This window comes from Hemitrygon akajei, chromosome 16, assembly GCF_048418815.1.
Source record: "Hemitrygon akajei chromosome 16, sHemAka1.3, whole genome shotgun sequence".
NCBI classification, from domain to species: Eukaryota; Metazoa; Chordata; class Chondrichthyes; order Myliobatiformes; family Dasyatidae; genus Hemitrygon; species Hemitrygon akajei.
Genome location: NC_133139.1, coordinates 21,461,242 through 21,605,420, shown reverse-complemented (window position 1 = coordinate 21,605,420; position 144,179 = coordinate 21,461,242). Strand labels below are relative to the sequence as shown.

Genomic DNA, 144,179 nt, shown 5'->3' with positions numbered 1-144,179 from the left:
AAAATTTTTGCCATTGTGGGCACTAGCAACAAAAATATAGTCTCAAGCCACTGTTGTATTTTTAACACAAGAGACTCAGCAGATGCTGGAAGTCCAGCGTAACACACACAAAATGCTGGAGAAACTCAGCAGGTCATGAGACAGCTATGGCAAGGAAAAACCATCTTGAATGGTCTGGCCTGAAATGTCATGTTTATTCCTCTCCATTGATACTGTATTTTTTTTTGACAGTTTGTTGGAGGGTACTTGTCCGGAGTAGGCAATGAGTTGCCCTGGTATTAAGAAATCAGATATGGGCTTGGTTATATTTTGTATTCAGTGCCATGAATTAGAGAAAGGGAGGTAGATTGTGACTCCAATGCACTGTGGAGGGAGTTTTACACAGGCAGAGTGCTGCCTTTTTTTCAAATGGGACCTTGAACTTGAAACCCTTCTTGTTATCTTGGATAATCATGTGAGATTTCAAATGATGAGGAAATCCTAGTTAATATTTACTCCTCAGTCAACAATCACAAAACCAATTATCTGGCCATTTCACAATGATTGTGGGTGATTCGTAGAAATTCATGGTGTCATGCAGCAAGGAAACAAGCCCTTCAACCCATCTCCTCCATACCGACTGAGATGTCCTTTAAAGCTAGGTCCATGCCCCTCTGTACCTTTCCTATCCATGTATCTGTCCAGCTGTTTCTTAAACATTTTAATTGTATCTTTACTATCTCTTCTGGTATTTTGGTCCAAATATTCACCACCCTCTGTGTGAAAAAACCTGCCCCCGTAACATCCCCATTAAATCTTTACCCATTAGGTTAACCTGTACCTTCTAGTTTTAGATTGCAGCTATTTATGCCCCTCATAATTCAATAAACCTCTATGAGGCTGAGTGTCCTTCTGTCCAGGATAGAAAGTTCCAGCCTATCCAGTCTCTCCTCATAACTCAAGTCCTCAAGTCCAGGCAAAATCCTCGTGAATATTTATTGTATGCTCTCTAGCTTAGTCACGTCTTTTATGATGTACGGTCACAATGTACACAACAGTCCAAATGTGGTCTGAGCAACAACATGATGTCCTGACTTTCATACTCTGCCATCGCTGATGAAGGCAAGCATGTCATCTGCCTTCCCCACCACTCTCTCTGCCTGTAATACCTCTTTCATGGAACTATGCACCTGCAGTACTAGGTTGATCTGTTTTACATTGTTCCCCAGGGCCTGCCATTCACTATACCCCCTCAGTGGCCACTGTATTAGGTACCTAATGAAGAGGTCACTGAGTGTATGTTCATGGCCTTCTACTGCCCACCCATTTCAAAGTTCAATGTGTTGTACATTCAGAGTCACTTTTCCACAAACCACTGTTGTAATGTATGGTTATTTCAGTTACTGTTGTCTTCCCGTCAGCTTGAAACCAATCTGGCCAATTTCCTCCAACCTCTCTCATTGACAAGACATTTTAGCCGACAGAACTGCCACTCACTGCCAGGCACTCTTTTTTTGTTTTTCACACCATTCTATGTAAACTCTAGAGCAGGGGTTCCCAACCTTTTATATGTCATGGACCCCAACCATTAACTGAGGGGTTAACAGTGGACACCAGGTTGGGAACCCCTGCACTGGAGACTGTTGTGTGTGAAAATCTCAGGAGATCAGTAGTTTATGAGATACTCTGAAACCAACAGTCATTCCACTGTCAAAGTCATTTAAATCACATTTCTTTCCCTGAGTGTATGTCCTGACCTGGTTTAACTTCATCACCTCACACATTTACATGCTAGGTTTTTTGAGGTGCACATCTTGGCTGTTCCATTTCCAACACCGTAATTGTGATTATATTCCAAAGAAAACCCAGTTAGGTCGTAAGTTTCTTTGGGGTTTTCTCAGGTCATGAAAGGTGCTTTTAAGTTTTGTAATTACTTCAATCCTTTTTCTTTCCTTTCTGTAGGCCTGTAGTTCAGATCCTGCTCCTGAAGATGGAATGATAATTCAAGCCCTTCACCTGGTGTTAACTGAGCGCATGCATTACTTGGGTCAGAAATTCATTGACCTGACCATAACCAACCCATCCAGATTGTCCTGAAATCTTCAGGAATTGGAGAATAGTATCTTGGACACTGATGAGAGTGAAAACCAGAGTGAAAATCAAGAAATTATAAATAATCATGAGACCTGTGACCTCTGTGGTTTGCAATAGAACATCTCAGGTCGTTGAGCACCTGTATTTACTAATTATTATCTTAACTGGAGCTATTAAGCCCTTGTACTTCAGTTTAATCTGGTCAAGTTACTTGTGACTGGCACGGGTTTCCCGCAGTCTATGATTATTTAAAGAGGACTCTCGTTTAGTGCCTTAGCGGAGTCATTGTGTCGGAGAGAATGAATGGTCTCGCGGTGTCACTCCGTTGCCCCTCTGTTCGTATTCCTATGCTTAACTGTTTGTTCCCACCTCTCCTGGGGATCCTGCCACTGCAGCTCCTGGGCTGAGTCCGTTCCAGCAACATCTGTGGCAGAGAAGGCTTACTGTTCCCCCTCACCAGTGTCTTGTTCTCCAAGAGCACGCCATGACACTAATGTGTTTTGTTTTTTAAACCGCTGAATGCAATTCCTTATTATTATTTAAAATCATTGGCTGTCAAAGCAGAGGATGCCTTTTTAACCATCAGAAACTATCCACCTGAGATTAAAGAAATAGAAAGATTAGCTTTATTTGTCACACGCACATCGAAACATACAGTGAAATATGTCAATTGCATCATCGTTTGCAAGTTACCACAAATGCCACTATGGTTCTGGTACCAACATCACATAACCACAACTTACAAACCCTACCCACACAGCTTTGGAAAATGGGAGGAAACCCACCCAGTCACAGGGAGAATGTACAAACTCCTTACGGACAGTGGCAGGTATTGAATCCCAGTCACTTGCACTGGAAATCGATTGCCCTAACTGCTACGCTACTGTGAATTACTTTCTGGTTTGTGGAGGAAAACAGAGCATTGGGTAAGTCAGCCCTGGGGATCAGTGACACATAAACATAATTCAGAATACACCCAACACACACAAAATGCTGGTGGAACACAGCAGGCCAGGCAGCATCTATAAGGAGAAGCGCTGCCGACGTTTCGGGCCGAGACCCTTCATCAGGACTAACTGAAAGGAGGGATACTAAGAGATTTGAAAGCAGTGGGGGGAGATTTGAGTGCTCCCCCCACTAATTTCAAATCTCTTAGTATCCCTCCTTTCAGTTAGTCCTGACAAAGGGTCTTGGCCCGAAATGTCGTAAGTGCTTCTCCTTATAGATGCTGCCTGGCCTGCTGTGTTCCACCAGCATTTTGTGTGTCTTGTATGAATTTCCAGCATCTGCAGATTTCCTCGTGTTTGCAGAATACACCCAGCCTGGCATACAGGAAAACAAGTGGTGTGAGCCTGGTGGACATGTAAAAGGGAAGAGGCCTTAAAGGCAGAATAGTTACTTGAGCATGAGGTAACTTGGAGATGAACAGATTGGAAAGGCTCCAGGTTTCATCACCAGCTTCTTCTGATGGAAGAAGCAGATATCAGGCTAACAGCAGCTTATTGCTCGACACAGATTAAGTGCTGGATGAACTCAACAGGTCAGGCAGCATCGGTGGAGGAAAATGAGCAGTCGACGTTTCAAGCCAAGACCCCTCATCAGGATCTCCACTGTATTGATGGCACAGGGCTCCAGCAGCTTATTGCTTGTGGGCTTTGTAGGGAGGAGAAGGAAAGCTGTTCTTAAGAAGGGTTTCTGTTCTTAATCCACGCCTGGTGTGATAAATGCATGCCGGGAAAGGAATGGACCTGGGTCTCAAGATACCAGTTTACTTATCGCGGCTAAAATGAAACATACAGTGAAATGCGCCGTTTACGTTAACGGCCAACGCGCCCTGAGGGTGTGCTGGAGGCAGCCTGTAAGTGCCGCCACACAACCTGCTGCCAACATTGCGTACCATAGTGCTTGACAGAACAACGCAGGAATTGACAAAACATAACACTACAAGCATCAAAACAACCACAGCAAAACAAGCCTCGCTCCCCTGCCCCTACCCACGCACATACACAGTAGGCTGTCTTCTTCAGCCTCCAGTGGACTTGGATTCGGATTCAGACATGCAAACATTGGGGCTTCGACGACCACCGTGGACTCACAGAGCTTCACAGACCAGGGGCTCCAGCCAACTAATCTAGTATTTAAACTTTCAAAATGACTGAAAAAGGCTGATGTGCTCAGCAAGTCATCTATGGAGTGAGATAGCAGCAGTCAAGCCAACAAGTGTAGTAGTCAGTGAGGAAGACTATTGTGGTTTGCAGTGGGATCTGGACCAGCTGGAAAAGTGAAGATGGAACTTAATGCAGACAAGTATGGGGCGTTACACTTCAGTAGAACCAACCAAGGTAAGTCGTAGATAGTGAACGGTAGAGCACTGAGGAGAGCAGTAGAACAAAGGGATCTGGGAATACATGTCTATAACTCACTAAAAGTGGCTTCACAGGTTGATAGGGATGTAAAGAAAGCCTCTGGCACATTGGCCTTCATAGATCAAAGTATTGATTACAGGAGATGGGATGTTATGTTAAAAGTTGTTTAAGGCATTGGTGAGACCTAATTTGGAGTTTTGTGTGCAGTTTTTGTCACCTAACTACAGGAAAATGTAAATAAGGTTGAAAGAGTACAGAGAAAACTTACAAGAATGTTGCTGGGTCTGGAGGACATGGGTTACATAGAAAACATAGAAAATAGGTGCAGGAGTAGGCCATTCGGCCCTTCGAGCCTGCACTGCCATTCAGTATGATCATGGCTGATCATCCAACTCAGAACCCTGTACCTGCTTTCTCTCCATACCCCCTGATCCCTTTAGCCACAAGGGCCATATCTAACTTCCTCTTAAATATAGCCAATGAACCAGCTTCAACTGTTCCCTGTGACAGAGAATTCCACAGATTCACCACTCTCTGTGAGAAGAACTTTTTCCTCATTTCGGTCCTAAAAGACTTCCCCTTTATCCTTAAACTGTGACCCCTCGTTCTGGACTTACCCAACATCGGAAACAATCTTCCTGCATCTAGCCTGTCCAATCCCTTTAGAATTTTATACATTTCAATAAGATCCCCCCTCAATCTTCTAAATTCCAGTGAGTATAAGCCTAGTCGATCCAGTCTTTCTTCATATGAAAGTCCTGCCATCCCAGGAATCAATCTGGTGAACCTTCTCTGTACTCCCTCTATGGCAAGAATGACTTTCCTCAGATTAGGGGACCAAAACTGCACACAATATTCTAGGTGCGGTCTCACCAAGGCCTTGTACAACTGCAGTAGAACCTCCCTGCTCCTGTACTCAAATCCTTTTGCTATGAATGCCAACATACCATTTGCCTTTTTCACCGCCTGCTGTACCTGCATGCCCACCTTCAATGACTGGTGTATGATGACACCTAGGTCTCGTTGCATCTCCCCTTTTCCTAATCGGCCACCGTTCAGATAATAATCTGTTTTCCTGTTCTTGCAACCAAAGTGGATAACCTCACATTTATCCACATTAAATTGCATCTGTCATGTATTTGCCCACTCAACTAACCTATCCAAGTCACCCTGCATCCTCTTAGCATCCTCCTCACAGCTAACACCGCCCAGCTTCGTGTCATCCGCAAACTTGGAGATGCTGCATTTAATTCCCTCGTCTAAATCATTAATATATGTAGTAAACAACTGGGGTCCCAGCACTGAGTCTTGTGGTACCCCACTAGTCACTGCCTGCCATTCTGAAAAGGTCCCGTTTACTCCCACTCTTTGCTTCCTGTCTGCCAACCAATACATAGGTCAGGTCTTTATTCCTTGGAATGTAGAAGATTGAGAGGAGATTTGATAGAGGTATACTAAATTTTGAGGATTTTAGATAGGGTAAGTGCAAGCTTTCCCACTGAGGTTGCGTGGGACTACAACTAGAGGTCATGGGTTAAAGATGAAAGGTGAAAAGCTCAAGAGGAATGTAAGGGGAAACTTCTTCATTCAGTGGGACATGAGAGTGTGGAAAGAGCTGCCAGCACAAGTGGTGCATGTGAGCTCGATTTCAAAGTCTAAGAGAAGTTTGGATTAGTACATAGATGGTAGGGGTATAGAGGGCTATGGTCCCAGTGCAGGGTGATGGAGTAGGCAGTTTAAATGGTTTGGCACAGACTAGATGGACTGAAGGTCCTGTCTCTGTGCTGTATCTTTCTGTTACTCTATGACAACAGGGTAGAAGGATGGTGAGAGATTAGATGTGAAAGAGATGAAAGTTTCAAAACCAAAAGGCTTGATGCCACAAGTATAAAGTTGCTGGGCTGGAATATAATGATCTAGACCACTGATCTGAAGATAAATTCTTTAACAGATGAGAAAGTTTACCTCAAATGATTAAATAAGTATTATCAATTATTACTGGTAATGATTGTGAAACTTGATGTTGCTCCAAGAAACCCAACTGGTTCTCCAAAGTCCTTCAGGGAGAGAAATGTGTTGTTCTTTACCTGATCAGGGCTCCATACGTGTCCACATCCATCATGGTGATACTCTCTTAACTTGTTTCTGTACTTTATTGACTGACAGTAATTTCAGATTTAACTGTATCCTTCTCTTTCGCTCCTTTAGATTCATCAGCTGCGTGGAGAGAGGGAGCCTGCTACACGGGCAACAGCTTGCTCTCCATAGCAACACACACAAAGTGCAGGAGGAATTGAGGTCATGCAGCATCTATGGAAATCAATAAGCAGTCGATCTTTTGGGCCAAGACTCTTCCTCAGTGATGCACCATCAATAACTCACTCTGAGATGTAAGAAGTGAGATATCGGCTTTTATTGACTGGAAGAATGAACAACACTACATCCTGGGGAATGAGGCCGGGCTCAGGCCTCAATTGCCTTTATACAGGGGTCTGTGGGAGGAGCCACAGGAGCAGTCCAGACAGGTATATGTAGTTCACCACACTCAGCTTGCTCTCCATATTGTACCGCTCTGGCTTGCGTATCATGTAGACAGCTAGGACTCAACTTCCATGATCAACCCTGGCCCTCTGAATTTCAAGTTTATTCAGAGAAGTATTCAGTATGTGAGTGAATGGGGGGGGGGGGGGGGGGCAAGAAACTGGCAATTTGTGGAATTGCCATGACCGCTGACAACAAAGGAATGGGGTTAGTTGTATGAGCAAAGGTCACAGTTCACAGGATCACAATCTACAAGTGTGCTTTCCCTCGCTTGTAGTTTTCCTCTTGCAAATTAAAAATGACAAAGCAAAGGCTCGATGTGTTATCTGTAATGTTTTCATTAATGTTCACACTGCATGTGCTTGAGTGATTATTGGAGTATAATTAACCAGTGTATCCCTGTTTGTCCAGACACTCTGGCACTGTGTTAAGTGAGGCTGGTGCCAATATTTCCGACACAAAGTTTTTCTTCACCAGCCCTTCTGATAAATATGTTTCTTTATCCCCAGCCCTGCTCATGTTTTCTACGACATTTCCTCCGCTCGCAAGATCACTTTCTGGGACCGTGCCACAGACTCTTACTGAACTGAAAAGATGAATGTGGTCAGCACAGCTTTTATTAGAACAGGCTTGAAATGTAAATGTATAACAAACGAAGGAGTGAAGTTGAATTCAGAGCAGGAGCTGCAGTCATCACCCTGAATTTCTGGGCACCTGCTCCAACCCAATATCCTCAGCACAATCTCACTAACTCTTAACTTTCAAGATTGTTTAATGTCATTTCCACTATAAAGAGCACAATAGTAAAAAAAACACAATGCAAATATATAAGTTAGCTTCTGTGTTATAGATTCATTGCACAGTCCTGTGCAAAAGGCATAGGCACATATATACAGCTAAGCTGCCTCAGCCTTTTGCACAGCACTGTAGTAATTTTATGCATTGCACTGTACTGCTGCCGCAAAAAAAAACAAATTTCATGACATAAATGAGTGATGAGAAACCCCCTGTGATATGGGTCTCTCTGTGGACTGAGGATGGGAAGGGGAAAGGGAGAAGGGATGCATGGTTGGGGAAAAGGGGAAGGGAGAGGGGAATGAGTGAGAAGCATCAGAGAGACATTCCATAAAGATCAATAAACTAATTGTTTGGGAATTAAATGACTGTGACTGGTGTCTTAGGGTTGGGTGTGTCTGCACCCGTGCCACCTCCAGCCCTGGCACTCCCTCTCTGCCACCTGTCCCACACCCCTCCCGCGACTCTCCACCCAACATCCTCTGCTCCCACCAGATTTACAAACTCCTTCTCCACTCCACGTTGTCATATAGAATACTGTGCAATAGTCTTTGGCTGCCTAGCTATATGTATGTGCTTAAGACTTTTGCACAGTACTGCATATGGATAAAATGATGCCAGGTGTAATATTGTCTGTACATAAGGTGACTCTGACAGCAAACGATAAAGTAGTGGGGGTGTGGGTGAGTGGGAGGAAGTGTTGATCAGCCTCACTGCTTGGGGAAAGTAACTGTTTTTGAGTCTGGTGGACCCAGTGTGGATGCTGTGTAGCCTCCTCCCTGATGGCAGTAGGACAGACAGTCCATGAGCATGCTGGGTGTGGGATTTTTCATGGCATAACTGGCCCTTGCCGGCACCTTTCTGTAGATGTGTCCTTGGAGGCGATTAAGCAGGTGCCGCAGATGCATTGGGCAGTTTTGACAGAAGAATTCAAATATTAATGCAGAAAAATCAAATTATATATTTGTGGACACTGTTATGACCCCAGCCCCCTCCTTTGTGAGAATCGCGAGAGAGAGAGAGAGAGCAGCCTTACAGTTTGGAATGTGGGCTGGCCTCTCAGCCAGACAAAAGCCATGGACATAGCCATTGTCTTGGGAGACACCTTTGTGGAATAAGGGACTGGACTACGTGCAAACCCTCAGGGCAACGTGGGCTGGGTGATGGGGGAAAGATTGCCTCACCCCCACCCTGATTGACATCTACAACCCTGCCAGTCCAGATAAAAGGTGGGCTGCCGAGGCGGGGCCTCAGACGCACCAAGGAGACACACGAAGAAGACACGATAGCGCTTCCCGTCGGAGCGGGAAGCCATTTTGAAGGAAGCCACGTGCGTTAGATTCCGGATCGGGAGTCTGTGGCTGAAACCAAAGGAAAACCGTTTTAACTAACAACAGGGATTTGCTTCACAAGGACGACGGGCAAGTGTTCCTTCTCTCTCTCTCCAACACGTGAAATGCCAGCGGTTCCCAAAACGGGAAAGCCTGAAAATTTATGAGTGACTTTTATATTCCATTGGACTCAGTATTCCCCTAGACAACGATAGAGCTTATTTCTGATTGATTATTACTATACCTGTGCTTTAGATTGAGTTTTGACGATGTATAAGATCTGAATGTTTTGTATTAACCATACGTTTGTGCTCCTTTATAAATAAAACGTTTGAAAATAGTATCATCAGGCTTCAGCGGTCCTCTCTATCTTTGCTGGTAAGTCACCCGGTTACTGGGAACGTAACAATACCACCAACTGAAGAAGTAATCACTAACTGAGGAAGATAGAAACAGATTACAGAAAAACATGAAAATAAGTCGAATAGATAACCTGACAAGCAAATATGAGGGGTGATTGATACGCTCGTGGCCTAAGGTAGAAGGAGATGAGTTATTAACTTCAAACTTTCTGCATTTTTACTCAAAGAGTTGAACTGCATGTGCATGTAACGAGAGCAGTATAACTCATCTCCTTCTATCTTAGGTCACAAACTTATCAATCACCCCTACTGTAGACACTTTCAGGAGGTCCAAGATCCGTATGCTCCACGACCGCTGGACTAAGTGTGTAAATGTAGGAGGGGACTATGTTGAAAAATAAATGTGCTAGGTTTTCTAAAATTGACTCCTTCTACCTTAGGCCATGAACATATCGATCACCCCTCGTAAAGTTTAAGAAAAGTAAGTGTGAGATAGTAGGCTGTATAAGGATAGAGGAGTAATTTTTTAATCTGGAATCTGTAAATATAGGTGAGATACCTGATGGCTAATATGGGGGCATAATGTTAAGGTGATTGGAGGAAATAGCAGGAATGTCAAAGGTAATTTTTTTTACACACAGAGTGGTGGCTGAATGGAAAGTACTGCTGGGATGGAGGTAGAGGCAGATAGTTTTAGGGACACTTAACCAACTCTTAGATAGACACATGGATGATAGAAACATGGAGGTAATGTGGGCTAGAAGGGTTCAATTGATCTTAGATTAAGTTAAAGATTAAGTTAAGTTAAAGTAGAAGAACAAAGAGATTTGGAGTACAAATGCACCATTTACTAAAAATTATGCTGCAAGTCAGCTGGGCAATATTAAAAAATACTATTTATGCGCCAGGGTTTATTTCTGGAGAAGTGAAAATGAGCTAAGCATTGCTAAATCTTAGTTAAACCACACTTGAGATTATTCTGTATATTCTGAGTTACTATATTCGAAACAAAAAACAATGGAAAAGATGCTGAGGGCGATAACAGAAACACGAGTATGCCAGTTGAGAAAGGGTGGCAGTGGCTCTCATTTCTCATAGGAAAAGAAGGTCGAGAACTTATCTAATAGTGGTTTTGATAGAAGGAATGGAGAGAGATGTTTTTACTTGCAGGCTGTAATGTTGAATCGGGTTGGCGGGCCTAGCAAATGAGACAGAAAACAGTGACTGCATGTAAGTATATTAAACATTTATTTACAAACAGTAACAATTCAAATGTTCCCCAAATTACAGACACTACAAAGCTGAATATTTAACAAACATACTAAGTTAAAAGCAGGTGCAAAGCATACCGTCCCAATGGCTATGTGCACCGCTTGCCTTAAACAAAGGAAGAGAGAGCAAGCCTCTTCCACATGTTATTTTATACATTGAATCTTTGAAATTGGACACTAGGCAGCTGACCGATAGGAAAAGCAGCTGCAGTTTCTGAACTAACCAATCACAACAGAAGCGGCTTTCGACAATCAGAGTAAACCACACCCCCTACAGGACACAGGAAGGACATAACTAGAGTACAGTACATCGGTGCAAGATAGACCCCAAAAATTGCCATTGGCTATTTAGAAGAAGCCTTTCTACACAAAAGATGGTGAGAAAGTGGAATTGATAATCACAAGGCATGGTTGAAGAGTAGGTTATGGGTTCATTCTGAAACAAAAAGTTTCAGTCTATTTCCTAAGCAACACACACAAAATGCTGAAGAATTCAGCAGGTCAGGCAGCATCTATGGAAGGGTATAAAGAGTCGATGTTTTGGGCCAAGACTGTTGATCAGGACCCTATTCATGAGTCTATTATCAGGATCCTATTATGAGTCTTACTTCCTTTGGGCTTCAAAGAAACCTATTGGATAAATCAATTGCAGCAGCTAAATGCAGAGTGAGTGTTTTTGACTTGTGAGATAATCTACAAATAAAATAAATGCTATATCATGCAACATGGAAATGTAAATATTATTATGCAGCCATGGAGGCATATCATAGGAAGGGGTTGAGGCAAACAGTTGTAAGGAAGAAGTTAGACAAGGAGATGAGAGAAAAGTGGTTGTCAGTAAATGCTAACAGCCTGAGTACTCACGAGAGAATATGCAAAGTGATTTGTTAAGGGCATGAATACCTGAAAGGCAGAATGAGCAATGTGTATGATGACACAGTGGTTTATCTACTGAAGTAGCATGCAGATGTCTGGAATATTGATCCTGAGAGACAAGTTGAACTCTCACAGAAATGGCTGTGGACTTTAAATTCAACTAATTAAAAAACCTACAGTGCTATGCAAAAGTCCTAGGTACATATATGCATATGGCTAGGGTGCATAAGACCTTTGCACAGTACTGCCGCAAAAAGAAACGAGTTTCATGATATGTGAGTGATGATAAACCTGCTTCTGATATGGGTCTCTTTCTGATATGGACTGAGAGTGGGAAGGGAGCAGGGAGAGGGGAATCACGTGTGCCAAAAGGGGAATGGAGAGGGGTTGAAGCGAACGCACCAGTGAGACATTCTGTAATGATGAGGAAACCAATTGAATCAAATGACCTTGCTTGGTGTCTCAGGACTGGGTGCGTCTGCGCCCGCACCACCCCCAGCCCCTGGCACTCCTTCTCTATCCCACACCTCTCCCGCACCATTCCCAACATCCTTTGCTCCCATGCAGACCTGCAAACTCACTCTCCGCTCCGTACAAGGGGAGCATAAATTCAACAGCTTGCGGAGTGAAGCGGAGATGGAAATTCACCATAACCTAAAACCCCAGTAGTTTTTTTTTAGTAGTGTGGTCCGGGGGACATCTATTATATAAGCATCCGTTAGTCTCGTGAGACCATGGATTTGCGCCTTTGGAAGGTTTCCAGGGCGCAGGCCTGTGCAGGGTTGTATGGGAGACTGGCAGTTGCCCAAGCTGCAAGCCTTCCCCACTCCATGCCACCGATGTTGTCCAAGCACTAGCAGCTTGGCATTGGTGTCGTCACAGGGCAATGTGTTGTTAAGTGCCTTACTCAAGGACACGACATGCTGCCTCATCTGAGGCTCGAACCAGTGACCTTCAGATCACTAGACGGATGCCTTATCCACTAGGCCACACACCAACACCAAGGGAAGTCTTTAATAAAGGTGAATTTGATGGGAGGGGTTCTGCACTTTCTGCTGGTGTGCAATGGCTGAGCAACTCAATGGTTGACAACCCGAACTGGAAGTTAGCAAGATTAATAATCAACCCATATTGGCTTAAGCTCTTGAAAAGTGAGCGGAGATGAGATACGTGTTTGAATTTGGATGCACTGGCAACAGGTATGTCATCTAGGTAAACATAAAGAAAATCTGTGCCTTTTAATACAGAGTCCATCAGTTGTTGGAAAGTCTGTGCTGCATTTTTTCAGCCCAAACAGCATGTGCAGAAACTCAAAGAGGCAAAATGGGGTTATCACAGCTGCTTTGGGAATATCCTTTAAGCACATGGTTGCCTGAGGGTAGCCCCTAACAAAGTGAACTTTAGAAAATATTAACTTTCTGGCTAAACATGATGAAAAGTCTTGGACGTGTGAAACCGGGGTGGTGTCCTTGTTGAGTATCGGTAAATATCACATGGAAGGCAGCCACCGTTGGGCTTAGAAACTGAGTGGAGGGGCAAAGCCCATGGCCTATTCGGCCGGTGCACAATACCAAGCCTTTCCACGTTGGCAGTCTCAGCCTTCACAGTGGCCAGCTTTTCTGGCTCCAGTCTACGTGTGTGGGCATGCACCGGCAGGCCAGTTCTGGAAACGTCGTGCTCGACCCCCATATTTTGTGCCTGTGGTGGAGAATGTGGGCTCGGTGAGGTCTGGGAATTCGCCCGGCAGTCGAGTAAGCTCACATACGGTGGTGCATGTGCTTGGCAGAATTGTTGTGGGGAACTTACTGGGGGAGCAGGGTAGATAGATAGATACCGGCAGTTCTTAAGATCAACTAACAGTCCTTAGGCACACAGGAAATCTGCACTGACCAGAAGTCTAGTCCCTTTAGCCAGGACGAAGTCCCACGTGTAACGTCGCCCACTGAACCAGAGCGTCACCCGTCGTGTCCCGTAAGTCTGGATCCTGCTGCTTCTGGTGGCCTCCAGTGAGGCTTCATCACCCTATGCCTTCCCATCAACAGGTGATGCCGCAGCACCTGTGTCACACAAGAAGTGTCAGGCAGAAAAGATGTCTGTAATGGACAGTAGTCAACCCTGGCAGCTGTAACTCATGGTGTTCACAGACCCCTAACATTCCGAAGCACTGGCACTGTCGAATCTGCAAGGTGGCCGTCACTTCCTGGCGTTCATACCAAATCGAGGGTGGTAAAAACTCAGACCCAGCATTGTCCGCTTTGCAGCCGCGGCCATGCGTGTATTGGAAGCTCTGCTGACCGGGCTTATTGAGGCAGGGAAAGGAGGAGGAATTACGCACCTCTGCCTGGTGAAGTTTAGGCTATCAGCCATTTTAGCAAGCTCCCTACAGTCATTCTCGGATGCATTGGTGAGGGCTCTGTGAACTTGCTCAGGAATTTGCTACACAAACAGTTCTTTAAAAATAAAAGAAGGAAGGAGATTTCCCAGGAGAGACATTTTTCATGTTCAGGAGAGTGTTTAATCAGACTCAACTCTCTCGCTGCCATGGAACTACTGACTAACACTATCATGTAATAATATCTGGTGTCATCCGTGGTGATCTCTCACGGTGTGATTTAGGCCTTGGCTTATCCAAACCAAGCGGTGGCATTTTGCTCCCAGAACTCTGGCAGCTTCAAAGCGACTGTGTTGGATAACTCTAGCGCCATCGGGGTCACCAATGTAGGTTGTCGTAAATAAAATGGCAGAAGCGTTTTAAGTTTAAGGGAAGCCATGACAGCTCACTTTATTGTTAACCGACACACAGAACATAAAGTGAGGTAAAAAAAAATCATGTCATTACATCATCATGTTAGACCTGCCTCTTAAAGTGACCCGAACTCAATGTCAGTAGTTGAGAGTTATCCATCCCTTTCATTACCCTAGAATTTTATAATTAGAAAGTTACCATTAGGAATGGTGACCGTGACAATACTCTATTTTTGTAAACTTACATCTGGTTTACTTATGTTTTAAAGGGAAGAGTATCTGCCGTGGTTACCAGCATTACTCTATATGTGATGCTAGCACAGGGAAATGCAGCTCCTTCTTAACTGCAAGGAATTCTGGAGCCAATGAGTACGGATAGTAAATTTTTGGAGTGGTACAGTAGCATGGTGCTACACTTTACAGCTGCCAGTTGTAAGATAGTGGTTTCATTCCCATTGCTGTCTGTAAGGAGTTTGTTATTGTCTCCGTGACCACGTTGGGTTTCCTCTGGGTGCTCTGGTTTCCTTTCACATTCCAAAGATATATTGGTTCAGGCTCAGAAGTTGTGGGCACGCTATGTTGGCACCAGAAGTGAGGCGACACTTGTGGGCTGCCCAGCACAATCCTTGCTGACACGAGGAAATCTGCAGATGCTGGAAATTCAAGCAACACACACAAAATGCTGGTGGAACGCAGCAGGCCAGGCAGCGTCTATAGGGAGAAGCACGAAGGGTTTCGGCCCGAAACGTCAACAGTGCATCCTGACAAAGGGTCTTGGCCCGAAACGTCGACTGTACTTCTCCCTATAGATGTTGCCTGACCTGCTGCGTTCCACCAGCGTTTTGTGTGTGTTGGCTTGAATTTCCAGCATCTGCAGATTTCCTCGTGTTTGTTTTTTAAATTCACTACTGCGAAGCCTCTGCCACTGAGGAAGTTTAAATCTTCTCTTCGACAGGAGTTTAGTGAAACCCCCTCTCGCAGCTCCCCATCTATAATTTCTTCGGCCCTTCAACTTTTCGATCATATTTTGATCCAGACCCTCTACTACAGACAATCCTTGCTGATTTGATTTGACACAATTGACGCACTTCACTGTATGTTTTGATGTACTTGTGACTAATAAATCTATTCTTCTCTTTAAATGGGGAAAGCTTGCAACATCCTGTGGGTGTCTAAGTTAAAAAGAAATTTCGATGCATTTAATCCAAGCTGCTTCATCAGAACGTAACTGTAGATGAAAGACTGAGCTGTGGCCTTGCCCTGGTACAGACATGCCAGAAATTCCGCTTGCTGAGTAAAATGTTCCCTACGTGTACTGAACAACTTCCGTCAAGCAGCACAAACAGGCCGGACCTTGCTGCTGTTCGTGATGTCTTGATATGCACCAGTAACTACAGAACAGTGACTGCATACCAGGATAATGACTTTAATGACACAGAAGAATTGCAAGTTTTTATCAACATGGCTATCTTTACAGACTCCCTTGTATCAGAATCAGATTTAATATCGCTGTTCTAAGTCATGAAATTTCTTCTGTGGCAGCAGCACACTGCCGGCATAAGAAAAGTTGCAATTAAAATAAATAAACAAGCAAATAAGAACAGTACTGTACAAATGTCCTGGGCACATATCAATAGCTAGGACGCCTAAGACTTTTGCACAGTACTTTGTAATTTCAAGTATTGCTCTGTACTGCTGCCACAAAAAAGATCACGATACTGTATACGTGAGTGATGATAAACCCGATTCTGATGTGTGTCTCCATTGTGGACCGAGATTGGGAAGGGGTTAGGGAGAGGGGAGTCATGGTTGGGAAAAGGGGAAGAGGGGGGCAGGAATGAGGAGCACCAAAGAGACATTCTCTAATGATCAATCAACCAATTATTTGGAATCAAATGACCTTGCCTGGTATCTTAGGGCTGGTTGCATCTGCACTCATGCCACCTCACCCCCTGCCCCTGGCACTCCTTCTCTGCCACCAGTCCCACACTCCATCATCACCATTCCCAACATCCTTTGCTCTCACCATATTTACAATCTCGCTCTCCACTCAACGTTGACAAATACATTACAGTGCAAAAGTCTTAGGCGCCCTAGCTATATATATGTGCTAAAGACTTTTGCACAGTACTGTAAATACATAATAATAAATGAATACACAAATAAATAGTGCAAAATAAGTTGCCACAAAGGTAAATAGTAGTACTTAATTTTACAAGTCACTTTGTATTCTAGAACTTGATTCAATTTGCCAGATGGTGAAAACTAAAATGGAAAATGTGAGTACTATTAAGCTAGTCAGGCAGCATCTGTGGGGAGAGAAACAGAATTAATGCTTCAGGTTAATGACCTATCATCAAACATGAAGTATATATGTAAAAATAAGTTTGCACATAGTTCGCACATCTCTTTGCAACAGCAGCGATTACTGGACAAGGTTGAATTCTCGACACTGCCTGCAAGGAGCATGCACATTCTCCCCACGACCATCTGGGTTTCCTCCCACACATACAGCTTTTGAGTTGTGGACAAGCTATGTTGCCGTCGGTGACACTTGTGGGCTACTCAGCTCAGTACTCGTCGATTAATTTGATTTGAAGCAAATGACACATTTCACCGTAAGTTTCGATGTTTCAATGTACATGTGACAAATAAAGTTAATCTTTAACTCTTTTCACTGAAACTGAATTCTATTAAACAGATTAGCCAACCCTTACATATCAGGTTAGCTCTGCCATGCCAATTTTCTTGAATCAAATTGCTATGACAGAGCTGTAAAAGGACCTGGTTTCCTCTGAATAGCCCTTATTGAAATTCTAAAGTTTATATTAATCACTGAGGAACAGAAGCTGATCCCTGTTTTATGTGTAAGGAATAAAGATGAGAGGGAGATTCCCATGAACACTTGTACTGAGCAGAGACTGACTGCTGAGCCGTCAGAAGTAGCAGATAAATTGTCAAGAGAGGTTAAAGCAAAGAGCTGCTAATCTGCTGTGCATTACATGTGTGGGTCTGAATCTCATTCTTGTCACATTTGTATTATTTTTTCTGTTCTTTTGTTGCATTTGGAAAGGGCAGATAAGGCAAAGGAATTCATGATATTTAGTAAGGTACTGAAGCGTCAAAGAACAGTGTGATCTTGGAGTACACAGATCAGCGAATTTGTAGCGTTGTAAAGATTTTCTTCAAGGTTAGTTTTAGTTGTCATATATACATCAAAACATACAGTGAAACACGCTGCTTGTTTTAAATCAAATCCACGAGGATGTACTGGGGCGCGGGGGGCAGTCTGCAGCGTCCGCCATGCTTCCCACGCCAGCGTAGCATGCCCACAATGTTCTAAGCCTAACTCATATGTCTTTAGAATATGGGAGGAAGCCAGATCACCCGGAGGAAACCCGCGCAGTCATGGGGTGAACACACAAACTCCTTACTGACAGTGGTAGGAGTCAAACCCCAATTGGGGGCCGCGATCACTTGCGCTGTAAAATGAATGTGCTAACGGCTGTGCTGATTGTGATGCAGTGATGCGGAAAGAGCTGATTGTGGACCAGGAAGGGTAAGACGAGGGAACATGAGGGAACATCATAGAGGGATCAGAAGTGGAGAGAGTGAGCAATTTCAAGTTCCTGGGTGTCAAAGATCTCTGAGGATCTAACCTGGTCCCAACACATCAACGCAGCTATAAGGAAGGCAAGGCAGCAGCTATATTTCATTAGGAGTTTGGAGGGATTTGGTTTGTCAATTAAAACACATGAATACTTCCGGAGGTGTACCATGGAGAGCACTGACATCACAGTCTGATGTGGGTGCGGGGGTGGGTGGGGAGGTCTATTGCACAGGACCAAGAGGAGCTTCTGAAGGTCGGAAAATTAGTCAGCTTCATATTGAGTACTAGCCTCCGTAGTACCCAGGACATCTACAAGGAGTGGTGCCTCAGGAAGGACCCTATTGTTATTAAGGACCCCCATCACCCAGGACGTGCCCTCTTCTCATTGTTACCATCAGGAAGCAAGGCACACACTCTGCGACTCAGGAACAGAAACTTACCCTCTTCCATCCGATTTCAGAATGGCCATTGAACCCATGAACACTACCTCACTTCTTTTAAAATATACATTATTTTGCACAATCTTTAATCTATTCAATAGACACATATATATATACTTACTGCAACTTATTTATTTATTCTTTCTATATTATTTTATATTGCATTGAATTGCTGCTGCTAAATTAACAAATTTCACGACACATGCTGGTGATAATAAACCTGATTCTGATTCAGCTATGTTCAAAGTTCAAAGTAAATAAAGAATTAGGAACATATAATAACAAAGTAGATTAAGAAGGTATATGAAAGACTTGCCTTTAATGATTGGAGCTTAGAATACAAGAGCAAGCTATAACTGTATAAGAGTAACATTTCTGGTTGTACTGTAGCCAGGATATAATTCTGGGGAGGGTGGAAGAGAGCTCAGTGGTGGATGTTGCTAGGGCTGGAGCATTCTAGTTGTAAGGAGGGCTGGGTTGTTTCCTGTGGAACAAAAGAGACTGACAGGAGGTATAATGATGTGTGTACAATGATAATAGACCTCAGTCTGGTAAATTGAAAGAATCTATTTCCATTGGCAAAGAGATCAGTAATTAAGGCAGAGAGGCATGGAGTTAGGTTGAGTAGATGGAAGATTTGAGGAGAATTGAGCCAAGAGTTATTCCATTCACTGAACGGTGGGTTTAGAACTCACATTCTGAAAGCCTGACAGAGACGAAAACTGTAAGCACGTTTAAAAAGTAGCCGGATCAGCACTTGAAAAGCTGTTAATAAAGGCTATATGCCGGGAAGTGGGAGAACCTAAAATTAATTTTTAGCTGGCATGAACAGATCAGGTTGAATGGGGTACACACAAGACACTGAAATAACTCATCCAAAGGAAGCACATCTACGGAAGGGAGCAGTCAACAAATCATAAGAACAAGGAGGAGGAGTAGGCCACATAGCCTGTTGAGCCTGCCCTGCCATTCAATAAGACCGTGGCTGATCTGACCATGAACTCATCTCTACCACCTGCCTTTTCCCCATAACCCTTAATTCCCCTGCTACGCAAAAATCTATCCAACCTTGTCCTAAGTATATCTACTAAGATAGCCTCCACTGCTTCATTGGGCAGAGAATTCTACAGATTCACTGCTCTTTGGGAAAAGAAGGGTCTTGGCCTTCACATCGATTTATTCCCCTGACTTACTGAATCCTTCCAGCATTTTGTGTGTGTTGCTCAAGATTTCCAGCATCTGCAGAATCTTGCGTGCTTAGGCTGAATGGCTTGTGATTCTTTGACCTGTAATCAGTCACGTACATGACCTTCTCCCATGAGGCCAAACGACATACATCTTGTTTGGGACCAGAGTGATAGGAAGCAACCCCGCATCAGTAACTCTAGTGAGAATGCATCATTAGGTCTAGGAAGATTTTCATAAAGTTAAATATTTAAAAATTAGCTTCATTTGTCACATGTATACTGAAGCATACAGTGAAATGCATCATTTGCTTCAAACTAAAGCAGCAAGAATTATGCCAGACAACCAGCAAGTGTTGCCACAGTTCCAGCACCATTGTAGCATGCCCACAACTTACTAACCACAACCTGTTCATCGTTGTGGAATGTGGGATGATACTAGGTCACCCAGAGGAAACCCACACAGTCCCAGTGCAAATATAGATGAACTCCTTATAGACAACAGCAGGATTGAACCACAATCTTACCTCTGGCTCTGTAAAGCGTGAGCCCTTACTCCCATTTACTGTACAAGAGACTCTTCACTCCAGTTTAATGCAACAAGGGAGCAGCAGTTTAATATTAATAAAACAATAAGAGTCTTTTATTCCATTTAAACCTCCGCTTTCTTTAATTGTCCCTATCTTCGGGCCATTATGAAGAAAGCACAGCAGTGCCCCTACTTCCTTAGAAGTTTGCAAAGATTTGGCATGACAAACGTCTATAGGTATGCGGTGGAGAGTATATTGACACTTAGCCTGGTTACATCTTGGCCTGATATGCAAATACCAATATCCTTGAATGGAAAATCCTGGAAAGAGTTGTAGATATGGTCCAGTTCATCACGGGAAAAGTGCTCCCCACCGTCGAGCACATCTACATGGAGCACTGTCACAGGAAAGCAGCATCCATCATCAAGGATCACCACCATCCAGGTCATGCTCTCTTCTCGCTGCTCCATCAGGAAGAAGGTGCCGCGGCCCTCAGGACTTAAACCACCAAGTTCAGGAACAATTATTACCCTTCAACCATCAGGCTCTTGAACCGGTGGGGATAACTTCACTCAACCTCACTAACCCCATTACTGAACTGTTCCCACAATGTATGGACTCACTCTCAAGGACCCTTCACCTCATGTTCTTGATATTTATTAATTATTATAGTTTCCTTTGTCTTTTGCACATTAGTTGTTTGTGCTGAGGGTGTGGTCTTAATTTGATTTATTGTATTTCTTGGACTTTCTGTGTATGCCCATAAGAAAATAAACTCAGGGTTGTATATGGAGACACATATGTACGTTGATAATAAATTTACTTTGAACTTTGGAGTTTGAGAAGCCACTTAATTATCACTATGGAGACCCTTTACTCAAATTTAGCTTAGTGATAGAGATTTGTTTAAAATGGGGTCCCTTTGCTCCTGTTTATGATGACAAATCTTTATCTCAGGTGAGATAGAAGGTATTGCGGTTTTATAGATTCTTGAGTTTTATGTAACTCAGTTTATTTATTTATTGACGTGGACAACTACGGGAGGTCATTCAACAGGATGGCACATTTTGCTCATCTCCTGTGAGCCGTCTGCGTGTGCAGATGCTATCATCTCTAAAGTGACGACTGTAACATTTCGGAATCAGTGTTATGGCCGTGCTGACTTAGCATAATTGGTCATCCTATATTTAAAGTAATGTTGTCCTGACGAGAATACAAAACTCTACAAGCACTGGTGGAATCAAGCCCAAGATATTCTTTGTCTGACTGGGAACAAACAATTCTCTATTGCTTTTCTAAATTGGACGTTCCCAGTTCCCATTCTCGTTTGGAGTTATGTTATTGTTCACAGAAACCACCCTAAATACCACTGGTAAAAATTTGATTTAAAAAGCTCCGAAAATATTTTGTGCTCACTGAGCAGAAGGAGCACGGTGGATGCAAACCTGCAGGGGCTAACTGTGTTTAGCCAAGTGGATTCCGGTTTGCAGTCAGCTGTGGCTAGAAACTTCACTATCTTGAGAGTAATACTTTTATTATAAACACATTAGTTTGGGGGAGGGAGGTGGTGGGAAGATGGGACGGAGAGGATTGCAGACAGCGAGCAGTGCAATGGAAAATGAGAGGGGAATTGCGAACAGATTCTAATTGATCTCTGCTTGTTTATTGCAGTCACACCCTCAGCCTGAGGAACATTTTAATATCAGGTTTCCTTCCTGCCTTAGCCCTGCCTTGTCACAAAGGACCCCAGCCATCCTGATTTTCTGTGATACACAAACATTGCTGCTAAAATGTTTCCTTCCCTAATGAATGTACATTTCTTAAGGGAAAACTTGGAATGGGTGATGTCAATTTATGAACTCAATTACCTAAGTTAATTTTTAGAGCCCTACTGTACTGAATGATGTGTTTACATTGATCCAAAATACTTCGGATTAAAAGCCCTTCACTTCAAACTTTCAGACTTTACCAGTTCACATCTTCCTTTCCTTTAAGTTTAAGTATTTCTCCCTCCTACCTTTCCTCTCACTTGGCTACACCTATTGCTTGCACTCATTCCCCTCCCCCACCTTCTTACTCTAGCCTCTGCCCCCTTTCCAGGCCCGACGAAGATTCTTGAGCCAAAATGTTAACTCTATAGATGTTCCCTGACCTGCTGAGTTCCTCCAGGTTTTTTGTGTGTATGACTCTGAACTTACGGCATCGGCAGAATTTCTGTGTCCCATTATCCCTTGCTGCGACGGAAACTAAAGCAAGACGCTAAAAATCTCTACTAACGTCATTCTGCCACTTTATTACCCCCCCCCCTCACCATCACATTTTTTCTGTCTTACTCTTACTGTCTCTTCTTGTCTGTCTCTCTCTTTCTGTCTGCCTCTCACTCTCACTCTTTCTCAGCATTTTCATTTTGAGTTCACCTGCTGCATTTAAATCTTTGCATTCTCCGAGTTAGCTTCTTCATTTAGCTTTGTCATTTTAAGTAAAATTAGACAGGTATATGTACAGGAAAGGAATGGAGGGTTATGGGCTGAGTGCAGGTCAATGGGACTAGGTGAGAGTAAGCGTTCGGCACGGACTAGAAGGGCCAAGATGGCCTGTTTCCGTGCTGTAATTGTTATATGGCTCATCTTTGCCCTGGGAAACAGCTTCAACTGCACTGGACAACAATTTTTTTTCTAAAGTGTTACTTACTCAGAATATTTTTTGTTTATGATAGACTACTTGATTGTTTATGATCAAGTTTATGATAGACTACTTGAAGCTGGACACAAATATAATTTCAGAATACTTGTATCACATTGGAATTTGGAAAAGCAAGAAATTAACTTTTAATGAACACAACACAGTTAATTGCATAACAGTGCTGACACTTTGCAATAGTTCAACTTAGCTAAGAATGCTTTGTTGATGATTTCATTTGTACTCAGTTTCTGGGGCTTCCTGCTTAAGTGCCCATCAATAATCAGCCAGCTTTGATAGATTCCAGTTGCCTGAATACAATTTCTCCATGACCATAATGTCCTGGTGAAACCTTTCACCACGCTCGTCAGCGACAGTGCCAAGATTTGCAGGGAAGAGGTCCAAATGGGAATGCAGAAAATGAATCTTTAGTGACATGTTGCACTTCATGGTTTTGTATGCTTGAAGCATGTTGTCAACCAGCTGCTCATAGTTTGGTGCTCTGTATTTGCCAAAAATATCCTGGAATGCCTTCCATGTGATTTTCTCCGGTCCCAATAGAAGTTCTTAAAGTTGCCTGTCACTGATGACCAGTTTGATTTGTGGGCCAACAAAAATGCCTCCCTCAATTTTGGCATCAGTTATTCTGACTTGAATTATGAATTGAAATAATAAATATAGTTCATTTCGAAACAATTGTGCGTGATAGGGACATATCATGGTGATTTTCATGTTCAGCAGCCCAAAATCCTTAAAGTACACCCAAACTATTCAGGAAACAAAATCTTTGTTGTCCAATGTTATCAAAAGAGTCTTCCTTTTGTTGAATTGGTTTATTATTGATACATTAACCAAAGTTCAGTAATCTTCATTTACAACGTGATCATACATACAAATCATTTCATTACAACAGAGCATTGAACTAGTGCAAGGGGAAACATTAACAGAATGCAGAATGAATTGTTACATTAACAGAGAGTTGCAGCAACTTAAGCGAACCAATGCCGTAGCTGGCGACTTAGCACAGGGAGTTATCTTGCATGACACGCCCTCTGATCAATCCAATAATAATGTTCCAAAAAGTCAAAGAAATGTATTCAATTATCAATTAGCAACTTGCAAAACATACAGTCTTGAAGCGATCCAATTAAGCGATCAACAAAAGAAATGACACCTGACGGTGCCCAGTTCTAAACTGCCCAGAACTAAACACAGATGTGTAACTATTCCTTTCGCTTTTACCAGGTCCCCACTAGTTACCATAATAAACATAATAAAAGCACAACACGGAATGCAATGTGCCAGCCAGTGGTGTAGTGGCATCAACACCGGACTTTGAAGTGAGTGGTCCTGAGTTCGAATCTGGCTTTCTCCTTGCACGCTTTCCATCCGAGCCGGGTTAAGCATTGAGTGAACAATTCGGCCTCGTAAAAAAACATGCAAATGCTATGGAAACGGCAAAAATGCCACCCAATGTGCCACAAGACACTAAAAGGAACAACGACAGAAACAGATTCATGCCTCTTACAACAAAGGCCAGTGTAGCCAGACAATAAGGAGCAAGGCCATGAAGGGGTAGATTGTGAAGTCAAGGGTCAATATTTTTGTACAGGGGGATTATTTAATAGTCTTTATACCAGTGGGATAGAAGCTGTTCTTAAGCCTGGTTGGTATATGCTTTCAGGATTTTGCATCTTCTGCTCGATGGGAGGGGTGGGAAGCGAGAATGTCCAGAGTGGGTGATAATTTGATTATGTTAGCTGCTTGACCGAGACAGAGGGAAGTATTGGCAGAATCCATGGGGAGGAGGCTGGTTTCTGCTGAGCTGTATCCTCAACTCTCTGCAGTTTTTTTAGGTCATGACCTTCTTGACATTAGCACCGTGGATGTAAACAGGAGTGTGTGCACCATCTACCAACACCCCCTCCCCTCCGCCCCCACCTTCCTGAAATCAAAGACCAGCTCTATTATTCTGCTGACTTTGAAGGAAAGGTTGTTGTCATGACGCCATGCCACGAGGTTCTCCATCTCTTTCCTGTGTTCCAACTCATCGCTACTTGAGATGCGGCCCACTGCAAACCTGCAACAGACAAGAGTGTACAGGGAATAAAGGAAGGTGCAGAGGACACAGACTTGTGAGGTGCCAGTGCTCAGATCAACTGTAGTGGAGGTGCCGTTGTCTATCCTTACTGACTGCAGTGTGTTGGTCAAGGAGTCAAGGATGCAGTTGCATAGTGAGGTGTTGAGTCCCAGATCTACGAGTTTGAGGATAAATTTGCTTGTAATTATGGTATTGAAGTCAGAGGTGCAGTCAATAAATAGCAGCCTGAAATAGGTATCTTTACTATCTAGATGCTTCAGAGATGGGCGTAGGACCAGGTGGTAGGCAAATTGCAGTGGGTTGAGTCTCCCAAGGAGTCTGAAATATATAAATGCCAGTCAAAATTCTCTGTAAATGCCCTCTCTCATGAAGCGAGTATCACTATTTTTACAGTTAGGCATCTACAAGGAGTGCTGCCACAAGAAAGCAGCATCCATTATTAAGGACTCTCACTATCTAGGCCATGCTCTCTTCTCCCTTCTGCCACTGAGAAGGAGGTACAGGAACCTTGGATCCCATACCACCAGTTTCAGGAACAGTTATTACCCTTCAACCACCGGACTCCTAAACCGGTGTGGATACCTTCACCCATCTCAACTCCGAACTAATTTCACAACCTATGGACTCAATTTCAAGGACTCTACAACTCTTATCCTCGGTATTACTTATTTACTTATATCTGCACATATAATTCAGTAAATCTGGGATGAAAAACTTATCATTAACAATGGCAACATACACTCAGTGGCCACTCTATTAGGTACCCCCTGTAACTAATAAAGTTGCCACTGGATGTACGTTTATGGTCTTCTGCTGGTGTTCGGCGTGTTGTGCGTTCAGAGATGCTCTTCTGCACACCACCGGTGTAACATGTGGTGATTTGAGTTACTGTTGCCTTCCTGTCTATAATCATGTTCTCATTATTATTTATTTACTTGTTTGTTTGTTTTTTTTCTATTTGCACATTTTGTCTTCTTTTGTACATTGGCTTTTGGTCAGTCTTTGGTTGTGTGCAGTTTTTCCATTGATCCTATTGTATTTCTTTGTTCAACTGCAAATGTCTTCAAGAAAATGAACCTCAAGGTTGTATATGGTGACAGATATGTACTTTAATAATAAATTTAATTTGAACTTTGAGATGCAATGAAATACACTGGGCATCCAATTTTATTCATGCCTGTTTCAATTCCTGGACAGCACTTGCAAAATCAACATTTTGTTATCCAGCTCTGACTGTATTGAATAGAGTGGTTTGCTAAATCATTTCTGAAAGTACGTAAGAGTCCACCCACATTGTGGCCTGGGGTCACATATGGGCCAGACTGATTAGCAATGGTAGATTGCCTCCTCTGACGCACATTAGAGAACCAAATGTGTTATTATTATCCAACATTGTAAAAAGAAATCCCTTGTTACTTGCAGAATTTAAACTCCACAGTTTCCTTGAATTTAGATTGTTATCCTGCACCTCTGAATTTCTTTCCCCAGAGCTTCATTTATGTTAGACATGAGTTAAGCGTTCATCCATGATTCCATCTGATGTATCACCTGATTAGGCAAACAGAACATTGGAATCAGGAGCTGCTGCTCCATGATTGTTCAGTCCTTTGGCCTCAGCTCCACTGAACTGCCTGATCTCCATAACTTCTGCCACCTCCTTACCCAAAAATCTCATATATTTTAAATATATAATTGATCACCCAGACTCTCGAGCTCCGAAGACCTCAGAGGAAAAAAAACTATTTCTTGTCTCAGTTTAAAACAGGCATAAGAACATAAGATATAAGGGCAGAATCTGGCCATTCAGCCCTTTCAGGTTGCTTCGCCATTCCGTCATGGGTGATTTTTTTCATCACCATTGTTCCGCCTTCATCACTTTAGCCTTAAACTCTTACCAGTTCAGAACCTATCAAGCTCTGATATTAATGCACTCAATGACTTGGCCTTCAGAATCCCCTGTGACACTGAATTCCACAGATTCACCACCTCCTGTTTGAACAAGTTCCTCCTCATCTCAGTTTAAAGGGAAATCCCTTTATTCTAGGGCTGTGCCCTCAGATCCTAGACTTTCCCACTAATACGTTTTAATACATCTTAATGCATTTAACTGAACTATTGCTGCTTAAAACTGATGGAAACAACACCGACTGTGGTTGGAAGTGCCCAAGTAGGTTACCATGGAGGAAGTGCGGGTGCAGAGTGGGGTTACAAGTGTGTTTAAGGAAACGGGGTTTTAAACTCCCTGTACTGACTATCTTGCTGGCAAACATGCAGTCTCTGGTGAATAAAATCGATGATCTCAGAGCTAGGGTGCTGAATCAGAGGAACATTAGCACTGTGTGTGTGTTCTTTGTTTCATGGAATCCTGGTTAACCCTTTCCATACCAGATGCAGTGATTCAGATCTACGGGTTTACTATACACTGTCAGGATAGATCTATAGAGTCTCTCAAAGGCAGAGGTGGAGGAGTATGCCTCATGATCAACTCTTCTTGGTGCACAAATATATCAGTGCTGTCCCAATTCTGCTCACCAGACCTGGAATATCTAGCAGTTAAGTGCCGTCCTTTGTACCTACCACAGGAGTTCTCCGGGATCATTTTGGTAGCAGTATACATTCAACCTCAGGCCAATGTCAATCAGGCTTTAGATGATCTGAGCAATGGGATCAACATGCATGAAACAACGCACCCTAACGCCTTCACCATCGTCTTGGGAGATTTTAACCATCCCAGTCCTAAAAAATCACGAAACAATTACCATCACAAATCACTTGCAATACCAGAGAAAGCAACACACTGGACCATTGCTATACCACCATCAGGAATGCCTACTGTGCTATTCCACCTCCTCACTTTGGGAAGTCTGATCACCTGGCTGTACTTCTACTCCCTGAGTACAGGCAGAGACTGAAGACTGCAGCACCAGTATTGACGACCAAGAAGGTTTGGACAAAGGAAGCACAGGAGCGCCTGCAGGAGTGCTTTGAATCGGTGGACTGGACTGTATTCAGGGATTCCTCTTCAAACCTGGATGAGTGTGCTGCAGTTGTTAACGACTTCATTAAAACCCGTGTGTAGGAGTGTGTGCCTACAAAGACTTACTGTACATTCCCAAACCAAAAGCCGTGGATGAACCAGGAGGTACGTTGTCTGCTGAAGGCTACATCTGTGGTGACCCAGGCCTGTACCAGAAAACCAGGTATGGTTTGCGGAGGGTTATTTGAAGGGCGAAGAGACAGTTTTGAATGAGGTTGGAGGCGACATCGGATGCACGGCAACTCCGGCAGGGTCCGCAAGACATTACTTCCTATAAAGACAAATCCAATAACGTGAATGGCAGTGTCGCTTCACTACCAGATGAACTCAATGGCTTCTATGCCCGCTTTGAAATGGAGAGTATAACTACAGCTGTGAAGATCCCTGCTGCACCTGATGACCCTGTGATCTCTGTCTCAGATGCCAGTGTTAGACTGTCTTTAAAGAGAGTGAACCTTGCAAAGTGGAAGGTCCAGATGGAGTACCTGGTAGGGCTCTGAAAACCTGTGCCGACCAACTAGCAGGAGTATTCAAGGGCATTTTCAACCTCACTGCAGTGGGCAGAAGTTGCCACTTGCTTCAAAAATGCAACAATTATACCAGTGCCCAAGAAGAGTAATGACTACCGCCTGGTAGCACTCACATCGACAGTGATGAAATGCTTTGAGAGGTTGGTCATGACTAGACTGAACTCCTGCCTCAGCAAGGACCCGGACCCATTGCAATTTGCCCATCGCTACAATAGGTCAACGGCAGACAAAATCTCAATAGCTCTCCACACAGCTCCAGGCCACCTGGAGAACACAAACACCTATGTTCATCGACTATAGCTCAGCATTTAATACAATTATTCCCACAATCCTGATCGAGAAGTTGCAGAACCTGGGCCTCTGTACCTTCCTCTGCAATTGGATCCCCGACTTCCTAACTGGAAGACCACAATCTGTGTGGATTGATGCTAACATATGCTCTTCGCTGACAATCAACACTGGCACACCTCAAGGGTGTGTGCTTAGCCCACTGCTCTACTCTCTATAGACACGTGACTGTGTGACTGTGTGAATCTCCTCTGGACCCTCTCCAAGGTCAGCACACTCTTCTTGAGATGCGAAGCCTAGAATTGCCCACAGTCTTCCAAATGTGGTCTGACCAATGCTTTATAATGTCTCAAAAGTCCATCCTTGTTATCATTGCATTTACTTTCTTTACTACTTAACCTGCACATTAACCCTGAAGAGATTCTTAATTAGGAAATAGTCCACACTTTTCGTCTTTCTACCGAAGTGCGAAGCCGCCTGCTTCCCTGCACTGCATTCCAGCTCCCACCTCTTTACTCACTCTCCCAACTGCCCAAGTCCTTCTGTAGATAACCAATCTCCACAACACTGCCTGCTTGCCTACTGGTCTTGGTATTGTGTGCAGTGTTGGCCACAATGCCATTTGTTCTTTCATCCAAGTTATTAATATAAAAACAAAACTCATGTGATCCCAATACTGACACCTGAGGAACCCCACTAGTCACTGGTAACCATACTGAAAAGCCCCCCTTTATACCTGACTCACTGCCTCCTGTCAGTCAGTCAGTCTTCTATTCAGGCTAATAACTTGCCTCTAACACCATGGGCTCTTACCTTGTTTAGTATTCTCCTGTGTGGTACCTTGTCAAAGACGTTCTGAAAATCCAACACAGCTCTGTCTCCCCTTTCTCTAGCATACTTGTTACCTTCTCAAGGATTCCTAACAGATTTGTCAGGCAAGTTCTCCCCTTAACAAAATCATGCCAACTTCATCCTGTTTTTATCATATACTTCCAAGCACAATGAAGTTTCATCTTTAATAGTGGATTCTAAGATCTTACCAACCACCAAGATTAGACAAACGGAGCTACAATTTCTTTCCTTTTGCCCCCTCCCTTCTTAAACAGTAGTGTCACAGTTGTGATTTTACATTCATCTGGGACCCACCCTGACTCCAGTAATTCTGGGAGGGCGCTTGATTACCCAGAGACAAACATTTAATGTAAGCAATCAACTATGAAAGAGCCTGAATTAAATACCAATTCCTTACATCCTCCAGACATCCCAAACTATTTAATACCCAAAGGGCTACTTTAGAACTGCAATCAATACCACAGAGGCACGAGTAACCAACTTAAGTGATAGTTGTAGCTCATTTTGATTCTGATTCCCAACAATGTGGGTTTAAACCCCGTTCCAATGGGCTGTCTGCATCCAGGCCAGCAATCCCAGTGCAGTGCTCCAGGTGTGCTGCATTAACACAGGTACCATATTTCAGCTGAAATAATGCGTCAGTCAGAGTTGTTGAAAGGTAACTGGATCTCAAGGGAGGAGTAATTTTCTTTAGAGATACTGCTCAATAACACGCCCTCGCAAACCACCTAATTCCACCTATGTGACCAACTAATCTACTTACCTGTACACCTTTGGAATGTGGGGGGAAACCAGAGCACCCGGAGGAAGCCACAGCACATGGATGAAACTCACACGGTCACAGAGAGAATCGGTAAACACCTTACAGGCAGCGGTGGAATTGAACTCAGTTTGCTGGTGCTGTAATTGTGTTAGGCTATGCGCTATGTCACCATGCCGCCTCCTAATTAATTTGTAGGGTTTAAGGAAATAAGTGCAAGAAAGGCTGAATATTTTTAAGGAGGGAGATAAATCTCTAGATGCAGAAAGCATCTATCTGCCCTCTCCAGTCCACGTAGTAGCCCATCACAGCTCTTTTTCAAGATCAGATATACTCTGCCAGACACCAAGCTCATATTTATCCATTATACAAAATCATCAAACACAGTTACCTAGTTATGCACTTCACCGATCTTTTGCTGTATATAACTCGGTTATCATGTTACTATTCATTACAAGAGCTAGCTCCATTTCAAAGTGGTTGGATAATGCTTTGGGATGGGTTGATGTTCTTTTAAAATTTTGACCTAGAAATAAATAACCATTCTTTTGTATGGTAACTAAAAGGGCTTGGTGAACTTCCTCTGTCCTCCATTTTAGTAATATTTTGCAATTATACAGAAAATGTAACATCATGAAAGAGGTACAGGAGCCTCAGGTCCCACACCACCAGGTTCAGGAAAGGTTATCACTCTTCAACCATCAGCTCTTGAACCAGAGTGGATAACTTCACTCACCTTTTTCGCATTTCCCCCCCTCCCACTACTTTCAAATCTCTTAGTATCTTTTCCTTCAGTTAGTCCTGTCAAAGGGTCTCGGCCCGAAACGTTGACAGTGCTTCTCCTTATAGATGCTGCCTGGCCTGCTGTGTTCCACCAGCATTTTGTGTGTGTTGTTTCACTCACCTCAACACTGAACTGGTTCTACAACCTATGGACTCACTTTTAAAGACTCTACAACTCGTGTTCTCAGTACTATTTATCGGTTATTAATTAATTTACTTCTTCCTCCTTTTTGTATTTGCACAATTTGTTGTTTTTTTTTGCACATTGGTTGTTTGTCCATATTTGCCGAGTGCTTTGTTTTTGATTCTGTGGTGTTTCATTCTATCTACAGCAAGAAAATGTATCTCAGGATAGAGTATTGTGACATATATGTATCTTGACAATACATTTACTTTGAACTTTAAAACATCCAGTGCTGCATAAAGAAATAGAATTTCCCACACAAGCTGCTTTCAAGACAGCTGACAGAATTCCATCAAAGTGGTTTGTTTTAAAGCAATTTAATGCAAGAGAGTTTGAGAAGAGACACAGGGACAGAGCTTCTGAGCTAAGGTATTGACAGTTGAAAGCATAGATACAGCTGAAAATCAGGAATATTGAAGTCATGTAGGTACAAAGATTTAAAATAACCAAGAGTGATATATTGCAGAAGATTCACAACTGGGACACTGAAATTGTGTTGTCACTATCAGTCCTTTCTCAGCCTAATATTTTATGAATATTGTGTCATGACATGTGGCGTACAGGAAAGATGTCAGGAAGGGTTGAATTATGAAAGATAAATCTCTTACCCACAGGCTACATAACTCATTACAGCTGGAATGTAAATTGTTTAGTAAACTGCCACTCCCTTGTGTTCTTTATTTTTTGTTTGACGTAGTTGCTGCATGCATATTAATGTTGTATTTCTTCTTTTACCCCTCATGTGCTAAGATCACATTCCAGTGAATTGAATTAAGATACAATGTGAAGACTTACTGTGAACTGGTCTGTTGTATTACCATGATATTAATGTCCCAAATTAGCATTTTGGCATGTGTAGTTCCTTGGCTTCTTGATTTATATATTTTTAAATCATTTATAAGATGTGGCCATTACGGGCAGTGACTTATTGCCCATGCCTATTTATCCTTGAGAAGCCAGTGGTGGGACGCTTTCTAGAGCTGCTGCTCTCCTGCTGCTGAACTAGCTCCCTCAGTGCTGTTGGATGTTCCAAGATTTTGGCTCAGTGACAAAACAGGGTATACTCTGAAACTGGATGGTGTGTGATGTAGGGGGTAGCAGTTCTACAGATTCTGAAATAACAGAGGTAGATCTATCAAAAACAAAAGTTCTTTATTTAATGCTCTTCATTGCCCTGATGAAGGGCCTTGGCCAGAAATGTCGACTCAGAGGGAGATGTTTATTTCTCTCCATAGATGCTGCTTGACCAACCGGGTTTTGTGTGTGTGTGTGTGTGTGTGTGTGTGTGTGTGTGTGTGTGTGTGTGTGTGTGTGTGTGTGTGTGTGTGTGTGTGTGTGTGTGTGTGTGTGTGTGTGTGTGTGTGTGTGTGTGTGTGTGTGTGTTTACTGTTCTTTGCCAAAGGTTCTGAGATTCCAACTAATGGCAGGGGCTGACACAACAATGATCAAAAGTTAGAGAATATGGTCCATTCATTTCTTAAAGTTACTCTTAAATTACATGCACAAAACAGAGGGGAATTGGATAAGAAAGCATTTCAAATATGTCCTAGCCCATTTATATCATGAAAATGCAGATCAGAAAGGTGCATAAAATCCCAGTGAATTTTCTAGATCGGGAAAATGGTTTAAGTCTTTTTGCAGTCCTGTCATACTGGCCCATTGACAGCTTTCAAAGTAATTGTGTGTCTTACTGTAACTCATAAAGTCCCAACTTCTCTGAAAGTACGGGCATAAGCCTTTCCTGCATTGATTCTTTGAAGTCCTTTTGTTTTTTCCTTTGAGTGCAATATGAGCGAGTGCAAACAATGAACGTTTTCTGATCATAGTATGAAAATAGTGCAAATGCCAGCTTTTCTGGAGGAAGAAGTTATGCTTGAGATAGTGACTGAATCATGTTTTCTTGATAAATACTCTCAGAGCTGCCAAATGCCTAAGATTTCCTGAAGGTTTTCTGACATTGTGTTAATTCATACGGAAAGTATTCTTGACTAAGTCTGTTACTTCAAAGGTGGCTAAAGTAGTTTGGAAATTTAAACACTGTAGATAATATCTGTTCATCCTCTTTCACGCTTTCATTAATGGGCACATTTTTAAATCTTCTTGTTTACTACAAAGGCATATGTTGTGCAAATGGAATCCTTCCATCTTCATCAGAACTTACTTATTTGTTCTACTGGGAATGCCCGCAAGAAAATAAATCTCAGGGTAGTACTGTGTATGGTGACATCTAGTACATTTATAATCGTATATATAATAAATTTACTTTGAATTTTGAACCTTGAAATAACTAGGACAGAGCTATTTCCCTTATTAGAAGGGTTAGAAATTAGCCATCACAGATTTGAACTAATTGAGGGAAAGTTTCAAATGGAAATCATAGAAATCTACAGCACATTACAGGCCCTTTGGCCCACAATGTTGTGCTGACCATGTAACCTACTCTAGAAACTGTCTAGAATTTCCTTGGCGCATAGCCTTCTATTTTTCTAGGCTCCATGCACCTATCTAAGTGGCTCTTAAAAGACCCTGTTGTATCCACTTCCACCACCTCCGCCAACACTCTCTGTGTGAAAAACTTACCCCTGACTTTCCCTCGGTACCTATTTCCAAGCACCTTAACACTTTGCCTTCTCATGTTAGCCATTTCAGCCCTGGGAAAAAGCCTCTGGCTATCCTCATAATCAATGCCCCTCATCATCTTATACATCTCTGTCAGGTCACCTCCATCACTCCAAGGAGAAAAAGCCAAGTTCACTCAACCTATTCTCATAAGGTACACCCTCCATTGCAGGCAACATCGTTGTCAATCTCCTCTGCACTCTCTATAGTAACCACATCCTTCCTGTAGTGAGGTGACCAGAAATGAACACAGTACTGAGTGTATCCACAGCACACAGAGGTTGAGTGAACGCGGCCTTTTCTCCTTGGAGTGAAGGAGGATGAGAGGTGACCTGATAGAGGTGCATAAGATGATGAGGGGCATTGATCGTGTGGGTAGTCAGAGGCTTTTTCCCAGAGCTGAAATGGCTAACACAAGAGGACACAGTATTAAGGTGCTTGGAAGCAGGTACAGAGGAGATGTCAGTTTTTTACGTAGAGTGGTGAGTGTGTGGTATGGACCCGGCGGTGGTGGTGGAGGCGGATACGAAAGGGTTTTTTAAGAGACTCCTGGATAGGTACATGGAGCTTAGAAAAATAGAGGGCTATGGGTGACCCAAAGTTATTTCTAAAGTAAGTAGATGTTCAGCACAGCATTATGGGTTGAGGGGCCTGTATTGTGCTGTAGGTTTTCTGTGTTTCTTGTTTACTCCAAGTGGGGTCTGACCAAGGTCTTATATAGCTGTAACAGTCCCTCCCAGCTCTTGAACTCAACCCCACAGTTGATGAATGCCAACACGCCACATGCCTTCTTGATGTTGTCAACCTGTGCAGTAGCTTTGAGTGTCCTATATGGACACGGACCCCAAGATCTCTCAGATCCTCCACATGGCCAAGAGTCTTACCATTAATATTATATTCTGTCCTCAAATTTGACCTCTCAAAATGAACCAGTTCACACTTATCTGGGTTGAACTCCATCTGCCACTTCTCAACCCAGTTCTGCATCCTACTGATGTTCCGCTGTAACCTCTGACAGCCCTCCAGACCAAGCACAACACCCCCAACCTTTGTGTCATCAGCAAACTTACTTTGATTATGCCATGGTCCCGATCATTAATTTCCCAAATTGCTCCAATTCTCTATGATGATGGCACAACTGGTTTCCATCAAAGACTCAATATAAGAACCTCTACATCACAACCACTTGTCACCAGTTTGTTAGTCATTTTTCCTGTGAGTAAACTACGTTTCCCGACCGCTTTGAATCGTTTATTCTAAGTTTAGTTCCAGTTTCAAGGTTTACCTATGAGACTCTGTTTCTCTGAGTCAAGGTTCCGTGTCAAGTCTCTGAGTCAAAGCTCCATGTCAAGGTTCCATATCAAGGCTCCGTGTCAAGATCCCTCCTGCTTGCTGTTCGGGGTTTACGCCCGTGTAAACATCCCAACCCAGTCTCTGCGCCTGTGTCCTGCACTTGGGTTCACTCCAGTCGCTCTTTGCAACACATCCAGGTCATTTATGAAAATCTGCTGGAGAAGTGAAAAAGAAAAAAAAATCACGGTATTACGCACTTGAAGGATGGCGGAGGCTGAAGCCATCTTTACTTTTAAAATGTACTTGGATGTGTATGTGAAGACGCTATAGGGCTATAGATCTAGTGCTGAATGGAGAGATTAGTGTGAGTAATTTCTTTTCAACTGGCATGGATATAAAAGATAAAATGGTCTCCTTTAATGTTGAAAATATTCTATTTTGCAATGAAAGAGTCATGATAACATAATGATTAATAATCCAGAGACCTTGACAGATAATTCATATCAATGAGGTGAGGACCCTTCATGACAGCCGGTCAATTTTAATTCACTTAATTCCATAAATCTGGGATGAAAAAATTAGCATTAACAACAACAACATACATTTGGTAGCCATTTTGTCACATATATCCTATAACTAATAATGTTGCCACTGAATATATGTTTATGGTCTTCCGCAGCTGATCGACATGTTATGTGTTCAGAGATGCTCTTCTGCACACCACCAGTGTAACACGTGGTGATTTGAGTTATTGTTGCCTTCCTGTCTGCTTGAACTAGTCTAGGTATTCTCCTTTGACCTCTTTCATTAACAAGATGTTTTTGCCCACAGAACTGCTGCTCATTGGATGCTTTTTGTTTTTTTTTTGTACCATCCTCTGTAAACTCCGTAGACTGTTGTGCATGAAAACCACAGATCGGCAGTTTCTGAGATACTCAAACCATTTGCCACCAATGATAATTCCATGGTCGAAGTCACTTAGATCACATGTCTTACCCATTCTGATGTCTGGTCTGAACAGCTACTGAACCTCTTGACCACATCTGCATGCTTTTATGCATTGGGTTGCTGCCAAATGATTGGCTGATTAGATATTTGCATTACTGAGCAGGTACACCTAATAAAATGGAAGCTACCAATTGTAGTAAAAACTGATCTAGTTCACCAACATGACAGGGAGGGAAATCTGCCATTTTTAATCCACCCTAGACGACATGAGACTCAGTGACCGGCTTGACTCCTATGTACTCTTTTAAATAGCTGAATAAAATGTTCAATTCATTGAATGCTAGACTACTTAATATGACTCTACTTGTGGCACAGATTTTCCAGTTTGCTTGGGTGCGTCTTGAAACTTTAATTGATAGATAGAGCAACTTCAATTGTTTAAATACTGTTGGTTATTGTGAAGTTGTGTTTTATAGATGATCATGGGATCCAACATTTTAGATGTTGTTTAGTGTTTTCCTTGCCAGGGTAATCTGGACACCTGAGGCAGGGTCTCAGGGTAAGGGGTTGTCTGAATTGAGGAGAAATTTATTTTCTCAGAGTTATGAAATGGGGGAGGAGCAAACTGAGAATTTAGGCAAGGATTCTTAGATGCTTGGCTATTTTTAGCAACGCCTTCAAAACATAGTAAAGAAATCTGACTTGGAGACAGTTTACCATCTGTGGTTCACCGGCGACCTGGAGATGTTGTTGATTCTCCAAATCTGGGCACCATCCTGCAAGCTGCAGCTAATCGACATCAGCACGGGTGCCTGGTCCGTCAGGCAGTGGATCATGAGCCATGGCCCACCCACACCACTTGACAGGCCGAGGTTTCTTTGACAGCTTGCCGTTGTCAAAGGCTTTTGAATGGCACTAAAATGTCATAGACAATGAAAGCGTTTGGATGGACTTCGTTTGCTAACCAAACAATAATACATTTAATTAAAAATAGCTTTACAATTAAAGTGAAACCACTTGCCTTTTTACTCAAAAGATCATATAAATGACATCAAGCTATGGGAAGTGCAACCGCTCCCTTAGTTAAGATAAACAAAAACAAAATGTTGGAGGAACTCAACAGGTCAGGCAGCATTTATGGACAGAAATGAACAGTTGACGTTTTGGGTTGAGACTCCTCATCAGGACGTCCTCGAGGCAAAATATTAATATTAATTCAACCCTTTAGTGAACTCAGGCAGATAGAAGGTTAGTTGTTCCAGGAACCGATTGTCAGCTTCTCTCCAGTTTCTCAACAGAACCACCAGCAGAAGATTACGTCAGATTAATCAGCCTAATCAGCCTAATGAATTTAGCCGTTATTGTCCTGGAGAGAGCTTATCACTGCATTTTTTTTGGACGACGTGGATGGGTTTCTGAAGCCTTTCTTGAACTGTGAGGCACCATTATTCATCAAGCATTTGTCCATGGGAAGTGTGTTTGTGTGCTGACAGTGTCATCAGGAAGCAGATGTTTGGTGATCTCTCTCTCGCTGTGGTAGGGAGACATAGTCATGGGAAAAGGTGACAGCTTCTGATGAGAGAGGTCCAAATGTGTCAAGGAAATAAAACAGCACAAAATTCAGCCTGAACCGTTCTCAAAGACAAAATGCTTTAATAAAGTCTTGTTTTTTTAAAAAAAGTAGCTGATCATCATTTAGCATGTACAGGATATAAATCATTTCTCTATTGAACAAGGGAATTTTTTTTTTGGCAGACCAATTTCCTTCATAGTTGGGATAATTTTCCCATTACGGTAAGCCAAAAATCTGCAATGCCTATCCAGGAGGTTTCAGCCTGTATACATCAGACCAAATGTGGCAATGGTCCGCCCAAATAATGAATTTCAGTTTGCACTCAGAATCACTCAGCTCCCTCTGGGATTGACAGTGGTATGTTGTTGCAGGACAGCTTGCTGCTGTGGAACTTTAATTCATTGAGAAGCATCTCCAGATGCTTCATTTCCATAAGACGATAAGGCATAGGAGCAGAATTAGGCTATTCAGCTCACATCTGCTCCACCATTCCATCGTGGCTGATTTATTATTCTCCCCCGCCTTTTACCCATAACCTTTGACATCATTACTAATAAAGAACCTATGAACCATCGCTTTAAATATACCCGATGATTTGGCCTCCACAGCCATCTGCAGCAATGAATTCCACAAATTTCCAGTGAGTTAATCTGATATGTCAACCAACGTGCAACAAGAACCTACTGCAAACAATGTGATTTTGCAACCAGCAGCCAGCAGCCAGCACTTAAGTTAACTTGTATAAAAATTTTGAGGGGAATTGAGAGAAAAAAAGAAAAAGATACGTAATGAGTAGTTGAGATTGATATAGGATAATGGAGGCAGAATGGTATTTAGGGGTGGCTTGGTAGGATAGCGGTTAGTGTAATGTTGTCACAGCGACAGTGACCTGGTTTCAATTCCGGCCACTGTCAGTAAGGAATTTGTATGTTCTCCTCTTGCTTGCGTAGGTTTCCCCCGGGTGCTCTGGTTTCCTCCCCTATTCCAAGGATGTACAGGTCGGTAGATTAATTGATTACATGGATGTAATTAGACGGTGCAGGCTTGTTGGACTGGAAGGGCCTGTTACCGTGCTGCATCTCTAAATAAAATAATATAAAATAGTGCAACTGTTTCATAGCCACAGAGATCAAGTACAATTCTAAACTCTGGTACTGTCTGTGTGGAGTTTGCACATTCTACCTAGGTGTTTCCCCGCAACTCAGCTGTGTCAGCCACTCAATTAATTGGCTGCTGTAGTGAATATATACGGCTGGTGAATCAGCAGGGCATAAATGTTTCATGAATGAGGAAGGCATATATGGCCAGTGAATCAAGAGGGTATAGAAAGGACCAGGAAGTTAATATGCGGCCGGTGAAAAATTCAGGAGGTTATATGTGGCTGGTGAAAGAACCAAGAGGGTATACAAAGGCATCTGTAAGAGATTAAATTACAGGGGAGTAAGTAAGAGAATGGGGTTTGCAGAGTGCTGGCACAGAGTGGGATGGCCTCCTGTGTCATCAGGAATATAAGACAAACTGCTCACCAGATTTAAATACCCAGATGATCACTTGAGGAGACAACTTGCATGGTAGTGGATCTAAAGTCAGAAATGTGATTAATCTAAAGTCCATCCTTGACTGTGATGGAAACAAAGGACTAAATGGCTTCCTTTCGGGCCATAAACGTTTATGTTTCTTGGACTAGTTTATTTACTTTTGATAAGTTTAATGGAGAGAGGTTTGTTGGAATGTGAGACAACAGTATGATAGAATATTTATATACCCTGTACATGTTATGTCCAGGCTATTGTCCATTCTGAAGTTCACTTCTCCTATCAGCAGAAACTCCCAGAGCACTGGAGTGTGTGGCCTTTGATTTGCCTTAGATGCCAGCTTGTAGCTACTTTAGTGTAATGGATGCCTGTACACATCGTTAATGTAAATATCTACTCAGCCAATAAAGTGACAGTAGCTCAATGCATAAAAGCATACAGACATGGTCAAGAGGTTCATTTGTTGTTCATACCAAAAATCAGAACTGGGAAGAAATGACCATGGAATTCTAGCTGGTTCCAGATAGAATGGTTTGAGTATCTCAGAAACTGATGATCTCCTGGGATTTTCACACACAACAGCCTCCAGAGTTTAGAGAGAATGGTGTGATAGACAAAGAAGAAAAACATCCAGTGTGTGGCAGTTCTGTGAGTAAAAATGCTTTGTTAATGAGAGAAGGCAGTTGAGGTTAGCCATATCGGTTCAAGCTGACAGGAAGGCGACAGTAACTCAACTAACTATGTGTAAAACAGTGGTGTGCAGAAGAGCATCTCTGAACCCACAACACATTGAACCTTGAAGCGGATGGCTACACCAGCAGAAGACCATAAGACACTGGGGCAGAATCTGTCCTCTTGGCCCATTGAGTCTACTCTGGCACTCTATACCCTCATCTCCTGCCTTGTCCTCATAACCTTTGATGCTCTGCCTAACCACAAACCTACCAACTCGCCTTAAACTATACTCAATGACTTGGCCTTCACAGCCAAATGTAGCAATGTATTCCACCCTTGGGCTAAAGAAATTCCTTCTCAAGTCTGATCTAAATGGGCATCAATCTATTCTGAAGCTATGCCCTCTGCTCCTAAACTATAGGAAACACCTTCTACACATCCACATTTTTAAGGCCTTTCAATATTCAGTAGGTTTCAATGAGAGCCCCCTCATTCTTCTAAACTTCAGCGAGTATAGGACACTAAAAGTATTATCTGCAAACCACAGTGAATAGCTGCTTGTCTGCCTGAGACAGAGCTGTGACTCAATCCCCAATGAGCATTGCCAGGAAGATTTAGAGAGTAAGATGAGGAAATCATGGTTGCTTTGGAGAAACTTAGTGGTTTGGAACAAGGTTTCACTGCGGGGATATGCTTGTGGTTATAAAACCCCTGACAGCCAATGCCTCTGAGAACCATTGTATGAGATCTCGTTTTTGGAAAAGGGCCCAAAACGGATGTTGGTTAACTCTAAAATGATGCACTCGTGTTTCTTACAGAAAAGATTTGCGTACATATTCTTTTCACACAGAAATTCCAGCATAGAGACAGACCAATTAGCTGCCTCTGCTTATGAGCACTTGGACAAACCTAATGACCTCAGGATGTTCTCAGATCTCTTTATCCTTCTGTTCTTTTGCCTCTGAAGGTAATAGCTTAGAATGGTGACAACTCCGAAGGAGTTGGCCACACTCTGAAGCTGCTTTGGAACCTGCTGATTTCTAACTCATTCCGACAGAAGAAGCATTGTAAACCGGGTGTCAAACTGCAGTCTGGTTCCAGCTGAGCACCATTTTCTAGTGCACAACTATCCAGAGCTTAATGTTAAACTGCAGTCATAAGGGGTGAGAATCACTAATGGCTCTATGGGATCAGATATAACCTCTCAGAACCTAACAGCCCAAGAATTTAGAAAACACTAGAAACAGCCCTCTGCTGACTCAGACACCAAGGTTACAGCACAGCAGTAGTCCATTCTCCAGATCTGCTCTGTGCTAGAGTTTAAACAGCCCACACAAGCTTTCTCCCACTTTATCCAAACCCCATCATTTCCTTTCATTTCACTGTTCCACACAGATCCAGGTTTCCTTAAGTAAAATTTCAATTAACTACTGTGTGTCAACAAGCTCCATTCACTCATAACCTCAGCAACATAATCTCAGTAATTTTTATGCAAATATAAATGATTGTAAAAGTATATTTGCATCTATTAAATTGTAAAACAAAGACAGTAGCCATAGCCAATATTGTTCTCATAAATGCATTTCCAGTCATAAGCAATGCAAACTCTTAAATAACAAAAATACACATTCTAATAAATTATGGAAAAGTTACATAGTTATCTCAGGATTGTTTATGGTGACATATATGTACTTTGACAATAAACTCAAACTTTGAACCTCAATATGAACTTTATTGGTTACCTGCACTGCACTTTCTCAGTAGCTGTTCCAGTATATTTTGCTGTGGACGTGAGATTCCACATGGATAAGGACATGCTCCCCATCAGTTCTTCTATTGATCTACCGTCTTTGCTTGCAAGTGAGAAGGGAGTAGTTGAACTCAGTGGACAGTGCTAAATAAGAATCAACACAGTCTCAGCTCAAGACACACATTCTCTATACACATGCGCATGGGGAAAGAACTCCAAGTCTTCTCCACTGACTTAATGTAGTCATAACCTTTGATACATTTCAACACTGATTTCCATGTCTACCATACAGCGTTGGTTCATACAGTTACCTAACCAGAACTATTTCACTGTGTCCAACACTTCTGTTAGCTATTTTCCAAATGTACGTTTTTGATCTTAATTCTATCTAGACTACAACTTAGACTGCAAATGCATTTTCATGATCATTCTACTTCTCTGTGCTCCTTTAGCTTCTTCTGTTTAAACGGACTGATTACAAAGTTCAGGGCAATGTTTTCCAGAATTCACGATTCACTACTGGATGTAATTGGCTGGATAATTCTCATTTGGACATTATGGGAATCAAGAGAGATGGGATTCATATAAGAAGGTGGCCCTGAGGTAAAGATGAAATTATTGAAAATTAGAACAGGTGGGAGAGACCAAATGGATGACTCCGGGTACTTCCTAATTGATCCTGGCCCAGCCTGCAGGCTGAGTTCACCCTTTTAGGTCCCTCCCTACCGAGTTAAACTTCGAGTCAGAGCCTCACTGGCACAGCTAATCAGTGCAGCGGAGAGATCCAAGAGCACCAGCGTAGCCTCACGTGGCAGAACCAGAGGTGCAGTCATCAGAAAAGGGAATTGTAAAACAATTGGAACTGGAATTGGTTTATCCTTGTCACATGTACCGAGGTACAGTGAAAAGCTCGTCTTTTGTACTGTTCATGCAGATCAGGTGCATTGAGGTAGATTGAACAAGTTAAAACAATCGCTACAGAATAACATGTTAGAGCCACAGAGAAAGTGCAAAACAGGTAAACAATAACGTGCAAGCTCGTAACAAGGTAGAGTCCATTTTATCATACTAGGGAATCAGGCTGCCTTTGAGCCTGTTGGCGCATGCTTCCAGGCTTTTCAATTCAATTCAAATCAAATAGATATAAACATGCAAAAAATATTCAAAAGTTTTAAAACAAATGACTTACTGAAAGCAGAGACTATTGCACATCTTCCAGATGAAACCATGAACATGATCCAATTATTCTTACTTTTGTGCTATTTATTCACTTTTGTAATCTATGGTCATTTTATGTCTTTGCGCATCACTGCTGCCACAAAATATGAAACTTCATATTATATAAGTCAGTGATAATAAATCTGAAACTGAAGCTACAATACACTCCCATTTATTTCAATTTAATAGATTCTATTCAGTGTTTGTGATTTTGTCACACCTACACTGGGGAGAAGAAATGCTGAGTTTCTTTTCAAACCTCCTTTCAGTCTGTGTTCAGTCTCCAGTTGCCTATAACTTTCAATCCTCATGCATTTCTCACACTGAACTTTGTTTTCGGCCTCTTACACTGTTCCTATTAAACCCAGTGTAGGCTTGAGGAGGATCTTCGTCTCGGCATGCTTCAGCCCTCAGAGGTAATCACTGAATTCAGCAACTTCAGATAACTAGCCTTTCCAGTTTGTGACAGAAGAGGTTGGTTCTGACAATGAATTCACAGGTTGCCTGTGAATGAGAGTGCTCAGTGGACTGAATGGCAACCGAGATGGCGGAGGAGACAGTGGAATTATGCAGTGTAGGCATTTCAGGTTGATTTCTCATGGCAGGAGGGGCTTGCTGGCCTGGGGTGACTCTGCCTTTCTGGAAGATGCCTGGCCTGCTGAATGTTTCCAGCATTTTCTACTTCTATTCGCAGTCAGTTCTGATGTAACTCAGCTCTCCTCTCTCCACAGATGCTGTCTGGCCTGATGAGTTGCCAATATTCTCTTTCATTTTAGATTTCCAGCAACTGCTGTGTCATGAACGTCAATGTTTTCTTCCTAACCTCTGTCCTCCCTCTGTTTCTATCTTCTTCAGAAAGTTTAGCTGCCATTAAGCAGCCTCTTCTAGCCAACACCAACCTGTGTCATGTACCTTCCCTTTGGGTTCCACCCCATCTCATACATCACCTCTCTCTCCCTATCCCCTACCCTCCATTTCACTGCAAAATTAACCATGCTTATTTTCATATTCTCCCAGTCCCATGGCCACGTCATTGAGCTGAAAAGCTAATTTTGTTTCTCTTTTCCTAGATATTGCCTGACCTACTGAATATTTCCAGCATTTTTCTTTTTTTTTAGATTTTCATATTTTCAGCATCTACAGTTTTCTGCTTTTGGGTTACATTTATGTAGCATAGATTAGGTCAGCAGGGAACTGTGTGCAACTTTCATATCACAAAGAAAATGTTTCTAATTGATCATTTCCTGGTTTTGTAGATTATTCCCAGAGCTCAGTTGAAACACAACTAGTTTGAGTTTAATTCTAGAGAAGCCCAAGAGATCAACATCAAACAAGATTTTGGAACTGTGCTATCTCAACCAAGATGTCAGTGAACTAACGATTTGCATTAACCCTTCCTTATCTACATCTCTACTGTTCACAGAAACATCCATAATCTAGTCACGAAAGTAAAATAACTTTCTCTGAGATTTTTGGTATGTATGTTTGTAAAGGTGTTGAGGCATTTAAGGGGAGGGGAGTGGAGGGGAGAAGGATGGATGAGGAGGAAGCCTTTGTGTGCCAATGCATGTTCCACATAAACTTGAAGGTTTCATGACATTATTCCCCTCACCATCTTATTGACTCATTCAGGCATTTCCTTCTTTCTCTCTAAAATGTGAGCACTAAGAAAGGCCCTAATGATAATTCTTCTCATTACTACCATCAGGGTGGATGTACAAGAGTCTGATGACACAAACTCAGCATTTTAGAAACGGTTTTTTATCTTCCCCATCAGATTTCTGAACAGTCCACGACCTACGAACACCACCTCACTATTTTGCTCCCTTTTTTCACTATTTCTTTATTTTTAAAACAAATTTCTTCTTGTAACACAGCAATTTTTATGTACTGCATTCTACTACTGCTACAAACAACAAATTTCACAATATAGTGTACGTCAGAGATAGAAAAACCTGATTCTGATTCTTCCAGGATTACACAGAACAGCGTCGATTAAATTAAACTCCAAATTCTCATATACTTTTTAGTAATTCTCCAAAGTTAGCTCTCTTCAGTTAAAGGAGCGAGGAGTGGATATGAGCGATTCACACTGGACTATGGCAGGAGTGTCTCTTTCCTGTCCAAACAATTCCATTCTATCTCCCTCTCTCCCTACAGTTTTGGAACAACATCTTTAACACTGGACATTGGAGTGGCTTGAACTTGCCAACATAAGCTGGCCAAGGCATCAAGGCAGAAAGTGAAGTAAATCCATCACTATCAAAGTTCAGGGAATTGTGACTTGTTTTGCAGGTTTTCAAACAGGAAGTAGTTATCCAGACTGCTGTGTGGAATGAGCTTCCTGTAGAAGTAGTAGAGGCCAGTTCAGTTGTGTCATTTAAGGTAAAATTGGATAGGTATATGGACAGGAAAGGAGTGGAGGGTTATGGGCTGAGTGCGGGTAGGTGGGACTAGGTGAGATTAAGAGTTCGGCATGGACTAGGAGGGCCGGAATGGCCTGTTTCCATGCTGTGATTGTTATATGGTTATATGGTTACACGCACAGTCCATTAGAGAAATAAGACTCAGCAAATGCTGGACATCAGAAATAAAAGCAGACTGTGTGGAGAGAGGAAAACACAGGGAACATTTCATTTCCTCAGAAAAGTTAGAACTAAACAGACACTAAGATGCAAAGTAAGTGTGGAGGGCAGGAGAGAAAACAAGTGAAGATTTGATTTTAATGGCTTGTTCTCAGAAATCAATTAGCTTGGCACTGGGCCGACAGCATTCTGGGATCAGTGACTTGTGGTTTCTAATGAAAGAGTATTTGAGAAACAGTCTGAAACTTTAAGCATTGAATAGAAAAGGCTGGTACAACAAGCAAAGCTCAAGACCAAATTTCAAAGTTTAATGCAAATTTATTATTGAAGTACATATATGTCATGACATACTACCTTGAGATTTGGTTTCTTGCATGCATTTACAAGGAAATAAAGAAGTACAATAGAATTAACAAACATCTGTAAATAACAGAGACTGACAAACAACCAATGTGCAAAAAAAGGCAAATTGTGCAAATAATAAAAAGTAAGTAAATCATACAGAGTCCTTGAAAGTGAGACTATCGGTTATGGAGTCAGTTTATCATTGAGGTGAGTGAAGTTATCCACGCTGGTTCAGGAGTCTGATGGCTGTAGGGTATTAACTCTGCCTGAACTTGGTGGTATGGAACCTAAGGCTCCTGTACCTCCTGCATGAAGAGAGCATGGCCTATATGAACGTGGTCCTTGATGATGGATGCTGATTTCCTGTGGCTGCTCCTTGGAAATGCGTTCAATGTTGGGAAGGGCTTTGCCTGTGATATTCTGGGCTGTATCCACCACTTTCCATTCCTGGGCATTGCTGTTTCCATACCAGGCCATGATACAACTGTTATGTCTTGAACTCCAAAACATAAAGCTAATTGAAATCAAAAACACGCAGCTGGGAATAACCTGTCTTAATTTTGTTTTTACTTTAAGCAAGGTGTGCACATATGACATGATGGTGTGATGACGTATGCCATTCACGTCCTTTTACATATAACCAGCAATTTATTATGTAAACAATGAGTGCTTAATCAAACAACATATTTGTAATATTAACTCAAATATTAAATATTCAACACTTCTCCTTGCTTAGCCTTAAACTGCAACCCAATAAAGAATGCACCTCAACCATTGTAGAGGATTGTTGGATGATGTCTTTCTTGTAGGATAATGTCTTTCCTGGCAGGGGTGGGGGTAATCATTTTGCTTGGCAAGAGAGACTTGTGGCTGTGAACCAGTCTTAAGTTCTGGGACCTCCTCCATGTTGTTTGTAGGAGTTGACTCTGGGGCTGCAGGAAGTATTTCTGACAGCTATAGACATCATTCTTCTGGACATGTTGGCATCCTGAAAAGCTGCTCAGTGCGTTGATCTATCCCAGGCCATCAGACAAAACTCTGAGCCAACACTTTCACTTTGACCACGCCTAGATGACCAGCATGTAGCTCCTCCAACACTTTAACTCTCAGCTTGGATCGTACAACAAGTCTCAATCCTCACATAAAGCAACATTTGTCAAGGGCAAGTTCATTGACGGTGGTCAGCAGCACAGGAGCGCCGCAGGGAACCGTACTCTCTCCGGTCCTGTTCGCCCTGTACACATCAGACTTCCAATATAACTCGGAGTCCTGCCATGTGCAGAAGTTCGCTGATGACACGGCCATAGTGGGGTGTGTCAGGAATGGACAGGAGGAGGAGTATAGGAAACTGATACAGGACTTTGTGATATGGTGCAACTCAAACTACCTGCGTCTCAATATCACCAAGACCAAGGAGATGGTGGTGGACTTTAGGAGATCTAGGCCTCATATGGAGCCAGTGATCATTAATGGAGAATGTGTGGAGCAGGTTAAGACCTACAAGTATCTGGGAGTACAGTTAGACGAGAAGCTAGACTGGACTGCCAACACAGATGCCTTGTGCAGGAAGGCACAGAGTCGACTGTACTTCCTTAGAAGGTTGGCATCATTCAATGTCTGTAGTGAGATGCTGAAGATGTTCTATAGGTCAGTTGTGGAGAGCGCCCTCTTCTTTGTGGTGGCGTGTTGGGGAGGAAGCATTAAGAAGAGGGACGCCTCACGTCTTAATAAGCTGGTAAGGAAGGCGGGCTCTGTCGTGGGCAAAGTACTGGAGAGTTTAACATCGGTAGCTGAGCGAAGGGCGCTGAGTAGGCTACGGTCAATTATGGAAAACTCTGAACATCCTCTACATAGCACCATCCAGAGACAGAGAAGCAGTTTCAGCGACAGGTTACTATCGATGCAATGCTCCTCAGACAGGATGAAGAGGTCAATACTCCCCAATGCCATTAGGCTTTACAATTCTACCGCCAGGACTTAAGAACTTTTTAAAAGCTATTATTAATGCTTTTTGAGATAGTGATTTAGATGCATATCATATTTTTTACTGAGTTAAGTACTGTATGTAATTAGTTTTGCTACAACAAGTGTATGGGACATTGGAAAAAAGTTGAATTTCCCCATGGGGATGAATAAAGTATCTATCTATCTATCTATCTATCTATCTATCTATCTATCTATCTATCTATCTATCTATCTATCTATCTATCTATCTATCTATCTATTCTGGCACTGGTAAAAATGGGGAAACTGGGATTTCTGCTGTACATTCCAGCTAGTTTGAGTTGCCATGTAGACCTGAGGCAGTGTGGGGACTTTGCTGGTTTCCCTTTGGCTCATCCCTGCCACAACAGGGAGACTTACAATTTGCATTAGAGAGACTGTGTCAAAAGGAGTGCTCTCTTGTATAAATTTTTCAGGTATTCCCTTTTTCCAATAGTAAATGGGACGATCTATCAGTACTTCCATGATTAGTCATCCTCTGATTTCGATTTTGTATTTCTCTCTTCCAAGAAACCAAGCCCATGTCTCCATTTGTGTTGTTGTTATTAGTGGAACACCTTTCTGTGGATTGAAAATGGATACCAGTGGTTGATGATCAGTAATAAGGGTAAACTCTCTCCCATAGAAGTACTGGTTGAAATGTTTTACAACCCAAACCAAACTTAAGGCCGCTCTGTCAATCAGTGTGTAATTTTTGTCTGTGGCGGTAAGGGAATGTGATGTAAAGGCTATGGGGCATTCACTTCTGTCACTCAGAACCTGTGACATGACTGCACCTGTACCATAATGTGAGGTGTCACAGGCAAGCTTCACTGAATAATATGGATCATAATGTGTAAGTACCATGTCTGACATCACCATTTCCTTTATCTTTTGGAAAGCCACCTCACACTGCTTTGCCATTGCCATTTCTTCCCAATCTGTAGTAATGAGTTCAAGGCATAGATTACAGTAGCCAGCTGTAGCAGGAACCTAATATAGTCACTGACATACCCTAAAAGGACCACAACTGTGACACATCCTTTGGCCTTGGGGTATCCACACTGCTTGAATTTTCTGAGTACAAGTGCCGCTCGCTTTTCATTGGCTATTTCATTTGTTCAATGTTCAAAGTCAATTTATTATCAAAGTACATATATGTCACCTTATACAACACCGAGATTCATTCTCTTGTGGGCATACTCAATAAATCCATAAACCATAATAGAAACAATGAAAGATTGCACCAATTGGGCATTCAGCCTGTGTTCAAAGGAAAAGATATGCTTCAAAACACTGCTCAATTTGCTCAGTATACAATATGCAGTTATCTCTTGTGCAATCGAGCACATCTATTTTTCCATATAGTCAACCATTTCTGTGTTAAGTTATGATTATTATCACCTGGTACTCACTGTTTATGAACTTGTGAACTTGTCTGTTTTCTGGACGGGGATGAGGTAAAGATTTGTTTATTGGTAGGATTCCTTTGGAGATGGTGGAAGGTGCAGAGAATGATGTGTTGGATGTGAAGGCTCATGGGGTGGTAGGTAAGAACTAGAGGAACTCTATCACTGTTAAAGTGGTGGGAAGATGGGGTGAACGAGGATGTCTGGGACATGGAGGAGATGTGGGTGAGGGCAGCATCAATGGTGGCAGAAGGTATATGGTCCACTCTGCACCTATAGAGGTTTGACAAAGGTTTAGATGACATGACAAATCTACAGTGCCTTCGTTATGATGGTACTTACATGCTGGTCCCAGGAAAGATCCTCTGATATGATAATGCCAAGGAATTTAAATCTACTGACCCGATCCCCTGATGAGGAGAGGCTCATCAAGACAGTGGGAAGTCCAACACCTGTGGAAGTCAGAATTGGTTACATGTGGAGCTTCAGGAAACTAGGTTGTATGAGTTTACCATCAGAATCAGAACCAGGTTTTATATCACTGGCATATGTTGTGAAATTTAGCCCATAATAGGCTGAACATTTTTCCCCACTTTACTTCAGAGAAATTACGTATCATGTCCTGTAGAGTAAGCACCTTTTCCAGGTGACTAGCGGTACCCTGCAGGGATTGGTGCTGGGACCATTGTTTGTTATACAGTATATATTAATGCTTTGGATGAGAACGTCAGACATGAAACTGGTGGAATAGTTGATAGCAAAGAAGCTCAGTGGCAGATAGAATTTAATCCAAACAAATATCCTAACTCTCACAGGGCAGGCATGTTCCTACACATTCACTGGGAAGTTATCAGGAGTGGTGAGGCACCATGGCATTTCTTCCAGCACAGCTAAATCAACCAAGAGAGTGAGGGATCACAAGGTCTTAGGGGTTTGCATGATTTATTTACCATATTGGGTTGTGCTGTTACCAACTGATGTAACAGAGTAGCAATTAGGATTATTTTAGTCCGAGTAGTTCTTGCAGAGTTGGGTACATGTCCTGTCACAGAGTTGTATTCGGTTAATTGCGAGCTTTCTGTTGGCTGGGCATGCAGATAATTCATCAAGGGTGAGCTCAGTTTCCGACAGTAAGATCCTCTCAGTTTACAAGCTAAACAGTTATCGTGAATCCCTTTATGCCTCAGGCCTGCTTTGAACAGACTACTTGGCAGATGTTCAAGGAGGCTGCCACAAACGTGGAAGACACAGACCTTGAGGAATACGTATGCCTCAGCTGTCACTGGCAACATGTGTAAGCGTGTAGATGATGTTGGTTGTCATTGTTAGAGGGATTGAATTCAAGAGCAGGGAGGTCATGCTGCAACTATACAGGGTACTGGTGAGGACACACCTGGAATACTGTGTGCAGTTCCGGTCTCCATACTTGAGGAAGGATATACTGGCTTTGGAGGCAGTACAGAGAAGGTTCATCAGGTTGATTCCAGAGATGAAGGGGTTAACTTATTAGGAGAGATAGATTTGCCTGGGACTATACTCTCTGGAATCCAGAAGAATGAGAGGGAATCTTATAGAAACATACAAAATTTTGAAAGGGTTAGACAAGATAGAAGTAGGAAAATTGTTTCCATTGGTAGGTGAGACTAGAACTAGGGGACATTGTCTCAAGATTCAAGGGAGAATATTTAGGACGGAGATGAGGACAAATTGTTCTTCCCAGAGAGTGGTGAACCTGTGGAATTCTCTGCCCAAGGAATCAGTTGAGGCTTCTTCACTAAATATATTTAAGATACGGGTAGATAGAATTTTACATAGTAGGGGAATTAAGGGTTATAGGGAAAAGGCAGGTAGATGGAGCTGAGCTTACCGACAGATCAGCCATGATCTTATTGAATGGCGGGGCAGGCTCGATGGACCGGATGGCCTACTCCTGCTCCTATTTCTTATGTTCTTATGTACCTCAAGAATGGTCATCTGACAGCCCAAACAGAAGCCCTGGCTGAATGCAGAGGTGCACTCCCTACTAAAAGCCTGGCATGTTGCCTTCATGTCTGGAGACAGAACAGCTCTTACAGCAGTCAGGAGAAATGTGATTTTAGGCATCAAAGACAAAGGCTGCCTACACACAAAAAAAAATTAGGAACACCTGCCCGATAATCTCCGGCATTTGTGGCTGGCCATCAATGGTATTACTGACTACGCAAGGAAAAACAGCATTGACTTTACCAGTGACACCTCCCTCCCCAATACTCTAAACATGCTTCAAGACATGCAACACAATGCCAGCCATGAAAGCTATCCCTTCCAGGTGATTGGCCACTGTCTGTAACAACAGCAGACGTGAGAAGGACTCTGCCAAGAGTCAGCCCCCGTAAGGCTGCAGGGCCAGATAAAATCCCGGGCCAAGTACTCAAAGAGTGTGAACACCAGCTTATTGATGTCTTCACAGATCAACGCTTCACTCATCCCAACTGTTGTCCCCACATGCTTCAAATCAGTCACTGTCATCCCTGTATCAAAGAACTCTACACCTTCAGAACTAAACGATTACTGCCCAGTGGCACTGATGCCAATCATGGTGAAGTGTTTTGAATGGCTGGTAATGGCACACCTCAAAACTCTATGACATCATACTGGACACTTAGCAATATCCTTATGGTCAGAACTGTTCTGCAGCATCTGTCTTGCACTGGGCCCTGATACACATAGAAAACAAGATCACTTATGTCAGAATGCTCTTTCTGTATTTCAGTTTGGCATTCAGCACTATTGTCCAACATACATTGGTGAATGAACTCCTACTCCTAGGTCTAAATGCAGCACTGAGTGTTGGGCTTCCTAACTAACAGATGTCAGCTGGCATAGATGCACGACTGCACCTACCTACCCATCATCCTCAAGGCAGGTGCCTCCACGGGCTGTGTGCTGAGCCCACTGCTGTAAGTTAGGGCTCAAATGCAACTGCACAGCCAAATGCCCAGGTAATCACATTGTCAAGTTCGTCACCGGCACAGCAGTGGTGGGGCTCATCACCAACAATGATGAGACAGCTCACAGAGAGGAGGTGGAAGAGCTTAAGGCTTGGTGCCAGGCAAATAACCTCTTCCTTGATGCCAACAAGGCAAGGGAGGTGGTTATCAACTTCAGGAGACCTCACAGCACTCACACACCTTTTAATGTTGTGAACAATTTCAAACTTTTGGGAGCGTACATCACGCACAACCTCTCGTGGTTCCAGAACACGTCCTACACAATCAAGAAAGCTCACCAACACTCCTATTCTAGAGGAGCCTGAAGAGAACTGGACCATTCACATCAGTTCTCATGACCTTCTGCAGACGTGCAGTAGATTCTGCAGATGCACATCCTAACATGCCGCATAACAGCATGCTACTGAAGCTGCACTGCAGCAGACAGGAAAGCTCCATATTGGTCTACATTGTTGGTGTAGCGCCATCTGTGGCTGACAAGCCCAATGTGAGAGAGGCAATCTCAGCTGCAAAGCTCACATATACAAGTGGTCTCAGCTCTGCTGGAGCTGCAGTGATCCTTTCTATTGGCCCATTTGTCTTCTGCTGCTTTCAGGAATTTATTTTTATTTATTGTAACAATTATTTCATTCTCCTCTATACTTATGTATTGGAAATAACATTAAACAATCTTGAATCTTAAATGTTCAACACAAACAATGGGAAATCAAGTGTAATGTGCTACTTGGGCCTGTGGGGGATGCCAGACTGCATTGGGTTCCAAGGTTTTCAGAGCCCCTGAATTGGTTAATAGTTGTTTAATGAGAGTTGTTGATCATTTAGAGTTCCTTGTATTTTCTTGAGTGACTCACTATTTGTATTGCAGGTTCCTAGTGATCTCTGTTAAGTTTATTTTGATGGGGTCAAGGATTCTGTGTTGCTTGTATTATTTAAGCGGATGCCCGATTAGCGCTAATCACGGGCTCCTAGTTTTGAGAATATAACTTTTTCATGGTGTCAATTGACCGGCCCACTGATGTTCTTCTGGAATTATTATGAACAAACTCTCATCGTCATCGCTACATTACAGTCTGTCATTCCTCTGAACATGGGTTCTGATTTTGCCAGTGCTCTTCGTGTCGTCAAATAAGGAAACTGATTTTGAACTATGCAAGTGATTCTGGACTTTGGCACAATACTGATCTTTTTATAGCAACACAGACAAAATGTTGAGGAACCCAGCAAGTATCTCTGGAGGAGAATACGGAGTCAAAGTTTCCGGTTGAGACCGCTGCTGAGTTCCTCCAACATTGTGTGAGCATTGCTCAAGACTTCCAGCATCAGCAGAATCACTTGTGTTGCTAGTTATTATACAGGGTGAAGCAAATTTAAGGTTTATTGTCTAACTTAATGTGGAATGACTATTCAGATTCACTCATTGTGTGTACAAATAAGTGTTAAGAAGACTGGTGATGTATTTGCTGGCTGGAAGGGGTGGAGCAAATGTTGGCCTTTGGTCCTATCTTAGTTCCTAAAATTACTCTTAAACACATTTGACTTCTTGTGAAACATTATCTCTGCTTTCTTCCCACTGATCTTGTGTGGAATTTTCCCGCAATTTCCTTTTTATCACATATTTCCAGTATTCCAGAAACAGTTTTGCTTTAGACCCTCACTTATTGCTCGTTAGGGAGGGGTGAGTTTCATCAAGCTGATTTCAATATTATTTGGTCATTGGATGTTGCCATTGCTGGCAATGCCCCTCCTTAATGCCTCCAGGGTTTAAGGGAGAGATTAGCTTTGTTTGCCACATGTTCATTAGTTCAGTAGTTCCATTTAATATCTGAGAAATGTATACAATATACAATCCGAAATTCTTGTTCTTTGCAGACATCCACGAAAGCAGAAGAGTGCTTTGAAGAATGAGTGACAGTAAAACATTACATTAGAGTATAGAAGAATGAGAAGGGATCTCACAGAAACATTTCAAATGTTGAAAGGGTTGGACAGAGTAGATGTGGAAGGACTGTTTCCTTTGGTGGGTGAGTCCAGGACAAGAGGCCACAGTCTTAGAATTAGAGGGTACCCATTTAAAACGAAGATGAGGAGAAATTTTTTTAGCCAGAGGGTCGTGGATTTATGGAATTAGTTGCCACATACAGCTGTGGAGGCCCGATCATTGAGGGCGTATAAGGAGGAGATTGATAGGTATCTAATTAGCCAGGGTATCAAGGGATATGGGGAAAAAGCCAGGAATTGGAACTAGATGGGAGAATAGTTTAGCTGATGGTGGAGTGGGGGAGCAGATTCGATGGGCCAAATGGCCTACTCCTGCTCCTTTGTCTTGTGATCTTGTGAACCCCTTCTCTCCCCTTCTCTCATGCACAAGCAGCAGCAAAGCAATGACCCTCCCCCTCAGCACCAACATAGCATGCCCACAATGCACTAAACCCCAACCGTACGCTTTTGGAATATGGGAAGAAACCTGAGTGCCCGGAGGAACCCCAGGGGGTCATGGGGAGAGCGTAAATCTATTTCCAGACAGCAGCCGGAATCAAACCCCAATTTCACCACTGCTACTAAAAAACACTGCACTAAACCCCACACTTGGCATCAGAATAGTTAACTATAAATGTATAGCTTGGGTTCGACCACTTCGATGAATCTGGACTAGTTGAGAAACAAGGAAAGGTAAGGGCGGCAGATTTCCGACCATGAATGATAATGGTGAACAAAATTGTTTTGTTTTATGATATTCTGGAGATTTCATGGTTTTTGTAATGATTTGTCCAGAGTACACTCTCAAGCTGTTCCTTAACAGAGAAAAAATACTTTTCCCTCTCCATTGTTTTAGTCGTATGGAATTATCACAGAATCACACGGGAATTCATTGACAGGAACATACAAATTCTTGTGGCTTAATAAACTCCTGCAAATTTTTCTGTTGGAGAGGACAAAATTGACAGATAGATGACGCACTGACCTTTGTGGCCATAAGTGAATGGCGTCATTTCCAACAATGGAACTCCACTTTACTCCTGATACAGGGGTCTGTGAGTTGTTTACACTGCAGAATTTTGGCTCTTTTATTCTAAGCAAGGCTTAGAGGCTGGCTGAAATATCTAATGTTGGCCAGGTACACTTTTAAACAACAAAGGGATAGGGGATCAATGAGAATCAGACAGGAAAGTGGGTTTGAAGCCAACAATCAGATCGGCCACAGCTTATTGAAAGGTTGAAATTTCTTATTTTTTTGTGACAAAGAAAGTCAGGCTGCATTTGAGTAATTAGGGAGGGGTGGGTGTGACCAATATTGTTCTAAACGTTCCTCAAGGCTTCCTCATTTTAGCCTGCTGGAAACCTAACTGAAAGTTCGCACTTTAAATATGCCTCTGTTCATTCCAATATGCATTTACTGTTTCAGAACTTTTACAAGGTCATATTCTTGTCTCACCCTTTACAGATGTACTTTTCAGTGGAAATACAGATTCACTTGGGAAAAGTGTATTTCCTTGAAAAGTACGGGCAATAAGATTGTTTCTTGCGTTCAACTGTAGCATTGCTAATGGACAAAATATCCTGTCTTCATATTACAGCTGAGTCTAAAGAAACATATTAATAAACAGGATATATGACTTGTTTGTTTTAAAAAAGATTTATTGGACTTTCAGATTAATTTGCTAGAGGTTCAGTGCCAACTTAGATTGTAACTGAGATCACAATGTTCTGTGACTCTCCACAAATTCTTACTGTGACAAAGTCTTTCTCAAAAGGCTATTGCAAAATGTTGAACTATTAAAATTGGAACTTAAAGATGTCATTATGTACCTGGAAATATTAAACTAGCTACAGTGCTCACTCATGTTTTTGTACTGGTTTGCAAAGTCCACTTTGTATGCAGACATCAAAGTTTACCTTGCTTTTGGTGTTCTTTTATTGTAATTTGGGGTTCACTAGTCACCCATCTTACCTTAATCACAACAGCTGACACTCTGGGCAAGTCCATTCTTAATATTTAGTGAGGTTTACCAAGTTCAAAGTGAATTTATTTTCTAAGTACATGTATATCATCATATACAACCCTGAGATTCGTTTTCTTGCAGTCATGCACAGTAAATCCAAGAAACAAAAAAGAATCGATGGAAGACGGCACCCAGGAGGATGGACAAAGAACCAATGTGCAAATACAAATAAAAAATTATAATAAAAAAAGCTATAAATAAAGAACTTGAAATGCTAACATGCTAACTGCCCATCTTAATTTTTCTAATTAGCATTTGAATAGACTTCATAAACCGCATTTAGCAAGCACCATGCTGGAATTGTGTATGTTATAGAGACACAAGGCTGGAAGTCATGTGGCACAAAATCCTCTCCTATCGGATTCAATCTTCCTCAGCTCTTTGTTACTTCCACCTATCACCTCGCAGATTCTTACATCATTCTTACTCCACCCCTCCCTCAGCTGCCTATCACCCTCCCCCTCACCTGAATCTTTCCGATTCAGTTTATTATCACTGTCTTATATGACGTAAAATTTGTTTCTTTGGTTGCAGAAGTACAGTACAAAGTCATTAGATCACTATAAATTGCAAAATAAATAGTGCAATAAAAGAAATGACAAGATAATGTCCATGGGTTCAAGGACCATTCAGTAATCTGATGACAGAGAGGAAGAAGCTTTCAAGTCCTGATTACGGGTCTTGACCAACTATGTCAACTGCATCTTTTCCGCCATTGATGCTACCTAAACCATCGAGTTCCTCCAGCTCCTTTTTGTGTTGCATCTAATCGAGGCAAGAGCTTTCTGATGGTTCTGATGGAACCCCAAATTCATCCCAATCTGAATCTCCCATCCATTCTATACCGAAGGTTTAATTCATTGAAAAGTTACTTAACCTGAGCTGTTTAAATTTTTAGGAGCAAATTATCAACACACAGACCTAAAAGAAATTTCAACTCAAAAAGATTTATGCTTATATAGCACTTTTCATACTGTCAACCAGGATCTTATTGATGTATGTACAGTACTTGTTTTCTGCAATCCATGAGGTCTTTCATGTAGTGCTTGGTGAACAGACAGACTCTCATTTCATCTGAAGGTCATCACCTCTGCCCATGCCCTCTCACAGTCCTGCAGGGAACTGACAGCTTGGCTGAATGTTAAATTCCCTGAAAAGCTCTTTACTCCCAAGTTTTTTTTAAATTTTAGGCAGGTGATCCCACTGAGCCATGGTAAAGGTTCTTTGAAACTGGAGAATGTGCTGTTTGTTATTAAATCAAGCTACAGAGATCCAGAACATGGTGCTTTGATCCCTTGTCTTCTGTCAGCATGGCACCAAATTTATTTTGCACTCAAAGATTAGATAAAGAAGTCTATCCAGCCTCTCTTCTCTCAATCGGTCTCCAGAGACCCGAGTTGGTAAATATTTATGGATGTTGGTTGAGGAATGAAAGGCTGAATTCTCTTCCAGTCATTAGTTGTTATTATCTTGGGTCGCTTATGTAGATTGTCACTTGCACGAGATTGAGCAAGAGTTGCAAAACAATCCCATAATCAACATCGCCATGTTGAAGAAGGAATCCATAAGTAACTGATGAAAAATGATTTTTTAATGGTGAAAATATCACCGCCTTCCACTTACTGGATAAAGAGTAGCCTTTGAGAGTCTGATCATAACATCTATTTGTAATCTGAACCAGTGAATTATTCCACCTTGAGGAATTCCCATTATAGCCAAGAGCTGCAACCATTTCAATGCACTCATGTGTATCTAATATAGTTTGAAAGAATGATGGTATGGTTTCGGTATAGAAGCAGACCTCTGGCAGTTTCTTGCTCAGTCCACTTCAGACCTTTCCCGAGAATTCTGTAACTATTCTCTTTTTCAAATATCCATCTAATTCTCTTCAGCAAGTGATAGATAAATTTGCTTTCAACATTCTTCTGGGCAGAAGGAATTTCAGCTTGAGGACACTTATTGCATGATGGTAGTGTAGTGATTAGTGTAAGGCTTTACAATGCCAGCAATCTCGGTTCAATTCCCACTGCTGTCAGGAGGTTTATATTCTGTCCGTGATGACGTGGGTTTCCTCCCAGTGCTCGGGTGGCCTCTCACATTCCAGACACGTACGGGTGAATTGTTCACATGGTTGTAATTGGGTGGTGCGAGCTCATTGGGCCTGATGGGATTGTTACCATGTTATATCTCTGAATAATAAAGAAATGCTTTCCCTCATGTCATTCACTGTTGATTAGAAAACTTTTTAAAATCTTTGTTCCAAACATGCAAAATCTGCAGATGCAACATACACAAAATACTGGAGGAACTCAGCAGGCCAGGAAGCATTTAGAGAAAATAGCAAACGGTCAACGATTCATGCCAATACTCTTCTTCAGTCCCAAGGAGGGATCTCAGCCCAAAACATTGACTGTTTACTATTTTCCATGGGTGCCACCTGGCCTGCTGAGATCTTCTAGCATTTTGCGCATGTTGCTTTAAATCTGTGTCCACTGGTTCTTGACACTTCCACCATATCTTCCCTATCTGCACACCTGATGATTTTGAGCACGTCCACCAAACTGGCTCACCCTTTACTCTGTCTGCCCATGTGTAACTGAAGCTTCTTATCCCATTAAAGGGTTGTGAAATGAAGCACAGATCCTCCCTATTTATGTGTCGCAGAAGAAGGAAAAGATCCTTAAATACTTAGCTTAAAAACCAGCTCTCCAATTCATGTTGTCAATATTATTTATTATTCCTTTTTTGTATGTATTTGCACAATTTCTCTTCTTTTGCACATTCGTTGTTTGTCCATCTTTGTTTGCATGTAGTTTATCATTAATTCCATTGTGTTTCTTTGCATTTACTATGAATACTCACAAGAAAGCGAATCTCAGGGTAGTATATGGTTTTGAGTACCCTTTTCTGACTTTCTACTAATGCTTCACAATTTTGCCTATAACTTGCTAATATGAGGCAAGAAGAGCATTCAACATTCCTTAACATGTGGCAGCACTATATTTGTAGAGTGCTCCACATGAATGTTATTAAATCCTGCACTCTGACATTCTCATCGCGATTTATTTACCAGAGATCAGTGGGATCATTGCAAATTCAGCAAAGGAGGAAATACTCCAATGAAATTAGAAGCTAAATGTGGAAATTGTGCAATTTATTTTGAGCTAGAGAAAACAACCTAATTTTAAATACGACATTATCAGACCAAAACATTCACCTTCTTGTGGAGTGTTGTGGTCTGCCATTCATTGTCCAGTTGCCTTCTTGAACCATCGCATTCAATATGGTGAAGATAATCAACACACACAAAATGCTGGTGGAACACAGCAGGCCAGGCAGCATCTATAGGAGTAGAACTGTCGACGTTTCGGGCCGAGACCCTTCGTCAGGACTAACTGAAAGGAAAGATAGTAAGAGATTTGAAAGTAGTGGGAGGAGGGGAAAATGCAAAATGATAGGAGAAGGCCAGAGGGAGTGGGATGAAGCTAAGAGCTGGAAAGGTGATTGGCTAAAGGGATACAGAGCTGGAGAAGGGAAAGGATCATGGGACGGGAAGCCTCGGGAGAAAGAAAGGAGGAGGGGAGAACCAGAGGGAGATGGAGAACAGGGAGAGTGATGGGCAGAGAGAGAGAGAAAAAAACAACTAAGTATGTCAGGGATGGGGTAAGAAGGGGAGGAGGGACATTAACGGAAGTCAGAGAAGTCAATGTTCACGCCATCAGGTTGGAGGCTACCCAGCTGGTATATAAGGTGTTGTTCCTCTAACCTGAGTGTGGATTCATCTTGACAGTAGAGGAGGCCATGGATAGACATATCAGAATGGGAATGGGACGTGGAATTAAAATGTGTGGCCACTGGGAGATCCTGCTTTCTCTGGCAGACAGAGCGTAACACTGGGAAGATAATCCCAGTGTTGCTCAGCAGGGAGTCCTGTTATTTAACCAAATGAGTGGCAATATAGTTGCAAATCAGGATTCAATGTGATACATTAGATAGATGAAAATGGCAGTGTTGGAAAATCGGTTTATTATTGTGTTACGAATGTGCCACAACTCTGAGGGGCCGAAGGGTACAAAGTAGCCCCCTCCTTCTTGAGAATCGCAAGATCGCTATTAATTCGGGTCTGGGACCCAGGAAATGAGAGAGAGACACGCAGAATCCACAAGGTTTTGGAATGTGTCCTGGCCTCAGTGGAAACAAAGCCCCTGATAACGGCCATTGTCTCTTGGAGATGGAATTGTGTATTGAGTACTGTACTATTCATTGAAGCCCTCAGGGGATGACCAGAGTGGGCTGGTTGAGGGATTGTGTCATCTCAACCTGATGGACATCTGAGATCCCGAGAGTAAGGATAAAAGAGGGTCTGGGGAACAACCCCTTTAGACGCACCAGGAGAAACGCTAGAAATCCCATGACAGCGTTTAATAGCGACAGCCGGTGGGGGGCTCACGTGCGTCCTTTTCCCTTGCCTGGGAATTGGCAGCCTCACCACGGAAGAACGGCTTTAGCTAAAGGAGAGGCCACAAGTGAACGGCCACACCAACGAGACTCCCGAAGGATCGAAAGCATAAAAAGGAAAGCCGGCAAGTTTCTAAAAATCTCTCTCTCTCCAACAAAAGGCTGCAGCCTGAATGAATTGAGTGACTTTTATATTTCCATCGGACAATAAATTATCCCCTAGACAACGATAGAGCTTATTTCTTATTGATTATTATTATACCCGCACTTTTAGATTTAGTATTGACGACATATATTATCTGTATGTTTGCATATTATTTTTGTGTATTTTTACTAATAAATACTGTTAAAAATAGTACCATCAGACTTCAACGGACCTCTCTATCTTTGCTGGTAAGTGACCCAGTTACGGGGTTCGTAACAAAGTGGGATCTCCTCTCGGGATTTGATACCAAATTGGAGGGCCAGTGAATCGGGCTTTTAAGTCCAAACTTGGACCTGGTTGCGCGGGTAGCCAGATGGGAAACCAGCAAAGATGGACGTGGGTGAATTTATAGAAAATCCGACTCTGGAGGCGCTAGAGGCGGCCACAAAGTTGGACTTGATAAATATTGCGAAAGGACTAAACCTCGCAGAGGTGAGGTTGTCAATGAAAAAGCAGGAGGTGCGGAGGGCCATAACTCAGTATTATATTGTGAAGAATGTGTTTTCTGCTGAGGTATTGGAAAATATCCCTGAAAAGGTACCAGCTAGTGGGACAGCTCAGTAAGAGTTGGAGAAATTGAGGCTGGACGCAGAACAGAGGAAGGGGGAACATGAGCTCCAGGTAAAGGAGCTAGAGGTGAAAAGGGAGAAGGAAAGAGCTGAAAAGGAGCACGAAAGAGCTGAGAAACAAAGGGAGCATGAAACTCAGCTAAAACAGCTGGAAGCAGCCAAGAAAGAGAAGGAGAGAGCCGAGAAGGAGAGAGAGTATGAGGAGAAGGAGAAACAGAGGCAACATGACTTGGACATGGAGAAGTTAAGGCAAGAGCGAAGAGCTCAAGGGTCAGACCGAGAGGAACGGTTTAATGTTAGTCGGGAGTTTAGGTAAGTACCTCCGTTCGAGGAGACGGATGTTGATAGTTATTTCTTGCATTTTGAAAAGGTGGCAGTGAGTCAGAAGTGGCCCAAAGAACAATGGGTGGCATTGTTACAAAGTGTGTTAAAAGGGAAGGCACAACGGGCATATGCGGCGTTGTCCATGGAGGAGGAAGAGTCGGAGAATTATGAGAAAGTAAAGGAGGCCATTCTTCGGACCTATGAATTGGTACCTGAGGCCTATAGACAAAAGTTCAGAAATTTAAAGAAAGGGTGGAATCAGATGTATACCGAGTTTGCCTATGAGAAGGGTGTGCTCTTGGATCGTTGGTGTGCAGCTGAAATAGTGGAAGAAGATTTTTGGCATCTCAGGGAGTTAATTCTGATTGAGGAATTTAAAGGTTGTGTTTCGGATGATATCTGGATGTATTTGAATGAGAAGCTGAATAAGTCCATCTCCAAATTTGCTAGATTCGCAGATGAATATGCCCTAACCCACAAGACCAAGTTTTCCTCGAATAAAAGTTACCAGAGAGACCGTGGGAACAGTAGAGAAAGCCCGCCGGCTGAGGCAGAGATCCCGCCGGGAGCTAGTGGTAAAATTGAGGAGGAGAGGCAAGACGGCAGGAGAGGTCCTGGCTTGACCTGCTTTAATTGTGGAAAGGTGGGTCATATTGCATCTAGGTGCCTTGCTCCGAGGAAGGAGACAGGAAAATGGAAAGCAGCAGTCCCTATAGGATGTGCTGTGGTGATCAGTAAATCGACGAGAGAGCCCCAGGTAGACAGAGTACGAGAAGGGTCTGAGAAATGTATTTCAGAAGGAACAGTGTCTGTGAGAGAGGAAGACACACCAGTTCCAGTGCAGATCTGGAGAGACACGGGAGCTGAACTGTCATTGATTAGCAGTACGGTACTAGGTTTTGGTCGCAAGACTGGAATGGTAGCTTTGAGAGGCATAGGAAAAGGGACAGAAGCGGTGCCCTTGCATAGGATCATTATAAATTGTGAGCTGGTATCTGGACCAGTTGAAATAGGGGTGCGATCAGAATTTCCGAGAACTGACGTGGACGTCCTTCTTGGTAACGATTTAGCCGGTGGTAAGGTTTGGTCAGCAATGAAGCTGACGAGCCAGCCTGTAAGTGTTGAGGTCCCGCCCCTAGGTTCCAAGATCTATCCCGCATGCGTGACTACTCACAGCATGTCGAGAAGGGCAGCTGAGAACGAGACCAGTTTAAATCCGGCCAGTATCGATTTGGCCGAGACGTTTTTACCGACCCTGTACCAAGAGGGTTTAGAGGGTGGTAAAATGGAGAAAAGGAAAGTGAAAAAGAGTAAGGGAGAGGAGGTAGACCTGCCCTTAGCCAGGAGGAAATTTATAGAGGTACGAAGTAAAGATGAGAAACAGATAAGGCTGTTAAAAGGTCCAGGGTTGGACATGGATGATCTGTCTGGGTTGGCAGAACTGTTTGAAGAAGTTGAAAATTCTAAAGGTGTTCCCGATAATGAAATGAGGGCAGTCCTAGATGAAAAGGATGCCATTACCTTGAAGAAGTCTGCTGGGTTGGCAGATGAGGTTGTTTCAGCCCGTGGGGTTGAGTTTACTCCGGAAGGGAATTGCCCAGAGAGTAACTGGGAGGATCAGGGGAATTTAGAATTTGAAAAGGGTACGGGTATTGAAAGCCTGGAAGAGGCAGATGTCCCGTTTGAGTGTGTTCAAGATGTGGATGCACGTGGTACTGAACCTAGTAATGGAGCTCAGAAAAAGTCTGAGGTATTTGATTCAGTTGAAAAGGAATGCAGTCCTTGTGGGTCAGATGGACTTGGTTCAGTGAAGAAAGGGTTAACCTTGGTAATAGTGGGAAGTGAGAATTCCCAGTTGTTTGTGCTCGAAGGTGTGTTAAAAGTTAGTGAGGAGATAAAATGTGGTGATGTGAATCTTATTATTGAAGGAAAAGGGAAAAGTGTAATTCCCAAATTGAATTAAGAAAATTTAAAGTCTGGATTGATGTCAGAAGCAGCAACCAGGCTACAGAGACAATGGCTTGGTAACACATTGCCTGCGAATCAATTACAGGTTGATTTGGAATGTAAAGGTGCCCCACACGCTATTGTTATTCAAGGGTGTGGTGTGAAAAAGCAGAATTTGAAATGCTGTTTGAACAAAGAGGGATTGCTTGCAGATCTTAAATTGAAAACTAATAGCATGAAGGGTCCCGAAGAGAAAACTAGCAACTTGCTTAAAATTAAAGAATTGTGTGGAAATTCGGAAAATGGTTTAAGTTTGGAACACATTGTTGATAAAATAACTCCTATGAAAGGAGCATGCGAAAACCTATTCCACACTAGTATACAAGTAAACCACGTGGGAGTTAACTGGAAAAGGGGCGAGGGTTGACGGGATGCCATTTTAACTAACAGGATCCGGTTTTAAGGGATTTCGACAAAGCATGTGAATAATAAAGACAACCCCCATGGAAGATTGACTGTTAAGTTTGAAAGTAACATAAAGATTAGTATTTGCATGAACTTTTGTAGTATACACGTAAGCTAAGATCACAACTCTTTAGTTTTTGTTTGCTGAAGGAAAGAAATAAAAATAGGTGGTTATTAAATTGGAGTCTGATGCTACAAGAATTTATTAAGGTACAAGATATTAAGATATTAAAGGAAGTGACAATGTAATCGTTAACTGTTTAGATGCTGAATGGAATGTATAACTGTATTACTCTGTAGTGAAAAAAAACTCTTTTGTATTGTGTTAGATTCTGAACTCCTGTAAGACTCTGTATTAATTCATTTTTACCGATGGTAAAAAAGCTTTGAAGGAAGGGGGTGTTACGAATGTGCCACAACTCTGAGGGGCCGAAGGGTACAAAGTAGCCCCCTCCTTCTTGAGAATCGCAAGATCGCTATTAATTCGGGCCTGGGACCCAGGAAATGAGAGAGAGACACGCAGAATCCACAAGGTTTTGGAATGTGTCCTGGCCTCAGCGGAAACAAAGCCCCTGATAACGGCCATTGTCTCTTGGAGACGGAATTGTGTATTGAGTACTGTACTATTCATTGAAGCCCTCAGGGGATGACCAGAGTGGGCTGGTTGAGGGATTGCGTCATCTCAACCTGATGGACATCTGAGACCCCGTGAGTAAGGATAAAAGAGGGTCTGGGGAACAACCCCTTTAGACGCACCAGGAGAAACGCTAGAAATCCCGTGACAGCGTTTAGTAGTGACAGCCGGTGGGGGGCTCACGTGCGTCCTTTTCCCTTGCCTGGGAATTGGCAGCCTCACCACGGAAGAACGACTTTAGCTAAAGGAGAGACCACAAGTGAACGGCCACCCCAACGGGACTCCCGAAGGATCGAAATCATAAAAAGGAAAGTCGGCAAATTTCTAAAAATCTCTCTCTCTCCAACAAAAGGCTGCAGCCTGAATGAACCGAGTGACTTTTATATTTCCATCGGACAATACATTATCCCCTAGACAACGATAGAGCTTATTTCTTATTGATTATTATTATACCCGCACTTTTAGATTTAGTGTTGACAACGTATATTATCTGTATGTTTGCATTGATATTATTTTTGTGTATTTTTACTAATAAATACTGTTAAAAATAGTACCATCAGACTTCAACGGACCTCTCTATCTTTGCTGGTAAGTGACCCAGTTACAGGGTTCGTAACAATTGTTCGATGACTGGGGTACTGTGATTTGCATGCCATCCACACTGATCATTTCATTACAAGAGTGCATTGAGGAGGTACAAGATAAAACACTAACAGAGTACAGAACAAAGTGCTACAATGAAAGAGAAACTTCTCCCAGAGAGTTGTGGGGGTCTGGAATGCACTGCCTCAGAAGGCAGTGGAGGCCAATTCTCTGGATGCTTTCAAGAAGGAGCTAGATAGGTATCCTATGGATAGGGGAATCAAGGGATATGGGGACAAGGCAGGAACCGGGTATTGATAGTAGTTGATCAGCCATGATCTCAGAATGGTGGTGCAGGCTCGAAGGGCCGAATGGTCTACTTCTGCACCTATTGTCTATTGTCTATAGAAAGTGCAGTGCAATGCAGGTAGACAATGAGGCCCAAGGTCAAAACAATGTAGATTGTAATGTCAAAAGCGTATCCTACCAGAGGACCAGTCAAATAGTCTGATAACAGCTGTCTTTGGGCCTGGTATTATGTGCTTTCAGGTTTTTGTATCTTCTGCCTGGGGGAAGAGGAAAGAATGTCTGGGCGGTTGGGTCTTTGATGATGCTGGTAGCCTTACTGAGGCATGTGCATAGAGTCTATGGAGTGGAGGCTGGTTTCAGTCATGTGCTGAGCTGTGACTACAACTCTGCAGTTTCTTGCAATCTTGGGCAGAGGAGTTGCCCAACCAAGTTGTGATGTGTCTGATACGATGCTTTCTATGGTGTGTTGAAGTTCCCACATTCTTGTCCTTCTCAATAGGGGAGATTGTGTGGTGGCAATGGCATTGAATTTAGAGGATCCATGATCATGTTTTCTCTTGTTAGAGAAGGTTATTGCTATTACGCTGAAGTTGTTTCGATGTGCTGAAGAAGGCTTTGCTGCAACAATATCTCTCTGTAGAAGAGAGAAAATGTGGAATGAATTGCTTTGGGTTCTAGTAATTCACTAATGCTCCCAGGGTCTGGACAAGTGTTGCCCAGTCTTTAGTGTGCATACAACTGGATAGCTGTGTGAAATGCAGAGGGGCTGCGGAGCCTCTTGAACCGTGTGTAACAGGAAGGTGATATGGTTACATTTTGGAAGTTCAGACTCAAAAAAATCACCCCATCCAACAGACCATGAGAGTTATTTGCTACCGAGGTCTGTGAACTGTACAGAAACACCAGTTGTGACCTTTAGAAGTAAAAAAATAATCATGGTATTTTGTACACCAAGGGCCTTTTGAATCCCTTTGATCTTATCTTCCCAGAGAACTAACCTTACCTAGGTTAGTTTAGTGGTTTTTTTCTCTCTATTATAAATATTCCCAGTCTTTTTTTGTGTGTGATTTGCCAAGAGGAGTTGTGGTTCTTTGTTTATACACAATAGCTTAATATTTTATTTATATGAGTTTGACAGTATACATCACTTTTGTTGTTTGTACGTTTTTTGCATTACATATTTGCTATAGCTTCTCCTCTGATTTGTATCTATTCTTTTTTTTGTTTAAAAATCAATAAAAAAAGATGGAAAATGAAAAAAAAGATCTCTTCTTCCCAGAGAACTAAACTTATCAACTGATCCTGGTGACGTGGGAACCAAGCTTGTCTTCTTCTCCCGCACATTTATATTTCCCGTGCAGGCCAGTTGGTCTCTGACTTCGATGCCCACTCACTGCAGCAGACAGGTCTGACCTGGAGATCAGTGGCAAATACCTGACCATCCATTCCACTGTAGAGCCCAGCACTCTATCCAACAATGGAACACTAATTTACTAAAGGGAACTACCAACCATGATTAAAGGTTTAAGCACAGATGATTTTTTAAAATCTTTCTTAGTATGTCTCTACTATTTTATTTCAAAGAGGATTCCACTTGTAGGAATATTCAAGGTTCAAAGTTCAACTCTGAAATTCATTTCCTTGCAAGCATACTCAATAAATCTACAATAGAATAATAACCATGACATCGGCATTCAACCAGTGTACAAAAACCAACAAACTGTGCAAATACAAAAAGAAAGAGATCATAATAATAAATAAATAAGCAATATATATTGAGAACATGAGGGAAAGGGTCCTTGAGAGTGAGTCCATAGGTTGTGGGAACGGTTTAGTGATGTGGCAAGTGAAGTAGAGTAAAGTTATCCACTTTGGTTCAAGAGCCTGATGGCTGAAGGGTAATAACTGTTCCTGAACTTTCTGCTTGATGGCAGCAGCAAAAAGAGAGCATGGCCTATGAGTGATTATATAGAGAAACATCAAGATAACTGTAAAGCTCTGATCAATCAGATTTAGGGCTCATTAAAATTAAGAGTTTTATTTTGCATCCACTTGGTAACCCTTTAGTGTTATATCTTTTAATTTGTTCTGGTGAGTTTTATACTTCCATTATCTCTGTTACTGATTCTCAAACACATTTTGAAAAATTAGTTTAAAATGCCTTTCGATAGTCGTAGATTGTCCTAAGGACATTGGAGGCAAGCCAGAGGATCCAAGGCCTGAGGTCTAGTCATTGCTAGTGACACACTTACTTGGTGAGATGACCTTTGGGCATGAAGAATATCGAAACGGTGAACGGTTTTTGAGAAGTTGGACATTTGGGAGTGGAGGGGAAGAAACTGGAAATGTTAAATAAAAAGCAGCTCTGAAAAGCAGGCTTGCATCACTGCAAAAGAGGTTCTGCATTGTCATTCAACCATACATGAGCACAGCCAAATGAAACGGCATTCCTCCGAGGCCGAGGTACTAAACATAGTAGCAAAAGCCATGCACAGCACAAGGCATGTATAACACACATAACATAGCAGTAAACATCCAGTTACGCAAGCAATTATATAATATAGCTCAAGTCCTTGAATCCATAGATGTAGCTGGCAAGAACAAGCCTGCAGCACTCCGCAGACAAACGCAATCCAGCCTGTCTTCCATCAAGTGAACACTAGAGGGCAGCACCAATAGGCGGAGCCAGCCCCAATCCAGCACAGACTTTGGGGTCACCTCTTCTGGGCAGCTGCGATAGGAGACACTGTGGCATGAAGCCTAGTCTGTTCTACAACTAAGGCCACGCCACTGCCCCTCCATCGGTCTCACCAATAAACCAGAAACCCTACTTGTATTCCACATTATCAAGGTCCAGCAGGGTCTTGTGATCGCTGTTAGACTGTTCACCACCTTTGTGCACCAACTCCGACGCCTTTCTGTAGCAGGCTGCAACATGGTCTGCACCAAGTCCAGCTCCTCCGCCAACAAGCGCCTCGCTGATGGGCTAAACCTGCAGTACTTGAAGTTCTTAATGTCCAGTAGTGTCTTGCAATCATAAAAAAGACAATAACACCTTTGGATGGCCCCATAGAGGCCGTTGCATCTGAGCGCAGAAAATAAACAGTAGTGGAAAATCATCAGACATTCAGTTTCTCCTATATTGATTGATGGATACATAATAGCCAAGATATGAGGGTGAACTCTCCTTCTCCTCTTCAAAGAGTGTCCAGGGATTGTTAAATCTCTTGTGAATTCCAGTCTACATATTCATGGAAATTGTGTTTTTTTCAAACTGGTGGCTATTTAACAAGGTTTCTGCAGTACCTCTGATACTTTAGGAATATTATCAAAAAATATTGATACAGTGTCACATTGGAATATTGAGCAGCAGATCAACTTCACAGAGCCAGGATATAAAGAATGAATGCTGTGCACAGAATTCCCAAACCCATTCACAAGCTTTCTACATTTAAGGAAGAATGAATCTGCATACTGGTAAATTCAGCTATACCCATGTGGTAAGCATTCATTGTTGAGAAACCAATTTAGTGACCAGATGCTTGCATTGGCATTAATCTTTCTGAAGGCTGCTATTAACACTGTGACCTCATTTCCATAATTGCAGTCTTGGAACTCTACCTTGACCACCGAAATAGGAATTGGAAACTCGTACATCCTCAGTGTTGACATTTGGACTGCGTACAAAGTCTTTGCAATCCAAAGTGTTTAGTCAGCAGCTTGAGACTCTCTTGAAGCAAAGTTCAATGTTCTGTGGATCACATTCTCTTGGGAATCCTACACTTACACAGATGCTCTGCTTTGGGAAAATCTTGTAACTCCAATAATTCACATTCTGAGGTACAATCATTCCAACATAAATGTTCTTTGCTCTGTAAATCTTAGGTTTGACTTGGAGATGACAGAGAGGTTAGAAAGTCATAGAAGGAAATAGTTTTTGGACCATGATCTGCCTCCTAAAATATCAATGTAAAATATGCTAATCTTATTTCCTTGGATATCTTAGTTCTGCTTGGGCAGTTCCACAGTTTGCACAGTGACTTACTCCCATAAGGTTCTGAGGAGACCAATGAGTACAGTGCTGGACACTCTGCAGAATGTAGTGAAGGAAACGTTTGATGAGGGAGTGAATGTGTAGTTGGAAGGCGTTGCCATCCATACTGGGTTTACATAGCCTCCGATATACAGCAGTCAAAGATTCTGAATCCTTCTCCATTTTCAGCTGTCGCGTGCCTCGGATTTCCACAGATCTGTGAGATGTTATACCTCTCAAGGGAGCTTAGAACATTAGTCTTCTATCCACCTCCCAACCGCTTCCCATGAAAAGGCTCAGAATATCGTATTCATTAGCGTGCAGGAGAATGAGGGGTGATCTTATAGAGGTGTGTAAAATCATGAGGGGCTTAGATAAGGTGGATGTACACTGTACTTTTGCCAGGTTGGGGAATCAAGATTAGTGGAGCCTGAGGGACAACAATTTCAGCCAGAATGTGGCTTATATATGGAATGAACTGCCAGAGAAAGTGGTTGAGGCAGGTTCATTAACATTTAAAAAATACCTGGACAGGTACCTCGACAGAGCATAAGATATAAGAACAGAATTAGGCCATTTGGCCCATTGAGTCTGCTCCACATTTCATTATCCACTTCCCTCCCCATAACTTTCAGGCCATGACTAATCAACCTGTCAACCTCTGCTTTAAATATACCCAATGACTCAACCTCCACAGCTGCCTGTGCAAGGAAGTCCACAGGTTCACCACTCTCTGGCTAAAGAATTCCTCCTTAGCTCCAATAGAAATGGATGTCTCTCTATTCTGAGGCTGCGTCCTCTAGTCTTGGACTCCCCCACCTAGGAAATATTCTTTCCACATCCACTTTCAAAGGTTTTCAAACACAAGGTTTGGAGGTATCCTCCACCTCTAGAGAGGTAGCGAGGAAGCTCCTCAATGGAACTGGACCTGGAATTAGTATGTTATTGTCTCGTGTACCAGAATAGAGTGACAAGTTTATCTTGCTTCTGTTCATACTAATCAGATCTTTAAACAATGCAGCAGAAACAAAACGCCGGAGGAACTCAGCAGGCCAGGCAGCATCTATGGAAAAGAGTGAATGCATTGAGCTAGAAGAAGGTAAGAAGATGACAATGCAGAATAAAGTGCGACAGTTGCAGAGAAAGTACATGCAAGTAAACAATAAGGTGCAAGGTCACAGCAAGGTAGACTGTGAGGTCAAGAGTCCAGCTTAATGTGCTGGGGAACTATTTAATAGTCTTAAAACAGTGCGGTAGAAGCTGTCCTTTGGCCTAGTGGTATGTGCCTTCAGTCTTTTTTTTATCTTCTGCCTGAAGGATAAGAGGAGAAGAGTGAATGTCTCATTTAGGATACCTCTGTCCATCTCTTTTTTCCAGTCTTTTGTCACTTAAGATCCTCATGGTTATCACCTTGCCATTGTGACAAGCTCTAATTGCTCTCCATTTGTACTCTGTCCTACGGTGTAGTTACTGGTAGGGGGCTGTACATACTTCAAGTGCCTTCTTGCCCTTATTATTTCTTATTATTTCTTATTATTCTTGAGTTGTTTCTCCACCCAAACAGCTTCTCTATCTGGGTTTCCTGAACTTGGGTCATTCTTTTCTATTTTGCTATGACTATCATCAACTGACAGAAACACTCCTCTATCTTCTCCTTGCTTTCTGTTCTTCTTAAATATCACGTACCCTTCAATATTTCGGACCCAATCATTGTTGTCTGTATTGGCTATCAGATAACATTTATTTCCTGTGGGTGCCGTGGTAATGCAGTGGTTAGTGTTACAGCACAAAGTGTAAAACTGGGGTTCAATTCCTGCCGCTGTCTGTAAGGAGTTTGTACGCGCCGCCCATGACCATATGGGTTTCCTCCCACATTCCAAAGTCATATGGTTAGGGTTAGTGGACTGTGGGCATGACTTGTTGTGGTTGAAAGTGTGGTGACACTTGCGGCTTGTCCAGCACATTCCTCAGTTCCCTTCTCCAGCTCTGTATCACTTTCGCCAATCACCTTTCCAGCTCTTAGCTTCATCCCACCCCCTCCGGTCTTCTCCTATCATTTTGCATTTCCCCCTCCCCCCACTACTTTCAAATCTCTTACTATCTTTCCTTTCGGTTAGTCCTGACGAAGGGTCTTGGCCCGAAACGTCAACAGCGCTTCTCCCTATAGATGCTGCCTGGCCTGCTGTGTTCCACCAGCATTTTGTGTGTGTTGTTCTTTGACATTCCTCAGTAATTTCATTTAATGCAAAACAAAGCATTTTGCTATATGTTTCAATATACATGTGACAAATAAAGCTAATCCTTCTTTTTGTGCTCTTGACACAAGTGCTCGCTCAATTTATTTATTTTTTTAATTTTTGCAAATGGTGGTGGGGGGAGTTGATGTTCTTGTTGCCATTCCCACCATCAGTTCCTTGCCCCCGGTTGATGTTTGATGCTCTTGTTGCCATTTGCATGGTCTTTTTGGTTCATTGTTATTTTGAGCATTAATGCTTTTCTTTGAAGGGCTTCCTTGGCTTTCTTTGTTTCATGGCTGTCTGGAGGAGACAAATTTCAGGGTTGTATACTGCATAACACTGTAATAATAAATGTATCTTGAACCTTGAACCTTGATTCATATATTCTCCTTTGCATGGTACATCCTTTCAGGCATAGAACTTTTAGATTTGTCCTTCACATTTATTCTAATCTTATCTTATGGTCCAAAAATTAAAACAGGTGATGCTAAAATTGCACTGGAAGTAAGAGTGAGAAATGGAGTTAAGGTTTCAGCTAAATGACTTTTCATCAGACCTGGGTAAGGTTATAAGTTCAGCATGTTTTTTACTGAACTGAAGGAATAAGAAGGAAGGAACAAAGCAACTGTCTACACCTTGGTGAAAATGAGAGACTGAATGACACAATTTGTGTCCGAGCCCGCTGAAAGGAAATGGTGTAGGCGAGCGTTCCTGAGAGGAGATAAATGGAAGATGAGTTAGGACTGAAGAGAAAGAGAGAAGAGTGCTGGGACAATGAAGCACAGATCTCAGCAGTGGCTGGCAAACTGAAATTAAAGGGAATATTGGAAGTACCCAGCAAGTCAGGCAGGTCTGAAGAGAGGCAAACTGAGTAAACACTAACTGGAACTGATCAGTTCTGAAGAAAACTGGAAAGTCTGGTGGTCTGAAGAGAGCGTGCCCTAGTTTATCCTTTATTAAAATTGCGAGCAATTAATATTTATCACAATGCTGTTAATAGGCCACATGCTAATTATATGATGCCTGTACCTTAAATTTGTTTTATCTGGCTCTGATGAACTTTGAAGCATCCTGGGGGTGGGAAAGGTGCAGAATAAGTGCAACTTCTTCCATCTGTGCTACCATACTTCAAATCCACCACAGATCCCTGTGATAAAAAAGGGAAGGAAAGCGTGACTCACAATGATTCCCTTCTCTGAAGAATGCCCATAAAATTTTAATGGCAATTGCATAAGTTCATGGTCAACATTGCTAGTGCTAGCATTTTAATTTGAATTTAGATGTCCAGTCATCGTGCTTGTGTACGAGATCTCAGGTTCTCCGCTAATGCAGAAACTATGTTGTTTGTGTTGTCAGTGTGAAGGGGGAGGTGATGGCTTTGGGAACAATCTCAACTCTAACAGTGTGTTCAACAGAGGACGCAAAAGGGAAGAAGGGGGAGTGAAGGAAATACCTGAAAATGTGTTTCATTTCCATTCTAGATGAAGATGTTGGCTTGCTGGCATCAAATGGAAAACAGCTGCAGAACCAATGTCAGACATTTATTCACTTCAGATTCAGGGGGAAGCTTTGACAAGGTCTCAGAAGGCTGGATGGTCAAAAACATAGGAGCCTAAGGGATCTAAAAGAGAGTGGCGAGTCAGATCCAAAGCTGGCTCAGTGCCGGCATACTCTGGGTAAGATTTGAGTGACTGATAGGCTGTGATGAATGGGTTTCCACAGGTCCTTTGCTATCTGTATTATACAGAATATGTTCGTGTTTTTAGATCTAAATGCAGGGTGTATCACTGGGAGAAAAATTGCAGATGACAGAAAAGCTGGCTCTGTGGAAAATAGTGAGGAGGAAAACTTCAGGCTGCAGGAAGACGTTAATAAGCTGTTGACCAGGAGAGTGGCAAATTAAATTTAAACAAAAGTAGTGTGAAGCATTGTCTTTCGCAATGTACTGGCATCTTGCTTAGCACTCAGTGTCTACAAGAAAGAGAGCAGGAATAGACAGTGTTAATTTTAGTATTATATATAGAGCGATGACTTCACTGTTGTGCGGAGAACCTGACATGAACCCTTTTCCTGCCCAGACTCTTCTGGTGTTCCCACAGCCATGAATCACCCATGGCTCAGTGTGGAGAGGGTGTTTTGTCAGAGCCTGTGTTGGGTGGATCATGGTGAACTGGGTGCCCACTCGGCACTGTGGCGTTGGGCTCAGGGATGCATGTCAGCAGCAGTTGCTTCACGCGTTGACAGACCGCCTGGATCATACCATCTCTCTTACCACCTCTTGGACGTGGAGGGGAAGCTGCAGACTGGCTCAGTCCACTAGGCTGCAGGAGTATCTGCTGAAGGGCACTGAAGCTCAGTGCAGCCAATGCTAAGTCTGTGCAGGGAAGGACCAGTCTAGACTCCTGCTACCGCATAGAGTTGTGTGGGGAAAGCTCCTCAGACAATCAAAGAGCCACAGGAGTGGTAATGGCTCTATGTTTGTTCTTCTTTTTCCCTTCAGAATATAGAGGCCTTTTTTTGCCCTGCTTCTTTTGGATATATTTGTTTTAATCATGAATCATGCCTATGTTTGAAATTAAGAGGCTATCTTGGATGTGACATGGTCAGCATGACATTGTGGGCCGAAGGGCCTGAAATGTGCTGTAGATTTCTAAGTTCTCTGTCCTCTGTGACGGAAGTTGCTGTCTCCGTCCCTCTTTGCTTATGCCAGGTTCCTGGCACGAAGGTACGCAACGGCTGGTGAGGTCCGGTGCCCAGGCCAGCAGGCCAGTTTCCCAATTCAGCAGCAGGCAGTCTAAGCATGTTTCGTTTTTTATGTCCAGAGAGCTGGGGTATGTACAATACTTATGAGCACTTGCCTCCAGAGCCCACAGGACTATGACTAATCAGCACTCTGCAGCAAAATACTAAACTGGAGAGGTGTGATGGAGGTCATTGGACTGAACTTCCACAGATCCTTCAAATGAGAAGGTTAAAAAGTCATAAGGAAGGCTTTATCAGCCAGCACATGGAATATCAGAGCGGGGAACCTATTCTACTACTGCATATAACATTTGCTTGACACAGATTTAGTACTGTCTAGAATTTGGTCCATTGTATTATAGAAAGGGCATGATTGTATAGCCTCAGAGAGCCTCTGACAACCAGGTCCAGCTCTAGCTCCGGGCCTTCACATGTGGCTTAGCTACTAAGCCTGGCGGAACCATTCCTACTGACAGGAGACGGGGCAATGGCGGCTTAAAACCAGTTGCTTCAGACAGATGGGGGTCATCAGCCGTGGTTGACAGCTCACCTGGGAGAAGGGAAACTCTGATCTCAAGCCTCCGCTGCCTTGCGGCTATCCCCGCTCATGGGGAAGGATTCGGGAGTAAACCCTGAGGGAAAATTCCGGAGCTGGAGTCCCTGAGGCAGTCCTGCATTGAGTTCAGTGCTGACTGGCAACTCGTGTGACGCTTCTGGTACCAAACCGTATCGGTCTCTGCCATTCCTTTGGGTTCTTCAGATGCATGGGGAGGGGGAGGTTGCTACGTGGGCAACAGCTTGGATGCAATATCCATGGTCAACTCTGACCAGCAGAGGCCTCAGAGATTGTATTGGAGAGGGTCCAGATGATACTTACAGGACTTTCCCATCACATAAAAACTGTAAAACAGAGGAAAGGCTGGAAAACCTGTGAGATTTCCTCGTGTTTGCTTTTTAAAAACCTGTGATTGTTTTCTTTGGAGCAGAGTAAGCTGAGGGGAGCCTTGAAACTGTCTTTATCTGTTTATCCATAGCATTGTGTAAAATTCTATTGTATTTTTTCTCTGTAAATGCCTCCAAGAATATGAATCTCAAGCTAATGTATGGTAATATACACATGCTATCATAATAGATTAAACTTTGAACTTTGAATGTGATATATAATAGTGAGGGATCTACGGCAAAGGAAAGAGAGTTGATCTAATTCTCTCAAAGCTTAAAGTGGTAGAAGAATCAAACAGACAATGAGGAAAATATTTTCACTCAGAGGGGTGTTGGGCATCCGGAATCTAATGCCTGAAAATACTTGAATGCATGCTTTGAACAGCAATCAACTGTAGGTGGTCGGACCCCATTTTGGAAGGTGGGATTAGGCTGCATAGCCTCCAGCGGTCATGGAGTATATGGATCCCATCTTTGTAGAAGCGCCTGATTGAGAAGTTACAGAACCCGGGCCTCTGTCCAAGGGGTGATTGATAAGTTCATGGCCTAAGGTAGAAGGAGATGAGTTATTAACTTCAAACTTTCTGCATTATCACTCAAAGAGTTGAACTGCACATGCATGTAACGAGAGCGTCTTGGACCTCCAGGTGGTCCACAGCAGGGGTGGTTGATAAGTTCGTGGCCTACAGTAGAAGGAGATAAGTTATACAGCTCTCGTTACATACTGTAAAATATGGCGCTAACCACTATTCTACCATGTCCCCTGAGGTAGAACATGATCTTTCGTCAGAACATTAAAACATTCTACCTGGTAATCCAACTAATTTCCTGTTTTTCTGGGATCCTGCTGTACAGGACAGATTTCTCTGTTCGTTTCGGCAACCCTGTTATCACATTTCTAAAGTGTTCAGACTGCAATTTGGGACGCCACGCAGATGTGGTGACGTGCCTGCCAAATTCTTCTTGAGGAATTTGGGTTTGTGGGGGCGAATCCACTGGTGTGATATAAAGAAAATATTTGGGTGCTGTGGTTGTGGGATTGAAGGCTTTATTGTCAGGATGAGTCATGATTACAACGGTCTAAAATCCTTAACTCTACGATCTGAGGCTTAAATTTATTTTCTATCCATTTCCACAAAGGAAAAGAAAAATATTTGACTACACTTCTCTGAAATCCACAGAAGGGACCTTAAATATCTAGTTTTAGGTTCTGTATATATTTTCTTGACAGAAGAGTGTAAATTAAGTATTTTTCAGCTATGGGTAGCATGTGCTAGGACTTAATGAAAGTTGTTATCAAGAAATCAATTCCAGCCATCACTGATTTTTTTCACTGACCTGTGGAATTCATAGCAAGGCCAATGTTTATTATTCATCCCTAATTGGCCCTGAATTTAAGGAGGCTGTTAACAGCCAGCTACACTGGTAACTTTGGAGGCTCTTTTAGGGTCGTGCAGATGTCCTTTCCTTAGGGCAGTGGTAAGCTAGATCGTTTTTTTTGTGTGGAAATTCAATAGTTTCATGGTCACCATGACTAATGCAAGCTCTTACCTCATTTAATTCCTTACATTTTAATGATTTTTGAAGACCAGGTCTGTTTATCACATGCACATTGAAACATGTAGTGAAAAGCATCATTTGAGTCAAATCAAATCAGCGAGGATAGTGCTGGGCAGCCCATATGTGCCTCCACGCTTCCAGCTTCAATGTACCATGCCCACAAATCACCAATCCGATCCGTATGCTTTTGCTATTGGGGAGGAAACCGGAGCACCCATAGGACGTCCACGCAGTCATGGGGAAAAGATACAAACTCCTTACAGACGGTGGCAGGATTTGAACCCTGATCTTTCAGCTGGCACTTAAAGTGTTGCACTAACCATTATGTACCATGCCCTCATACATTTAAATTCCTTATTTGTTCTGACAGGATTGAAACTCATGTCTCTGCAACATCTGTCAGGAAATTTAACTATAGTTCATGTACTTGTACCATAGGCCAGAATACCCTTGGCAATTGGTCAGAGTGAGGCATCCGTTAGTCTCGCAAGAACTGGAAAGTCTTGCTTCAGTTTGTGTTGGTAGAGCAGTGTCTACCACGGTGAGGTGACACTGGAGTGTCCCCTCCAGGGCGCAGGCCTGGGCAAGGTTGTATGGATACCAGCAGTTGCCCATGCAGTGAGTCTCCCCTCTCCATGCCACCAATGTTGTCCAAGGGAAGGGCCGATACAGCTTGGCACCGGTGTTGTCGCAGGAGTTGCCAGAGTGAGGTTGAAGGCAACATCGGACTGCCTTAGGGACTCCAGCTCCGGATTTGTCCTCAGGATTTACTCCCAAAGCCTTTCCCATGAGTGGGTATGGCTGCAAGGAGCAGAGGGTTGAAATCAGAGTTTTCCCTCTCTTAGGTGGACTGCCTTCCCAGGCTGACAAGCTCCATCTACCCGAAGCACTGATTTAAGGTACCAGGACCCACCTTCGCCCCTTTTCCTGTCAGTAGAAAAAGTTCCGCCGGGCTTAGAGGCTAAGCCACACGAGAAGGCCAGGAGTTGGACTTGGTAGTCAGAGGCTATTTGAGGCGCATGCCGTGAGGAGCACTTTTAGGTAGTGGGAGCTTGTCCCCACAACCACTCCTTGGCTTGATAACTGTGGAACCAATTGGTTAAACCATCCGTAAACCAGGAATGTCCCTCCCTTCTCCTCCCAAGATTGAGCAGGGACCTCCAGGAATTGAACCAGGTCAGTCAGCAGAGTTCCCTTCTCTGAATACAGTGGGACCATGTCCAATTCCAGAGGCCTGTTCACAAAACAGTGCAGTGTAGTGGTGAAACATTTTGCACTTTCTGACTGTGCTGTTTGCAGGTGAGCTGACAAAATGAGACTTTCACAAGGATGTGAGAGATTGCCCAGTGACATGGTGAAGAAAAGGTTGCAGGATGTTGAAGAAAATGCAGTAGTTATTTAAAGAGATTAAAATGTAACTTTATTTATAGAAACTGACATTGAACAGTGTTGATGGCTTCACACAAGTGTTGCCGTGTGTCAGGAACGCGGCCGGATGGACCCAAACGCAGGACGCAGACACTGAAGTACTAGGGGGAGGACAGGATGGGGATGCCATGGCATTTAAGGGTAGAGCTGGGGTTCAGGTAGATAAAGTTCAGGCAGGCAGAGCGGAGCGGGCTCCCGAAGTTCAGGCAGGCAGGTCCCCGGGGTTCAGGCAGGCAGGCAGGTCTAGGTGGCTAGATAGGCTGGCGGACAGCCCTCCCTGGGCAGGCCGCATATATCCCGGGTAGGGTCACCTCCCAGGCGGAAACACCGGAGGCCTGGGCACGACACGGACCCCTAGGCGAGTGCGGGGCACAATCCCAGGCTTCGAGTGGAAGAGGAGGACGGGGCAGAACCCCTGCTGGACAGTGGCAGGTCGGCCAGACCTGCCCGATGGAGGCAAGGTGTAGGAACTGGCATAGGTCCAGGGTGACCAACACAACAGTCATGATAACGGGAAAAGCGGGAACGGCCGGCAGACAGCGCAACCGCGCAAACAAAACAAACGAGTGGAGAAGCGGGACCAGCGCATGGGAAGAAAGGTGGGGGAGCGGACCAACCTGGCAGTACTGGTACGGGGCAGAGAAGCACGATGAGGAGTAGATCTGACCCCGGGCAGGATAACAGAATGCAGAGAAGAGTTCGGAGCCAGCAGAGAAACAGAACAAAACGACCACCCGCCTGGTCCCAGTCCCAAGGCCCCTTATAAATACCTGCAGCTCAATGAGTTACAGGTGTGCCTCCTTGAGCCAGGAGGGTCCTAACTAGATCACGGGTGATGGGAGGGACAACTGCAGGACCCGGAGTCCGGAGCCCTCGGACCGGATCAAAACCCGGAACGCGGATTCCGGACCGGACCCTGACACCATGCTTTGGCACCATCATGGCATGCCCACAACTCACTGACTCTAACCTGTACGTCTTTGGAACATGGGAGCGAACCAGAGCACTCTGAGGAAATGCGGTCACAGAGGAATATGCAGACTCCTTACAGACTGATCCGAGATCCCCGTGCTGTAACAGCGTTACGATAACCGCTACACTACTAAGCACCAGCTTCCCAATCAACCTCATAAAAGCAGGCCACCTGGCTGGTGGCATATTTCCATGTGTGGGGACTTTCTGTGCCCATCATACACAAAGTGCTGGAGGAACTTAGCAAGCCAGGCAGCATCTATGGAAATGGGTGATCAGTCAACATTTTGGGCCGACACTGGGGAGGAAGCAAGTCATCTTCACCCACAGCGAACTGGGTAAGAAGATGAGGATTATCTCACAATCATTGAAGCTTCAAAGCAAAAGGATTTTTTTCTATCAATGCCAATGTCTACTTTCATTTGTTAGTATTCAGATATTGATATTGATACCAGTAGGGGCAAATGTAAACAATAGGTCAAGTGATAGAACCTGTGTATGTTGCTCTGGATTTCCAGCATCTGTACAATCTCTTGAGTCCACTCCAATTTAACGGGTTTTGTGCTACGTGACATCTACCACATACAGGGCAGGAGGTATCTGATGGAGTGGGCAGATGATGGTAGCTTAAGGCACAAACAATCCTTGAGGTCATTGACATAGCCTCAGTGCAGGTTGACGTCAAGCAAATGTAACACAGTTATAACGTAATTAGGATTAGTGAGTTACATGCAGTTGATGTCAGTAACTACAGGCCAGTGTAGGGAAATCCTTTCGCATTAGTAGAGCCCAGTACAGAGGAGGAGTATTTAATGTATTTTGGTCCACACAAACAAAACTGACTTGAAAGTAGTTTCTTTTTCTTAATATCCAGACAAATTGTTCACTGTGCTGAAGGTTTCAAACCACAGGGGATACATGGGCTAGACTTACTGCTCCCTTTATGGTCAGTAGTTGGGAAACTTTTCCCATAATTTGTGAATTAGGAGTGGATGGGGAATTAAAGTAGAATTTTCCGACACAAAGCCAACTAAGCACATGGTACCCGTTAATCAATATCATGACATGATTCTGAAAATAACAGGTGACTGATGAACCGTGGATGGAAAGCTTTTGAGGTCAGGGGCCCTTATCCTAAATTTTACAATAGCAACTACTTGAAAACAATTTACAGAGGTGGGGAAGGTATTGAGAAATTACAATGCCATAGAAAAACCACAACCTTTATTATGAATGCCCAACTGAATGCAGTCAAGTAGATAATGATGCATTCAGCATGCAGATTTTTAAAAATCTCATTTATGAGATGTGGGTGTAACCAGCATTTTTAGCAATCGCTATATGTGGCCATGAGAGCATAGAGGGAATCCACTTCCTTAAGCCACTGCTGTCTGTGATGAAAGCCTCTCACTGCATTGTTTTGCAGGGAAATGCATAAAAGCCAATGCAGCAAAGGCTTACAAAATTAATTGTTGGGAACAAGGGATTGTCTAATAAACAGTGATTAAGTAAAAATGGCCTTTACTCAGGGAAATTTAGTTCAATGATAGGTGTCCTCATTGTACATTCAGTGGTAATAATAATGATAAAAAATAATAATAATAAGAAGAAGAAGAAATAGGAGAAGAAGAAGAGGAGGAAGAAGAAGAAAAAGAAAAGAAGAAAGAGAAGAAGAAAAAGAGGAAGAAGGAGAAGGAGGAGGAGAAGAAGAAGGGGAAGAAGAAGAGGAGGAAAAAGAAGAAAAAGAAAAGAAAAGAAGAAGAAGGAGAAGAATGAGAAGAAAAAAAGAGGAAGAAGGAGAAGGAGGAAGAGAAGAAGAAGTTAACATATGGAGGAGCATGACTCTCTGTGGAAGACATCCCCATGATCTGAGCAGATGAGAGGAACTTCTAAAGAAATATTTTCATCAATGAAAGTAGGACTCAGTACTCCACATGAGCGTATGCAATTCCGATAAGAAGTACACACCGGTAAACTTAAATGAATGCACAACAGGTTGGAAAAGGTTAGCCTGTGGAAGAGCATGACCCTCCATGGAAGACATCCTCACGAACTGAGCAGATTAGATGTCAACAAGGAAGCATTCAATGCCTAACTCAGAGTTGGAAACCTCTTCTCAGCATCACAGGGGTTCCTTATGGCAAGACAGGACCAGGTGGTTAACACAAAAATTTATCAAAAGCACAAAATAGACCAAAAAATTCAGGATGATAAATGCAGAAAATACCAAGAGAAACCAGAAAAAAAAATCAAACATATTATAAGATCCTGCAGCAGTTTAACTCAATCTGATTACTTACACAAGCACAATCAAGTGCCAAACATCATCATTCAAAGTCTTGCTTTAAAATACAAACTCATAAAAGACATCATATCTTACAACAAATACAAGCCTGATTCAGTTTTAGAGTCAGAGTCCTACAAATTATATTACGACTGATCCATTATTACAGATAGGATAATCCATAATAATCGTCCAGATATAATATGACAGGATGAACAAATAACAACAACTTACTTAATAGATATAGCTACTCCAAACATATATAACATATACAAAACAATAAGTGAAAAAGCACCAGAAATATGCTGAATTAAAAGAGGAAATTGAAAGACAATGGAACATGAACAGGACATACATTGTCCCATAGTAATATCTACAATTGGTGCCATCCCAAAGGCACTACACAAAAGCATTAAACAATTAGGGCCACACAGCAATATCTATGTAAATCTTCAGAAAGCCACAATACTAAATGCCACTAGAATACGGTAGTCTGAAAGTTCCTCGCAGTTAACAAATGACTGAGCTTGGCTATGCCCATGCCTCAGGTGTTACCAGCTTGAGGTGATAAAAAATAAATAATAATAATAATAAATCACTTAATTTATCAAATACTTTTCATACAGACAATGTAGTTCAACATGTTTTACAATGGGATTAAGTGCAAACATGAAATTAAAATAAACATGAAAATAAAAGACAAAAAATTGTCAGTTAAAAGCAATGTTAAGGAAATAAGTTTTGAGCTGGCATTTAAGTGTCAACTGAGTCTACATCCCTTTTAGTTTTAGGTATTGACATCCACAGTTTAAGAGCACAGATCAAATAAGCTGACCTGCCAACTATCTTTTGAGGAAGATTGTTTGAATTTAAGAGACCGGTGGAAGAAAACATGAGAGCTCAAGCAGGATTATAAAATGAAAACGGTTCTGTGATGTACTCCGATCCTAGACCTTCAAAGATAAGTTAGAGAAGTTTAAGATCATTTCTAAAAGATCCTGGAAGCCAATGCAGAGTAGTCAGGATGAGAGTGATATGTTCGCTCATCCTAGTTTTAGTTGAAAGTCTAACAGTGACGTACTGAGTGAGGTGTCATTTCTCAGTAGATTGGTTTGACCATAACACCATAGGACCATAAGACATAGGAACAGAACTAGAACATTTGGCCCAATGAGTCTTCTCCACCAATCCATCATGGCTGATTTTTTTTATCGCTGTTAACCCCATTCTCCTGTCTTCTCCCTGATGAGCTGATTAATCAAGAACCTATCAACATCCACCTTAAATATACCCAATAACTTGGCCTGCACAGCCATTTGTGGCAATGAATTCCACAGACTCACCACACTTTGGCTAAAGAAATTTTCCCTCATCTCTGTTCTAAATGGATATCCCTCAATTCTGCTGTGACCTCTGGACCTAAGCTCCCCTATTATAGAAAACATCCTCTCCACATCAGCTCTTTCCAGGCCTTTCAATATTTGATCAGCTTCAATGAGAACCCCCCCCCCCCCCACCACCACCCACCTTTCTTCCAAACTACTGCAAGTACAGACCCAGTGCTAACACATACTCCTTATATGTTAATCTTTTCATTCCTGGACTCATTGTCATGAACCTCCTTTCGATCCTCTCTAATGCCAGCACACCTTTTCTAGATAATGAGCCAAAAACTGCTCACAAAAACTTTCAAGTCCATTTGCAGCTCTTATTTTTGAATTTTCTCACCATTTAGAAAATAATCTTTGCCTTTATTCCATCTACCAAAGTGCATGACCATATAATTTTCTGTAATATATTCCATCTGCTACTTCTTTGCTCATCCTTCCAATCTGTTCAAGTCTTTCTGCTCACTCACTGCTTCCACAATACTGCCTGACCCTCCAGTTACCTCTGTATCATTTGCAAACTTGGCCACAAAGCCATCAATTCCATCATCCAAATCATTGGCATATAACATGAAAAGGAGTGGTCCCAATACCAACCCATGTGGAACATTACTTGTCACCTGCAGCCAACCAGATTAGGGCTTCCTTCACCCCTACTCTTTTCCTCCTGCCAATCAGCCAATCTTCTGTCCATGTTATAATCTTTCCTGTAATACCACAGGCTCTTACCTTAATAAGCAGCCTCATGTGCAGCCCCTTGTCAAAGGCTTTCTGAAAATCTAAATAAACAACATCCACTGACTCTCCTTTGTCTATCCTGCTTGTTATATCCTCAAAGAGTTCCAACAGACAATATTTCCCCTTAAGGAAACCATGCTGACTTTTGCCCACTTTATCCTACATCTCCAAGCACCCTTAAACCTCATCCTTAATAATTGACTCTAACATCCTCCCAACCTCTGAAGTCAGGCTAAATGGTCTGCGATTTCATTTCTTCTTCCTCTTTCCCTTTTTAAAGAGTGGATTGACATCTGCAATCTTCCCGTTCCCCTGGAACCATTCCAGAATCTAGTGATTCTTGAGAGATCATTACTAAAGCCTCCACAATCTCTTCAGCCACCTCTTTCAGAACTCTGTGGTGTCGTCCATCTGGTCCAGGTCACTAACCTCCCTTCAGACTTCTCAGATTCCCAAACACCTTTTAGTAACAGCAATGACACTCATTTCTACCTGCTGACATGCTCGCACTTTTCACATTCTGCTAGTGTCTTCCACGGAGAAGACTGATGCACAATAGTTATTCAGTTCATCTGACATTTCTTTAACCCCGTTGCTACCTCTCCAGCATACTTTTCCAGCATGCTCATATCCACTCTTGTCTCTCACTTGCTCCTTATATATCTGAATAAAAGCTTTTGGTATCCTATTTTATACTGCTGGCTAACTTACCATCATATTTTATCTTTAATTTCCTGATTGCTTTTTAGTTGCCTTCTGTTGGTTGTTAAAAGCTTCCCAATCCTCTACCTTATCACTAATTTTTGCTATATTATATGCCCTCTCTTTAGAGTTTATGCTGTCTTTGACTTCCCTTGTCAACCTTGTCACTTTCCCTTTAAGATACTTCTTCATCCTTGGGATGTACCTTTGCTGTCCCTTCTGAATGTTCCCTCAGAAACACCAGCCTTTGCTGTTCTGCCATCATCCCTGCTAGTGTCCTCTTCCAATCAACTTTGGTTAGTTTCTCTCTTGTGTCTCTGTAATTCCCTTTATTGCACCGTAATATTGATACACCCAGTTTTAGCTTCACCTTCTCAATTCGCAGGGTGAATTCTATCATATTATGATAACTGTCTCCGAAGGGTTCATTTACCTTAAGCTTCCTAATCAAATCTGTGTTATTAAATAACTTATGATCCAGAATTGCTGTTCCCCTCATGGGCTCAACAACAAGCTACTCTAAAATGCCAAGTCAAGGGATTCTACAAATTCCCTTTCTTAGGGTCCAGCACCAACTGGATTTTCCCAATCTAGCTGCATTTTGAAATCCTCCCATGGTTATTGCAACATTGCCCCTCCCTAGCCCGCATCCTGGCTACTGTTTAGAGGTCTGTATAAATCTCCCATCAGAGTATTTTCATCCTTGCAGTTTCTTAACTCTACCCACAAGGATTCTACATCTTCGGATTCTATATCACCTTTTTCTAAAGATCTTATTTCATTTTTTACCAACAGAGCCACCCAACCCCCTCTGCCTACCTGCCCGTCCTTTCAATGTAATGTGTATCCTTGGATGTTACACTCCCAGCTATGATCTTCTTTCAGCCACAACACAGAGATGTTCACAACATCATACTTGCCATTCTGTAACTGTGCTGCGAGCTCATCTACCTTATTCTGTATATGACGTGCATTCAAATATAACACCTTCAGTCCTTTTTGATTGAGGTCTTGTTACATTAAAGCCCATCCAACTGACTACGGTCTTGCTCTATTATCAGCCTGTTCTTCCTCACAGTCTCACTACATACTGCATCTAGTTGTATACCAGCTGCCCCATCATCTGCCCTCTCACCCTAGTTCCCACATCACCCCCCCCCCCCCCAATCCTGCCTGCAAGGATATAGGTCCCCTTCAGGTCTGGGTGTAACCTGTCCTTTTTGTACAGGTCATACCTTCCCAGAACAGATCCCAATGATCAATAAATCTAAAATCATGCCCCCTGCACCAATTCTTCAGTCGTGCATTCATCTGCCAAATCATCCTATTCTTAACCTCACTGGCTTGTGGCACAGGCAGCAATCCAGAGATTATTCCCCTGGAGGTGCTGTTTTTCAGCTTTCTGCCTAACTCCTTATATTCTCTCTTCAGGACCTCCTCTCTCTTCCTACCTACTATGTTTTTAGTACCAATATGTACCATGACATCCGGCTGCTCACCCTTCCCTTTTAGAACGCTGTGGACGCTGGCACCTGGGAGGCAACATGCCATCCGGGTGTCTCCTTCACATCCACAGAATCTGCTTTCTGCTTCTCTAATTATGGAATCCATTGTCAGGACTGAGCTCCTCTTCTTTCTCCCTTCCCCTCTGAGGCACAGAGCCAGAGATCTGGTTACTGCAGTCTCCCCCGTTTGGTGGTCCACCCAAACAATATCCATAGCGGTATGCTTACTATTAATGACCACAGGTGTGCTCCGTATTGGCTGCCTATTGCCAGTCACCCAGGTACCTGCTTCCTGAAACTTCCTGGTAGCTCCTATCTATCATCTCCTTGTTGTCCCATATGAACCAAAGGTCATTGAGGTGCTGTTCCATTTCCTTGACACAATCTTTAAGGAGCTGCAGTTTGATGCACTTCTTACGGATGTCGTTATCAGGAAGACTGATGTCTCTCAGAGTTCCCACGTCTCACACAAAGAACATACCATTACCCCCAAACCCACTCTCAGCTCACCGGCTTTGGAAAGCCAGTAAAAGGTGCATCGCGGTGAGCTAGCGTATAGTGCCCACTGAGTGCATGTTTGTGATCTTCTGTTCCTGTCGGCCATGCACTTCAAGGTTGAATGTGTTGTGCATTCAGGGATGCTCTTCTGCACACCACTGTTGTGATGCATGGTCATTTGAGTTACTGTCACCTTCCTGTCAGCTTGAACCAGTATGGCCTTTCTCCTCTGACCTCTCATTAACATAGCGTTTTTGCCCTCAGACTGCCCCTCACTGGATCTTTCTTTGTTTTTTGCACCATACTCTGTAATCTCTAGTGACTGTTGTGTGTGAAAATCCCCCAAAAAATCAGCAGCTTCTGAGATATTCAAACCATTTTGTCTAGCAACACCAATCATTCCGTGGCCTAAATAACTTAGATCACATTTCATCCCGAATCTGATATTTGGTTAGAATAACAAACTGAATCTCTTGACCCTGTCTGCATGCTTTTTCTGCATTGAGTTGCTGCCACATGATTGGCTAATTAGATATTTGCATTAACGAGCAGGTGTACTGGCGTACCTAATAAAGTGGACACTGAGTGTATTGTGCACATCTAATGTTTATAAATAAAATGCATTTTTAAAAAATGCATAGCATGCCTGTCTCTAGCCATGTTGGCCTCAGATCTGTAGTTTGTTCTTTTTACTTAGGGATACAGCACAGTAGCAGGACCTTCCAGCCAATTGAACTTGTGACAACCAATGACCTATTGACCTACTAAACAATATGTCTTGAATATAGGGGGAAATCCATAAGGTCACGGGAAGAATGTACAAACCCCTTACAAACAGTGGCGGATTTGAACCTGGGTCACTGTCACGGTAAACACAATGCTACTATGCCACTCGAATTGTCAGTTGTAGGAGAAGATTAAGAGAGTTATAAGGAATTGTAAATTATGGAAGAAAAGCAAAGAACTGCTGATGCTTGAGACTTGAAACAAAAATAGATGAAAGCTTCTGGTGAAAGATCATCTTCACTCTCTTTACAGTTACTGCCAGTTGAAATGAGTATTTAGGATCTTGATATTATCAGGACTTTCAAGTTAATAACACCCAAACATTTAGACTGAACCAGTCTCTTTAAAAGTTCAAAGTTCAGAGTCAATTTATTATCAAAGTACATATATGTCACCATATACAACCCTGAAATTTATTGCCTTGCGGGCATACTCAGTAAATCCAAGATTTACAAGCACCAAATTTCTTGGTGTTCACCTGATGGAAAATCTCACCTGGTCCCTCAACACCAGCTCCATAGCAAAGAAAGCCCAGCACCATCTCTACTTTTTGCGAAGGCTGAAGAAAGTCCATCTCCCACCCCCCATCCTCATCACATTCTACGGGGGTTGTATTGAGAGCATTCTGAGCAACTGCATCACTGCCTGGTTCAGAAATTGCACCATCTCGGATTGCGAGACCCTGCAGCGGATAGTGAGGTCAGCTGAGAAGATCATCTGGGTCTCTCTTCCTGCCATCATGGACATTTACACTACACGCTGCATTCGCAAAGGAAACAGCATTATGAATGACCCCATGCACCCCTCATACAATCTCTTCTCCCTCCTGCCGTCTGGGAAAAGGCTCCAAAGCATTCGGGCTCTCACTGCCAGAGTATGTAACAGTTTCTTCTCCCAAGCTATCAGACTCCTCAATACCCGAAGCCTGGACTGACACCTTGCCCTACTGTCCTGTTTATTATTTATTGTAATGCCTGCACTGTTTTTGTGCACTTTATGTAGTCCTGTGTAGGTCTGTAGTCTAGTGTAGCTTTCTCTGTTTTTTTTTACCTAGTTCAGTCTAGTTTTTGTACTGTGTCATGTAACACCGTGGTCCTGAAAAATGTTGTCTCATTTTTACTATGTACTGTACCAGCAGTTATGGTCAAAATGACAATAAAAGTGACTTGACTTAACTTGAAACATTATGGAATTAATGAGAAACTGCACAACAGAATGGATAATAACCAACGTGCAAAAGACAACATACTATGCAAATGCAAAAGAAAAATATAAATAATAGTATTACATAAATAAGCAATAAATATTGCGAATGTGAGATGTAGCGTCCTTGAAAGTGAATCCATCGGTTGTGGGAACATTTCAGTAATATGGCAAGTGGCGTTTAGTGAAGTTAACCCCTCTGGTTCTGAGGGGTAATAACTGTTCCTGAGCCTGGTGGAGAGGTTCTGGAGGCTCCTCTACCTTCTTCCTGATGGATGACGGGTGTTGCTTTCCTGTGATTGTGCTTCACGTATTTTTGCTCAGTGGTGAGGAGGGCTTTACCTGTGATGGACTGGGCCATGTCCACTACTCAGCCAACCAGATATTTTACAATCTCTTCGCTATCAGCTTGTGATGGATGCACTTTTCACTGCACGAGAATCAATCACTGGTGAAGACAGTGTGGTTCTGTACATGTGTCCGCTGCCATTGTGATAGTTTGCCTCCTATGCGTACCTGACAAAGGGCCTGGTGATATGATTTTATTCTGGTGCACATGTAAGCAACGGGCCAGATTGAAAAGGCAGAGTGTGGGGACCAGAGGCCAGTTTTGCTCACTCCTCCACAAGATGTACTCAGCTCTGTGCTGAACTGGGGCCGTGCCTTCTGCGGCTGCACTGGGCTTCTTGTCCGTGGACTCACTTTTGCTCTGAATGCTATTTGCTTACTTCTATTGTTAGCACGAGTTGATTTTTTTTTCCCTCTGCAGGTTCTTTTGCGTTCCTCTGTTTTGTGGCTGCCGGTAAGGAGATGGATACATACTTTGATAACTTTGAACTTTGAATACTGCTGAAACAAAATGTTTAACAAATCCAGCAAAGTACTGAAACTGGACAACAGTAGAGTCTCAAATAGGCGAATGCTTTGAGAATGACTGTAGCAGTGAGGGTTAAAGGCAATGCTGAGTATTCAAACAGTTTCATCATTATCCACTTCTTGTGCCTCAGTTCCCAGACACCACGGATCACAGAGTGGAAACATTGACCACAAATTCCCTAAACATGTCTGCTTAATGTATTACTTCCTTCCTTTTTTATTTGTTCCTCTTCAGTTAATTTTATACTTTCAATGAACGCCTAATGGGAACATTCTTTCACTCTAAGCCCATGGCTCTGTTCTCTCTACATCCGTGACTGCGTAGCTATGCACAGCTCAAGTGCCATTTTTAAATTCAAAGATGCCATCACTGATGTAGAATCTCAGATGGCAACGAGGAGACATGCAGGAGTGCTCTCGATCAGTTGTTTGAGTGGCATTGCGACAGCAACCTCGCACTGAGCATCAGAAAGCCAAGGATTTAATTCTGAACTTCAGGAAGGGAAAGGCAGGAGAAGACACACCAGTCCTCATTGAGTGGTCAGTGGTGGAAAGGTTAAGCATCTTTCTGCTCCTGGGTGCCAACATCTCTGAGGAGCTGTTCAGGGCTCACCTAACACGTTGATGCAGTCGTGAAGAAAGCATGCCAGAACTTCATTAGGAATTTAAGGAGATTTGCTATGTCACCAAAGACTCGTGCAAATTTCTATAAAATTTTGGAGGAGAGCATATTGACTGTATTACAACCTGATGTGGAGACTCCAATGCACAGGATCACAGGGGTTTGCAGAGGGTTGTAGACTCAGTTAGGCTTCTATGCGGGCGCAATACTGCTGAGCGTCAAGAAGAGCTTAAAGAGGAAATACCTCAAAAAGATGAATCCATCATTAAAGACCCTCACCATCCAGGACATGCCATCTTTGTGTTATGGCCATCAGTGTCAGCCTGAAGACTTGCACTCCACGATACAGAAACAGCTCATTCCCCTCCTTGATCAGATATCTGAATGTTCCGTGACCACATGAACATGACCTCATTATTCCTTTTCTTGCATTATATTCATCCTGTAGTTATATCTATTGTAATTTTATGTCTTTGCATTGTACTGCTGCTCGAAACCACAAATTGCACAGAGATAATAAGCCTGATTCTGATTCTGAATTCAATACCAGTTTCATAGTTTACAGATTGATGTACACTTTTTGAAAGCTCTTTATTAATCTCATATTTTTCCTTGCCTCTTCAGCCTATCCCTCTGGCATCGTAGATTGCTCCTTGCTCTTGTACCTGCTTGGGGTCCCTGGGGTAATTTAAATGTGGGATGTATCAAAGCCAATTTCTCATTGAAACATGAGATGTTTTCATGGGGATTTAACAGGATAATAGTGGGAAAATGTTTCTTTTGGCTTGGAGTACAGTAACAGTTCCCCAAATTCTCACAATAAGAGACTAGGACAACCATGAAAAGAAAATTCTTTATTCAAACTATAGTGAACTTACAGAATGTCCCAGCAAGAGTGATTCACTGAATATGATTCATAGATTTTTAGTTAGATGGAGAATGAGTGATGTAATGCTGTACTGAACTGAGCTTAACGGAAGTGAATATGCCTCAACTCTTTTGTTTTTTGTGTTTTGAATTCTGTGCTTTGCACTTGTTTTGTTTTGTATGTGGGGGGGGGGGGGGCTGCGTTTGATACTTTCCTTTGAATGGGTTCCAGGGTTTTCTTTGTTTCATGATTGTCTGTGGGAAGACAAATTTCAGGGTCGTATACTGCGTACATACTTCTATAATAAATGTACTTTGAATCTTTGAAATCAAGGGAAAGCAGATCTCAGGTAAGGAGGCATTTATGATTTGTCCAAATTGCAAAACAGGGCAAAATATGTTGTGGGAACTCTTTATGGTCGCAGCCCACTTCCACCTCCATCCTTTCCCATATTAATCGTTTCATCAATGGCACAGATTTGAAGCTCTGTAATGGTTTCTCCCATCATCCACTTCATGGTTCATGGGAAACTGTGCCTCATAATACTCTTTTAACATGGTTAGTAATGTTCCTCAATGTTAAATGTGTTGTCTATATGTAGGTTATTGTTTGTAGTGCTGGGGCAAAGGCAGCAGGAATACTTAGGTGGTCAGTAATGGGAACGTTGGGAAATATTTATTGGCCTCACTCATCCCTAACCACTCCTTCCCCAATTCCCTCCCCGCTGACAAAGTTATTATCACTTTATTTTGCTCTATCTTATCCTTGATCTTCAGAAAGCTTATGAGTATGATTAGTCAGCTGACTGCATTAGCGGTTACTTCAGAGAAAAGCTAATTTAACAAACTGATTTACAAATTGTGTCTGGCAGGCTGCATCTGCTCAGATAATTACAAAGTGAAAATCTTCTCACATTTGCAGAAACACTAGAGTCATATATATATATGACTCTCTCTCTCTCTCTCTGTATATATATATATATACACAGTCAGATATTAGCTGTGCAATTTCAATATATGTAACTCAGTGAAATATCTGTTCACAAATAAGTCATCAGGTAGGATATTTTTTGGCAATAACTTACCCCTCCAGCTTTTACCATGTGATCACTTGCCTAATATGGCCAAATGAAACACCAGAGAGACATTCTGTAATGATCAATAAACCAATTGTTTGGGATCAAATGACGTTGCCTGCTGTCTCGGGGTTGGGTATGCCTGCGTAGTGCCACCCCCTGCCCTGGAACTCCTTCTTTGACATTTGTCCCACACCCCACCCACGGTGCTCCACCCTCACCATTCTTAACATCCTTTGCTTCTACCAGATTCACAAACATGGATTCATTCACTCCATCTACACCCATCATAATTTTATATGATGTAGATGATGTAGGAAGTCATTAAACTATGGTCCATAAGTATTGTGGCTGTGGATGGGCACACTGGATAGACTATGAAGGTTCTATCACACTCATAGACTTCTGTATGAAGTCAGTTTGCTCTATGTTTTTCCTGATGTGAGAAGTTATAGTTTTATGCCCCAAAGGGGCACAATCATGTGAGGTGAGCATGATGTTATCCAAAGGGGTTGTCTATTGGTGGGCCTTCAGATGATTGTAGGGATGCACAAACATGGAGAATGCCTGAGCGTGACTTTGTTTAATGTGGGGAAGCTGATTCACAGGCAGCCACCACGTGGTCCTTGACAGGGTCCAGTGGCGTGGAGTGCACGATGACTGAGGACCCTTCCCTGCTGCAGCCTTCCTCCTCTTTCATTGCCACTGCCACACAACTTCGTTGAATGGTATGGGTTGAATCACCTGCAGCTCTATATCTCTAAGACAAAGGTGGTGGACTTCAGGAAGGTGAAAACACCCTGCATTCCCATCTCCATCAAGGGAACGGATGTGTAAGTTGTCTGGGACTGCAAATACCTGGGAACTCACCTGATCATTAAACTGAACTGTACTAAAAACACGGAGGCTCTGTACTTCCTGAGGAGCTCAATGTCTGCCGATGTTCTACAGGTCAGTGGTGGCCAGCATTCTATTCTATGCTGCGGTCTGCTGGGGCAGCAGGGTGAGGGCAGCGGATAGCAGGAAAATCGGTAAGCTTGTCAGGAAGGCTGATTCTGTTCTGGGGGTGGAACTGGATTCTCTAGTGTTTGTGTCGGAGAGGAAGAGGCTGCAGAAGCTACGGAGCATTATGGACAATCCCTCTCACCCCCTCCATGATATACTGGACAAACAGAGGAGCTCCTTTAGTAACAGACTGACTCCACTGAGGTGCACCACTGATCGCCACAGGATCCTTTCTCCCTGTGGCAATAAGACTCTACAACTCCTCCTCTTTAAGTATATGGTTTCATTGCACATCTCTGTTTTTCACTTTTATTCTTTAATGGATATTTTGTATTTTTTAGACCTCAATGCTTACATTTCGTATTTTAAAGTATATATTTCTGACTGAATAACCTTGCAACAATAGTTTCCTTCGGGATAAATAAGGTTTTATCTTATCTTATATGTCATCGTCTTCGGCCAGCTTCATGGTTGATGTCTTGCCAACCGTGATGGTTACATGGTATCTGTAATTGGCCTGCGGAATCATTTAATGAAATTGTAACAGAAAGACAGTTAATTAATAAAGGATTCTCTTCCACAAGTGCTAATCTATGGTGGATCAGTTGTTAATTTTAAATCTGAGATCTTCGAGTTTCAATAAACCAAAAGGCATTTAGGGTAGCAGGGTGGAGATACATCTCTAACAAAGGAGGTGTAAGGTGCTCCTTCCCTCCATTAGCCTGCAGATCACCCTTGGGCAAGGTGTAACACCTGCTTAGCACCTGCAACCCCCCCTTCCACCGATCAGGGTCACATGAAGCCATGGGAGCAGATGGTCATATGAGCAGCTGGTGCATATCATAAGTCTTAGTTATAAGACCACTGACCCCAGGCAGACAAACCCTGAAGAGTATTGACAATGGCTGGAGTCACCCATCTTGTAAAGATAATGACCAGAAGGCGGCAATGGCAAACCACTTCTGCAGAAAAAAATTTCCAATAACAATCATGGTCATGGAAAGACCATGAACACCTACACCATATGACATGGTACATAACAAACCAATGAATGAAGGCACTAGTGCACATGAAAGAATTTCTCTCCCTGACTTCCCTCCTTTAATATGCCCTTAAAACATTCCTTCTTTGAACAAGCATTTCCATGTGCCACTATAAATAGTGTCAAATGCTGATTGATAGTGTTTCTTTGAAGCAGTTTGGAATACTTAACTGTATTAAAGATGCCAAATAAATTTATAGTCATTGAATATCAGGTTATATTAGATGCTGTTGTAAATTGAGTTGTTTTGGAATTTATCCATTGGTCTACAGGGATACATGCGGTGGTCATTCATTGACTGTAAATCCTGTCAGTCACCTTAGACTTAAATAGATTTTGCCTTGAATGCCATATTTTGTGGATAGTCGGTGAGAAACTGTCACATGGTGCGAGCAGAATCATCTGCAGCTTAATGTGAAAAAGACTAAGGAGCTGATGGTGGACTTGAGGAGGGCTAAGGCACCGGTGACCCCTGTTTCCATCCAAGGGGTCGGTGTGGACATGGTGGAGGATTGCAAATACCTGGGGATACGAATTGACAATAAACTGGACTAGTCAAAGAAAACTGAGGCTATCTACAAGAAGGGTCAGAGCAGTCTCTATTTCCTGAGGAGACTGAGATCCTTTAACATCTACCAGACGATGCTGAGGATGTTCTATGAATCTGTGGTGGCCAGTGCTATCATGTTTGCTGTTGTGTGCTGGGGCAGCAGGCTGCGGGTAGCAGACACCAACAGAATCAACAAACTCATTCGTAAGGCCAGTGATGTTGTGGGGGTGGAACTGGACTCTCTGACGGTGGTGTCCGAAAAGAGGATGATGTCCAAGTTGCATGCCATCTTGGACAATGTCTCCCATCTACTCCATAATGTACTGGTTAGGCACAGGAGTACATTCAGCCAGAGACTCATTCCACCGAGATGTAACACTGAGAGTCTTAGGAAGTCATTCCTGCCTGTGGCCATCAAACTTTACAACTCTTCCCTCGGAGTGTCAGACACCCTGAGCCAATAGGCTGGTCCTGGACTTATTTCCACTTGGCATAATTAATTTATTATTATTTAATTATTTGTGGTTTTATATTGCTATATTTCTACACTATTCTTGGTTGGTGCGGCTGTAACTAAACCCAATTTCCCTCGGGATCAATAAAGTATGTCTGTCTGTCTGTCAGGACCTGCCGACCTTCAAGTGCACCAGTGAGGGCTAATCTTCAGGACCTGTTGCTGGTTTCGATCCAGAATGCTAAGAGTTCTTTCCCGCCAACAGATGCTGGTTGATTGGCCCCCGAGACCCTCCAGCATATTGTTTGTTGCTCCAGATTCCGGTATCTGTTCGTCCCTTGCTTCGCCAAGTTTCACTTTAGGGACCGATGCTCTAGAATCTAAAGGCCCACAGACCCCTTAGGTCTATGGCATTAAAAAAAAGTTTGGGAACCCTTACAGGAGGAAATCTGCAGATGCTGGAAATTCAAGCAACACACACAAAATGCTGATGGAATTCAGCAGGCCACGCTTCAATGCTGCCTGGCCTGCTGCTTCTAACAGCATTTTGTGTGTGTTGGGAACCGTTATACTGGGTAGTCTGTTAGCATTGGAGTGGGTAGTCAGTCTAGATTATATTGAGGAATATACCTATGCATATGACAATAAACTTAGACTTTGATTCCTGGAAGGGAGTCCATTCCAGCTACTTTCTTAATTTGGGACCTGTTTCCCGGTAACTGAGCCAAGCTAATTGGCCTTTGGGACCATTTGACGAAAATGAAGCAAGAACACAGATAAATAACCACGGATAAAACGTCAAGCACCGGCAATAACTGTTCTTTTGAGTCTTTTAAAGTGCGTGAAGCGTTTCCGTCCCCAGAAGTTACACGTGAGCTTTTATTTCCTCAGCGAGGAAATATTTGGATAAATGCTGAATATTATCCTGGGTGAACGATATCTCTCTGCGTACCGGTTCGACGCGATCATTTGTGGCCCCTGCTAACAGGACTGGGCAGTCGTTTGACAAATGGAGACAGGATTGATGGGTAACGTAATGTGCCACCTCCCACTAGAAGCGCTCAAAGAGAATAAGAGGACCACGCGTGCAATCTTCTTTTAGAAACTCGCTGCCTCACTGCCCTCTTGACTACCGCAGATTACTGAGAGGTGTTTCGCAAACATTTGGGGCGCAGTGGAAAGCGCCTGTATTTTTCTCGCCGGGGATACATACTGAAAGGCAGATTGTTGACATCACGCTCAAAACTATCTGAAGATTTTGTGTTTGCGCTTAGAGTGATATTGGATGGAACAGCCGACCGTCTCTGGATGTGTCAGAGGTGAGTGTGATGTTTCTGAAACTTTAACTATTTCTAAAAGTTCAGCGGATAGGAGCGAGAGGAATTGTCTGACTTTCAACTCTGCCCATTATCGTGTGGAGACGCTTCAAGCATGGGTGTAAATCGGACGGTCTCCGCGGAGGTTGTGTAGAGTCTGAAGGTTATCTGTACAATATTTGCCTACTTGTTATACACCTCACGGATGCGGCTAGCGATATAATTACAGGGATTAATATTCTACAGAGAGAAGCACAATTTGAGAGAGAGAGAGAGAGAGAGAGAGAGAGAGAGAGAGAGAGAGAGAGAGAGAGAGAGAGAGACAGAAACAGGCACACAGCAAAAGGGACACACATTGAGTGAAACATACAAACTCAAGCAGAAATAACGACATAGGGATATTCACCACATACATATACACACACGGAGACAGTCCCAGCGACGGACCCACACATTCACAGGCTGGACAGTGAAAGCGGGATGCATAAAGTGGTCAGAGAGAGAGAGAAAAAAATAGTAACGCGGACATCGCAACGCTTCGCTGAGAGTAGAAGCAGAAATGCCGAAGTTTAGAAGGGGAGCAAGCGCAAGGAGAGATAAACACGGAATGTGGAAAACAGCAAGGAGTTTGGAGAAAGCGTCACTCGTGGCCAGGAGTGAGAAGTTAGCGCCCGAAAGCCCCGGTAACCGGGCATGTTTGATAAGAAGTAGCACCCACAGGAAACAGAGGAAACCTCAAAAATACAGCCCTTCACTTAAAAAAAAATCCTTCAAAAATACAACCCTTTATTCACTCAAAGTCAAGGGTAATGCTAGTCAAGTGACAGTATATCAGCAGGCTGTTCTGCTCCGCTCCTTGCTCGCATTGACTTCAATGGGAATTAGTTGGCACAACTGCAGAGAGACAATAAAGTTATGCGCCATACCTCTATGTCTACGGCACTGACCATAAACTTACTTTCTCTCCACGTTTCCTGATTTACTGTGAGTCCAGTGGGTGCCCACCGTTGACAAAGGTATTTGACTGACAGCTAGCCCCGGGGGTTTCATTAACCTCAGGATTCCACACACATTTCTGGATTTAAATGTCTTGATGGTCTTAGCCCACTACGTTGGCTGTTCATTCCTCTCGGTAGATGTTGCATGACCTGTGGTGTTCCTGCAGAATTTTGTATGCGTTACTCTGGATTTCCAGCATCTGCTGAAGCTCGTGTGTTCGTGGAATTAAACGTAAACGCGCCTACTTGTTGTATGGCAACGCGAGTGCATCAGGTTATTAGTTAAAATGGTAAAGAAAAAGAAGGCGGCATTCTGTAAGATTTTGAATTAGCTTCTGTTGTAATAAGCAGAAGATGTTGGTTACACTGGGAAAATACACTCTGTGGCCACTTTATTAGGTACGGGACTAGCACCCAGTGTGGTCTCCTACTGTAGCTCAGTCACTTCAAGGTTCCTGCAGTTGTACATTCTGAGATGCTCTTCTGTAAGCCACTATTATAATACATGGTTACTCGCCTTCCTGAACCGTTGTGGCTATTCTCCTTTGACCTCTCTCATTAGCAAGGTGTTTTCGCCTACAGAACCGCCGCTCTCTGAATGCTTTTTGCTCTTGGCACCATTCTCTGTAAACCCTAGAGACTATTGTGCTTAAAATTCCCAGGAGATCGGCAGTTTCTGAGATACACAAACCACCCCGTCTGGCACCAACAATCATTCCGTGGTCCAAGTCAGTGAGGTCACATTTCTTCCCTATTCTGGTCAGAGAAAAAAGCAATTGATCCTCTTGATTATGTCTGCATGGTGTTTTTGCCACATGATTAGCAGATTAGATATTTGCATTAACCAGCAGGCGTATCTAATAAAGTGGACATTGAGTGTATTTGGAATTTTTATTGCACATGGGTTGGGTATGCCTCTGTAAGATGTCACTTTGCATAGAAATAAAACCATTTTAGTTCAGACAGTGGGAGTTATGATAAAATAATGATTAAAACAACAAAAGAACTCTACAGTCTACCTTATCCAATTTTGCATCAAGTAGTTGGGAATTGCATGGAAAAAGTTAAAGACTTGCATTACAGGAACTCAGCACACCCAAAGCCCTTTACTTTCAGTTCTGCTCTTTCTAAGTGCAGTCACTGTTGTCAGAAATTAATTGCAGTTTTAAGAAACATTATATCAAGCTATGTTATTTTGATAAACCAAGAAAATATTGAGGACGTGGTTAATATTGACCTTCCTTGTGATTTTGTCCATTTCAAATTGATTTTAAAAACTTTGAATTATTAGACAGAACTGAACAGTAAACTGTAAAACGTGTGAACAAGGCAGGACTTGCATTCCTGAAACAGGCGGGTGTTGATAAGCCCTAGATATCATTTGAGAATCAGTACTAATTTGTGATCACTGAGCAGATTTCTCTTGTGCTGTCAGATCAGTGAGCTGCGATGACCACTGGACGGAATAGAGTGATTGGGAATGGAATTTGATGCACCCTCATATTGTGGAATGAGAGCATCCCAGGGAAAGGCAGCAATAACCACTTTCTTAATTTTCTACTCATTTATCAAAACCTGTTTAAGTTTGATAGATTGTTTCTTAAGATTACAACAAATTACGAAAATGCCAGGAATTAAATATTCTAATGAGGCTAAGGTAATTCTTCATTGAGTTACCTACTGTAAACCTCTTCAACTTTGAACCATCTGGCAAGTTAGTGACACCTAAATCATGCTCAGCCAGTTGCAAAGATTGTTGTGGTGTTGAACCAAAGGGGATGACTTTACTCAACTTCACTTGCCCCATCATTGAAATGTTCCCACAGCCTTTGGTCTCACTTTCAAGTTCTCTTCACCTCATGTTCCTAATATTTATTGCTTATTTATTTATTTATTTATTATTATTATTTCTTTCTTTTTGTATTTGCACAGTTTGTTGTCTTTTACACACTGGGTGAACACCCAAGCTGCTGTGGTCTTTCATTGATTCTATTATGGTTATTATACTATTATAGATGTATTGAATATGCCTGCAAGAAAATGAATCTCAGGGTTGTATGTGGTGATATTATGTAGTTTGAGAATAAATTCACTTTGAACTTTGAAAAAGGACCATTTCCTTGAAACGGCATGGATATTCAACCAAATTCTTTATTTGATTACTTCTGTCTTGGCACGGTAGTGTATTGGTTACTTCAATCACTTTACAGCACCAGTGATCATTGATCGAGGTCTGATCCCCACCGTTGTCTGTAAGGAATTTGTACATTCTTCCTCTGTTTGGGTGGATTTCCTCCTGGTGCTTTGGCTTCCTCCACATTCCAAAGATGCGCAGTCAGAGTTAGTCAGTTGTGGGTATGCTATGTTGACGTTGGAATTGTAGTGGTACTTGTGGATTGCCCCCAGCACAATCTTTAGACTGTGTTGTTACACAAAACAACACATTTCATTATATGTTTTGATAAACATGTGACAAATAAAGCGAATTTTTGTGTCAGCTTTGCTCGTCTCCTTTGATACTTCAGAACTGTAGATCAGTTGTAGATCATAATCAAATATTTCAACATGTTTACCGGAGATTAGCATATCCTAGTTCCAAAAACATTGCATAACCTCTACCTTAGGGGCTCTATTTGGGTTTGTGGCCACAAATTCATAAGGTATAATTTGGGAAATTACTAGTGTGTGAGGCAGCTGCTAGTTGAGACAAAACATAAAATCTGAAGCTAACCAGAAGATGTGAAGCAGGCTGATTCATATCTAGAAAGATTATGAGTTGCTGGCGTCAGAATTTTGTTCCTACAGTGTGTCCCTACCTAAAAGACAATCTTTGTTCCTTTCAGAGGCTAGTGCAGTTACTTCATAATACTAACCTTTCATTTTGGAATTGATTTCCCATGCCAGCTACAGCTAAGCTTACACTCAATGGCCACTTTATTAGGTACCTTCCATACCTAATAAAGTGGCCACTGAGTTACCGTTCATAGTCTTCTGCTGCTGTAGCCCGTTCACTTCATCCTTTGATGTGTTTTGAATTCAGAGACACTCTTCTGTGCACCACTGTTGTAACGTGGGGATATTTGAGTTACTGTCGCCTTCCTGTCAGCTTTTACCAGTCTGGCTATTCTCCTCTGACCTCTCTCATTAACAAGGCATTTTTGTCCACAGATCCACAGATCTGCTGCTCACTGGATGCTTTTTTTTGTTTATTGCACTGTGCTCTGTAAACACTGGAGACTGCTGTATGTGAAAATCCCTGGAGATCAGCAGTTTCTGAGATACTCAAACTACCCCATCTGGCACCAACAATCATTCCATGGTCAAAGTCACATAGATCACATCTCTTCCCCATTCTGATGTTTGGTCTGAATGACAAATGAACCTCTTGAAAATGTCTGCTTGCTTTTGTGCACTGAGTGGATGTACAATGGCCAGACACATAGAGCAATCTCAAAGCCTCTGAAATGATTTAGGGGCTCTAATACTTATCTTCCTTTAGCAGTCCATGTGGCTGAGGCACTTAGCCTTGGATACATTGGTGACTTTTGAATAAGAAATGCTAAACTGAGGCCCTCATTTCTTCTCTCAGGTGATCATGGAAGATTCCATGGGTTACTCCAAAGAAGAGAATGGTGCTTCTGCCCAGGTTCATAGCTGAGAAAGAGCAGATTATCTGGTCATTTTTTGACATGTATTTTTCTGGGAACTTACTGCGGACAAATTCAGTACTGTGTTACTAGCACTTCAAAAGTATTAAGATGTTTGCAAGTAATCTCTGAAGATCCTATAGTATGAAAGAAATCCAGGTCTATCAAAACTGAAAATAGATGTGGTCTGAACACGCATTTTTGTGGCTTTGCATCATCGCTAATTTATTTTCTGAGGGATGGAATACATGGATCATTGTACCTAATTTCACAGTGCATCAAGAGTCAAACTGCTCTGTATTTTTAGGTGTTTAATAATTGAGAGCCCAAGGACTGATCCTTGACCATGGAGAGAGGACTGTGTAGTAGACAAGAATTGCTTTATGGGTAATTGTTAACAATATTGAATTGGACATATAAAGCACCATTTTGAAATTTGAAGATGACACAAACCTTGAATGCCTGGTAAAAAGTGAGGACATCAATAGTACTTGAAGATAGACATGCTAGTGGAATGAATATTTACAACATAAATTATATCTTAAGGAGAGAATTACGAAGTTGTAAATTCTGATAAGGAAATTAAGGAAAGAAAGTCTTTGATGCAGGAGCTAAGGGATTTGGATGTATATATTTACAGATTTTTAAAGATGTCAAGAAAAAGATTAGGAAATGAAATTGACTATATTGTCTCTATACAGAGCTGATGCAATATAAGTGGGTCAAATAGAATTCCATTGTTAGGATTGCATTGCCCATCTTAAAGAATTGCCACTACAATTGCCACCCATGGGGGCGCCACGGCAGTGTAGCGGTTAGCATGACACTATTACAACTCAGGGCTCTAGAGTGTGGAGTTCAGTTCCGGTGCCCTCTGTAAAGAGTTTATACATCCTGCTCATAAAAACAGGCAGGTTACCTCCCACATTCCAAAGACATATGGGTTTGTAGATTAATTGGTCATTGTAAATTGTCCTGTGATTAGGGTTAAATAAGATGGTTGCTGGGTGGTGTGGCTCATTATGTTGGAAGGGTCTGTTCCATGCTCTATCTCTAAGTAAAACAAACAAATAAATAAAGGACTATTATGGGATTCCTCCAAGAAGCCCACAACCTCATTACAGGGTTTGGAGGCTTGTGTGCCTCAATGACCCAGAGAGTTATGTTGACTGGGATCAGGGCTTTATGTTTTGGCACTTGGTAGGGTCACCCATGCCAAACAGGTCAAAGGGTAGAGGCTAAACTAAGAGTGGTCCACTGTTCTTTCAGGTTCGGGGGTTCAGTTCAGGGCTAACAACCCTGACTGGTAAAAAAAAATTGTTGCCGGAACAGCAATGAAGAATTCTTCTACATCAGAGTGTGACGGATTACTGAGTCTTCAACTGGGACTTGCATGATGACAGTAGTGAAAGCTACTTACATGATGAAGGACGTCCCGAATGCCAGCAGAGGTGGAGGACTTTCATTGCTACCCTAAGCAACAGTAGTGTAATAGGCAGTAAGAAGAGAATCTGGAATTGCTGCAAAAAATCTTGAAGGCATTTAAAAAGCGAAACTGTTTTTTCTTCAGATTTTTTTAATTTACATTTTTTGTCAAAGCATTGAAAGTGGAGAAATGAAATACTATTCTTCGGGATTGGGGGTTATGCAGTTCTTTGGGAGGATGAGAGACCCAGCACTTTCACAATAGATGATGGAGGAAGTATTCCTGTCTCACACCTGGGCTCAGTGCTGACCTTGATGCTGCTTGAGTGCAGTCTGCACGTTCTATTTGTAATCAACACATAAGGCATTGGGGGAACTCAGCGGGTCAGGCAGCATCTACAAAGGGAACTGAGCATCATACATTTCGGGACAAGAATCTACAGTTCAGATGAAGGGTCTCAGTCTGAAAAGTTTACTGTTTATTCCCCTCCATTGATGCTGTCTGGCCTGCTGAGTACCTCTAGTCTTAGCGTGTTGCTTCCAATTCAAACATCTTTAGTGCTTTCTACCTTAATCCTGCTTGTGATCACACTATCTACTTTGAATGCCACCTCTTCCTTTCCTGTCCCGATAAAGGGTTCAGTCCAAGGCATCAACTGTTCTTTCCCCTCCATAGATGCTGCTGACTTGCGAAGTTCTTCTTGCATTTTGTGTGCGTAGCTTAAGATTTTCAGCATCTACAAAATCTTTTGTATCTACCCTGAATGCTTACTTCCCAAGTTCAAAAGTTCAAAGTTGAAAGTAAATTTATGATCTAAACACGTATATGTCACCATATTCAACCCTGGTTCTTGCAAAAAGTGCAGTAGAATCAATGAAGGACTACCCCACATGACAGAGAAACAGCCAATGTGCAAAAGACAAGAAATTGCAAATACAAAAAGAAAAATAAGGAATAGTAATAATAATAATAATAATAATAATAATAATAATAATAATAATAATAATAATAATAATAAACAAATAATAAATATCAAGGACATGAGATAAAGAATCCTTGAAAGTGAGTCCATGGGTTGTGGGGACATTTCAATGTTGGGGCAATTGAAGTTGAGTGAAGTTATCTCCTCTGGCTCAAGAGACTGATGGTTGACTGTAATAACAGTTCCTGAACCTGGTGGTGTGGATCCTGAGGCTCCTGTACCTTCAGTAGGAACAGAGGGTGGCCTGGGTGGTGAGGGCCCTTGATGATGGATGCTGCTTTCCTGCGACAGCGTTCCATATACATGTGCACAATGGTGGGAGGGATTCTGTGTGAGAGTGTTGGTGTTTCCATACCAGGCCATGATACAACCAGTCAATATACACTCCACCACACATCTTTAGAAGTTTGTAAAAATTTTAGATGACACGCCAAATCTTCGCAAACTTCTAAGAAAGTGGAGGTGCTGCTGTGCTTTCTCCATAATGACACTTGTGCTGGACCCAGGACAGATCCTCTGAAATAATAACACAGAGGAACTTAAAGTTGCTGACCCTCTCCACCTCTGATTTCCGATGAGGACTAGTCATGGACCTCCGGTTTTGTCCTCCGGAAATCAATAAGCAACTCATTGGACTTGTTGACATTGGGTAAGAAGTTGTTGTGGAACCACTCAGCCAGGTTTTCAATCTTCCTTCTATATGCTAATTGTTCACCACCTTTGATCCAGCCAACAACAGTGATGTTATCAGCAAACTTAACAATACCATTGGAGCTGTGCTTTTCCTTACAGTCATAAGTATAAAACAAATAGAGCCGGGAGCTAAGCACACAGCTCTGTGGTGTACCTCTCTTAACCCAACAGTTATACTGGCTGTTGTGTTATAAGACCTGAAGGCCATAGGAGCAGAATTAGGCCATTTGGCCCATTGAATCTGCTCCACCATTTCATCATGGCTGATCCAATTTTCCTCTCAGCCCCAATCACTTGCTTTCTCCCCGTATTCTTTCATGCCCTGGCCAATCAGGAATCTAACAATCTCTGCCTTAAATATACCCAGTGACTTGGCCTCCACAGCCGCCAGTGGCAACAAATTTGGCAGATTCGCCACCCTCTGGCTAAAGAAATTCCTCCATGCATCCCTTCTAAAAGAACTTCCCTCTGTTCTGAGGCTGTGTCCTCTGGCCTTAGACTCCCCCACCATAGAAAACTGACTATTGTAAATTGTCCAAGTGGAGGGAGAATTGGAAGAATATCGATGGACAGGTGTGAGAGAATTGGGTTACAGGGAAATTAGATGGAAAACGGAAAGTCTCTGAAAGTTGACATACAGTTGATAGGCCAATTGGCTTTGATATTATGAAATTCCCTCATTATGAAATATTTCCACTGAGGCTAGGGGAGAAAAAAACCAGAGGACATGGGTTAAGGGTGAAGGGGGAAAAGTTTAAAGGGAACATTAGGGGGAATGATGGTGGTGAGTGGTGGGAGTGTGGAATGAGCTGCCAGATGAAGTTGTAAATGTGGGCTCACTTTTAACGTTTAAGAAAAACTTGGACAGATACGTGGATGAGTGGTGTATTGAGGGATATGGGCCGGGTGCAGGTCAGTGGGACTAGGCAGAAAAATAGTTTGGCAAAGCCAAGAAGAGCCAAAAGGCCTGTTTCAGTGCTGTAATGTTCTATGGTTCTGTGGAAATTATGAAATATGAGAATATGTGATGCTGGTTGACAGACAAATTTTGGCCTGGTTTATACAGGATCCATAACGGAGTATGTTGCTCAATGCTTTAATACCATAGAAATGTACCTTTAACAACCAAAATCAATGGCTGTGGGAGGCAAGATTTGGACAACCCAGGAAAGAGACGTGGGGAAACACAAGAGATCCTGCAAATGCTGAAAATCTAGCGTAACACACAGCTGGTTGAACTCAGCAGGTCAGGCAGCATCTAATGGAAAGGAACAAAGAGTCGACGTTTTAGGCTGACACCCTTCATCACGACTCTTAGTCCTGATGAAGGGTTTTGGCCCGAAACATCGACTCTTTATTCCTTTCTGTAGATGCTGCCTAACTTGCCGAGTTCATACAGCATTTTGTGTGTGCTACTAAAGAAAAACGGGATCTGGGTCTCCTCCTACTTGTTCTTTTGAATGTTATTGCCAACAGTGAATGCCCTTTTTACTTCTAACCTCAGAAATACATGCAGTAACTAATATAATTGAACTAATTTTCTCTAAAACCTCTCTCCTCAGGTCTGGAGCCTCAGTGAAAGGATTTCATCTGAAACAGTGGACGTTTCCTTTGCCCAATATGTACAGGGTGCATGAGTGTCAATGGCGCCCTCTGAAGTTTGAGATGCATTAGTGCAGATGGTAGACTCGTACCACTGCCAACCAACACAGGCATAAAAATGGGTTCGGCCAATAGTTTTCACGAGAACAAGATCATCTGTCAGCATTATAATTATTCAGGGAAGTTACACATGAGAACAGAGAATGACTCCATCAATGTTAAGGATGTAATAATTACCCTGGCATGTATATTGATTGTCATTGAGAATGTGATGGTCCTTGTCGCCATTTGGAAAAACAAGAAGTTTCACACAAGAATGTACTACTTCATTGGAAACCTTGCCCTATCGGACCTCTTGGCTGGGGTGGCCTATCTAATCAATAACCTTATGTCTGGTAGACGCACTCTATCTCTAACACCTAATATGTGGTTTGTCAGAGAGGGAAGTATGTTCGTCGCATTGTGTGCATCAACCTTTAGCTTGTTGGCCATCGCCATTGAGAGACACATGACCATGGTGAAGATGAGGCCATATGACTCCAAGAAGCAGTACAGACTCTTCCTGCTTCTGGGAGCTTGCTGGATTATCTCAGTCCTCCTGGGAATCCTGCCCATCATTGGATGGAACTGCATTGGTAACCTCAACTCTTGCTCCACAGTCTTGCCACTCTATGCCAAAAGCTATGTGGCCTTTTGTGTCACCATTTTGACAGTCATCTTGCTAGCCATTGTGATCCTCTACGTCCGTATCTACCGGCTTGTCAACACCAGCAGCCGCAAGGTCAAGAAACGGAAAAGCCCAAAAGGCAACCAGTCAGAGAGGGCCATGGCTCTCCTACGCACGGTCATGATCGTCCTAGGTGTCTTTATAGCCTGTTGGTCACCGCTCTTTATTTTCCTGATGCTCGACGTGGCCTGCAGCCACAAGCAGTGCACGATCCTCTACAAAGCCGACTGGTGTGTTGCCTTGGCTGTACTGAATTCGGCCCTGAACCCCATTATTTACACCCTGACCAGCAGGGAGATGCGGGTTGCCTTCTTCAGGCTACTCTGCTGTTGTTTTGTGGGCTCCAGAGTGGCCAGAGATTTGCCAATAGCGCCGACTGCAGACAACAGCAGGAGTAAGTCCAGTGGGAGCAACTTTAACAAGCCCAAGGAAGAGATTGACTCCCCGTCAATGCTCATTTCACAATGTATAGTCAAAGCAAGTGATTTTTCTCTGGAGAAAGGGAAATCATGAATATTCCTGCTGAATAATCTAATAAAAGTGCATTTACCTGCATTGGGACGGTGATTTAAAGACCATTGACATCAGTGTTTCTGTGTTAATATATAAACTGTTATCAATACCTTGTACAAACAGTACAGTTTCACAACAGTACTGATTAGAACCACTTGTTCAGGTTTGTCAATCCTCTGGCCCAAAGGTCACCACACCTCCAGTGCAGGGAGTGTTTATGTGCAAAGATGCCACATCTCGGTTTCACGCTCACTGAATGAGGTAGGGGTCCAGAGATAGAAGATACCGTTATGATGGTAGCAGGTGGGAAGTACAATCATTACAAAGCAACCACAGTGTTGAAAGGTCATCATCCTGAAATATCAGTCTTTTCTCTCGTCATTGGTTCCATCATCAGCAGTTTCATATCCCACTTCACCTTTCCAGAAACCACAGTATCTATGATTTTGATTGATTTTCTGACCCTTGGCCAAGAGGTTTCCTAGCTCTAACTATCCAGACAAATTGGAATGAGATCCAGAGGGTTGGCGGAGCGTAGGAGAAGTATGAAATGGCTTCAGAGCAAAGCAAAAATGGTCCATTGATCTGATTAGTTGGCTGTCTCCTCCATTTGGTCCATTGAGTACATGATGGCTCCCAGAGAGCATCACATTTATCCCATTCCCCGATCCAATACTGTGATGTAGTTTATGTGTACCTTGTTTCACATAACAGAAAACAGAGTGTTTATTGTGAGAGATTGGACTGGATGTGCATTGGACAAGTCACTGAAAGTCAACATAGGTGCAGTAATCAAAAATGGTGCTTGCCCTTTTTATGAAATATTTTGATTATGGAAATGAGAAATGGAAATGCAAATTGCATTTGTATACGGAGGGCCCTGGTGATACCACAGCTGGACTACTGAGTGCAGTTTTTGTCTCCTTCCCAAAGGAGGGATGTGTTTGGCCTAGACCGAGTGAAGAAGTTCTAGGAATGCTAGGTTTGCAATATGAGGCAGGATTATGAAAGCCAAGACTGTATTCTGTAGAGTTTGGGAAATTGAGGGAAGATTTCATCAAAACTTAAACATTTTTGACGGGGCTTGATTGGCAAGATGTGGAGGCCAGGTTTCTCCTGACCAATGAGTCAAGGGGCAGAGGTAATGGTCTGCAAGAAAAATATGGGACATTCAGGAACAAAATAATGAGAAATTTCTTCATTCTGAAGTTGGAAAACTTTCAGAATTCTCTTCCTTAGAGAGCGGTGGTATCCTGGTCATTGTGTTTGCTCAAAAGAGATATTGGTGGATTTCTGCATATTAAGGGAAATAAGGAATGCCAGAATAATGCTGGTAAGTGGCACTCAGAGAGAGGGTTGACCATGACATCGATGAATTCTGGAGTAGATCTGTGGTGTTGCATGGTCTGCTTCTGCTCCTGACTCTGTGTTCCCTCTACCCCTGCAATTTGCTCTCTCACTCATGTCCTTAAACTTTTCATTGAGGGTTTTTCTTTGCCATTAACCTACACTAAGGGTAATTAACACTAATCAATAATCCTACCAGCACATTTTTAGAATGGGCATAGAATCCCGAGGCCTGGATGATCTCGGAGGTCATTGAGGAAACAAACAAATACACATGCTCTGTATCTAAGGTCAAGATCCAACCATAGAATTCAATGGTCCTTTGATATTGAATGAACATCAGCTATGAACAGCAGCTTCATCTTTGAATGATTCATCCTTCCACTGTTCAGGATTGGATGAGGGGAGATGTGATTGACAAGATGGCTTGGATGGATGGATCACATTGTGACCATGGGGAAACTTGGGAGAACCATAGAAAAGCAGAGCTAAATTTTCGGAGAGAAGTTAGTAATGGTGATATAAATGTATCCAAGAGATGACTTAGGCACAATTCTAAGGAGAGAAATGGTAAGGGTCATAGATTCATGGAGTACTACAGCACAGAAACAGGCCATTTGCCCCACCTGGTCCATGCCAGCCTGAGTTTCTGCCTAGTCTCATCTACCTTCACCCAGACCATAGCCCCCTCTGCCCTTCTCATCCAAGTTCCTATCTAAACTTCTCTTAAATGCTGCAATAAAACCTGCATCTACCATTTCTACCAGCAGCTCATTCCATACTCACACCACCCTCTGAGTAAACAAGTTCCACCTCAGGTTTATCTTAAATATTTCACCTTTCACCCTTAATCTAAATCTAATCTCATCAAACCTGAAGGGAAAATAGCCTACATGCATTCATGCTATCTACACCCCTCAGAATTTGTGTACTTTGATATGGTCACCCCTCATTCTCCTGCACTCCACAGAGTAAAGTCAACCTATCCTTATAACTCAGGTCTCAAGTTCCAACAACATCCTTGTAAATTTTCTCTCCATTCCTCAAGTTTATTGATTTCTTTCCTGTAGGTAGGTGACCACACAATACTCCAAATTTGGACTCACCAACATCCTGTACAACTTCAACATAGCATCCTAACTCCTGTAATCAGTGCCTTGACTTATGAAGGCCAATGTGCCAAAAGCTAGCTTTGTGATCTTATCTACCTGTGACGCCACTTTCAAAGGATTATGGATCTGTATTCCCAGGTCCTCTTGTGCTATCACACACCACAGTGCCCTACCATTCAATGTGTAAGTGTTACTATGGCTTGTCATTTCTTAGGTTTGGTGAGAGTTTTAATAATAACATTGGTAACAACATTTAGCCTTACATTCGGCCTTACCCTTATTGCGTTTACTCACAGGCCAATCTGCTAGTGCTTTCCCATAACCCTTTCCTTCCGTCTTTAAATTCTACATATTTGGCCAACATTCCTAAACTTTCTTTAAAGCTCTTCTGATTCGCTTCACTGTCTTCATTACCCATTGCCCGTGTCTCACTACAGGCATGTATGTAGGCTTCTGAAGATATAATATGTGTAATTTGCTTGCCCATTTAAAACAGTGCACTGCTTGTATGTGCCAATATGGGATCGGAGAATGCTTGGAGAATGTCGTGGCATAATTCCCATTGCCACTCAGGACGATGCATCAGCTACAGTCTAACCTTCGGCTTGCAATGGGCATGTAAACTATTATGAAGAATCAGACCTTGTGGGTTGGAAATGTGCCATTATTTATAGGTTGATAGAGATGGTTTTTGTAAATCCTCCAAAGGGACTGTTAATTGTGCACTATTTATTAAATATTGTGATTATTTGTTTTCTGTTGAGCCTTGTAGAAATGAATTTTCTATCAGTAATGTTCATTTTGAATTGTACATGTGTTAGTAGCATAAACTGTGTAGCTGGTAATGACGGCCATATTAAATGGACTACCAACGTACTGCATGTCAAACTATATTTGTATGACAGTGTGAGAAAAAGAGCACTTTGATTAATAAAGAATCTGTGATACATTTACTTAACTTTTTCCAGTGATTGTCTCATACAGTTAAAACACGAAGATAACCCTCTGACTTGAATCATCTGTCCAGATGGAATAACCTGACGGTCCCAGGTCTAAACCTGAAACAAATTCTTCATTTGGTTTTTAATTAGACAAATGACTTTTGGCTTCATTTGTCCAATCAGATGCATTTTAATTAGAGAAACTCTTTATGATACTAATCCTACAATCTATCTTCTGACATACACCAAATCCATGTGTGTTTATCCCTACATTGAGTCAAATTGAATGCAAAGAATTTAAACACCCTTGTCAGTGTCAGCTGAGGATTATCAAGTAGCACTGTTGATTCCATGTGAGATGGTTGTGGATTCAAATGACCGCCTGGAAATTTGAATACAAATTCTAAATTAATGGTGCTAATTCTGTAGCATTCCAATTCTCTCAGGAACCTGGAATTTCAGTTGATATATTAAACAGAGGTCCCTTTCACCAGAGGTAGTTGAAGATTCCTCACCAGGCTGAGAGATAAGAACAAGCATGCTGTGTGCCTGGTTTTTCCTATTGTCCATTCGCTTGCTGATCCAGTTGATGGAATGCATCCTGGTCCTCAGGTTCTTCAGGAGAAATGGAGAAAGGAGCCTTGAAAGTCTGTGTACTTGTTGCAGGTACTACACTTTGCAAAATGTGAAAGCCACAGACGGGAAGAGAAGGAAACAAAATAACTAAACCTGGAAAATGTATTTTCCCCTGAGTTTGCTGAGAAAGCCCATTTCTGTGTTTAGTGTGGTTGGTGATTGGGTCCCAAAAAAGGAATGTTAGGGACAGATTTAGGGCAGTAAACATTCAGAAACCTGGACTAAAAAGAGACTCCAATGCAGATGGGAAACACTCCAGGTTGTCTAGATGTAGACACTTTGATTTAACTGGAGTCAGCCCTTAAAGGCACACTCTTGGATGTCATAGAGGCATAGGAGGACAGGGAGAGAGCATACTGAGACTGAGACTGGAACTGGGATTGGGACTGGGGCTGGGACACATGACTGGAATGCCTTCCTGACATGGCCGATACAGATAGGAGGCACTTCCTGAACCTGCCTCACCTAAGCAACATGGACTTCACCTCCAAGCTCCGGAATGGAGGCCAGGACACCATAAGCTCCATTCTGGAGAAGATGCGTACCTGTCCTGTGACGTTAGGTGATACTTCCATCAACAGCACCTAGGGTACAGCTGACAGGGACTGGAGCAGAACAGGAGGAGACCAGGAAATGCCTTGCTGCTTCTGTGCAGCCTTTGCTTAGATTTCGTGGAGGTCTGATCTCAGGGAAAGGTGAAGCTCAGAGGGACCAGTGACATTCGCCAGAGAGCATCACGATGAGCAGAGTGAGAAGCCACTCACGGGCAGGCTGCCGCTCTCGGTTGGCGCTGTGATCCCGGGTGTTCTTCGCAGCAGAGGGGTGGTGTGCATGAGCTACCTCTCTGTTCTGCCCCAGGGTAAGATGCATACTGTGTGTGAGCAGATCAACACCCACCATGGGGCAGAGATAAGTCAAGTCAAGTCACCTTTTATTGCATTTTGACCATAACTGCTGGTACAGTACACAGTAAAAATGAGACAACATTATTCAGGACCATGGTGCGACATGAAACAATACAAAAATTACACTGAACTACGTAAAACAACACAAAAACGACACTAGACTACAGACCTACCCAGGACTGCATAAAGTGCACAAAACAGTGCAGGCATTACAATAAATAATAAACAAGACAATAGGCACAGCAGAGGGCAGTAAGTTGGTGTCAGTCCAGGCTCTGGGTATTGAGGAGTCTGATAGCCTGGGGGAAGAAACTGTTACATAGTCTGGTCGTGAGAGCTTGAATGCTTCAGTGTCTTTTCCCAGATGGCAGGAGGGAGAAGAGTTTGTATGAGGGGTGCATGGGGTCCTTCATAATGCTGTTTGCTTTGCGGATGCAGTGTGTAGCGTAAATGTCCGTGATGGCGGGAAGAGAGACCCCGATGATCTTCTCAGCTGACCTCACTATCCGCTGCAGGGTCTTTCGATCCGAGATGGTGCAGTTTCCGAACCAGGCAGTGATGCAGCTGCTCGGGATGATGCTCAGGAAGTTGTGGGAACTGCCGGAGCAGCCACCTAACTGTCCATTACCCACCAGCTTTATCGTGAGCAGAACCCTCCTCTGACTAAGCAGAGGGCAGAACTCTAAGAAGACAAGTGAAGAGAGTAGGGTCCTGTGATTGAGGGTCAGCCAGCCGGCTCACTCTGAGTCTTGACTGTGAAGTCGTGCTGCAGCGTTTGAGCGCCAGCGGATCATTACATCTTCGCATCACCTTGTTTGCAGGCATGGGAAACCGGTGTCCTCCCCTCAAACACGCACCCCACCCCACCATCACTTCGTGAAAGCGTCAGTCACTTCCCATCACTACCTGCTCATCCCAAACCAGCCCGTCAATTCGCCCTGGACCACAGCCTGAGGCCTGTCCATCCAGGGCAAGAGCTTCTTGTGGTCCAAAGACATTTGTGTGGTCTTAGGGGAGAAGGAGCAGCCTTCCTGCAGCCAGAGATTACAAGCACAGAGGCGAAACTGTACAGTAGAACGTCACAACTCACATATAACGTCGCGGAATGGGGAAGGCACGCAGGAGTCAAAGTTTAAACTCAAATCCATGATTTTTAATGTTTTTGTTGTAAACCATTCTGAATACGTTTACAGAAAGCAATGGAGGGTATATGGAGTGAGGCACCAGAGGAATCTGTAGAGGCAGTTTCTACATTTAGGCAGGTTCCTGGTTAGGAGAAATTTAGAGGGAAATAAGCCAAAAAGAGACAAATGGGACTAGCTTCAGCAGACATCTTGGTTGGCATGGATGAACAGGGCCAAAGGACCTGTTTCCACAGTATAACTCTATGATATGGTTCAAATACTTCCCGTTTAGGACAAATCATGTCCTCATGTCTTACAAGCCTCCACGCGTGGATGAACTTTAAACAATGCAGTCACTAGAGCTTCAGAACTGAGTTATCTGCTATATTTTGGTCTTAACAGCAAGGTACAAAAGCAGATGTTGTTTGCATCACATATACACAAGATGATATTACATTGACATGTTTTAAAAAAATATAAACTAACCATTAAACACATCTGTGACAGAGCCTAAATTTCAGCCTGAATATCTCACTCAAAAGTCCACTGTAACATACAGTTTGTAATATTGATTGGAACCACATTCAGAATTGGGTCTCGTCACTGGCTACATTATTGAGCATAGAATTTCCTGGAAGTGGGAGAAAGCACATGGTAACAAATGCTGGCTTGCGCAAACTAAGTTCTTCTACAAATAAGGTACCTTAGCCTGTCAGTTTAAATTATTGACTTTTCTCCAGTATCATGGAGAATAAATTAAAGATACTTACACAGACTAGTCCTTCTAACAGTTGAGCCTGTGCCAGACTATTTAAACTCTGCATCTTATTTCTCTTAAAGCTCTTCCCCCAAAGCTCAATAATGAGACATGACAGAAGAAAGAACGACAATTGATTTGTTCGCAGACTCTTCCAGCTCATTGTATTAATCAACAGATGCGAGAGCCTTTATGAAAGTCTTGCTTTTCCAGCTGTGGTCATAAGGGGGAGGTACAGATCAAAAGCTGACCATTCTTAGTTGGTTTCTAATGAATATTGAATAGAAAGCCGAGTTTATAACAGGGTTGTTATCATATTTTATAAATCTATCTGTGGTCAATAAAAGCATCTGCATTAGCATTAATAAAGGCATAATTGATTAAATTGGGATCATTATTCACCCTGTTTATGTTGGCATTACTTATTACTTTGCAAATAATGCAACTCGTTTTCAGTAATTTTATTTACTTAATTATTTTATTTATAGTTTGTCTTCTTTTGCACATTTGTTGTTTGTCAGTCTTTGCTGGTATGTAGTTTTACACTAAATCTATTCTGTTGCAAGAAAATTAATCTCAAGGTAGTATAGAGTACTTCTAATAAACTTATTTTGAACTTTGAATTACTTCCCTTTCTCTTTATCTTGCTGTCCTCTTTCCATCCTTTTTATAATCTACTGTTGGAAACCATGCTCTCAGCAGCTTGGGTTAATCTCTTGTAATAAAATTCTTCAACTGCTATGGTTAGGTCTGAACGCTGGTCTTCAGCTTAGGCTCTTATAACCCAGAACACATGGCCTGTAAAAGTAGTAAAGGCAGATTCAAATTCAACTTTCAAAACAAAATTGGATTATATTGCTTAGCAGAAAATCAGTTTGCAAAAAGAGCAAGATTTGGGCAGGAATAAATTTCCTTCTCAAAGAGATAAGATTTACATAGTTATCCAGCATGGAAATCAAGCCTTTGGCCCAATTTGTCTGTGCTGACAAAGGTAGCTGTCTGAACTAGTCCCATTTGGCTGTGTTGGCCCATATCCTCAGGGCTCTTTTATATCCATGTACTTTTCCAAATATCCTTTAATTGTACCTGCCTCTATAGCTTCCTCTGGCAGCTTTTTCCATATAACTAACTCTGTGTGGAATGTTGCCCCTCAGTTCTCCTTTAAATCGTTCCCCTCACACCATCAATCTATGTCCTCCAGGCTTAGAATCACTTACCCTGGGAAAAAGATTGTGATTATCCACCTTGTCTATTTCCCTCATGAGGTGACATACCCACAAAAGGTCATACTTTGCCTCTTCCACTCCAGCCTATCGAGACTCTCCTTATAACTTAAGCCCTCCAGATGAAAAAGAGCCCAATGCCCTCTTTCTATGTTGAGATTCTGTGATGCATTACATTCCAATGGAAAATTATTCTTTCAAGTGACCGTGTAAAGGGAGTCTCAGTGCTATTTGCTCCCCGTTTTTCCAGCTCTTCCTGAAAGATTCTGTTTGATGTTTTGATGTAAATGCATCCACTCAAATAACTCTTCCTTGCATCTTTCCTCCTGTGATCTGTGCTGTAGGCAGAAACTTCCAACAATCTTACCATCTCTTTTCCAAGCTTTTTTGACCAATGCAGAGGTGGGCAATTGAGGTAGAGATGTCGTAAATGTGTCAGTCTATATGCCTTTAACACTTATAATATACAGTATGTGTTAATATGTAGGTCAGGAGAGCACACACCACTCCTCATTGAAGGGTCAGCGATGGAAATGGTGAACAGCATCAACATCACGGAGGATCAATTCTGAGCCAACACACTGATGGAATCGCGAAGCAGGCACACCAGTGCCTCTACTTCCTTACTGAGTTTGAGGAGATTCGGTATGTCGCCAGAGACTTGCAAAATTTCTAGAAGTACACAAGTGTGCAAAAGTCTTAGTCACATGTAAAAAAAAAAGTCTGTCAGCGAAGATGATTTAAAAAAATAATGAAATGAGAAGTTTCTAAAGTTTTATAAGAAAATCGGTTGGTAGGTTGCTCCAAGTTTCTTACAGAACTTACAGAGTTCTTCTGCAGACTTTGGCTGTCTTGCCTGCCTCTGTCTCTCCAGGTAATCCCTGACAGCCTTGATGATATTGAGATCAGGGATCTTTGGAGGCTGTATTATCTGAAACCATATAAAAAATCTCGGGTGCCCAAGACTTTTGCACAGCGGAGAGTATTCTGACCAGTGGCACAACGGCCTCTTCGGGAGCCTCCGATGTACAGATTGCAAGAGGTTGCAGGTTGAAGACTCAGGCAGCTCCATCACAAGCCTCCCTGTCATCAAGGGCATTTTAAGAGGCGATGCCTCAAGAAGGCGGCATCCATCATTAAAAAACCTCACCATCGTGGGACACGCCCACTTCTCATTACTACCATCAGGGAGGAGGTACACGAGCTTGAAGTCCCGCACTCATTGTTTTGAGAGCTGCCTCTTCCTCTCTGCCATCAAGATTTCTGAACGGTCTACAAACCCATGAGCATTACCTCACGATTCACCTTTTGCATTATTTCAACAGGTACATTTAATGTCAGGGAAATGTATACAATACACATCCTGAAATTCTTTCTCTTCACAAACGTCCACAAAAAAACAAAGGAGTGAATCTGTTTATTTAGTTTTTAACTTATAGTAATTATTTTATGTCTTGCACAGTACTACTGCCACAAAGCAATAAACTCCATGACGTATGTTAGTGACATGAACTTGGTTCTGATTCTTCTTATATGTGTAACCTGTGGAATGATTTCTGGTACATCACTGTACCAGCCAATCCTGTTATCTGAGATTTGGCTTTCTTTCATAAAGGATGTTTCTTGGTAAATCTGCCTATATTAATAACGACCAGCAAAGGAACCTACAGACATTATATGGGGCATCAACTTTGGGATGTTGCTGCTTACTCTTTGTGGCATTTATTAGCCTAAGAAACACTTTGAGTTTTAATAGCTCAAGATGTCTTCTACCTCAGCTGGGGACATGGGAGATATAATCAAGACTGGCACAGTAACATAATTTGGGTAAATACATGTGTAGGTGAGGTTTAGAGGGATACAGGCAAATGGGACAAGCTGGTTGGAGTGGATAAGTTGGATGGAAGTGCTTGATTCCATGCTGTGTTTCTCTGAGATTCAATGTCAACTTCTTCCAACAGCTTGACATGAGGTCTATCAGCATTTTGTCCAAATACAATCTAAATTAACGCAGGGATATTGAGATCAGCAGGATGAAGCAGAACTCCCAGTAATATCTAACACTCCAGGTCCATTATTTTTCAATGTTCAGAAGCTCCCTGAAGTCCAGTGCTGCAGGCTGCCTCAGGATTTGGGGCTTAATCCTCAACACACACTGCATCTGGATTCCATCTGCACAATGGCGAGCACGTAGACAAAGCGAACCTCACAGAAACCCGAGAGCACATTCTGATAATCTGATACGTCAAGCTCTCCTCTAGCCAAAGCTCAGGTGCTTTCAATATCAGCATGGCACACCACTATTTTTGAGAATTGGCTGATATGGAAGCTTTAGAGAGAGAGAGCAAAGGAGACTTTTCAAGGATGCTGCCTGGATTAGAGATCATGTCTAATGAGGAAAGGTTGAGTGAACTAGAGCTTTCTCTTTGGAGAGGAGGAGGATGAGAGGTGACTCAATAAAGATCATATGAGGCATTGATAGAGAGGATAGACAGCACTTTTTCCAAGGATGGCAATGGCTAATAGAAGAAGGAATAATTTTAAAGTGATTACGGGGGAATCCAAGTCCAGAAGACACAGCCTCGGAACAGAGGGATGTCCATTTAGAACAGAGATTGGGAGATATTTCTTTAGCCAGAGAGTAGTGAATCTGTGGAATTTGTTGCCACAGGTGGCTGTGGAAGCCAAGCCACTGGGTATATTTAAGGCAGAGGTTGATAGATCCTTGATTTGTCAGGGCATGAAGGAACACAGGGAGAAGGTAGGAGATTTGGGCTGAGAGGGAAATGGATCAGCCATGATGAAATGGTGGAGCAGACTTGCTGGACCAAATGCCCCTATATTTTGTGGTCCCTGCTTAGAGGGGTTAGATATAGTATCAAGCATGACCTTGTTGAATGGTTGAACAAGTCTGAGGGTCATTTAGCCCATTCCATTTCTTCTGGAAGTTTTTCTTTATTAATTGTCCATGGCATATGGAAATGCTGGCATTTATTGTGTATCCTCAACTGCCCCTAAACTGAGGAAGTAATTAAAAGTGAACCACGTTGGTTAGCTTGGAGTTACATATAGGTCAGAGTGACTGTCATTGTCTGAAGGATGCTAGTGAACCAAATGTGACTTCATGTTTCTTGTTTCGTGTTGGTTTTTATTTAACTTTTCTTAAAACTTCCATGACTTCCCCCATTGGTGTCTAAATATATTCAACATGAGGATTGTTGAGGATTGTAGCTGCCAAGTAATGCCTACATCTGTGACAAGATGCAGGTCATGAAATGCTTTACGTAAGTTGACATTTGGTAAAAATGTATTGGCTTCAGCCAACGTTGAAATTTCAAACAATACTCAATTCTCGGTACAATATAAAGTTTCCTAATACAGTGAAAGGACAGCTCATGTTATAACACGTGACATCATATTTGCTGCTGTGGGTATGGGTCAAAAATAACAGAACTGGGTAAAAGACCAGCCGATTTCTTATCACTTGATGGATCTATGTTCTATGTTATATGGACAAGCATTGCTCCTTGTGACCTAATGTCTTAGATGTCTCAATAAAGAGTATCTCTGGAGAACACTGACTATCATTTTAAACACATTGTTCCAGAAGAGGCAGCCGCTAAATAAATTGAGTTATTTATCAAGAAAATAGGTGTTTTCTTAAAGTCAAGAGTACTTAGGGATCAATAAGCTAAATCAAAATCGGGATTAATAGGATTGGGATTGAGTGACAAAATCATAATACTTAGTGGGTCAAGTAGACTGCAACAGGTCCTGGGACATGTGCTAGTCAGCAGTGGAGTCAAAGAAAGGTTCCAGGAATGTTTTCACTTCCATGCAAAAACTGGGAACAACAGGCCACTCAGCCCTCTCACATGCTGTGTTCAACATTGATCTTCTGCCTTCTGCACAGGGGAGGGGGGTGTTTGTCATATTTGGAAGGTAAATTACAGTAAATCCAAGGAAGGTTGTATCCACAGAGAATGTAAAACTCACTAGCACAGGGAGAAGTCGAGGTGAATGGTGCAACCACAGTCAAGAGCTTGATGATTAGACCGCATCGAAAGGGGCTGGGATGAAGAGAAGTGGAAGAAGATTATCTGTGAAGCATAACCAAAACTAACCAGTGCCAATTGGCCTTTTCTGTGCTGTATGTACAGGACCAAACCTCATAGTTCATGACTGATGGTGTTACCAATTATTTCAGTGTAAAAGATGCTTTGACCTTCTGATATCTGTGATCTAATGTGGATACAAGCAACACTAACTATAATTTTACAAGTCATGAGGGACATATCCTTGAGAGAACATCACTAATTCTGTTTTTGGAGCATTAACTGATCTACATTTGTTACATTAATTCCTAGACTACATTAAAGTCCTAAGTAAATTTATTATCAAAATCGCCATATACTACCCTGTGGCTCATTTTCTTGTAAGCATTCCCAGTAGAACAGCAGAATACAATAGAATCAATTAATTGGTACGTTATTGGCAATTTTGAGATGTATAGACACTGTGAACAGTTCAAATGGAACTGTACTTCTTGATTTTCAACATGCTGAGAAAACTCATTACTCAGTTGGAATTTTTAAAAGAACGCGTGAGGCACACACTCCTTTTCCTCACTGACTTCTTCCCAAGCCTTGTCCCAAAGCCCACTTTACCTAATGTTGGATCTGATGTTTAAACCTGATCAAAATTTTCTACAATATGGATCAGCATCTTTGTAAAATTTAAAGAGAAATGTCCTAAGAATTCTAAGTTTAGGATGAAGGAATAATTTCAGTGAAACTGTAGTGCTGAATTGACATATTTCTGCAGTGAGTGCTGGCCTGGGGTATCATTATTACAATTTTATTTTAGATTCTGGAAGACCACTTACCATTATTTTTCCCATCTGGACGTTAATCACAGCTGCCTTCTGAAACCGTCAGAAGGAAGCCACTCAACCCACATCCATCCAGCCCAGAAATGGACTTCAGGTCAACCTCTTCTCTCAGTCCATTGTCCTTGCAGCTTATGACATTCAGAAATTTATGAAATGTGTTGAAGTTATTGCAATGGGTTATAAAACCTCACTCCTCGTTGAGTTAAAAAATAACATTTTACTTTTAAGAGATAGTTAGATAGGCACATGTATATGAGGATGATGGAGGAATATAGACAGCATAGGTAGAATGGATTAGTTTTAGGGTTTTTTTGGTTTACTTTTTAGCTGGTTCAGAACAAGATTGTGGGCCAAAACTGTTCTATGATCTCTGGTTCATAATTCATCAATCTATGTAAAACAAGTACAGTGTTCTTGTTCGTAATCTAGGCTTCTAGAGTTTTACCCATCTCAATTAACCCTTTTCTCAATCTCCTTTGTCCCTAAGCAAGCAACGCCAGGCCAGTTATTCTTCCCTCAGTAACCCAAGAGATTCTGCAGATGCTGGGAGTCCAGAGCAACACACATAAAATGTTAGAGGAACTCAGCAGGTCAGGCAGCATCTATGGAGAGGAATAAACAGTCGACTCAGTCTGAAACATTAACTGTTTATTCCTCTCCATATATATTCCTGAACTGCTGAGTTCCTCCAGTATCTTGTGTAAATTTTTCCATCATAATTGTAATTTGCCAGCTCCGCAACATCCCTCTAAATCCTAACTTTATCCTGGTATTGCTTTCATATCCTCCTTGCAGTGAGGTGACTAGACCTGGCAAGATGCAGGTGGAGTTATAAGTCATACGTTGCATGAATCTCCAGGCTGTTGGTCAGAGAAAAACAAGATTTGCATTTATGTAGCCTCTTTCATGGTATCAACCTGCTTCATAGGCAAGTGCATACCTTTGTGGTTACCTTTGCACAGATGAGCTATTTTGTTTTCTGATTAATTACTCATTGACCTTAATTATTTCAACCATGGGTCTAGACCATGGGTCGAGAAGCTAGACTGGACTGCCAACACAGATGCCTTGTGCAGGAAGGCACAGAGTCGACTGTACTTCCTTAGAAGGTTGGCGTCATTCAATGTCTGTAGTGAGATGCTGAAGATGTTCTATAGGTCAGTTGTGGAGAGCGCCCTCTTCTTTGTGGTGGCGTGTTGGGGAGGAAGCATTAAGAAGAGGGACACCTCATGTCTTAATAAGCTGGTAAGGAAGGCAGGCTCTGTCGTGGGCAAAGTACTCGAGAGTTTAACATCGGTAGCTGAGCGAAGGGCGCTGAGTAGGCTACGGTCAATTATGGAAAACTCTGAACATCCTCTACATAGCACCATCCAGAGACAGAGAAGCAGTTTCAGCGACAGGTTACTATCGATGCAATGCTCCTCAGACAGGATGAAGAGGTCAATACTCCCCAATGCCATTAGGCTTTACAATTCTACCGCCAGGACTTAAGAACTTTTTAAAAGCTATTATTAATGCTTTTTGAGATAGTGATTTAGATGCATATCATATTTTTTTACTGAGTTAAGTATTGTATATAATTAGTTTTGCTACAACAAGTGTATGGGACATTGGAAAAAAGTTGAATTTCCCCATGGGGATGAATAAAGTATCTATCTATCTATCTATCTATCTATCTATCTATCTATCTATCTATCTATCTATCTATCTATCTATCTATCTATCTAGGATCCTGAGACAATCCTGCTTTCTTGTGGAACTACAAGGGCTGGCTAAGCCTCAGTTCACGGCTTTTTTCAAAGTCAGTAGCTCGGACAGCGCTGCCCTCCCTCAGGAACTGAGCAAATAAAATCACGTCAGCACTTGCAGCCAGTTTTAGGGACCTTGTTATTTCTCGGTATTTGAACAAAAGCCATACTAGAATTAATTCATCTTTCCAGTGCACTCAGCAGTGCTCGTCCAAGACAACTCAATGCCTCAGTCATCCACAGCTTCAGCTGGAGCCAAGCCATCGAGCTCCTTCCATCATTTCAGAATGCAATTATCCCTGTTACTGGAGTGGCAAACTCCAGACTCGCTGCCTAAACAAGGACTGCAATTACTCTGGCTGGCAGCCTAAACCAAACTTCTCTCAAGTTTTTTTTTTAATCTTTGCTTTGCCTGAGGCATGGCAATTTTGAGCTCAGCTCTTTTCAGATTTTTGTAGTGGAGCAGTATCGACAATGATGTATGTATCTGGTGCTGCAATGTAGTGTGCATTTTACTACAGCATTATCAAAAAGACTTTTGTTTTAAACCAGAAAAGAGAACATCAGGTTGATGACTTGAGCTTATGAGCAACAGGATAAGTGACCCTCTTGTTTTCATTAATCTTCTCCGTTGAGATTCTTAGTTTGCTGATAACTGTGACTTTAATCAAATTACAGGAAAAACATCATTAATAAACTAAAGGATTACATGGAAGCAATGAAAAGTATGGAATTCATATTAAAAAGTACCATATATTCTGTACAGTATAAGGAAATATGGTAAGGACTTGATTTACAGATATACAATGTTTTTAGAACAGAAAATGAACACAATCTTGTCAGACAACCATCACTGCTTTTAGTTCATTTGCTGAAATCCATAACAAACAGGGGTTATGACAGAGGATTCATGGGTAAATGTCCTATTCCCAAAAGAGGATGCACATTGTTGCAAGAGCAAACAGGCTTGATATCATCTAATCATAAACAAGAGAAAATCTGCAGATGCTGGAAATCCAAGCAACACACACAAAATGCTGGAGGAACTCAGCAGCCCAAGCAACATCTATGGAAAAGAGTAAACAGTTGATGTTCCGGGCCGAGACCCTTCAATAGAACTGCAGGAAAAAAATGACGAGAAGGCAGAGTAAGAAGGTGGGGGAGGGGAGGAAGAAATACAAAGTAGTAGGTGATGGGTGAAACCAGAGGGGGAGAGGGGTGAAGTAAAGAGCTGGGAAGTCAATTGGTGGAAGAGATTAAGGGCTGGAAAAAGGAGAATCTGATAGGAAAGGGAAGAGGATCATGGAGGAAAGGGAAGCGGAGGAGGTGATGGGCAGGTAAGGAAATAAACTGAGAGAGGGAAATGGGAATGGAGAACAGTGAAGGGTGGGGGGGGGGGGATACAATTACTGGAAATTCAAGAAATCAATGTTCATGCCATCAGGTTGGAGGCTACCCAGACAGAATATAAGGTGTTGCTCCTTTGACCTGAGTGTGGCCTTATCATGGCAGTGGATTATTTAAATGCATTCTAGCTTCAGAATGAAGTTATGTTTTTTTCGCAATGGGGGTAGTGGGTCACTGTAAGGGGCTTGAGTTTGAACACAGGCCATTAGAGTTAATAGTTTGGGTTTGAGGTTTTCTGAGTTCAGAGATGCTCATAAAGTTTTAGAGCTTGGAGGTTAGTAGTTAGGAATACAAAATACATTTTGTAATTATAAATTACATTTGGGACCCAGGAGTAGGATTTGCTTTGTAGATGTATATATTTCAGTTTATATAGGAGCTGAGGGACATTACTGAGAACCAGTCCAATTACTGCTGACACACTTGGACCATTTAATTTGGAACTTTAAGTTTTTCTTCCTCCATGTATTTGCTTGAGTCGTGTTTGTTTTGAGAGAATTTGGTATCCAGGTCTATGTTTTTTTAATCTAGTATTTCTCCATTCTTTTCCTTTGAAGGAGTAAGCGGGTGTATTTACTGGTAGGCTTGGAATATGCAAGAGGTTTAGACCATGGAACACAGAACAGTACAGCACAGGAACAGGCCCTTCAGCCCACAATATTGTGCTGAACTAATTAAACTAGTAATTAAATGTTTAACTGAACAAATGCCTTCTTCCTACGCAATGTCTATATCCTTCCATTATCTGCATGTTCATGTGCTTATCCAAGAATATCTTCACAAGCTCCATCGGCAGTGCAATTGAGGCACCCATCATGCTCTGTGTAAAAAATAACTTGCTTTCCCCCCCCCCCCCCCATCTTCTTTGAGCTTACTCCCTCAACTTAAATGCATGCCACCTAGTATTAAACATATTGAGCCTGGAGAATAGATACAAGCTGTCTACTCTATCTGTGCCTTTTATAATCTTATAAACTTTTATTAGGTCCCCCCCTCAACCTTCTCTAATCCAGAGAAAAAAAATCACTGTATAAGTTTGTCCATATGTCCTCTAATCCAAGAAGCATCCTGGCAAACCTCTTCTGCACCCTCTCCAAAGTGTCCACATCCTTCCTATAATGTGGCAACCAGAACTGAATGCATTACTCATGCAGCTAACTAGAGTTTACAAAGGTGCAACACATCTTCCCAACCAACACTTGAACTCAGTGCCCCAACTAAAAAGGCGGGTATGCCATACACGTTCTTCACTTCCCGATCAAGCTGTGCAGCCACTTTCAGAAAGCTACAGACTGAGACCCAAAGATCCCTCTGCAAATCAACACTGGAAAAGACCTTATCATTAATGGTGTACTTTCTCCTTACATTTGATCTCCCAAAGTGTAACACCTCAGATCTGGCTGGATTATTCTCCACTGGACATTTATCTACCCACTCCTGCAACCGATCTATAATACACTGAATATTTACAGGTCTCTGCTCAGCACCACTGGAAACAGACCTTCGGCCCATTGACCACCACCTTTTGTCTTCTATGAGAAAGCCAATTCAGAATCCAAAAAGCCACGTTACTGTGGACCCATGCACTATAGATATCTTACTAAAATCCACATTTCTACCTTTATCAATCAATGGTAACTAGCTGGTTGGGTGATAAGTTTGTTCATCATCTGTTATAATGAAACGGAAGTATCTGTAAATTCAGTTATTAACCTATTTTCCTATACAGAACATGCACATTATTCAAAGCCAACTCCATAGATTACTTTTTATTGCTTGCATGTAATCCTTCAGTATATCAGGGGTGTCCCTACTATTACTTGCTACACAAAATCCGATGGACTTATAGGTGTTTATGTAACTCATGTTGTTTATTACCATAGTTTTGTGTTGCTTGTTGTTCGCTGCTAATAAATGGACCTTGAGGTTTCATTTCTTTAAAAACTGTTGCCATCGTATATTGGCTGAGAAGTCCCCTTTAAATTCTCCAAAATAATTTTTAGTTAATTTGTGGATGTTTTGGACTATTATTATTAGATTTAGGTTTACATCTTAAAGCGAGAAAAAGAGGCAGTGATTTTTTAGTGGAAATCTGAAAATTAGGGGCTCGTGAGCCAAGGAATCAACTTGATTCGTGATCTTCACCATTTTCTAAACCTAGATTCTGGTCTGAGGACAGTGAAAAGTTACATAACTCCCGCAGCATTTAGACCCAGTGCCTATGCTTTGTGCTGCCTTCAATGTACAGCCATTCCCTCAGAAGCTACACTGTAGTTCACCGTTCTGATTCTATTGGCTAGTACTCGATGGAAAGTATAGCCAGTCCCATGCGGCAGGAATTCCATCGTTTTACGAATTTCTCCATCCCTTCAGGCAGTGCATTCTGAACACTGACTGTCACTAGGTGTTCCACTTTTATTTCGTGCTTTCTTAAAATTGTGCCTTCTGGTTCTCTGCCGATAGATGTAATTTCCATCTGCAATACTTAACTTGTCAAGACCATTCATGGTCTCCTCTTAGCAGTTCTTTGTTCTAATTCAGGATTCCCCAACCAACTCACAAAATCCTTCTTCCCGGCACCCAGTCCAGTCATCTGTATATGCCTTTTGGATTTCCTTTGCAAACCTTAGTTATGCCTCCTTAGAAGACTCCCAGGAAATGGTGATGGCAGCAATGAACAGAGGTAAAAGGAAGCAGGAATAGTCCAGGTGTTATGGGTTAGGGTGGACTGATTTCCAGAGGGATTGCATTTAAAATTAGCTTTGACTGGGTCTGATGTGGAATAATATGTAGTAACCCCCGAGTCTGGATCACTGCCACTGAAAAAATGTGAAAATGGAACAAAAATGGAGAAAAAATAAGTTTGAGCTGAATTACACATAAATAAAAATACAAAGGCATTTACCAACTTATACTTGGATCTAGGTATAACAAGATATAATCAACAGTAACAAATACCATTGAACTAGCTGTGAGGTGATTCGGTTTAATCCTGGAAGCGATGCAGGAGTTCACAAGTCTTTTTCTCCATGATTTCATGCAGTTTTTTAATGCGTTTGTCACTCACAGTCCGCACGTAGCTCTCGGCACCCAGCACTGCCATCCCATCGTGGACATCGCCCATTATAAGGAGGGGTCCATCTGAAAGGGTTATGTTCGGGCACGGGCAGTTCCAGTCCATGTTTATCATTATCACCTCCAAGTGCTTGAAGTCAAAGAACTTGAGCCCCATTTTCTCGTCCTTCAGCACCTCGTCCAGCGTAAACCTCGCCACGCCGGAGTCTTGTTCCTCGACGATCTCAGTCACCCTTCCCACGATGGCGTAGTCACTTCTGCAGAAGCTGGGCACGATCTTGTGCCGGGGCTTGCAGGCTTTGCATTGCTGGTTTTTCGGGAAGGGGCAGGTCTCCTCGCAGGTCTCCTTGCTCTCAAAATTGTTTTTGTTGCCCTCGCAGCCGCTGTAGACAAAGGCGTGACACTGCTTCATCAGCGAGTTGTAGGCCCACCGGGCCTCCCACATCTTGCAAGGGCCCTGCACGGCTGGAAAAGTGCAGATGTTCACCGTCTCATTGACACAGGCCAACCTGCACTCCTCGTACGTCTCAAACTGGTTCTTGCTGCCATTGCAGCCACCGGACACAAAGGTGGAACAGGTGCCTTTCTTGTGGTCGTAGAACCACCGGACGTGCTGGTGGCCGCAATCCCTCTTGTCTGGCTCCTTAAAGCACTCTCCTGATGGTAAAGGCTGACCTTTGCTGGCTGCACCCTCTCCCGAGTGGCCTCGCTTGATGACGGACAGCGGGAAGTCTGCCCTCAGGAGGCCTGCGGCGTTTCTCGCCGTGCACGTGTACGTCCCAGCATCCTCCTGCTGGGCACTATAAATCACCAGCTGGCCGATGTTGGTGACCACAACGTTGGCGTACATTTGGTCAGGCCTCATGATGATGTTTTCCCGATGGTCGCTCTGCTTCTCCCAGGTGATGTCCGGCCTGGGGCGCCCGCTGACGTCGCAGTGAAAGCTCACGGTGCCTCCGACATAGACGGACTGGTGGTAGGGGTTGGTGTAGAGAGCAGGAGGGATGTGGTCTTCCAGCGAGCTCGTAGATGTGGGGTTGGCCGTGGTTTCCAGTGGCTGAGGGCTGGTGTTGGGCCAGGTGATGTGGTACCGGCAGGTCACCACCGTCAGGCTGATGCCTCTGATACACGCCTCGGCGTCCATGTAGCACTTGTTGTAGTAGGTCAGGCCATCTGAGGCGCAGGTGAAATTCGGCTCCTTCTCGCATCTATCCTTGCACTTGCAGACGGGCTGCCCGTCCCAGATATCACACTCCGAGCCTTGCTGGGTGCACACGATCCTCTCGCACGTCGCCTCCTTGGAAAGATCCGGGGATGCCAAGCTGCCGTCTGCAAACCTCGCTGCCACACAGCTCTTCAGGCCGCACACGTTGGTGCAACACTTCTCAAAGCTCTGACAATCCTGAAAAAAAAGCAATGCACCTCATTGAAAGAAGCTTACCTCCACACATTGCATCCTGTTGTGTTCACAGACCTAACGCAAACCAACACACAGAACAAAAGACCCAGTCCACCATAGTGACCTTCTTGAATATTTATGACAGAGAAATTGGTTTCTTAGCCCATCAAGCCTATCCTAGCCCTTTGTATATTAACCCAGTTAGTTTCATTTCCACATTCTATTCCATTAATCATGCAAGTTACTCTGTCTTCAAAAACTAACTAATTCCCTTTAGAAAGCTGTGTTTGATTCCCTATCCACCACTCTATAGACAGCAAGTTCCAGATTATAACTCTCTATGTTAAAAGCTTTTCTCAACTTTCACGATATATATCCTGCCCACTTTGAACCATCTACTAATAGCAACAGCTTCCTTCTATTTACACTGACTAAGAAACCATACCACCCCTCATCGTAGCAGATACACCTTTCAGAAGATAAATATGCATATATTTATATAGCAACTTTTACATCCCTTTCAGAAACGCTCCATACCACTTTACAGCCAATGAAATTCTTCAAAGGTGTATCCATTTTTTCCTGATAACTGCACCCATGTACGTATACAGAAACAAACTGGGGTATATGAAGCTGAGGAATTGACTGCAAGAATTCAGGTACAAGTCTGTTTTGCACTAACTCTGTACAGTAATACATCACATGCGAAACTTCGATGATGCTGGACATTATTTTCTGCACTACTGGATTTTATTTCTGTTAGCAAGCTTTTTTTTAAGATGGTATATGATACAATAATTTTTGCAATGAACTCATTGTCATCATTATGTGCCATGTCATATGACATAGGCGATCATGGTCTTCCATCTGTCTTTTTTTTCCAATGAACTAGGTGAGTTTAAAGTGAATGTGGGAACTGGAACCCAGCGAGAGGACAAGGACCACAGCAACTATTTCCTGGTGAGCCAGTTAACATAAATCACTACAGCACAGTACAAGCTTTTCAGCCCACAATGATGTGCCAACCTTTTAACCTACTCTTTCCTCCTACATAGCCGTCTATTTTTCGATCATTCATGTGCCTACCTAAGAGTCTCTTCAATGTCTCTACTGTTTACTAGCACCCCTGACAGAGTGTTCCATGCACCCACCCATCACTCTCTGTGTACAAAACTTACCTTTAACATCCCCCATACTTTTCTTCAGTTACCTTAAAATTATGCCCCTTTGTATTAGCCATTTCTGCCCAGGAAAATGTCTCTGGCTATCCACTCTATCTATGCCTCTTATCACTTTATACACCTCTATCAAGTTACCTCTCACTCTCCTTCACTCCAAAGAAAAAAGCCCTAGCTTGTTCAACCTATCCTCAGAAGATGTGCTCTCTAATCGAGGCAGCTTGGTAAATCTCCTCTATACCCTCTCTAAAGCTTCTACATCCTTTCTATAATAAGGGGACCAGAACTGAACTTAATACTCCAAGTGTGGTCTAACTAGGGTTTAACAGAAATACAACATTACCTGGTGGGTCTTGAATCCATCTAATGAAGGTCAACACACCATAAACCTTCTTAACAACCCTGTCAACAAGTCCAGCAACTTTGAGAGATATATGGATGGAACCGAGGACCTCTCTGCTCCTCCACACTGCTAGGAATCATGCATTCAACCCTATATTCTGCCCTTAAATTCAACCTTCCAAAGTGAATCACGACACTTCTCTTGGCAATGTTGAACCATCAAGATTTCTACAGAACTGGACAGTGGATTATAGGCATTTTACTATATCTGTTTGAAACCAATCTGTCAACTTTTCTACTCAGATATGTATACTGACCTGGGATGCAGTCACCATAATAAGTGATCTATATGAAACTTTGCAATGTACTCTGGTTCAAAAGGAGTGAAAAGGTAAACCCAATTCTTCAGACACAAATGCAAGAAAAATCTTTGTTTTTCGGGATATATTTCTGAACAATTTTAATACAAATATTTCTTCTCCCTGAGATCTGCAATGCAGATAATTTGTTTCTGAAAGCAAAATTTCACATTAAAAATTCAAAAGCCAGTAGAATTACTTGTAACTTAAATTCATGTTAGCTGGTTTGAAACTTTAAAGGAATATATTATTCAGGTTCCTAGCATGATTGTTGAGTGACATGGAAACATGAGAAGTTCAAGGTATCCTGAAGCTGTGAGATACAAACAGGGTGGAACCACTGCCTAACCAGTCTCTGTAGATTAGCCTGAAGCAGATGCTGACAAAGCAGAAGGAAGGTTCTAATAGTAGGAGCCTTGGGAAGTTGTACCTCTTGAAGTTACATTGTTGTTACCTCTGTGACTTCAAATCAGTCAAAACTTTGTGTAGGATTCAAAATTTGATCTGGAGATTAGGAGAAGTGCTAAATTCAGTGTGTTTACATTTTAGACTTTATTTTAACATTGTAACTGTTTAATGGAGTTTCTACAAGTGTTAATAAAGGCCGTTAATTTACAATTCAATTACATAGTTTTAAAAACTTATTACAAGTTGAAGGAGATTTTTCCAGGATATTACCTGGACTGGAGGGTTTTAACTATATGAAGAGATTGGATAGGCTGGGCTCAGTTCCCTTTGAGTGAAGGAGTTTGAGAAGTATATAAAATTGTGAGATAGGGTATAGTCAAGATAAATTTTCTCCAGAGTGGAACATCAAAAACAAAAGGGCCTAGGAAAAGGGTTTTAAAGGGGATCTGAGGGAAAAGTTTTGAATACAGTGAGTGGTTGCAATCTGGGACACATGATCAGAGTTAGTGATGGAATCAGATGCAATTACAATGCTTAAACACTTACAAGGCAATGCGTAGTAGGATATGGCCCTAACTCATGCAAAGTGGATTAGAGTGTGCTTGCAAAATAGTAGATGTGGATGTGATGGGCTAAAGGATCTCTTTCTATGGGGTACAAATCCATGACTCAATATTTTTAAATGTTTCTCTGTGTCACAGAATTTAAATATCATTATAAAATCTCACTATCTTTATCATGTCTAAGTCACAACCTTGGTTCTTGCCACAGGCTATTGAACTATTCCAACCGTGGAGCCTCAGTAGTACACCAAGTGAGAGCCAGCTGCCAGAGTCCTTTCAGTCTGACTCCAGGACGAGGAAGCTCAGATTGGACCCATATTTCTGTAATGGTTAATGTGGGTGTGAGTAAAATCCAGGACCTGAATCTAATTGACAATCTGAATTGGAAGACAATGTGGCTCAACAAACCAAACTTGCTTCAGCACTTTCAGATAGATGAAACAGAACCCATGGTTCTTTTTCAAAGATGAGCAAGGGAGCTTACCCCGTTGTCCTGAATCATATTTTCCTTCAACCAACATTATCAAACAATCATCTTTTGATCTGATTTCCTCATCAGTACAAAGTGGCTCCAATTGTCAGCCTCCATATGGAGCAGAGGGTACTCCCACAGGTGTCCACTCCTTCACCCTTCTCAGATTTAATAAATCCCAACTGCAATTTAGAGTGGGGTCATGGAGGTCTAGGATGAACATTCTCAGAACAGATTGAATGTCAATCACTTCAGATCTGCCATCTTCAGTCTGTTCTTTTGGCTTATGTCTCAACTGAGAAAAACCCTGCATGTTCCCTCACTATTGTACTGGTGTGCCAGTTTGAGCTTTCATCTTTCAAGTGTCTGTGTGTGGTTCGATCCTAAGATTTCCCTAATTTTGCCTAAAGCTTTAATTCAAAAGTGGTCAAACTTAAATCGCACCACCCAATCTTACCCTGAAGGATATATGAAATGAATTAGTAGGAGATATGGCTGCAATTAAACATTCTGTTGTCCATCACAATTGACTGGACAGCTCTGAATGATGTGGCTAAGTTACTGGGACAGTAACCTATTGACCTGGACTACCTGGAGGCAAGGGAAGAGATTTCTGGAGCCCTGATGGAGATATTTAAATCTTTACTGATCACATGTGACATGTCAGATAATTTGAAAGCAGCAAATATGGTACCTTTATTCAAGAAGGGAAGCAGAAAAAAACCCTCCTGATGCAGGTTTTCGACCTGAAATGTCAACAGTTCCTCCTCCCCACCCCACCCCCCCCATCGGTGCTGCTCGTCCCACTGAGTTCCTCCAACTAATGGTTTAAACTACAGACCAGTTAATCGGGCATCAGTGGTAGGGTCAATAATGGAAAAGAATAGTGGGGATCTGGTTAATCTACACTTGAAAAGATAGGAATTGATCAAGGAAGTCAGCCATGGATTGTTGGTAAGAAATTCCATCTGACAAGTTTAATTGAGATTTTTGAAGAGGTAACAAAATATATATATTTTGAGGACAGTGCTGTTGTTTACATGGACTTCAGTAAGGCCTTTGACAAGTCTGACATGGATACCTGGTCCAAATGATGAGATCCTATGTGATCCAAGTCACGTTGGTCCACTGGATCTAAAATTGGCTTGGCAATAGGACACAGAGGATAATGAAATATCAACCCCTTTGCTGTAACTCTGGATTTCCATACAAGCCAGACTGGGTAAGAATGCCAGAGCTCCTCCCCTAAAAGACATTGGTGTCCTAAGTGTTTTTTATGACAATCCTGTAGCTCATCACTGCCAATGACTGAGATACACAAGAGTTTCTGCAGTTGCTGACAATCTTGAAAACACACATAAAATGCTGGAGGAACTGGGCACATCAGGCATCATCAGGGAAATAAATAGTTGACGTTGTAAGCCGAGACCCTTCATCAGGACTGCTAAGGATTAACCACTTGTCAGGATGCCCTCATTCTAGAAAATACATCACAGAAACACTCTCAAATGCAGTTTCAAAGGCCTGAAAACAAGTATGTAGCTGATTGTTCAGTGCAGTGCTGAAGCAGTGCCACATTGTTGGAGGTGAGGTGTTCAGTTTTGCTGCACACGTCAAGCCATGGTCCAATGTGTCCCCTCATCCTGATGCATATCTTTTACACTTTTCTTTTCAAAAAGAAAGTGAGAAACTTCCCTTGTATCCTGTCCATTTAAACAAACATAGCACATAATAAGCGCACCTGCCAGAAATACAACAAAAAATAGAAAATTGTGGAAATCCTCAGCCCATTCTGACTTGGAAAATATATCACTGTTCTCCTTTTATCCTAGAAGATCCTCCCTACCTACACTGTGGGGGAGGGGGTCTTCACTGGAAGGACTGAAGCAGTGCAATAAAGCATCTCACCATCATCTTCTTAAGGGCAGTTATGAAGGGCAATGAACGCTTGGCTTGCCAGTTGCAGCCACATCTCAAAAAAAATAAGAACAAAAATAAAATGTCTGAGTGCATGGGAGGCCCATTTCACTAAGTAGTGGTTAGCACGATGCTTTACAGAACATCTGACCTGGGTTCAATACCCGCCACTGCCTGTAAGGAGTTTGTATGCTCTCCTCATGAGTGTGTGGGTTTCCTCTGGGTGCTCCGGTTTCGTCCCACAGTCCAAAGACATACCAATTGATAGGTTAATTGGTCATTGTGAATTGTTCAGTGATTGGACAATTATTGGAAAATGATTGGACAAATTGGGGAATTACTGGGCAGCATGGCTCAAGGGGCTGTAAGGTCCTAATTCTGCATTGTACTGTATCTCAAAAAGTAAATAAATGAAACAAAATCAGTACTTGTAACAGAGAAGCATTCCCTGACTATTACACTGGGTGTCAGCCAAGACTCCTGTGCTCCAGCCTCTGAAAAGGGACTTAATCTGCATCATTCTGACTGAGTGAAACCCTCTGAACATCTCCATTTGCTGGAAATAATGATTACAGTTACCCCATCCCCTGCTACATGTTTGCTACTTGACATGAATCACCTGAAGCTCCATGCAAGTAGAAACAGAAAAAAAATGTTTAAATTCATTTGTATTTGAGGATTTCGTATCTGACCTGTTCACTTCAAAAGTGACTTTGAAATCCTGAACATTCTCACAACATTACAGTCTATAACAGCATCTGTAAGAGCATTATATATATAGTTTTAAAAAATCTTATATATGATATGGAAACGTACCACTAGCCCAACCCATCTATGTTTCATTCTTATCTTTCTACTTTCACTCATTGCCCAACCTCCCTTCAAGGCATCTGTTCCATTCACCTCATCCACTCCATCTATCACCTTCTCTTAACTTTTTGCTAAAGCAGTCTCCTCATAATTCAACACTGGATTTCCTGGTGACTGTCTTATACTGAAATTGACTGTTTTAACTTCGATCTGGACTACCAGAACGGACAAAGAAGAAACATGTGCCCAACATATTGAGGGCGAAACTGACGCCAAAGTCAATTCACAATAATACCAAAATAACGTCATTTTAAATGGTCTCTCGCACCCAAATGCCGCAGATTTCACGGGACGTCGCAATATGGTGTTAAGTGGTTCTTGGCTTCAGACTAAGAAAAACTACCTTTCCACCTCCAGCATATAATTCTCTCTTTTTAATATCGCTAATCGCACTCTAATGAGATCAAGCACATTACTTCAGGACACAAGTCTATTACAGCGCTTGGTTCTACCTCATCGGCGGTGCATTCCCTCTCGCAAGTGCTCTGCGCGTCCACCCACAGGTTGGGATTAAGCTGGTTTGGACAGGCGCCGGGATAGGAGAGCTTTCCGCCGGGGAGACTGGCGCCTCCGGCCAGCCTCAGCAAGCAGAGCACAATCACAAGTGTCCTGGGCTGAATTCGGTCTCCTCCGGCCTTTCTCTCAAACATCAAACCCAATCCATTTCTGCAGCACTTTGAGAAGTAAACGTGTCCCTGCAAAAACATCAGCATCTTTAGCGGGGGGAAAAAGGTCCCAAAATAGTTTTCCCCGCCCCTCAAAACTCAATAAAAAAAGGTAAATAAAAATAGTTTGCCAAGAGAATTAAAAGTTCAGGATGAGGCTGGAGGAGAAAAGGAGCCATTGATTGGGTAATGGGACATAAAGGACCGTCTGTAACCAGAGCAGTGTCGGTTCACATGATGGAAGTGGGAGGTGTCTGGATTTCAACATCAAAAACATTCTGTGACCCAGACCACAGCCCCGTCTGGTCAACGGCGGGCTGGACAAACATGATATGGGGAGCCTAGAACTTCAAACACACAAGGTTTTATCCGAATTGCCAGCGTCGTTCCGGGAGATCAGTGCACACAACTATCACTCTGGAGATTAAATGCAAAGGTTTGGAGATATCAAAACTTTACAAAATCAAATAAAAAGGTGCGACTGAGTTATATTGAGAAAGCTTTTCGTTTTTTTAACGCAACACTCTTTGAGAGGTGGGATTAGATTTTTTCAGTATATGAGAGTGATGGAAGCCAGAAGTTAATTACCAACCCATAGAACAACATTTATTAACAAAATTATTGAAGAGTTCCTGTGGTAAGTGGAGCAAAATCACATCAAGGTAATAGTGGGAGGCAGAATGGAAGACTGGACTACGATACCTGGTCAAATTATTACCATCGTATTTGCATTATCAAAATTCAAAGTAAAATTTATTATCAGAGTACATACATGTCACCACATACAGCCCTGAGAATTTGCCACAGTCCTCTGTGATTTGTCCATCAGAATAAAGTGACAGAAAAAAAGGGGTATATATTTTGGATTACTCTCCTGCTCCTCCTCAGTTCCTGATGAATTGGTCTTGGCCTGAAGTGTCGACTGTTTATTCCTCTCCATAGATGCCACCTGAACTGCTGAGTTCCTCCAGCATTTTTATGTGTGTTACTCATTGTAATCACTATGTGTTTTCTGAAGTCTCAAGTTTTCCTTCCAAATGACGATATGCACTGGACGTGCTAGGCCACAGACACTTTTTACAGTGGTCTGTGATGGTGTGTGGACCTCACAGTGAATGTGCTACGAATGTGTGAGATTTAAGCAGAATCTCCCTAATCATCAGAGGATTCAGCGGAGGTAAAGCCTTCAAGGTCATTAATCCTACAGTCATGCCTTGGGCTTTGTGCTCAGTGGAATTCACTTGCAAAAATAATGGGATGCCTGCTGTGTACCCACATTTAATGCAACTTACCAAGGTCCAGAGAATTTCGAGGATGCTGCCTTTACTTTCAGTACAATCCCTTGGCTTTAAATTCCTAACTCACTTAATGCAGCCCTTAGACCATCCGGGTCAATGCACAGGAGAATTTCTCGCCAGCTCATTACTCAGTCACTCATTCCCACAGGGAATGAAGCCCCACAAGGTTAAGCTTTCAGGCAGCGGAAGATAAGTTGTTTCTTTATAATCTTAGATCAGCAAGGAGAACAATGGGTTGTACTTTGCCCCTTTTGCAACGCAGTGTTTTTTCCTCTGAAATTTCCCACCGGTTTAGTGCCACACTACAACCTGCAGATAGTTTCTTAGGAACCATTTTTATCAGAATGCCTTGATTTAATTAAGCCTAATGATTTTCAAAATCCCTCTTTTGACTGGGAGGACTATTCTTGGCTTTGCATCACTGAAGGACAGCGAGAAAGCTGTCATCACCCACCCCATTAACCCTGTGGGTTAGTATGGAATTTCAGGTACTGTATGCCAGGTTAGTCAGTGAGCAATGTCCCCTCTAATTTGTAATGACCAGTGTGCAAAAATCTTGTGCTGTGCGATTTTTTTTACCCAGTACAACATGTGCACATTGAATTATAAGACCATAAGACATAGGAGCAGAATTAGGCCATTTGGCCCATCGATTCTGCTCTGCCATTCAATCCTAGCTGATCCTTTCTTCCCCTCCTCAACCCCATTCCCAGGCCTTCTTCCCGTAACCTTTGATGCTGTATCCAATTGAGAACCTATCAATCTCTGCCTTAAATACACCCAACAACCTGTTGCCTGTGGTAACAAATTCCAAAATTCACCCCCCTCTGGCTAAAGAAATTTCTCAGCATCTCTGTTTTGAAAGGGCACCCCCTCTATCCTGAGGCTGTGCCCTCTTGTCCAAGACTCTCCCACCATGAGAAACATCCTTTCCACACCTCTGTCTAGGCCTTTCAACATTCAAAATGTTTCAGTGAGATCCCCCTCTCATCCTCCTAAATTCCAGTGAGTACAGACCCAGAGCCAGCAAACATTTCTTGAATGATAACCCTTTCATTCCTGGAATCATCCTTATAAGCCTTCTCTGCACCCTCTCCAATGCCAGCACATCTTTTCTTAGATGAGGAGCCCAAAACTGTTCATAGTACTCAAGGTGAGATCTCACTAGTGCCTTATAAAGCCTCAGCATTACATCCCTGTTCTTGTATTCTAGACCTCTTGAAATGAATGCTAACATTGGATTTGCCTTCCTCACCAATGATTCAGCCTGCAAGTTAACTTTTAGGGTGTTCTGCACAAGGGCTCCCAAGTCCTTCTGCATCTCAGATTTTTGGATTTTCTCACCGTTTAGAAAACAGTCTGCATATTTATTTCTACTACCAAAGTGCATGACCATGCATTTTCTATCATTGTATTTCATTTGCCACTTCCTCGCCTATTCTCCTAATCTGTCTAAGTCCCTCTGCAGCCTACCTGTTTCCGCAACACTACTTGCCCCTCCACAAATCTTCGTATTCATCTGCAAACTTGACATGAAAGCCAACTATTCCATCATCTAAATCATTGATATTCAGCATAAAAAGAAGCAGTCCCAACACCAACTCCTGTGGAACACCACTCATCACTGGCAGCCAACCAGAGACGGATCCTTTTTATTGCCATGCTGCCTCCTATATAGAGAAGTATTCTTTTTAACAGCTAGCAAAACACTATCATTGAGAACTTTGATCTCCTCTGGGATTGATCATTTTCACTCTTAGACATCTGCACTTGCACAAAACATACATAGCAGGCCTGGAGCAAGTAATGAAAGATTTTCTCACTGGAGTTTTTGCACACCAACCATATGCGATATGCTTACTAGATGATGCTTTAAAAAGTCAAGTTTGCAAATATCACTCCACTTCTTCCTACTTGCAAATTCTCCAGTAACTTTTGCATCACAACAATACATGCAGTTAATGCCAGTTTCTGTACTGTACATAAATATTTCTTGTAGCTGCACATCCCTGACCTCATGAGCTTTCCGTGTTTTCTACTGTTACATTAGCCATTCCGATTTAAATGAACTAGCAGTTCTTTTGCGTTTCACACCCTTTGCTTTTTTAGAATTCAACATAGCGAATCAATAATTTCTTCAATAAAAACAGTATGAATAAACGAGTTCTAAAATCTGCAGACAAATCATTGCAAACTCCACGTTGCCAACACCGTACGCATCAGTAAACAGAAAAGGAAATGTGATTGCGTACAATCGTGAAATAACTTGACATGTCAACGAGGTACAGGGTGACAACCTTTTGTACACAGTTTAAATTCCTTTGTGCACTTGTAGCAAAAGATGTGTGCACGCACATACACACACACACACTCCTTAGAGGGAATATTGTCAGTGAGTGTCTGTAAAGAATTTATTGCCGTGCAGCTAAGTGTGAAGGCAGTTCCCTAAACCTTAAATCAAAGCGAAGAGTCTACAACAGGAAGTCAGAACTTCCCAGGCATCACCGGCACCAACCTACATGCCACTAATGACATATATACAGAAAGGTGCCAGAAAAATGCCAGTAACATCATGAAAGATCTCACCCACCCTGCTGATGGACTGCTTGTCCCACTCCCATGAGGGAGGAGGCTATGTAGCCTCCATTCCAGGACCTGAAGACTCAAAATCAGTTACTTTCCCCAAGCAGTAAAGCTGATCAACACCTCCACCCACTAACCAACTGCTCCACACCCCAACCACCGCTACTTTATCGATTCCTGTCAGTCGCTCCTGTACGGCGTGCCACTTTGCAGACATACAATCAATCTATGTATACAAGCTATCTTAAGTATTTGTATTGATTGGGTTTTTTTTCATTATTATTATTGTGTCCTTTGAATGGAAAATCCAACAAAAAAATAATGGATACAGCACGGTTCATCATGGGTAAAGCCCTCTCCACCACTGAATACATCTAACTGAAACATTGTCGTAGGAAAAGCAGCATCCATCGTCAGGGACCCCCCACTATCTAGGACATGCTCTCTTCTCACTGCTGCCATCAGGAGAAAGGTATATTCACCTCAGGACTCACACCACCAGGTTCAGGAATAGTTATTACCCCCCCCCACCCCCAGCCACCATGCTCTTGAACCAAATGGATAACTTCACTCAACTTCACTTGCCCAACACTAAAGTGTTCCTACAACCTATGGACTCACTTTCAAGGACTCTTCATCTCATGTTCTCGATAATTATCACTAATTTATTTATGATTATTATTTCTTTCTTTTTATGTTTGCACAGTTTGTTGTCTTTTACACATTGGTTGAACGCCCAAGTTGGTGTAACCTTTCATTGATTTTATTATGGTTTTTATTCTACTATGGATTTATTGAGTAAGCCTGCAAGAAAATGGATCTCAGGCCTATATACAGTGACATTCATGTACTTTGATAATAAAGTTACTTTGGACTTTATCTTATTTTGTGTTTTGTATGCTGCATCAGATCCAGAGTAACAATTACTATTTCATTCTCATTTACATGTATGCACTGGAAATTACACTAAACAATCTTGAAGATGCTGTGACATAGAGAGAGGTTTCAGAAAGTCACTTGGACTTTTCCATTAGGGTAAGTGCCCACACTCTCCCTCCCCAGACCAAGTCGCTGAGTGGTTTCCGGGAATCCTTTCTGACTTCGTTACCTTCATTTTGTCAGTTTCAACACTGATGATCAATAGTATAAACTCTGAGCCGTAAACAATGCTGGAAAGAAAGAACCAGATCAAAAGGCTTCAGTCATTTTGAAGACCATGATTCTAAACAGGAGACAAATGGGACCTGACTGATGTTGCCACCTAACGTAAAGTGTGAAATCAAACCCACTTCCGCCTATGAATATCTTTAACTCAATTCAAACAATTGGCTACTTTATCACATCCTGTCTTTGACACAAATTCAGTGGAGTCATAAAGCACAGAAACAGGCCCTTTGGCCCTTTGTCCATACTAACCATCGAACATCCATTTACATTAATCTGAAATTAATCCCACTTTATTCTTTCCATATTATCATCAGATCCCCCCCAGATTCTACTACTCACCCACCATCAGGAACAATTTACAGTGGCCAATTAACCCACCGGTCTGTATGAATATGGGATGTTCAAAGTTCAAAGTAAACTTATTATCAAAGTACATAAATGTCACCATATATAACCATGAGATTCATTTTCTTGCGGGCATTTGCAGTAAGTATGAGAAACACAATAGAATCAATGAGAGACTGCACCCAACAGGATGGACAAACAACCAATGTGTAAAAGACAGCAAACTGTACAAATACAAAAAGAAAGAAGAAAATACCAATAAATAGATAGATAGATAGATAGATAGATAGATAGATAGATAGATAGATAGATAGATAGATAGATAGATAAATAAATAAATAAATAAATAAATAAATAAATAGATAAATAAATAAATAAATAGATAAACGAGCAAGCAACAAATATTGAGAACATGAGGTGAAGAGTCCTTGGGTTGTGGGAACAGTTCAGTGTTGTATTGAGTGAGGTTGAGTGAAGTAATCCCACAGGTTCAATAGCCTGATGTTTGAGGGGTTATAACTGTTCCTGAACTTGGTGATGTGGGTTCTGAGGCTCCTGTACCTTCTTCCTGATGGCAGTAGTGTGAAGAGAGTGTGGCCTGGATGGTCAGGGTCCTTGATGATGGATGCTGCTTTACTGTGACAAGGCTCTGTGTATATGGGCTCGATGTTGGGAAGGGTTTTACCTATGATGGACTGGGTCGTATCCACTACTTTTTGTAGGTTTATCCACTCACAGACAGTGGTGTTTCTATGCCAGACTGTGATGCAACTAGTCAATATACTCTCCACCACACATCTATGAAAGTTTGTGAAAGTTTTATATGTCATGACGAATCTTTGCAAATTTCAACGCTTTCTTTGTAATGACACTTATGCGCTGGCCCCAGGACAGATCCTCTGAAACAATAACACTGATGAATTTAAAGTTGCTGACCCTCTCCACCTCTGATCTCCCGATGAAATCTTTCTCATGAAACCCTCCTCCTGAAGTCAGTGATCAGCTGTTTGGCCTTGCAGATTTTGAGTGAGAGTTTGTTTGTGGCACCACTCAGCCAGATTTTCACGCACTCCTATATGCTGATTCGTCACCACCTAGTACGGGAAGAAACCGCAATGTCCTGAGAAAATATCACACTGAGAATGTGTGTACTCTGCACTGACAGCAACAGAGCTCACAGGTTTCTGCAGCTGTGAAGTACAGTGTTACTAGGCGTGACACTGTGATATCCCTAAGGAAGACTCTGTCTGAGAAGGTTGTTAAGTGTTTTACAGACCTGAACAAGACACAAAAAATGCTGGAGGAACTCAGAAGGCCAAGCAGCAACTATGGAAAAGTCAGGTTACTGACTTTTCAGGTTACAGAACTGAAACTCAGTTTATAAATGTTTCTCTAGCCATGAATAAGAAAACTCGAAATGTTTGTAACACAAACAAAAGAAAATCTGCAGGTGCTGGAAATCCAAAGTAACACATACAAAAATGCTAGAGGAACTCAGCAGCCCAAGCAGCATCTATGGAAAACAGTAAATAGTTGATGTATTGGGCCAAGACCCTTCATTGGGACAGGGGGCAGGAAGGAAATCTCTCTTAATGATCCAATTATTCACCATTCTTTTCTCAGTCAGTTGTACCACAGCCAGCGATTAATCAGTTTCCTGAAACCTGTTTGGGGAAGGCTGCCCTTCACAAAAATAGTTGCCTTTTTGATCAGCTGCGCAACAGCAATTGCATTTCTGAAAGCAATTCATCATGCAAAATGTCAGTCGGAACTTTTTCAAGGAAGTTGATAAGGCATGGTACAAATTTGATAAGGTATGATAACGGGAATGAAAGAGTTAATTTATGCCGAGCTTTTGATGGCTCTGGGCCAGGTTAGAGGGGATCTCATTTAAAACAACGGAATATTGAAAGACCTAGATAGAGTTGGCATGGAAAGAATGATTCCTATAGTGGGAGAATCTACGATCAGAGGGCATAGCCTCAGAATAGTAGGATGTCCCTTTAGAACAGAGATGAGGAAGGATTTCTTTAGCCAGAGGGTGGTAAATCATTGTCACAGACCAGCTATGAAAGCCAAGACATTGGGTATATTTAAAGCAGAGGTTGAGAGGTTCTTGATTAGTAAGGATATCAAAGGTTACAGGGAGAAGACAAGAGAATGTTGAAAGGGAAAGCAAATCAACCATGATCAAATGACAGAGCAGAGTCGATGGCCTTAATTAAGTAGCCTTAATCTGCTCCTATGTCTTACGAGATTCAAGCTCTTTTTCCTTAGAATCAGTGTCATTGATTTATCTGGTACAGAAGGAGACCATTCAGCCCATTAAATATTTATCGGCTCTCCGCAGAACAATCTTATCAGCCCAGTTCTCCTGTTATTTTTCCACAGCCCTGCAAACTATGGAAAGAGCTCTGCTTACAGCAATGTATTAAAAGTGTAGTAGACAGTATTGATCAGCTGTAGGAATCAGCTCAATGGATTTCACATATGATCGACTTGGAGATGTATTACCAACAGGGCCACTGATAGTGACAGACTATGCTGGGTGAGTTAAATTCCTGGACCGTATTAATTTCTTGTCTCTGGTGTGTTAGGTTCCATGTATCTACCTGGTGATGGCTCCACAAAGCTATCAACTGTGAAGGTTTTAAATAGATTGTTCTATCTGATAGAAGACCTTCTCTTGACACATATAGAAAGAGAACTGAGTTCACGTAGAGTAAGCTCTTTAACCCTTTCTGGTCCACTTTTTAATCAGAGTAGCCTTTTATTGGCTTGTTTTATGTAATTACTAAAAAAAAGTTACATTGTATAAAAAGAAAGTAGATAAAAGTAATACAGTGGATTTCAGTTAATTGTGATACATTGGGACAGGTATATCTTGGCCCAATTAAGTAACTGCCCCAATTAGCTGGTTTTGTTGAAGTAGTTAAAAAGATATGGGAAAATACAGATTAACTGGGTAACAATTTATGTATTTAAATGAAATGCATAGCAAATTAAAATATTACCAATACTTTTACAGTACTATAAAAGCGTGTATTACTTCCTGGGCAGCCTCCAACCAGATGGCATGAACATCAGTTTCCTGAACTTCCGGGGATACCCTCCCCCCTCCCACTCCCAATCCACTTCACCATTCTCGGAATCATTCTTGTCAACCTCCTTTGAACCCGCTACAATATCAGGATATCTTTTCTTAGATAAGGAGCCCAAAACCGTTCATAATATTCCAATTAAAGTTTCACCAGTGCCTTATAAAGATTTGAGCCATGAGGTGTAAATGACAATAGGGTGCAGTTTGTATAATGCAGAATTTCCTGTAACTGAGACTAGTGTTTTTCTTAATTTCATATTTATAGAGTTATTATGCTAGATGGAAATTTGCTAGTCAAATTCACATTTGGGTCAATGGTTCAGAACTCTGACTGCTGGTCCTGTAACTTAATCACTATCATACTCACCATAATAGATACCAGAGGACCAGCTCTTTAAGAAGAAGAAATAGAAAGAAGGAGAGCTAAACTTCGAAACACTTTTATTTGTTTTCGATTAATGGAGTTATCCTATGTGCTAGCCTTTACCAAATGTGTTAATTGGCTAATTAAGTAAATAAAAGTAAGAAACAGAAATGATTATTGGCATGTGATTTACCATTCATTCTCAGGATGTGTAAATGTGAACTTGAATCTTTTTGTGCGTAAGTGTCCTTGACTTATAAAATTACTAAGTTGTCAGTAAAACCCACCTTGTTCACTATTGTCAAAGTCAAAGTAAATTGATTATCAAAGTATGTATATATCATCAACTACTACCTTAAGATTTATTTTCTTGCAGGCATTTACAGGAAAATAAAGAAACAATAGAATTTAAGAAAAGCTATACATAAACAAAGACAGACAACCAATGTGCAAAAGAAGACAAATCGTGCAAATAAAAATAGGTAAATAAATAATAGTAATAATCAAATGTTCAAAGGTTCATTTAATATTAGAGAATGTATACAGTGTACAACCTGAGATTGGTACTCGCCACAGAAATCCACGAATCAGGAGACCCCATAGAATGAAAGCCCCGAAGCCCTGCCCCACCCTTCGCAAAAGCATAAACCCCCTCCCCCACTCACACCAGCAGAAGCACTGGCCCCCACCATGCAAGCAACAGCAAACACCCCGGCGTCCATCAAAACTACAGTCCGTAGCCCAGCACCTCGGTATCTCAGACGGGCTCTTTCTCTCCAGCGAGGAAGAGAGAAGTCTCTCCTGCAACAACGAG

At 42.3% G+C, this 144,179-nt stretch overlaps 2 protein-coding genes and 1 long non-coding RNA gene across 5 annotated transcripts; 1 reads left to right on the top strand and 2 right to left on the bottom strand.

Annotated features, from left to right (window-relative positions):
* Positions 1–72,223: 72,223 nt before the first annotated feature.
* Positions 72,224–97,628, bottom strand: LOC140739812 (uncharacterized). Of its 2 annotated transcripts, none has more exons than XR_012101754.1 (3): positions 97,540–97,628; positions 73,055–73,172; positions 72,224–72,325 (listed from the first exon to the last, which is right to left on the bottom strand). It is a non-coding gene; the product is annotated as an uncharacterized lncRNA (long non-coding RNA). The 2 variants fall into 2 exon arrangements; XR_012101755.1 differs by lacking the exon at positions 97,540–97,628 and adding an exon at positions 73,479–73,792.
* Positions 96,091–110,581, top strand: LOC140739811 (sphingosine 1-phosphate receptor 3-like). Its single transcript, XM_073068359.1, has 2 exons — positions 96,091–96,584; positions 105,890–110,581. Exon 2 carries the CDS (start codon positions 106,048–106,050, stop codon positions 107,167–107,169), a length of 1,122 nt encoding a protein of 373 aa, XP_072924460.1. The 5' UTR covers positions 96,091–96,584; positions 105,890–106,047; the 3' UTR covers positions 107,170–110,581.
* A 2,973-nt stretch (positions 110,582–113,554) lies between these two features.
* LOC140739810 (WAP, Kazal, immunoglobulin, Kunitz and NTR domain-containing protein 1-like) lies at positions 113,555–134,613 on the bottom strand. 2 transcript variants are annotated; one of them, XM_073068358.1, is made up of 3 exons: positions 134,296–134,613; positions 126,219–127,737; positions 113,555–114,789 (listed from the first exon to the last, which is right to left on the bottom strand). In XM_073068358.1, exons 1-2 carry the CDS (start codon positions 134,554–134,556, stop codon positions 126,247–126,249), a joined length of 1,752 nt encoding a protein of 583 aa, XP_072924459.1. In that variant the 5' UTR covers positions 134,557–134,613; the 3' UTR covers positions 113,555–114,789; positions 126,219–126,246. The 2 variants fall into 2 exon arrangements, with proteins under 2 accessions (XP_072924459.1, XP_072924458.1); XM_073068357.1 differs by lacking the exon at positions 113,555–114,789 and having other exon boundaries at positions 121,478–127,737.
* Between the last annotated feature and the right edge of the window lie 9,566 nt (positions 134,614–144,179).

Coding starts and splice junctions, on each gene's coding strand:
- LOC140739811 (XM_073068359.1), top strand. CDS start 106,048: ATGGGTTCGGCCAATAGTTTTCACGAGAACAAGATCATCTGTCAGCAT.
- LOC140739810 (XM_073068358.1), bottom strand. CDS start 134,556: ATGCTGATGTTTTTGCAGGGACACGTTTACTTCTCAAAGTGCTGCAGA. Junction 127,738..134,295: donor GGGAATGCACCGCCGATGAG/GTAGAACCAAGC, acceptor CTTTTTTTTCAG/GATTGTCAGAGCTTTGAGAA.